At 36.3% G+C, this 102,279-nt stretch overlaps 8 protein-coding genes, 3 long non-coding RNA genes, 1 other non-coding gene and 2 pseudogenes across 22 annotated transcripts; 9 read left to right on the top strand and 5 right to left on the bottom strand.

The window, feature by feature from the left end:
- Positions 1 to 8,307: 8,307 nt before the first annotated feature.
- LOC106360702 lies at positions 8,308 to 31,398 on the top strand. 2 transcript variants are annotated; one of them, XM_048738682.1, is made up of 63 exons: positions 8,308 to 8,658; positions 9,023 to 9,126; positions 9,406 to 9,540; positions 9,622 to 9,672; positions 9,764 to 9,858; positions 9,939 to 10,056; positions 10,434 to 10,535; positions 10,623 to 10,811; positions 10,904 to 11,064; positions 11,212 to 11,382; positions 11,618 to 11,710; positions 11,793 to 12,114; positions 12,203 to 12,307; positions 12,390 to 12,485; positions 12,790 to 12,857; positions 12,939 to 13,059; positions 13,156 to 13,356; positions 13,454 to 13,657; positions 13,757 to 13,857; positions 14,417 to 14,513; positions 14,668 to 14,766; positions 14,889 to 15,047; positions 15,133 to 15,207; positions 15,286 to 15,711; positions 15,821 to 16,150; positions 16,258 to 16,389; positions 16,495 to 16,608; positions 16,682 to 16,866; positions 17,025 to 17,133; positions 17,264 to 17,407; positions 17,487 to 17,771; positions 18,287 to 18,931; positions 19,030 to 19,221; positions 19,316 to 19,419; positions 19,558 to 19,847; positions 19,923 to 20,007; positions 20,091 to 20,405; positions 20,794 to 21,156; positions 21,246 to 21,735; positions 21,810 to 21,973; positions 22,141 to 22,303; positions 22,385 to 22,654; positions 22,892 to 23,086; positions 23,451 to 23,493; positions 23,581 to 23,696; positions 23,846 to 24,739; positions 24,845 to 24,918; positions 25,002 to 25,347; positions 25,447 to 25,545; positions 25,611 to 25,763; positions 26,104 to 26,285; positions 26,373 to 26,891; positions 27,175 to 27,352; positions 27,443 to 27,579; positions 27,696 to 27,822; positions 28,253 to 28,474; positions 28,550 to 28,909; positions 29,190 to 29,348; positions 29,425 to 29,709; positions 29,942 to 30,163; positions 30,314 to 30,366; positions 30,457 to 30,565; positions 30,721 to 31,398. In XM_048738682.1, exons 1-63 carry the CDS (start codon positions 8,562 to 8,564, stop codon positions 31,078 to 31,080), a joined length of 12,603 nt encoding a protein of 4,200 aa, XP_048594639.1. In that variant the 5' UTR covers positions 8,308 to 8,561; the 3' UTR covers positions 31,081 to 31,398. The 2 variants fall into 2 exon arrangements, with proteins under 2 accessions (XP_048594639.1, XP_048594640.1); XM_048738683.1 differs by lacking the exons at positions 8,308 to 8,658; positions 9,023 to 9,126; positions 9,406 to 9,540; ... (5 more) ...; positions 10,904 to 11,064; positions 11,212 to 11,382 and having other exon boundaries at positions 11,637 to 11,725.
- Positions 31,399 to 41,128: 9,730 nt separating this feature from the next.
- Positions 41,129 to 42,885, top strand: LOC106358811 (beta-amylase 3, chloroplastic). Its single transcript, XM_048737458.1, is given in 8 exon segments — positions 41,129 to 41,247; positions 41,337 to 41,448; positions 41,837 to 41,953; positions 41,955 to 42,170; positions 42,173 to 42,206; positions 42,209 to 42,369; positions 42,371 to 42,528; positions 42,530 to 42,885. Coding segments are annotated over 8 exon segments (1,020 nt in total). The 3' UTR covers positions 42,633 to 42,885.
- On the bottom strand, positions 42,708 to 43,225 carry LOC106359613. The gene is made up of 2 exons (XM_048738681.1): positions 43,143 to 43,225; positions 42,708 to 43,055 (listed from the first exon to the last, which is right to left on the bottom strand). The coding sequence occupies exons 1-2, from the start codon at positions 43,208 to 43,210 to the stop codon at positions 42,950 to 42,952; spliced, it is 174 nt and encodes a 57-aa protein (XP_048594638.1). The 5' UTR covers positions 43,211 to 43,225; the 3' UTR covers positions 42,708 to 42,949.
- A 396-nt stretch (positions 43,226 to 43,621) lies between these two features.
- On the bottom strand, positions 43,622 to 46,312 carry LOC106360701. The gene is made up of 3 exons (XM_013800341.3): positions 45,284 to 46,312; positions 44,392 to 44,650; positions 43,622 to 44,203 (listed from the first exon to the last, which is right to left on the bottom strand). The coding sequence occupies exons 1-3, from the start codon at positions 46,204 to 46,206 to the stop codon at positions 44,036 to 44,038; spliced, it is 1,350 nt and encodes a 449-aa protein (XP_013655795.2). The 5' UTR covers positions 46,207 to 46,312; the 3' UTR covers positions 43,622 to 44,035.
- An 8,138-nt stretch (positions 46,313 to 54,450) lies between these two features.
- Positions 54,451 to 54,557, top strand: LOC125577528. Its single transcript, XR_007315936.1, has one exon. It is a non-coding gene; the product is annotated as a small nucleolar RNA R71 (small nucleolar RNA).
- A 2,385-nt stretch (positions 54,558 to 56,942) lies between these two features.
- LOC106444498 lies at positions 56,943 to 58,575 on the top strand. The gene is made up of 6 exons (XR_007315742.1): positions 56,943 to 57,243; positions 57,336 to 57,562; positions 57,713 to 57,764; positions 57,853 to 57,964; positions 58,043 to 58,219; positions 58,317 to 58,575. It is a non-coding gene; the product is annotated as an uncharacterized LOC106444498 (long non-coding RNA).
- A 2,892-nt stretch (positions 58,576 to 61,467) lies between these two features.
- BNAA08G08200D lies at positions 61,468 to 66,737 on the top strand. Of its 4 annotated transcripts, XM_048738680.1 has the most exons (7): positions 61,468 to 62,042; positions 62,187 to 62,288; positions 62,561 to 62,605; positions 62,686 to 62,823; positions 64,455 to 64,622; positions 64,722 to 64,838; positions 66,165 to 66,737. In XM_048738680.1, the coding sequence occupies exons 1-4, from the start codon at positions 61,659 to 61,661 to the stop codon at positions 62,716 to 62,718; spliced, it is 564 nt and encodes a 187-aa protein (XP_048594637.1). In that variant the 5' UTR covers positions 61,468 to 61,658; the 3' UTR covers positions 62,719 to 62,823; positions 64,455 to 64,622; positions 64,722 to 64,838; positions 66,165 to 66,737. The 4 variants fall into 4 exon arrangements, with proteins under 4 accessions (XP_048594637.1, XP_013655794.2, XP_013655787.2 ...); XM_013800340.3 differs by lacking the exon at positions 64,722 to 64,838; XM_013800333.3 differs by lacking the exon at positions 64,722 to 64,838 and having other exon boundaries at positions 62,686 to 64,366.
- A 2,846-nt stretch (positions 66,738 to 69,583) lies between these two features.
- Positions 69,584 to 71,302, bottom strand: LOC106360697. Its single transcript, XR_001272829.3, has 4 exons — positions 70,713 to 71,302; positions 70,341 to 70,453; positions 70,174 to 70,238; positions 69,584 to 70,085 (listed from the first exon to the last, which is right to left on the bottom strand). It is a non-coding gene; the product is annotated as an uncharacterized LOC106360697 (long non-coding RNA).
- A 4,558-nt stretch (positions 71,303 to 75,860) lies between these two features.
- On the top strand, positions 75,861 to 77,541 carry LOC106360696 (annotated as a pseudogene).
- A 1,923-nt stretch (positions 77,542 to 79,464) lies between these two features.
- LOC111205624 (shematrin-like protein 2) lies at positions 79,465 to 80,224 on the top strand. Its single transcript, XM_022701737.2, has one exon. The coding sequence runs from the start codon at positions 79,897 to 79,899 to the stop codon at positions 80,197 to 80,199; it is 303 nt and encodes a 100-aa protein (XP_022557458.1). The 5' UTR covers positions 79,465 to 79,896; the 3' UTR covers positions 80,200 to 80,224.
- Positions 80,225 to 86,576: 6,352 nt separating this feature from the next.
- LOC106359612 lies at positions 86,577 to 89,662 on the top strand (annotated as a pseudogene).
- Positions 89,663 to 90,833: 1,171 nt separating this feature from the next.
- On the bottom strand, positions 90,834 to 91,556 carry LOC125577320. The gene is made up of 2 exons (XR_007315741.1): positions 91,185 to 91,556; positions 90,834 to 91,099 (listed from the first exon to the last, which is right to left on the bottom strand). It is a non-coding gene; the product is annotated as an uncharacterized LOC125577320 (long non-coding RNA).
- Positions 91,557 to 93,971: 2,415 nt separating this feature from the next.
- Positions 93,972 to 96,058, bottom strand: LOC106360694 (RGG repeats nuclear RNA binding protein A). 2 transcript variants are annotated; one of them, XM_013800329.3, is made up of 7 exons: positions 95,663 to 96,058; positions 95,279 to 95,561; positions 95,127 to 95,195; positions 94,928 to 95,045; positions 94,651 to 94,809; positions 94,519 to 94,569; positions 93,972 to 94,439 (listed from the first exon to the last, which is right to left on the bottom strand). In XM_013800329.3, exons 1-7 carry the CDS (start codon positions 95,808 to 95,810, stop codon positions 94,239 to 94,241), a joined length of 1,029 nt encoding a protein of 342 aa, XP_013655783.2. In that variant the 5' UTR covers positions 95,811 to 96,058; the 3' UTR covers positions 93,972 to 94,238. The 2 variants fall into 2 exon arrangements, with proteins under 2 accessions (XP_013655783.2, XP_013655784.2); XM_013800330.3 differs by lacking the exon at positions 95,663 to 96,058 and having other exon boundaries at positions 95,279 to 95,338; positions 95,380 to 95,543.
- A 750-nt stretch (positions 96,059 to 96,808) lies between these two features.
- On the top strand, positions 96,809 to 99,896 carry LOC106360693 (polycomb group protein VERNALIZATION 2-like). Of its 6 annotated transcripts, none has more exons than XM_013800328.3 (15): positions 96,809 to 96,962; positions 97,072 to 97,258; positions 97,347 to 97,402; positions 97,473 to 97,540; positions 97,628 to 97,680; positions 97,767 to 97,820; positions 97,900 to 97,962; positions 98,038 to 98,081; positions 98,193 to 98,323; positions 98,440 to 98,611; positions 98,690 to 98,738; positions 98,845 to 98,928; positions 99,022 to 99,101; positions 99,233 to 99,322; positions 99,398 to 99,896. In XM_013800328.3, the coding sequence occupies exons 2-15, from the start codon at positions 97,127 to 97,129 to the stop codon at positions 99,597 to 99,599; spliced, it is 1,278 nt and encodes a 425-aa protein (XP_013655782.2). In that variant the 5' UTR covers positions 96,809 to 96,962; positions 97,072 to 97,126; the 3' UTR covers positions 99,600 to 99,896. The 6 variants fall into 6 exon arrangements, with proteins under 6 accessions (XP_013655782.2, XP_013655780.2, XP_048594635.1 ...); XM_013800326.3 differs by having other exon boundaries at positions 99,016 to 99,101; XM_048738679.1 differs by having other exon boundaries at positions 96,818 to 96,979.
- The last annotated feature ends 2,383 nt before the right edge of the window (positions 99,897 to 102,279 follow it).

Raw genomic sequence — 102,279 nt, 5'->3', positions numbered from 1 at the left:
GCGTGTCAAGATCTAGTAACACTGTTAAATCACCAACTTAGACAAAATGATGGCTTAGTGGTTCCCACTCGAAGATATACCGAAGTTATGACATGTGAAGCTGATATTGGTGCAAGAGAGGTTGCATACGTCATTAATATCCTTCATGTTATAGTGGAACGAATATCAGATTATATATGATTTGAAAAAAAGATCTTGGTATTATCATTCTAGCTGGAGAAAATTTTAGGAGAAGAGATGAAGAGAACGATGCATATGTAAGATTTGTAGTGTATAAAAAGAAGATTTTGAAGATAAATCAAACGGAAAAATCTACTGCAAACCAGACTAATAAAAAGAATGAAAATAGGAAATGAGCTTGCAAAGTAATTTGTAATCAGCCATAACAAACTCTAAACCTAAAAAAAAAACTAAGGAAAACAACCAAGAACGTTAATAGTCTTTGAGCTAAGTCTAAAATCAGCTAAGTGGGATCATACTTTTGAAAAACTCTCTTCCTAAAGAGCAAAACATTGCACACACATCTGTCATATGTGGAGTATTTGTAGTTTCATATCATGGAGTTGGAAAGACACTCTTGTACTTCAACAAGTATATTTATCCAACATGTAAGAACCACTTAGTTAGTGTATACTAAAACTAAGATAGTACAAAGAGTTTTTGTTTTTTTTTGTTTTTTGAAACACAAAAGAGTTTAAACTACAATGCTCGTTAGAAAATGTGACAAAAGTTAAGTGATTTATGTTGGGATAAATAAAGAATGCAAGTTTCACATCTCTTATTGAAACATAAACATTCCTTTGTACCTAACTTTTTTAAGGAAATTGTCAAATATGATTCATAACTTGATTTTAAACAAAAATGTATATTTCAATTTGAACAAATGCAAAACTAACCCAAATTACTAGTGAAATTAAAACTCCTTATGACAAAAAAAAACAGAATGTACTTTTACGAATATAACCCATGTAAGTTTTCTGAGGCTTTGTAAGTCTTTTGGGAGAAGACTTCCACGAAGTTGAAATGACTAAAAATTCAATCAATAATTTATACAAAATAATTTCAATCAGTATCAAATCAATGAAATTGATGGATTATTTTATTCATATTTTCATAAATAAATAATTACATTCATATAAATTTAAATAAACTTTTATATTAAATTAAATATATATAAATAAGATGCAATACATTGACATAAAATAAGTGTTAGAATCATTTTTCATATTTATCATACAATTAATCAAATAAATTACAGAGGTTTTATTAAATATTCTTAACAAAAGAGTTGAAGTGACTAAAAATTGAATTAAATGATATCTTATACAATGTAATATTTAACAATTACAAAATAATATAATATTATATATACATATATATATGTTTAAATACACTAAAATAAAATGTTTAAACATTTTGATTTCGTAAATCATATTTTGTTAAAAGATATTTTAGCGCTTTAAAAGTTTATCATAATTGTTTATGATTGTAACAACAAATATTCAAATGGTCGTGCGGATCCGACATAAAAAAAAGTAAAACAAAAGAATTATACGAACGTTTATTTGTTGTTCCCGGTTAAAAAATTGTTAGACATTGGGTTTCAGTTTAGAAATGAATAATTAACATAACCCATTGAGCCAAATATCTACTTATGTTCATATATGTTTTTTTGGGTCAGTTCTTTAAAATAAATCAGAATGATTTTTTAAAACAAAATTGTATACGAAAATAACGCTATAAAATATTATGTAGCTAACTGAATAAAATTTACATACATTTTAATCAATTAAAAATCTTAATTTTGAGATATAATTGAAAAATATATAGAGCATCATAGTACCTATATGAAGTGTAATTAATATGATATATATGAACACAAAAATGTATTCATATTTGTATATGTTAGCAATATCAGTTATTTTTGTACACACTAATCTACAATCTAATAAAACATTATATAATTTATTGAAGTAACATAATTATTCAATAATATCCATTACATAAAAATATAAATATATATAAACATTATACACTGAAAATAACTACCTTGTATAGTAAATATAAGAACAAAAATAATTATGAAAATGTTCAAATATTTGAATATAAATGCTTAACACTAATTATAAACAACAAATTTATAAAATTTATAAAATTTGTTTGATCAGTTTAAAATAAAGTCTGCGTTATTACGCGGATCATGATCTAGTTAGTTTTGAGATAAAAATTAATATATAAGATCCCAGCTTCATTTTATATGAAATATTTTGGAGAATAACCAACCCAAAAATAAATCCGTAAGTGATTAGATCTACAAAAAAATAATATTATATTGTGCAAAGAGATGGATATCTATTGATGTCCAGCTCCATTTAGAATAATTATTTTTGGGAAGCAACCAACCCAAAAACAAACTTAGGAAGACTTAGGTCCAAAACAGATAATAATATAATAAATAAAGGATTGGGCATCTGTTCTTGTAGAGCGTTTGACCCGAAAGGGCATTTGGTCTATCACAACAACAAGGCATCTAAGGTGCAAATGTGAATATCATGCCACATAAACACATATAAGATGAGTCTCCGAAGGCTACAACAAGAGCGATCATAGACAGGCGAACACGCACGATGTCAATTGGGTCGGACCATACATGCAATGCAAGACATTCCATGTGGCATGTACCCAAGAACAAGTTAATGAAACCACACTGTACACAGGCCCGCAACAATTGGATCTGAAGCGTTACAGCGTGCAGTTATACACGTGCAAATGTGTGCGTTTCCTCTTCAACGTTAATATAAGGCATTGACTTATGGACTATGATTTTCAGTCTTGGTCTGAACCATAAGCATATTTTATTTTGTTTGGGTTCAGATATAATAAAATAACATGATAAAGTTAAAAATAATTTGAAAATAATTTTAGCTTAGAAATTTGATAGTTATTAAAAGTTAGTCTATATAAAAATAACATTTTTTTTTTTTGGGTGTAAAACATTTATTTTGTTGATTAAAAGAATTTTTATATAAATGTATTATATAATCATAATGGAAGATACAATTTCGAAGAATGAAAACTTACAGTTTGATCATTTTACTTAGCTTAATTTACTGGAAAACTGTGAAGTAACTCTTTACTCTCCACACATGGATTAATGAAAAAGTTTTATAACTTTTAACATCATCCCCTATATATTATTAGAGGAACATTTAAAAAGTTATAACCTGAAGTTTGTATTAATTAAAAAATAGCTCCGCTTAGGTGTCAAGCAATTAGGATGTTAATTAGGATGACGTGTCAGCTGGAGAATCAATTGAGAAATTGGTGAGTCCATGATTAAATGCTAGAGAATTTTACTATACCTATCAATAAAAATATAATATTGCTCATGTATAATAAATACGAGCATACACTAAAAACGATCAATGTATAATAAACAAACGATCATCCCTAATAAAAAAAGATCATACACTCAAGTTCATACTGTCGAGTGCCCCCGTCTCCTTTCGAAAGTAAGCCGTATGCTTCTTAAGCTTTTTTAACTTAGAACAGTTTGAAAACAAGACGCCATAAACAAAAACTAGTTAACCATACAACTGTCGAGACATAACAATGTTGATTGTTAAGTATGAACTTATATGTTGACTTAAGAAGTTTTCGTCTCTGTAACCAACTGAAGCTATGTCAATAATGTTCTGTAAATTACGGAGTTTTGAAAAAGTTAAAGATGGTGGCCGGTTTATAATTTTAATTTGAACCGAACAGTATTGAAATAAAACATTCGGTACGTATAGAATTTAAATTGTCGCAAACCAGGATTTTGACTTAATTTATGGAAAATTATACTGAATATGCTTTAAACTTTTGTCCCAATGCAAGATTAAAAAATATATGGGAATCACTTAAGGAAAACTAAATATGTAATAATAATGGTATGATTTATCATACAAAGTAGTTATATTTTCCTTTAATTAGTATAGAAGATATTTTTACTTGATAGAGGGTTCAAAAAATTGTATCACGGCAAGTCCATAAGTCAAATGGAAAAACGCACTCATCAAGGTTAAAACATTCTAAAATTTTGAAGGAATTAAGATAATGTTTAATAAGTGCACACATTAGATTTTTTGTTAATCATCAACACATCCCCTATATATTATTGAGAAACATTTAAAATATGTAATCCCAATTTTGTAATAATTAAAAAAGGTTCTTTGGTTATGTGTCAATCAATTAAGTAGTTAATTAGTCATACATGTCAGCTTCAAATTGAAATTGAAAAACATGTTGGTCCAATTCGATTTTTATATTTCACTATAAATATTTAATACCAACTATATGATATTAACTAAAGCAAGGTGTCTATTTATTATATATTATTTCCTTAAATAAAACCTACGAAAATTACCTAATGTGATTATGACATATATAGTAATTAATGATTTTAAATAATGAAGATTTGCTAATAATCTGTATGCTTTCTATCATTTTGTTTAATTCTTTACTATTAAAATGAATTACACAATTACATTAATCATATGTTAAAAATTTAGATTTTTTGTATATGTTGTATTTTGAATTTTTCAAAATAAGTATAAATTACTAAAACTGTTAAAAGTATCATATAAACTTTTGTGATCAATGTTTAATTTTTTTTCTATAATAAGATAAAATGATAATAAAATCATATAAATAAATAATTTTATTTTAATAGGTGTTTATGTTAATATATATATATATATATACTTCATATCGTTTAAATTTAATTATATATCATATACGATAGATAAGATTGATTGTTTTGATTTATTTATTCTAAAATGATTGTGAATAAACGAGAGCGGTCATTTGATTTATATGTGCAAGCCAATTTATTACATAATAGCAACTGATTTCTTAGTTATTTAATATATAATTATTATTTTATTATTTCATAATATGTAGAAAAATATAAAATAAATATTTATTCTGCACAAGGCGCAGATCTTAACCTAAATATGTATCTCTTTAATAATTTTGAATCTTAAATATTTTCTAAATCTCAGGCCATTTTAAAAGAAAGTAATGTGAATAAAATCAAAAATGAATATATATATCGAACAATAACCAAAATGACACAAAAAGGAGAAAAATATCGAAGATAGATAGGATTGGCACGTAAACGTAAATTTCTCATAACCATTATTAACTTTTAAAATTGCTAAATCATGATATAAAACCGAACTGACATAGTTTCATTGTAACCAAATAGTAGGCATGAGATTTTTCGCTCTAAACGTTAGGTTTTTATGCGATAAATAATTTTTTGACCTAAAATATTTTTAAAAATGAGATCAGTTCATTAGTAAACAAATTATGTAATTAACAAAAAAAAGTTGTTAAAAATTGTTTAAGAGCCAAATATATTAATTCGATCAATATTATTAATTTTTTTCCATACGATATTTTTTAAATAATTTTCATATAAATTTACCCTGCGCAAGGCGCAGGTCTTATCCTAGTATGAATAAAATTATCGGATATGTATTTTTAATTTTTGTGACACACATAAAATTATTGATTGAAAATTCATCAAAATATTATTTTTATAATCTATACTATTATTTGAGAAGTGAATTTGCTTTTTGTTTATTTGTCATGTACTCCTTGATTTTAATCTGAGCCATTAGTTTTAATAATACATTTTAATTAGACTGATTAAAGTTTTAATACATAACTATATAATTCATTATTTAACTGATTACAAATTAATATTATAAAAATTATCTCAGAAAATAAATGGAGAACATGTTTGGAAAAAGAAAAGATAATTCCATGTATTTAGTTTGTGTTTATATACATCTTTCTTTCTTATTTATTAATTTTTATAATTAGGTAGTATATATACACATAATTTGATTTTTCATTATATTAAAATAATAAAAAATAGTTTTATGAAGAAAAATATATTTATATTTGTTTGTAGACGTAATATGTCATGTCATATTTTTTTTAAATATGAAATTTATTTTAGCACTAAAATAGGTATGTAACCAATAACAAAAATTTGATTTATATTTGTTTGTTAACGTGATTTTTTGGTATTTTTATTTTTATTCTTATTATTCAGTTGCAAGAATAACATTTATTTGTTATTTATGTTGAAAATTAATATTTATTTGTTTTTGTTGTTCTAAATATTTTTTTAATTGGGAATGTAATTATCCTTTTTAAATAGTTTCAAAATATCTGCTTCCAAAAGAGAATATTTTCAAAATATTAATTTTATATTACAACAAGTATCTTATATTTATAAAAATTTAAAATTAACTCTGTTTACTTTTATTTTTTTTCAAGAGTTTCAGAGAATTATAACTTTTTAGATTAAAATTTCTTTAAGAGACTATAAAGTAAAGAAAAATGTGATTTTTATATTATCAAAACTGTATTTTCTAAAATGATAGTCTTATTTATAATTATCAAAGTTTGAAAGTTAAAAGACCATTTGAAAATAACAAATTATAATTTTATAATAAGAGGAATAATATTTTATAGGGAAATAGCAATATATACTTTAAAGCAAAAAATATAGATTGACTATATCTTATTTTTCTCTACTATAATATTTAGAAATGAAAATAAAAATAGATTGGAAATGTTTTTGTCTTATACAATATTAATATTTTGTTTGACAACATGATTCATCTGTTTGAATGTTTATTTAGTTATGGGTGAATTGGTTTAAAACCCTAAAAAATTAAAAATACCTATGATGTGACTAGTTTGTGTCTATAGAGAAAGGTATAATATTGTGGGATTTAGGATATTTGGTTAATTATGGTAAAAGTCTAGTATATGGGGTGTAATTTCCCTTGAGTTATTATGGAAGATACTTTACAATATAACTATACATATATCCATAGTTTTATTTACTTTGATTAATATAATATGTAAAATTGGGTTCGATTTAACATTTTTGTGCTTTTGATTTATTTTGAAATTTTGTAGGTTTTGGTAATTTCAAAAATTTAGTTTAACAACATCACTTTGTATTAACAATTATATATTTGTTTATTTAATTAGATCATTGTATATAAATTAATATAATAAAAATTGGTTAAAAATAACATCATATTTTGAAATAAAATATTAATGTTGTTATCTAAAATAATGTTTTAAATCAATAAAAAATAAAATTAAGAAATTTAAAGATTCATAAAAAATATAAATATAATGTTTACCCCTTTATTTTATTTTTTGATCTATAAACTAATAATACACTTATTAATAATTATCTATAAAAGAATTATATCTGCATGTACAGACAAAACACCTAGTTTATATTAATTTAAGGCCAATTCTCTCAAATAGACTTTTTAAGTTTTTATCACAAATAGCCTTAAATAAATAAAATGACCATAATAACTCATTTTTGTTTTGAAAATTTTAATTTTAATTTTTTTTTTTAAAATTTGAAATGCATTCCCAAAATCCACCCCTTAACTCTTAATCCTAAGTTTAGTTAACTCAAGGGGTATAAATTCATATTTTACCGTTTAATAAAATTTATTTTGGTCATTTTCCTCATTGATAGACTATTTTGTGAAAATAAACTAAAAATGGCTATCCAATGGAATTTCTCTTATTTTAATTTTAATGTTCATAATATTTAAAAAATATTCAGAATATTTTTTTTGTAAATTTAAATGTATGATGGCAAAATATATTGGGCAATTCTCATAAATAGACTATTTTCAAGTTTTGGTCACAAAAATAGATCACAAGGAAGAAAATGACCAAAATGTTTCATTTAATAGGTAAAAGGATACTAATACCCTAGATATATAAAAATAAAATAAATAAAAAAATAATTTTTTTTATTGTTTTAGATTATATGTTTTCAAATTCGAACTTTTTATAATTTTTTTTTTTGGAATTTGTCTTTTGGAATTTTGTTTTTAATTTTTTTTGGCAAATTTTCTTTTTGTAATTCGAAAATAATTTTTGAAACTATTTTAAAAAATTTTATTTTCAAAATTTTAATATTTATTTTCTGTTTTATAAAATTTTTAAACCTCAAACCCAAATCCCACTCTTTGATTTTAAATCTTAAAATTTGGATTAGTTAATCCTTAGGGTATAAGGATATAATTTCTTGAATGAAACATTTTGATCATTAAAGTCTATATTTGTGATAAAAAAATTTTAGTGATATCCTAGATATTTCCCAAATAGATTTTGTACATATATGGAATTAAAAATGTTTTAATTTTCTTGTTTAGGCAACAATTGATAAGCAGCACCGCCAAGAATCGGAGAGGATATTTTTAATATTCCTTTTTAACGGAGCCGTAACTCCTCTCCAAGTCATGACGACTAATTCACAATTCCAACTCCTCCTACTTGCGTGTTCTTGAGGAAACGATCATCTTCCTCCCCATGTGCCTCCTTCTCTTTTCCATCCGCTCTCTACTCCGATCCAAATCGAACCCACTCCACGCGTTTTCTTCTCTATCCACGCATCGTCTCCGATAGATTTCTTGATTTTGTTTTTCCCAGTTTTTGATTTGTAGGATACGAAGATGTTGGAAGATCAAGTAGCCTACTTGTTACAGCGGTACTTGGGGAACTACGTTAGGGGATTGAGTAAGGAAGCCCTTAAGATCAGTGTCTGGCAAGGTCAGATTGGTTTCTTCTCTGATATTCAGTAGCGAATTTAGATTTTGTGTTGTGTTGTAGTTGGATAAAGAGCTGTAATATTCGTATAGCTAAACGGCAAAGTCTTCTTTGATTTTGGAAGAAGGGTGGGAGTAAAGTTCAGATTTTGTGATCTTTCTTTTTGGGGTTTAGTTGGTTGGAACTCTTCAAAGATGATGGAGAATATCGGCTTGCTTGCTTTCTTCATCGTTTACATTGATTGTTCACTTCGTAAATGCTTAGTTGGTTTTCCCATTTGTTACTAAGAACAGATCGACTGAATAAAAGGAAGGACTTTTAGTTTTCTCATTTGTTAATTAGCTCTTGGTTCTACTTAATTTCGCAGGGGATGTGGAGCTGAAGAATATGCAACTAAAACCAGAAGCACTTAACGCTTTGAAATTACCTGTCAAGGTTAAAGCTGGATTTCTTGGATCAGTCAAACTCAAGGTGTGTTGTGTTTTTTTCTTCTGTCTGTTGTATCTAAAGCTAAAGTATGTCTGCTTGAGTGCGTTCATTTTCTTCCCGTTTTTCTACACATTTGCTCACGAATTGTATTTCAACTGCTGTTGTAGTCTCTGTAAGTGACGCAATATCATACATTTTTTTTTCCGGGTGATATCGATTTTTTTTCTGGGCGTGGATCTTTTCAGTGAATTTACCTTCCTGTTTACAGATTTTTCTACACTCGGTTACACCCATTTACTGATACGTTTCAAATCATTTTAGGTACCATGGAGCAGGCTTGGCCAGGAACCTGTAGTGGTTTATCTTGATCGAATTTTTTTATTAGCCGAACCCGCAACTGATGTTGAAGGATGTAGTGAGGATTCTATCCAAGAGAAAAAAAGAAAGCTAATACTGGTGAGATAGGTCGCTCATGTTATGATTGTTTTCATTATCTGATTTGAGTCATTGAATCACTTTTATGTTTGCAATATACAGGAAATGGAAACAAAACTAGTAGAAAGAGCTCGTCGACTACATACGGAAATGGTGTGGCTAGTGCTACTCATCAAAGTAGATAGTGTGTGTTCAGAAATATTGTATTAAACTAACTACCATATTTTTCTTGTTCTCTTATAAGAACAAATCATGGGTAGGATCATTGGTCGACACAGTCATGGGAAACTTGAAGCTGTCAATATCAAATATTCACATAAGATACGAGGATCTAGAGAGGTAAATAGAATATGACAATTTTTTTCTTCTTGTTTTTGATTGTCTTCCCATTGTGATTAAAGCTTACATTATAAGTGCAGCAATCCCGGCCACCCATTTTCAGCTGGTTTTACACTAGAAAAACTCTTAGCTGTAACAGTTGATGAGAATGGGAAGGAGACCTTTATTACTGGCGGCACTCTGGCTTCCATCCAAAAGGTATAAATTTGCTCATTAATATCTGTCTGGCACAAGCTTTTCTGGTCTTATGGAAAACATTTTATAAAGGTCTCTGTCCCTCGGTTTTATACTTTTGGGAAGGTGTTGTGTTCAGATCTCTTGCGCTTATGCTTGCTTGTAGTAAGTAGCTAGGTAGTTTGTTTTTAATAATCTAGTTCAAATAGTTATGTGGGTATAGTAAGAAGCACCCGAGGAAAATTGACTTAGGGTGCTCTCCGGAAGGGTTAGTGATATAGAGAAAAACTTTATGTGGAATTCATATATGGATTAATTGCATGGTGAAAGGATCACCCCTGCCAAGAAAGAAAACAAAGGCACTTTACATTCCTGTTATAATTATGTTTGCCTTTGTGCAGTCTGTTGAACTTGATCGGCTTGCATTCTATCTTGATTCTGACATGTCTCCGTGGTATATTGACAAACCATGGGAGGATTTACTTCCTTCTGAGTGGGATCAGGTATTCATAAGCGAAGTTATGTATATAGTGGAACATAATTTGTCTCTTACCCCAAAATCTAATTTTTTGGTGCATGCATATTTCTAGATTTTTAGATACGGAACCAAAGATGGTAAGCCAGCTGAAGACCTCACGAGAAAACATTTCTATATTCTGCAACCTGTCTCAGGGAATGCAAAGTACATTAAGTCCCAAGCAAATGGTTCTTCCAATACTGATCAACCTTTGCAGAAGGCATATGTTAACTTGGACGATGTGACACTTTGTTTATCAAAGGTTAAGCCAAAATTTGAGGCTCCTGCTCTTTCTTTTTTTATTTGGATGTCTGCGGAGGTCTAGATTGTGTGTGTGTGTTTTTTTTGTCTCAGGGAGGATACAGGGATGTCATGAAACTTGCTGATAATTTTTCTGCGTTTAATCAGCGTTTGAAATATGCACATTACCGTCCATCTGTTTCAGTTAAAAGTGACGCACGGTCTTGGTGGAATTATGCTTTCAGAGTTGTTTCAGAACAAATTAAGATAGCAAGGTATCGAATTAGAGATATTCATTTCTGTCGTCTTGCTACTGCCGTATTTCTCTATAATTTGCATTCGTTTTGGAAACCGTTTCCTTGCGGTTCCTAACTTCACTTCTCTTCTGTTTACGTTTTCTGAGATTGTTACCTTTATGACAGCGGGAGAATGTCATGGGAGCACGTTTTAAAGTACACTAGTTTACGCAAGAGATACATTACGCGTTATGCTTCGTTGCTGAAATCTGATGTCAGTAAGACAGTGGTTGATGATGATGAAGAAATCAAGGCCCTTGATCGGGGACTTGATACCGAAGTCATTTTGCAATGGAGGTAAAATATTATTGTTTAGTTGCATCTTAGCAGATCAATTAGCTTTCTCAAACGTTTGGTCTTGTGTAGTTCTATAAATTTTCATTAGGACTAATTCGTTATTTCTTTCTCTATTTGTACCTATGATGCTTCTCTGTTTTCTTTTCATTGTCAATACATGAGTAGGATGTCGAAAGTAAGGGTAATTTACAAACCATTTCTAATTGTGAATATTATCATTGATTTTATTACGAAGGATGTTGGCCCACAAGTTTGTTGAGAGATCGGTGCAAGCAGAAAATTACTCGAAGGCACAACAGGCTAAAAGTTCATGGTGGCCGTTTGGAGGGTGAATGCTCCCCTGGTTGCTTCCAAATTCCCAACTCCTTCTCCCAATTTTTTTCTAAAGTATTTTGTATATATGCCTTCAGGAAGAGTCAAGTGTCTGAAGGTGAAGGAGAATCTGTTCAATTCACCGATGAAGATTGGGAACGGTTAAATAAAGTCATAGGGTACAAAGAAGGTGATGAGCAGTCAATTATCAACAATGCAAAACCTGATGCTCTCCATACATTCTTGGAGGTACACATGAGGCGTAATGCTTCAAAACTTTATGATGGGGATAAGGAATGCCTTGCTGAGTTATCATGTGAAGATCTTAATTGCTCCATTAAGCTTTTCCCCGAGACAAAGATTGCCGACATTAAATTGGGAAGATATCGCTTGTCATCGCCAAATGGCCCGCTTGCTGAGGTTTGTTAGGTGGAATTTGTTTTCTTCAGGCTACAGAACATTGTCAGTGATTTCTTAAAATCCCTTAAAAATGTCTCTTCTCTTGCAGAGTGCCCCTGCCTCTCACTCTGTACTTGCTTCCTTCTGTTATAAGCCTTTTGATGCTAAAGTTGACTGGAGTCTTGTTGCAAAAGCTTCTCCGTGTTATATGACTGTGCGTGCCCCTCTCTCTAAGAAAATTTTGTATAAGCAGTTCTTTCTAAAAATTATGTGGCTTATTGCGGTGCCGCCTGCAGTATCTGAAGGACTCTATTGATGGAATTGTCAACTTCTTCGAAAGCAGTACTGCTGTGAGCCAGACAATAGCTTTAGAGACTGCAGCTGCTGTACAGGTGTGTCTAATATTTGCCGTGGTGTGAAAAGTTGACAAAAATGAGTGCATATTGGTTTTATATAGCCTGGTAATTGTAATCTCATTATTAACTGTATATCTAATCTAAGGAATGGTAATATGGGATCTAGTAAGTATGCATTTCTGTTTTTTGTCAGTATTTCTGTTCGAACTTTCCAATTTGTAGAGCTTGATCCTTGCAGTGTATTCAAAAATTGTTCGAATTAGATTTCTGTTCCTTACTTATATTCAACTGCCCGTGGGAGCCACTTTAATCATTATAATTCACTTGCTTACCGTCTCAGTCAACTATTGATGAAGTTAGACGCACTGCTCAACAAGGAATGAATAGAGCATTGAAAGATCATGCAAGGTCTGTTCGTACTCTCATGAGCTCGTGGTCAAATTTATGCCCATGCTTGTTTTAGTAAATGACGTTTTACAAAACAACCAGGTTTCTGCTCGACTTAGACATTGCAGCACCCAAAATCACAATTCCAACCGAATTTCGTCCTGATAACCATCGTTCTACAAAGCTTCTTCTGGACTTGGGCAACCTGGTCATCCGTTCCCAGGTAAATAGAAAAGTGTCAGCTGTCAACTTTTTTAACAATATGATTTGAATTTTCTAAATGCACATTCCCTAAATTCTATGCATGCAAATTTTGCAGGACGACTATAAGCGTGAACTGTCAGAGGAAATGGATATGTATCTACAGTTTGATTTAGTTTTGAGTGATGTGTCCGCATTACTTGTTGATGGTGACTACTCCTGGAAACAGTTATCCTCGAAAAAATCTTCTGGTAAGGAAAGCAGTGTTACTTTCTTGCCAGTTATTGACAAGTGTGGGGTACTCTTAAAACTACAACAGGTAAAATTCTGGACATCTGGCATAGACATTTTTGGTAAAAGAGTTATGCTTCAAACTGTAGATATTTAGCACTATTGTTTCCTGTTTTGGTTTGTAGATTCGTAGGCCAAACCCATCGTACCCGTCAACCAGACTTGCCGTGCGGCTACCGTCACTTGGTTTTCACTTCTCACCAGCTCGATATCATAGGTTGATGCAAGTTGCACAGATCTTTCAAACTAAGGATGATGAGGGCTCTCACATTCTTCGTCCATGGGAAGAAGCTGATTTTGAGGGTTGGTTGTCTTTACTTAGCTGGAAGGTCAGTACCGTTCTACGTACCATAATCACTTTTGTGGTTGCAAGCTCTCTTATCTTCTTGGACACTATTTATTTATTCGATTGTCAAATCCATGAATAGGGCAGAGAAGCTACATGGCAGCGGCGGTACTTATGTTTAGTTGGTCCTTTTATATACGTGCTGGAAAGTCCTAACTCAAAATCTTATAAGCAGTATACCAGGTATGATTCGAACTCTTGCAATTTCGTTATAGTAGTGATAGGCTTTATAGATTAGACTTTAGATAAAATGGATGAGGCTTTATAGATTAGACTTTAGATAAAATGGATGGTCTGTACAAACTCGATGAAGTGCAGTACTCTTATATGTAATGTTTGCGTGTGTTTACAATGAATAAGATACGAGGATTGACATGTGGAAAGACTATGGCAAGACTGCCTTTTTTGCTCAATGTTTATGTTATCGTAGCCATTTGTAAATTAAACCAATGCTATGCATTGTATTATATAACTAGTGAAGTCAAGGTGAAAAAGACACGGAAGAAATGAATTTCTCTCGGTTGTGCTATTTAAGGGGCTTATTAAGTTTCCTTGTCTAACTAAAGACCCACTAAAAGTCCAGTTATCTAGGTTCATAAATCTAGTGTAAGAATTCATTACCTAAACTTTATGCTGTTTCACCCAGCAGTTAAAGTTACTAGCTGTTTTGATATTTTCCTAACTCTATCTGTTCGTTCTAGTTGGTATTTGTCATATTTCTAAGGATTTGTATCTTTTGTAGCTTACGTGGGAAGCATATATACAAAGTCCCTGTAGAACTCGCGGGAGGAGTAGAGCACGTCTTGTCCATTCGCAATGCTTCTCGAATCAATGAGAAGGTTTACATCTCATGTAGTTGAATTAATAAATGCAGGCGGAGTTTGGTCATGACTTTTATGTTTTTATTGTGTGTTCATCAATGAGGATTCGAGGATCTTGATTGTAAACTTCAATGAATTTTGGCGCTGAATATTTTAATTTTATGGTCTCTAGGTTATGGAGGATGTGAATGCACTCATATTAATGTTTGATTCTGAAGAGTCTAGAAAGACTTGGCACAGCCGTTTGCAGAGCGCTGTCTACCGGGCCTCGGTAAATTTAATTTTGAACCTTACTTCCAGTTATCAATAGGACGTCTTACCATGAGACAGTTCCATTGATGATCTACCTGTTTATATAGATGATTTAAGTTTAAATTTCACTTTAATGTACAGGGTTCTGCTCCCATAGCCGGTCTTTCGGATACGTCATCTGACAGTGAGGAATCAGAAACAGAACATAAAGAAGATATTTGGGATTTGTCTAAGTTGGAGAGTTTATATGTAACCGGTGTGCTTGATGAACTCAAAATATGTTTCAGCTATGGTCAACAGGTAAATATAAATTATTTCTGCGTGTGAAATTCCACGGCTTGTTGTTATTATGGGACATGCTTTGACTGAGTATATTTTAATATAGCACGATGCTTCCTTCATGGCGGTGCTTCTTGCAAGAGAGAGTAAACTGTTTGAGTTTAGGGCCATAGGTGGGAAGGTATATGATCTGCTTCTTAATTATCTTTGTCATTTCTTATTCCTTTTTATGAATGTCTGTTTGTCTTTGTCGAACCAGGTTGAAGTCTCGATGAGAGGGAGTGATATGTTTATTGGGACTGTTCTAAAATCTTTGGAAATAGAAGATTTGGTGAGCCGTTCTGGTTCAAATGAGTCTTGTTATTTAGCAAGATCTTTTATTCAGTCTTCTGTGGTGCTTCCATCCTTTAAAGATGCTGAGATTAAAAACCCTGAAGGAAATGATCTTTCTTCTAGCGAAGGGGAGGAAAAATTTTATGAAGCACCAGAGATCTTGGTTGACTCCGTTGACTATACATCTCTTAGGACCCCCAGTTTTAGTCGAATGGATGGATTGCTCCCTGTCGACAACAGGAATATCACTATGCCAAGCAGTGAGAGAATTGAGTCTCTGGATAGTTTTGTTAAGGCTCAAATAGTCATATACCATCAGACGTCACCTCAATATAATAATATTGATAATCAGGTCAAGAAATTTCTGTTTATACATCTTTCAGTCCGGAGATGTTAGTTTTTTCCGTTGTTTTAAAGTCAAGGCTTACTATCTTTTGTGGCTGATGTTTCACACATTGTAGGTGACCGTAAGCCTAGCCACATTATCATTTTACTGCCGGAGGCCAACAATTCTTGCTATTTTGGAGTTTGTAAATGCTATCAATGTTGAAGATCCAAGCTGTGAATCTTTTGAGGACAGCTCTCCTGTCGCTGGAGAGCAAAGTTCACCGAAAAGAAATGGATTTGAAGATTCCAGGGATGCAGCTGTTAAGGGTTTGTTAGGGAAGGGGAAATCTAGAATCATTTTCAACTTGGCATTGAACATGGCTCGGGCGCAGATATTCCTAATGAATGAGAATGGAACTAAGTTTGCGACATTGTCACAAGACAATTTGCTAACAGATATTAAGGTTAGATTATACTTTTTGAATTGCATTCCAAACTTTATTTATGATTCTCTTTGCTTCAGAACTATCAATATCCAAGGTATTCCGTACTGATTCCCATTTGTTTGAAGGTCTTCCCGAACTCGTTCAGTATTACAGCAAGTCTTGGAAATTTACGAATCAGTGATGACAGCCTCCCAGACAACCATATGTACTTTTGGATCTGTGATATGCGAGACCCTGGAGGAACTTCTTTTGTTGAGGTATTCGTTGTTTGTTTCTTTTTTTCGTTGAATATGAATTGATGTGCAGATGAGATGCATGAGTTTTTTTCCGTGTTAATTTCATTTCTTTGATTCCGTTCCTAGTTGGCATTTACATCATTCAGTGTCATTGATGAAGACCATGAAGGTTTTGACTACTGCCTCTCTGGACAACTTTCTGAAGTGCGCATTGTTTATCTGAATCGCTTTATTCAAGAGGTAGTTCATTATTCTCTCTACGTAGATGCGAGTAAATTTGTCTTGCTTCCTACAATCAGTCTCTGCAATGTAGGTTGCTGAATACTTTATGGGGCTTGTGCCAAGCGATTCAAAAGGGGTTGTCAAGATGAAGGATCAAATTACGGACTCCGAGAAGTGGTTTACGACTAGCGAAATTGAAGGATCTCCTGCTCTTAAGTTGGATCTATCTCTTAAGAAGCCTATAATTGTTATGCCTCGACATACTGAGAGCCCTGAGTAAGTTCATGCTTGGATTTTGATTTCTCCCTCCCCACCCATTTTTTTTCTCCATGACACATTTTTGTTATATTAGTTACTGGTCCCATGAATTCTCTGGACTTATCAGAGTAGTTGATTTACCTTTCTCTACTTTTCGGGTTTTCTTTTATTTGCAGTTACCTGAAGCTTGATGTTGTGCATATAACTGTGAACAATACCTTTCAGTGGTTTGCTGGAGATAAAAACGAGCTGAATGCAGTTCACATGGAAACTATGAAAGTGATGGTGAGAACTCTCGTTGTTTGGCTGTTGGGTTGAGCATATTTCATTCTGGTTGATATCACTTTAAATTCATACTACCTTATCGTACAATTAGTTTTTTCTACACCTTTTGACGAAAACAACCTTAACTTAGGTCATGGATATCAACCTTAATGTTGGTTCTGGAGCTGAAATAGGTGAAAGCATAATTCAAGATGTGAATGGGGTTTCTGTAACCATTAACAGGTCTCTGCGAGACTTGTTGCATCAGATACCAAGCATTGAAGTCTCTGTAGAGGTAAAGGATAATGTCTTATATCCAGTCTGTAGCATAATACTTTCTTACTCATACGTTCTTTAAATTTCTGCTTTATCAGATAGACGAACTAAGAGCAGCCCTCTCGAATAGGGAATACCAGATCTTGACAGAGTGTGCACAGTCTAATATTTCTGAGATTCCGCATACCGTGCCACCATTGAGTGGTGATATTGTGGCATCGTCAAGAAACTTACCTGAAACTCTTACTTCCGAGGATCCTAATGCTGCTCAAACTGAAAAAAGTGATGCTTGGATATCAATGAAGGTTTCTGTTGTCATCAATCTGGTGGAGTTGTGTTTGTATGCTGGGACAGCAAGAGATGCGCCGTTGGCTGCTGTACAGGTCCGCTTTCCATGTACCATTCATTTCAATTGTCATATTTATCTAGGAGTACATAGTATTCTTATGTCCCTTGGACCTGTCATAGCTGATAGATTTGGGGGATAAAAGTGATTGACCAAATATTGTTTGATGTCAAACTTCTGACTAAGAATTTGGGCCTATGCATTTGTGAAGTTTAATCTTGAATAGGCCTTGACTCAGTCCGGAATTGGTTCTCCAGAAAGACTTCAGTAATTTGATTTCTGCTTTATTGTAATTTCTCTTTGACATTATCAAATCAGGCTTCTGTTTAAATTCCTTTCTAGTTCTGTGGATCAGCAATTTTATCGTTCTTATAGGACTCTACTCTTCCCCCTCTTTGTTCCCACTTTTTCTTCTCATGTTTGTTGCTTCGTAGAGATTTTATGTTACAATCTCAAAGGGAATTTTACAGCAGAGTTAACATCTTAAATTTATGTTAACAATCTCATGGCACATTGAGTTAACATCTTAAATCTATCGTGTTTGGTTTACAGATCTCTGGTGGCTGGCTTCTCTACAAATCCAATACACACGATGAGGGTTTCCTTACAGCAACGTTGAAGGGATTTAGTGTTATTGACAACCGTGAAGGAACTGAAAAAGAGTTTAGACTTGCTGTAGGAAGACCTGCAGACTTAGATTTTGGTGACTCACATTCTCTGACTGATGGAGATCAGAGATTAACTCACTCCCGTGTAACCAACGGGAGTGATGTTAGGCCGCTTCCTTCGATGCTCACTCTTGATGCGCAATTCGGTCAGTCGTCAACTTTTGTTTCCGTCTGTATCCAAAGGCCACAGCTGCTTGTAGCTTTGGATTTTCTACTGGCCGTAGTAGAGTTTTTTGTCCCTACTATTGGAAGTGTCCTATCAAGTGAAGAGGATAAAAACCTTAATATGGTCGACGCAGTCATCATGGATCAGTCTATCTACAAGCAACAAACTGCTGAAGCGTTTCTTTCTCCTCTGGGTCCTTTAATTGTTGAAGATGAGAAATTTGATGATTTTGTTTATGATGGTAATGGTGGAACGTTGTACCTGAAAGATAGACATGGAGGCATCCTTTCTTCTCCCAGTACAGAGCCTGTTATATATGTGGGAAGTGGAAAAAAGTTGCATTTCAGAAATGTAATCTTCAAGGTACAACAGAAGTCCTTACATTATTTCTTTGTCAAATCTGAACTTTATTATTTCTGTCGTCCTTATAGTTTCTCACTTTTCTTTCTATTATGATCAAGAATGGCCAATTTTTGGATTCCTGTATCTCTTTGGGAGCCTACAGCAGCTATTCTGTTTCGAGAGAGGAAGGGGTTGTGTTGGAAGAATATCATAAAGTCCCCAAACAAGACTCTGAGAGCAAGGAAGATCCGGTTTCCCAATCTCCTAGCATCACAACGGAGAAGTCCACGGAAATGATCATTGAGTTTCAGGTTCTTATTGTTGCTAACACTCTTCTTTGTATGGGCATGATAAGCCAAGAAAACTTCCATTTTAAATGTTCGAAGCTCGTTTCCGCTGCTGCAGGCTATCGGCCCAGAACTTACATTCTACAACACATCAAAAGACGTTGTTAAAACGCCACTACTCTCCAACAAACTTTTGCATGCTCAGCTGGATGCTTATGGCAGGTCAATGGCTTCTCCGTGATATTACTGTTAGAGCTGAAATTTAAGCATATGATTCGTTGCTTAAAGCTTGATGAAGTTTTTGCACATCTGTTGTTCATAGTTTTATCGTCTTTCCTTCTGTTTTTTTTTCTGGTGCAGGGTAATCATAAAGAATGATGAAATTGAAATGAGTGCTCATACATTGGGTCTGTCCATGGAGAGTAATGGAGTGAAAATTCTGGAACCGTTCGACACCTCTGTAAAGTATTCAAGTGTTTCTGGGACGACTAACATAGAGCTTTCAGTTTCAAACATATTTATGAACTTCTCATTCAGCATCTTGAGATTGTTTATAGCTGTTGAAGAAGACATTTTATCATTTCTAAGGATGACATCCAGAAAAATGACTGTCGTCTGCACAGAGTTTGATAAAGTCGGGATCATCAGAAGTATGTCCAATTATTGCTGAAATTTTTCAGTTCATTTAAGGTTTGTTACGTGGTACTTACTTACATTTCATGCAGATCCCTGTACAGATCAAAAATATGCATTCTGGAGACCCCATCCGCCTCCTGGTTTTGCAAGTCTTGGCGACTATTTGACACCATTGTTAGTCATCCATCCTAAGTTATACTTTTAAATAGGTTGCGCAAGAGCCTTTGTGAATCAACTAATTTATTTTGACATGGCAGGGACAAACCACCTACTAAAGGGGTTCTTGTTGTCAACACCAATTTGATGAGAGTGAAGAGGCCTTTATCTTTCAGATTGATTTGGTCACCTTTAGCTTCCAACGGGTTAGGTGATACTTCAACGGATGACAAAGATGAAAGAGACAATTTGTGTTCCATTTGGTTCCCTGAAGCACCAAAGGGTTATGTGGCGTTAAGCTGTGTGGTATCCAGTGGATGTACACCGCCTCCACTGGCCTCTGTCTTCTGCATTCTAGCTTCTTCCGTATCCCCTTGTTCTCTCAGAGATTGTGTAGCAATCAGCTCAACAGATATGTATGCTGCAACGAACCTCTCACTTTTAGTTGTTGCTCACTTTCTGAATACATGGATACAATGCTGCATGTTCCGTTCTGTAGAGATGTGCCAACATGCTTACTGTCTGTTTTTCCTGACATTTCGTATGTGTTTTGCCATGTGTCTATGTGATTTATATTGGTTTCATGCGCTTGTTTCAAACGAACTGGAATTTAGTTGGTAGTATCCGGTTTTGCAGATGCAGAAATTTGTTTGTTCATTTGTTTTTTTTGTCAGATTTTGGTTAATATTAATAAATGATTCCATTTTAGTACTTCAGTGTACGTCTGTGCTGGTCACCTCAGTGTGGTTTATCTTCCTTCATTGATGATTTGACATTTTAGGCTTGCTTTTGTATTCAATGCAGTTCTCAATCAAGTTTAGCATTCTGGCGGGTGGATAATTCTGTTGGCAGTTTCTTACCTGCGGATCCGTCTTCTCTCAGCTTATCAGGAAGACCATACGAGCTACGTCATATATTATTTGGATCCACTGGAGTCTTGCCAAAAGAATCCAGCTACGTGGATGTTCGTACTACTGATAATATTCAGCCTATACAGCCACAGTCACAGCCACTGAATTCTGTTAGATCTGGTCAGCGATTTGAAGCTGTTGCGTCCTTTCAGTTGATATGGTGGAATAGGGGCTCAGGCTCGCAGAAGAAAGTTTCAATATGGAGACCAATCATTACTGAGGGGATGGCTTATTTCGGAGACATTGCTGTTAGTGGGTAAGTCATAATGATGTACTATATCATTTTAGTATATTCTTTTCTGGTGGCAAGGTGCATGTTAATTACTTTCGGGGGTTAATTTGTAGGTATGAACCTCCAAACTCTTGTGTGGTTCTTCGTGATGATGGTGAGCAAGATATCCTTAAAGCCGCTGTTGATTTCCAACTTGTTGGACGTGTCAAGAAACACAGAGGAGTAGAAAGTATATCTTTCTGGATGCCTCAAGCTCCACCGGGTTTTGTTTCCCTGGGTTGTGTTGCATCTAAAGGTTCAGCAAAACCATACGAATTAACCAAATTGAAATGCGCTCGTAGCGATATGGTAGCTGGTGATCGTTTTGCTGAAGATAGTTTGTGGGATACCTCTGATGTGTGGCAGAGGGTAGAACCGTTTAGTATATGGGGCATAGGCAATGAGTTGAAGACCTTTATCGTCCGTAGTGGTTTGAAAAAACCACCAAGGAGATTTGCTTTAAAGCTAGCAGACCAGGATTTGCCTGGGGGAATTGATAACATGGTCATTCGTGCAGAAATTGGGACATTTTCTGCTGCGCTTTTTGATGACTACGGGGGACTGGTAAGAAAAAACAAATAAACGTATGTGGCGTACTTATCTGCGTGAAAATAATGGCGTATCTATGTACTTTGCAGATGGTTCCATTGGTTAATGTATCTTTGAGTAATATATGTTTTGGATTACTTGGCAAAACCAACTACACAAAGTCAACCATCAACTTCTCCTTAGCGGCAAGGTCATACAATGATAAGTATGAAGCGTGGGAGCCTCTCATCGAGCCTGCAGATGGATTCTTAAGGTTTTTTTTGTTCTAATTTTGTGTTACTTTAAAGCTCATTATTACAGAAATGTGTAGGTCTAAACACCTGTGGCTGCGGGTGATTTGCTCTGTTTATTTTGTTTGTTATTTACTCCAACTAATGTCGAGCATATTCTATATAATGGCTACGCTCCATTGGGCTGTAGGTACCAGTTCAACCCTAGATCCTTTGGTGCGGTTTCTGAGTTACGCCTGACATCTACAACGGACTTGAATGTGAATTTCTCAGTTTCAAATGCTAATACAATTATCCAGGCGTACTCTAGTTGGAACAACCTTAGCAACGTCCATGAATACCATAAAGAGAGAGTGAGAACTTCTTGGTTCCTATGTGCCACATGGTGACGCAGTCTTCTTTCTCTCTTGATTTATGTTTGCTACGTCTTACAGGGCGCATTTCCTCTAGTTGACAATGGAAAATCTGTTATTGAGGTGCATCAGAAGAAAACCTATTTCATAATTCCACAAAACAAGCTTGGGCAGGATATATATATTAGACCCACCGAAATCAAAGGATTTAAAGATATTGTAAAGATGCCATCTGGGGACATGAGACCTGTAAAAGTTCCCGTCTTGACCAATATGTTGGATTCTCACCTCAGAGGAGAACTATGCAGTAACCCTAGAATAATGGTTACAGTTATTGTGGTGGATGCACAGGTACCTTTCTGCCTAAAACAAAGGTCACATTTGTCGTGATGCCTTTTCATTCATATACTTCTACCGCTCAGGCTCTCATGAATCTCCTTTTATTTCCTATTCTTTTACTTTTCTATGGTAATAAAGCAAGGAAGTGATTTCATTTGATGCTCCATGCGACTCTTTCTACTAAGTTTATGATATTTGTTTTTCATAGACTCTTTGGAGAATGTGTTATATGGAAACCTTTTTTTGTAGCTTCCAAGAATTTCTGGATTGTCTTCTCATCAATACACTGGAGTTATACGTCTCTCTCCCAAACAGACCTCCCCAACGGAGCCAGTGCTTCGCCAGCAATGTGCACGTACTTGTGGAAGTGTTTCAAATATGTTTTCCTCTGAGCTGGAAGTCGTTGACTGGAGTGAAATATTTTTCTTCAAAATTGACTCGCTGGTATTCTCTTTTCCACTATGTCTAACATTCTTTTGTTGGCCTAATGTTTATTTTATCCCCTGAATACTGCTGGCAGTTCTGTTTCTTTTCAAACGAGCGTGTTCCTAGTCTCTGTGGATTCTTATGTCCATCACCATTTCATTTGTATCTCTACTACTTGTGTTCTTCAGATTGATTCTGAAACAGTTTATGCATTGCTATAACTTTGGCAAATCTTAGTTACTAATCTTGGTGCATGTACCTCTCTTGTACAAGAACTTAAGAATAAATTATATTAAGAGTATTTCTTTCTCTTTGTTATTTTTTGGTCTTCAAGATCACGGTTATTGCGGCTTTGATATTTTATTGTTTTTTATTTTTCCAGGATGACTATCTCTTGGAATTAATAGTGTCGGACGTCGGAAATGGTTTGTTTCCTTCATTCTTTCGTCGTACATCTCAAGCACTACTAAATCTGAGTTAAGTGTTTCTTTCATTTTTGGTATATAAATTAGGTGCACCTGTTGGCGCATTTTCAGCTCCATTGAAGCAGGTAGCACGATATATGAAGGACAACCAATACGAGCACAATTATGCCAATGACCTTGTCTGGTTAGACTTGTCTACCATGGTAAAAAACCTCAACTTGAATGCCTTTCGCCTATGTAGACTTCATTGTCCAAATATGATATTAAAAATGCAAATGTCACGGCTTTTTGGGTTCAAAGATTGCAAAAGATAAATGCAATAGTTTTCTTACCTTTTTCATGTTTTCTGCAGAGCATGAACCAAGGGGATCAAAGAAAGAACTGTGGAAAAATAAGATGTGCTGTGCTGTTGCCAGCTAAATCGAAAATGGTGGAGCAAGGAAAATCCTCAAGTGAAAAGAAATCTGGATTTATTCAAGTAAGTCCTAGTATTGAGGGTCCTTGGACGACGGTGAGGCTGAATTACGCTTCACCTGCTGCTTGCTGGCGGTTGGGAAATGATGTTGTTGCAAGTGAAGTTAGTATGGAGGATGGAAACAGATACGTAAATGTCAGGTCTCTAGTTTCAGTGGAAAACAATACTGAGTACCTTCTTGACCTCTGCCTGGAGGCTAAAGTCCACTCATTTCCAAATATATCAATTGGGTTGCTGAAGCCTGGCGATATATTACCGGTTCCCTTGTCAGGATTGACACAGTCTGCATCGTATGTCCTGAAGCTGAAGTGTGTAATGACTGATGGTTCTGAATATTCTTGGAGTTCTGTGGTATCAAGGCCTGAGGAACCAGAGGTTGCTTGTGAATCAGAGTCTGAAATATGTATATCGTCTCTTACTGAATCTGAGCACTTGCTATGCTGTACTCAGATAAGCAGTACTTCTCCCGGACATAATAAAATTTATTGGTTCTGTTTGAAAACCCAAGCAACAGAGATCGCTAAAGATATACGTTCGGACCCTATTCAGGATTGGACTCTTGTGGTCAAATCACCGTTTTCTATAGCAAATTATCTTCCATTTGGAGCTGAGTACTCAGTGCTAGAGAAGCAAGACAATGGTGATTTGATTTGTCATTCTCAGAGCAGAGAATTCATTGGTTCTGGAGAAACTGTGAAGGTGCATACTGTCGATATAAGGAAGCCTTTATACTTTTCCTTGCTGCCGCAAAGAGTATGGCTACCAATGCGTGTAAGTTTGGAAATCGAACCTAGATTCACATCAGCTAGGAACACATTGTTGTTCCATTTCTTTTATTCTCCCTTGTTTAGTTATTTGGTTTATCGAATTTGGCAGGAAGCTGTCCTTGTATCTCATCCAAATGGTGTCCCTGCGAAGACAATTGATCTGAGAAGTTCTGCCACTGGAAGGTCTTCTTCTTTCTGCTAAGATGTTACAATTTTTTTGCTGTTCTGGTTTATTTGGTCTCATACTGTTGAATATATGCGAACAGGGTTGCGCAAATAACACTGGAGCAAACTTATGATGACCAGCAGAAAGTTTTGACGAAGATGATCAGAATCTATGCTCCGTTCTGGTTTTCGATTGCAAGATGTCCCTCGCTTACACTTAGACTTTTAGATCTGCCAGGGAATAAGAAAACAAAAAAGTTTGGTCTTCCATTTCGAAATAAGAAAAATGACGAAGTAGTCCGGGAGATAACTGAAGAAGATATATATGAAGGTCATACAATTGCTTCTACTTTGAATTTCAAACATATGGGCATGTCAGTGTCTATATCTCAGTTTGGCAATCAGCAACATGGTCCTGCAAAAGATCTTTCTGCCCTTGGTGACATGGTCAGTTGTATGCTATTTTATTTGTTCGATAGACTAGTTTCCTCTAAAATTGAGCTTTGCTTCCCCTATCATTCTTATGATTCGTACTTATTTTGATAGGATGGATCTTTGGATGTTGATGCGTATGATCCCGATGGAAAATGTATGCGGCTATTTCTGTCTACAAAACCTTGCGGTTATCAGTCAGTTCCTACAAAGGTAATAAGCAGTTTATTTTCTACACCTTCTCTATTATTACTTGCTGACTCGAATTTACTTCGCAGATCATATCTGTTCGACCATTCATGACTTTCACCAACAGGATCGGTGAAGATATATATATTAAACTTAACAGTGACGATGAACCAAAGGTACTCAATGCATATGATTCGCGGGTCTCCTTTGTTTTCCAACCAAGTGGGAGAGATGAACTCCAGGTGAGCTGTTTATGTTGCAGAATTTTTTTAATTTTTATTCCTCTTATCTTTGTTTTAGTCAATGAGTTGCAAAACTGCGAGAGAAAAAAATGAATAAGGCTGTTGTTTAGGATGTCCACTGGAGCATGTAGTATGATATGTTCTCAGTCAAACCAGTGACACTTCTTGAAGTGAGCAGTGAATTAAAGTTTGAATGCAAATCGATTATGTTTTATATTGTTAAATTGTTTGGCATGTGGATGCTTTCTCCTGGCCACCACGTATGTTTTCATTTGAGAGGTAAGAGCATCTCTGTTATTATCTAATGATGTATAATTTTTATTCTCTGGCCTATTTTCAGGTTCGGTTAAGAGAAACAGAGTGGTCATTTCCTGTTCAAGTTGCTCGAGAAGACACAATTGTTCTTGTATTAAGGTGTCAAAATGGTGCTCGTAGATTTTTGAAAGCAGAGATACGGGGATTTGAAGAAGGGTCACGTTTTATTGTTGTATTTCGACTTGGACCAAGCAATGGTCCTATGAGGTATCCTCTCTACAATTAGTAAATACATATTTGTGAAACCATCATTAATTTACTAATTTCTTTTCTGTTTTAAACTTCTTAAACAAGGGTTGAGAATAGAACAGCTGTCAAAAGAATCAGTGTCCGCCAATCAGGTTTTGGTGAAGATTCGTGGGTTTTGTTGGAACCTCTTACGACAGTAAATTTTGCTTGGGAAGATCCTTATGGTCAGAAATTCTTGGATGCTAAGGTTGAAAATGATCACCGCTCTGGGGTTTTCAGACTAGACATGGAAAATGGTGTTGTGGATTCTGAATTGTGTAGGGACTTAGAGGTGAACTTTCATGTTAAAGAAATTGGTGACATCAAGATTGCTAGATTCACTGATGATGACAGTACTTCACAGAGTCCTCATGAAATCATATCTTTATCATCGGTTGGGAATAATAGATATTCTACTCGTCAGATACCTTCAGAACAAAAGACCACCACTCTGGAGTTCATAATTGAAATGGGACTAGTGGGGATCTCTCTTGTAGATCACGTGCCAAAAGAGTTATCATATTTTTACCTTGAGAAAGTTTTCGTATCTTACTCCACTGGGTATGATGAGGGAAGAACTAGCAGGTAAACTCAAATATTGCAGTATTGTTTTGTTTTTTTTGTCTGTTTTTACGTATAAATGGGTTACAATATGAATATACTTCATGTTCTTTCCTATGCTTGGAAAATACGAATCAAAATGTGCTAATTTTAGGCAACATGGTGTTATCAACAAAACTTGTGGTCTTTAGGTTGCACATTCGTGTAAATTTTTCAGTGTCATATGTTCTCTCGTATTAGGAAGCGATGCAACCGCATGAAATACCTTCGGAAATCTGAACTAGCAACTCTTTTCTATGGTTTACAGGTTCAAAGTCATTCTGGGCAATTTACAGATTGATAACCAGCTACCTCTAACTCTAATGCCAGTTCTACTGGCACCAGATAACACTGGAGACAGTCATCAACCAGTGCTTAAGATGACAATTACTATGTGTAATGAAGAAACTGATGGCATTCAAGTGTATCCATATGTATATGTACGGGTATGTATTCTAGTCAGGTTTATCTTCAATGTACTCAAACATATGAGATCCTATTTGAAGTGCATGATGGATTTGCTATTTGATTGATAGGTGACAGATAATACTTGGCGAGTAAACATTCACGAGCCTATCATTTGGGCTTCGGCTGACTTCTGCAATAAGCTCCAGATGGATCGTCTCCCGAAAAGTACTAGTGTCGCGCAAGTTGATCCTGAGATACATATAAAGTATTCTTGCCTTCTATAAAACTTTACCATTTTTCGGGGATTAAATTTATAGTATATGGCCATTTTGGCATGCAAATCGAGCAAATTTTAAACCTAATTTTGTTTTTGATTTTCAGCCTCATAGATGTTTCAGAGGTAAGGCTAAAGGTCTCACTGGAAACAGCGCCAGCTCAGAGGCCTCATGGAATTCTTGGTGTTTGGAGCCCGATTTTGTCTGCTGTTGGAAATGCATTCAAAATTCAGGTAATTGATTTTCTTTGAAGTTATTACCATAAATGAAATAGTGAACTACAATCATTCTCTTAGCGTTACATCCTGCACGGTCTAGTAATAGAACTAACTATGGAAACGTGGTTCCATTTCATGGTAGATTAGCTGGCTATATATTGTGCGAACTGAAAACTAGTTGTAAATTAAGAACTGCTGAAGCATGAGCTGGTTTCAGTCATGTTCCTTTTTGACTCCCAACATGGGATAAGTAGCTCAGAAGATCTTACGACATCATAGGAGAGTTTTTTTTACTTGGATTGTCATGGAACAACTTGTGGCTAGAAAGCCTTTCTACTTCCTGGCACCACAAGCTAATTCATCATTTTGCTATACTCGGAATATTTACTGCTGAAAAAAGAGAGCGAGAATGTTGCTAATGTTTCAAAAAAATATCTACGTTTAGGTCCATCTAAGGAGAGTAATGCACAGAGATCGGTTCATACGGAAAAGTTCAATACTTCCAGCCATCGGAAATCGCATATGGAGAGATCTGATCCACAATCCCTTACATTTAATTTTCTCAGTGGATGTTTTGGGTATGACTAGCTCAACATTGGCTTCTCTTAGTAGAGGATTTGCGGCGCTTTCAACTGATGGTCAATTCCTACATCTGAGGGAAAGACAGGTACATATTTCTTGCAACAAAATTAAGTTGATTACTTTGGCAGTTTGCCTAATAGAGGGCTGAAAAATGGATCAGGTTTGGTCGAGGCGGATCACTGGTGTAGGTGATGCTTTTGTTCAAGGAACTGAAGCCCTAGCACAGGGTGTTGCCTTCGGGGTATCAGGAGTTGTTACGAAGCCTGTAGAGAGTGCCCGACAAAATGGTATCTTAGGGTTTGCCCATGGGGTAGGGCGGGCTTTCCTAGGATTTTTCGTACAACCGATGAGTGGTGCATTGGATTTTTTCTCATTGACTGTTGATGGAATTGGAGCAAGCTGCACCCGATGTTTGGAGGTTTTGAGCAACAGGACCGCTTTGGAGAGAATTAGAAATCCCCGTGCAGTTCATGCTGATGGTATACTCAGGGAATATGATGAGAAGGAAGCTATAGGCCAGGTACTGCCTCACTTTCTTTTTATTGTCTATTAGTGAGACTGCATATTGAGAAATTTTGGAAGCTTTAGTCTACGACCAAATCCAAAATTTCTAACTACAAGTCGGCTATTCTAGCATGAATTATTTAAATATAATTGTTGACATCTAAGTCTCCTTTGAGGATAATTATGTTGTTAATGTTACCAGAAAGCTATTAATTTGCATTCTTTTGGTCAAGCTTACCATTCATGCTCAAACTTCCAAGCTGGTTCTGATTTCTGTTTGTTATCTGTTTTTGCAGATGCTCCTGCACCTAGCGGAAGCAAGTCGGCATTTTGGCTGTACAGAGATATTCAGGGAACCTTCAAAATTCGCTTTATCTGATTGCTATGAAGAACATTTCCTTGTTCCATACAAACGCATTGTCATTGTGACCAACAAGAGAGTTGTGTTATTACAGGTCAGACCCACTACCATACCATTTCACATTAGCGTCTTAAAATTGCTTTATTTGCTGACTTGTTACTTCCATTTAGTGCTCTGATCTGGATAAGATGGATAAGAAACCCAGCAAGATTATGTGGGATGTGCCTTGGGAGGAACTTATGGCGTTGGAATTGGCAAAGGCAGGTGGCCAAAGGCCCTCGCATCTCATACTGCATCTGAAGACCTTTCAGAAGTCAGAGAGCTTTGCTCAGGTTATTAAGTGCAGCGTGTCGGAAGAATCAGATGTACTAGAACCCCAAGCTGTTCGAATTTGTTCAGCAGTGCGCAAAATGTGGAAAGCATATCAGTCTAACATGAAAAATCATGTTCTCAAGGTCATTGCTATTCCTTATCTCATCATAGTTATTAGATCAATATTTGAAACAGATGAACTGAGTTTGAATAAAGGGAGATCTTCATTCGAAATGACCATTCTCAAGATGTTTTGGTCTTCTGTGTTATAATAATATCGACTTGACCATAAACATGTTTAACACTGGCAAGCATTGAGAAGCTCGTGCGAATGCAACGCACCTACCTAATACACTTTATATCTTCTCGTCACAGGTTCCTTCAAGCCAGCGACATGTGTATTTTGCTTGGAACGAGGCTGATGGAAGAGACTCGAAATCGTACAGCAACAAGGCTATTATAAAATCAAGAGACCTTTCTTCTTCCTCAAGTTCTGTCTCAGATGATAGAAAGTTTGTCAAACATAGTATCAATTTCTCAAAAATCTGGAGTAGTGAGCGAGAATCCAAAGGTCGATGTACTTTGTGCAAAAAGCAGGTAATTTTCGTTTGATTGCTCTCGGTGTCATTGAGGTTCAATAGATGTCAAATAAGAATTCTTATGAGACGAAACCTTAAGAATTCACCCACACGATCAACTGTTTCAAGGTTTACTTACAATTGTTTTACTTTTATTTTTTGCTTTCAGGTTTCTGAAGATGGAGGAGTGTGCACTATCTGGAGACCCAGTTGTCCAGAGGGGTAAGTATTATCTGTTACGCTAATGATGATACTGTAGTTGCGCTCAATTGTTCTTGAAACTGAAGCAGTTTCGTGTTGTTGTTTTGCCAGATTTGTGTCAGTGGGTGATGTAGCTCATGTTGGTAGCCATCCGCCAAATGTTGCTGCTGTTTACAATAACACCGAGGGAGTGTTTGCACTTCCAGTGGGTTATGACCTTGTAAGTATCTCTCATCAATTAATATGACCCCTTAATCCATTGAATTTTTCTCAACCGTGAACTTGTAGCGAGTGTAGAGCATAAAAAAGTGCTAACCGAATCAAACCTGAGTTGTGTCTTTTGACTAGTGATACATAATTTTATTCACTTCTCAGGTGTGGAGGAACTGCTTAGATGATTACGTAAGTCCTGTATCAATCTGGCATCCGCGGGCTCCTGAAGGATTCGTATCTCCTGGATGCGTTGCAGTTGCTAGTTTCAAGGAGCCAGAGCCCAACACAGTGTATTGCATGCCGACGTCTCTAGCTGAGCAGACAGAGTTTGAGGAACAGAAGGTTTGGTCGTCACCTGACTCGTATCCGTGGGCATGCCACATATACCAGGTTAGAAGTGACGCACTACACTTCATGGCTCTGAGGCAGACCAAAGAAGAGTCTGATTGGAGAGCCATTAGAGTTCGAGATGATTACAGATCCATGGAATCTGAATCTGCAAGGAATTTGCGTATAGAATGATCTTTTCTTCTTCTTTTTTGCTGTTGGGAAGTTATTGCTTTATTGTAAAGAACTAGACTTTGCAAAGAGTGAGTTTTTTATGTGTTTTTTGGTTTTCCCAAAGAGAGCTTTTAAGTTGATCTGTGTAACATTTGTCTATAACAGAGTTAGGCATTCTGGGAGGTTACTTTGCTTGGTTACAAAACCCAAATGTTTAGTTTCTTCTCAAACATAAATGCTTCTTATCTTTTACATTTGAGTTTCTTTCAATAAAATTGTAAAAGAATCCTTTATTGTTGTCCTTGTTTTTACCAAATAACACGAAAGACTTTTTCAATATTTTTCAATCTTTTTTATCATCGATATTATTTTGTTTATATGGTTAACGATCTTCTTAACTTTGGTATAGTACCATGTCCACACGAAGTTAAGGTTTGATTCTATGTACCCGAATGTTAAATACATGTTTTCCGTGAATTCAAAGTTTAAATTTTATTCACTTTTAAACCATGATTAAATTTGGTTTAATGTGTACCAATTATATTCTTAACCATATACGTGGCAAAACTCAAATTAAACCAAGAAAATACTCTAGAAAAGGTATTCATTTTACACTCATCAAAATTCCCAAATCATCAAAATCGAGAAGAATCGGATTATTTTATCCCTACTGGTTTTAATGATTTGGGGATTTTTATCTTTTAAGTCTTGGGTTTTATTTCCAGTGAGTGTGAGATTAATCGCTTTAATAAGGAATTTTCTTAGTTTAATTTGGATTTTGATTGGTGTTTAATGGTTAAACATATGTTGGTACACATTAAGCCAAGCTTAATAATGGTTTAGGGTGAATAGATTTTGAATTTTTAATTCGGGGGTAAATAAGATTTGAACTTTGAATTTATGGGAAACTGGTATTTAATATTCATTTGATGGGTATATAGAATGAGGCATTAACTTTGTGTGGATATAGTGCTACGTGATAGTTACGAGAGAGAAAAATAGATCGTACCAAAAACATTATTTTGGTTTTCATGATTTAGGCGTCCAAACTACATAGGATTATGATTGATTATTATGAGCATTGTTTATCTGCATACGGCGACACTCGCTGACTTGTAGTAGAATATTTTTTAGATATCTAATATCTTACAATACACTTTTTTTTTTTTTTTTTGTAACACAAACTTCCTTAAATCATCAGAGTATGTGGTTAAACCACTTGATACAAAGCCAAAGCCTGTTTAGCCAAACCATCTGCAACAGAGTTTTTTGCTCTAGGAATCCAACTAAAATAAACAGTTTCAAAAGCAAGACAGTTAATTCTAATGTCTGAGATGATCCCGTAGATCTCCGGAGGTTCCAACTTCGACCGTAGGGCTTTAATAAGTTGAGCAGAATCTGATTCCAGTCTGATGTGCCGGAGTCCCAGCTCTTTGCATTTCTTAACTGCCTCTCGCATGGCCAAACCCTCTGCGATGAGAGGGGAGCTTACAAAGCAGTTCACTGATTGGAAGTTCAGGGTTTCACTTGTTTTCCTGATTGACCATCCCAGTCCCGCAGTCCTTGTGTCGACTTTCCAGGCTGCATCAGTTTGAATCACAGCTTCTCGGGGGGAGGTTGTTCGGCATGCTTGGGGGTGTGGGCTCTGTCGCTGTTCCTTGCTCTGTGCGTTGAGCCATTCACGAGCTGCCGCCACTGCGTGGGTGATCACTTCTTCTACAGTGAACACTTTGTTGTTGAAAATCAATTTGTTACGTGCAGTCCAAAGCGCCCACACTATCCATGGTGCAAGTTGACCGTCTACAATCCCAACCGGTGGCAGGCAGGGGTTCTCAATAAGATGCGACCAATCGGTCCTCAAATCTAGTAATCTTCTCCTATCAACTTGTTGTAAAAAAGGAGCTTTTCTCCACACTTTCTCAGCAAATTCACATTGAAAGATGAGATGATCAATAGATTCGATATTACCGCATCTTTTGCATCGAGGGTCAATATTTATCTGTCTTGCCAGTAGTTTTTCGCCTACCGGGAGAGCTCCGCGAAGTGCTTTCCACACAAGAATTTGAATCTTCGGTGCTGTCTTCAAGTTCCAAACGCATTTGTTCCAGTTGATGGTGTGCTCGTTCTCTAATCTGTCTTCTTCTTCTTTGCGTTTCTCCACCGCCGCCATATATCCCGATTTGATCGTATAAACTCCATCTCGGGTGTGAATCCAGAACCGTTTGTCAGGAGCCCCTAACGAGCTTGGCTTGATGCTGAGGATGGTGTCTGCCATAGCAGGGAATATTTGCTGAATCTTCGGGTGATCCCAAATAGTTGTGCCTTATATCATCAGGTCAGAAACTTTGAGATTTGAGTGAGTCTCTAAGGCTGGTCCTATGGGTCTGGCCAGTCTCGTTGAGCTAAGCCAGGGGTCATCCCAGGCATGAATTGCTTTCCCGTCTCCCACCGACCATCCCATGTTTCGTACCAGTAGGTCTCTACCTATCAATATTCCACGCCAGCCATGTGACTCAGCATTGCGATCCTGGCAGGTAAGGAAATCCACCTCTTGGCAGTATTTGTGAAATAAGATCCTAGCAAGGAGGCATGAAGGGTTGTGAAGTAGTCTCCAGCTCAGTTTGGCCAAGTAGGCGTCGTTGAAGCACTGAAAGTCCCTAAACCCGAGACCCCCTTTAGTTTTGGTTTCCGCCATATCGTCCCAAGAGACCCACGCCATCTTTCTATCACCAGAGTTTGAATCCCACCAAAATCTTGTTACTGCTGATTGTATCCGCTTACAGAGAGAGATCGGAAGCTTAAAACATGACATAGCATGTGATGGCATGGCGTTAAGCACACTCTTTAGCATCGTTAGTTTTCCAGCCGTAGATAAGAAGCGATTCTTAAAGCTCTTGGCCTTTTGCTTGATCTTATCAACGATTGAGGCAAATAAATCCTTCTTACGCCTGCCGAAGTGCTCGGGGAGTCCGAGGTATTTCCCAACACCACCTTCGTTTTGGATTTGTAGACAGTTTTTTACCCGGTTTTTGATTTGTGCTGGGGTTCTTTTCGAGAAAGAAACAGAGGACTTTGCTGCGTTGATTGTTTGTCCAGACGCTTCTTCATAGCAGAGGAGGAGTCGTCTAAGTGAGTTACTGGCTTCATCGGTAGCTTCTACGAAAAACATCGTGTCGTCCGCAAACAATAAATGGTTAACCCGCGGCCCTCCTCGAGCTACACTGATTCCTTTCAAGGTACCATCCCCTTGTGCTTTGTTACATAGTCCCGAGAGAACTTCACTACACAATATGAAAATGTATGGTGACAGTGGGTCTCCTTGACGGATTCCTCTACTCGGTTTAACCCTTCCCCTAGGCGAGCCGTTGATAAGGAAGGAGTATGTAACAGTGGTAATACACTCCATGATTAATGTAATCCACTTCGGATGGAACCCCATCCTATGTAGCACTAGTGAGATAAATTCCCATTCGAGTCTATCGTAAGCTTTGCTCATGTCTGTTTTAACAGCCATAGCACAACGGACTTCAGCCTCCGACGATTTCAAATAATGAAGAACCTCATGTGTGATCAAAACATTGTCGGAAATAGCTCTACCGGGCACAAAAGCGGACTGGTTTTCTGAGATGATTGAGGGGAGGAGTGGCTGGAGTCGCTTTGTCATGATCTTAGAAATGATCTTATAGTACACGTTGCACAGCGCAATTGGCCTGTACTCCATCACCGTCTGCGGGCGCTGCACCTTAGGAATGAGGCGGATGTGCGTCCCATTTATCTTCTCCGGGAGTGTGCCTGAGATGAAGAACTGTTGGATCTCAGTGGTTATGGAATTTCCAACACTCTCCCAGTTAGTGTGGTAGAAACCCGCCGAGAAACCGTCCGGGCCAGGGGCTTTGTCCGCATGAATCGAAAACACTGCTGCTTTAACTTCTATGGCCGTTGGCGGTTGAATCAGAATGAAGTTCTGTTCTTCTGTGATGACCGGGTCTAAAGCATAGCTCACTGTTTCCGTGCTATTTGTAGCTGAGGATGAGAAGAGCTTCCCAAAATACTCCACTATGACTTGGGCAATTTGTTCTTCTTTGTAGACCGGTGCTCCTTGCTCATCCTCTATCACCGAAAACATATTAGCTCTTCTTCTTCCTTTAGTGACTGAATGGAAGAACCCGGAGTTACGGTCCCCCAATCTGAGCCAGAGAAGTCGGCTCCTCTGCTTCCAATAAGCTTCTTCTGCGAGATAAGCTGCTCGTAAATCTGCTGTCTGTATCAGCTCTGTGTCGTTCCTCTCATCAGTCAGAGCGGCTTCTAGCTCTGTTCTTTTTGCGTCGATGACCAGCCTGCTGTTTCTTTGCTGGTTCCTATTCCAGTGGGAGATGGCTTTTCGACTATCTTCTATTTTTCCCTGGACTGTCAGCCTCGAGCCATTCTCCCAAATAGCGCGGACTAGCTCCCTAACTTCAGCATTGTCCTTCAGACGCCTGTCATAATGGAACAGGCCGTTTCGCTTTCTCTTGTGGGGCTCTAATAGGGTTATGATCGGCTTATGATCAGATCCTTCATAGTCCATATACTGGCTGCGTGCTGTAGGGTACAGCTCCGCCCAAGCAGTGTTAGCAACTGCTCTATCGAGTCTACACCTAACCAGGTGATCACCTCGCTTCCCTCTCCATGAGAGAGGATCGCCTGAGCTCTGAATATCATAGAGATCGCCTTCGGAGAAGAACGTTCTCAGGTCCGTGAACGAACCCTCTGGTCTTGCCGGACCTCCCGTCTTTTCTTCATTACTAATTATGTCGTTGAAATCCCCGGTGACAAACCAAGGGCCACTGCGGGCCTCATTAGTGGTGATCAGTTGATCCCAAAACTGTCTTCTGTTTAAAATATTTGTATCACCATAGATGAAAGAGGCAAAGAAAGGTTTTCCTTCGAATGTAACAATCGTGTCAATCAAGTTATTAGATGAGCTTAACACTTCAATGTTTACATTTTCCTTCCATAAGAGAGTAAGGCCTCCCGCACAGACACCCGTAGGCGGGATGATATGATGAAAGGCGTAATCTAACTCCTGCGTTTTCGAGAGAACCGTTTCCGTGGGATTTTTTGTTTCAGAGAGAAAAATTATATCTGGTCCAATAGACCGTTTAATCTCTCTGAGTCTTTGAACTGTCTCGGGACTCCCCAACCCTTGACAGTTCCATCCCATTATTTTTAAGGAACGAGAGTTGATGGATTGTGAAAATCCATCCTTCTCTTCGACTTTGGTGGTAGCAGTGAACTAATGGGTTGGTTTTCATAGCTCTGGCTGGAGTTTGCTTGTCTAGCTTGGCCTTTAGATCCTCCTGCCACATCTTTTCCACCGTTTGCCCCTCTTGGAGTTTGAGTTATGCCCTTTGTCGTTCTTCTTTTCCCTGGCTGAGCCTTCTGAGAGACTCTCCTCTTAGCCGCCAATGGTCCTGTTATCTTCAGAGGGCTTTCTTGTGTCCTCCTCTTCCCCGGGGGCCTGCCTGGTTTTCGCTTTGTCGGGGGTTCAGGGTTTCCATCAGTTCTTGTTTCCTCTTGCGAAGAAGGTCCAAGTCTGAGAACTGCTGGGATTCTAGCTGGAATCCCCACTGGTGGTGACCTTGCAGGTGTTGTGCCTTTGGAGGCTTGGACCATTCGGATTGCAGTTTCTTTTATTTCACCTTGGGCCTCAGCCAATCGCATCCGTTCTTTTCTTGCGGCACTCTCTGTTGGGTCTGCACAGGCCGTATATTGTGCCATTGCCTCCCGAACTTCAACTATTGCCAACTCCACTGCGTCTTTGGGAACAGAGTTTGGATTCCCCGTAGGAGGAGCCCCTCCTACTAAAGGACTAAGCTCTGCGCTGTTTCTAGCTGGTTCCGTGCTAGGTTCATTCCCCTCCCTATGACTGCCAAACCCTTGGCTTCTAGTGCTTCTAGCTCTGCGATCTGACCCCTGCTCTTGGGAGTTAGTGTCTTTAGAGATTGGTTTATGAACTCGTTCCTGCGAGTTTTGATCACGGGGTTGATAGCTCGTTTGCACATGTCTCTGAAAGAAAGACGAATGTTGTTGGCTTCCTCTGTCTCTAGAGTTTTCTCGCGTAGATCGAGCGTAGGGGTGGTGTCGAGGTGGATATTTATTCCTCTCCTGTGCGTCTCGACCCCTGCGGGAGTAGGTCTCACTCTCCGCTGGTCTCCTTCTATCATACTCCCGTGCTCCCGAGGCTCTGAAGTTCACCTCTCTGTTTTGGCGGTGCCTCTCTCCAGCTGGTTGACCTTCCAGCCGCTCTTTCGCTTCCTCCTTTTCCTTAAGGGCATCCCTCTTGCGTGCTTTTGCCTCCAGACAGTCCCGTAGTTCATGGTCGAGGCGTTGACACATCGAACAGTGCTTCTCGAGCTTCTCATACACAAAGTGAGCAATGACTTCACTACCTCCCTTATATTCGATAACAGATTCTTTTATCAACGGGAGTCTACCGTTAATGTGTACTCTCATTCTAACTGCCAAAGATGTGATATCAGCTTCCTCAAAGACTCCTATATCTTCGCCAAGTCTTCGAATAGTGTCTTCTGTCCAAAGATGGACTGGAATCCCTTGCACCTTGATCCAAAATGGTATTAGTGAAGGGAAGTGGGGGGAAGTAGTCGGCTCCCATCGTTGTAAGATGATCATCCATCGTCCGTAATGGTATGGTCGTTTATCTAGGACCGCAAGCAAGTCAGTCTCCAGTTCAAACTGGAATTGGAAGAGCCCCTGTCCGAGGTCTGCTCCAACTATCTTTCTTTCTGTCTTCCAGTGCTCTGAGAAAAACGCAATGACTGCCCACACTTTCTGCGCCGAGGGGTTTGTAACTCTCCCGATGAGTGTGAGAGCATGCTTGTGCGTAAGATAGGCATTCTCAGTTTCCTCTACTTGGATTCTTCCCGTTCTTGGAGCTTGGTACAAATCTGTGGCGATCTTTTTCCCTTTTGCCGCTGCTGACAATCTTCTAGCTTCCATGCTTGTCGGCGACCTTCTTTAAATCTTCAGTCCCACGTTACCTCTTTTGATATTTCTTAAAGAAGCTTACTCTGGTAGATCTGGTAATAAATGCAGCAGTTTCACCGGTCTCTCTCCCAAAATCTTTATAAAAGCCACCTTTTTGAATCTAACCTGTAGAGAGTGACAAATAGAGAGCAACGGAGCCCCGTTATCAAATCGTATACTTTGCAAATTGAGCTGTAGTAGGTAACGGAATCCCGTTTATCTCCTTCGACCGTAAGCGAACATCTTTAAGCAGAGGTCCTTTTTTGCAGGTGATGATCCTTTGAGCCTCCTTTGGGTGAGTTTAGGGTTTTCAGGTCCATTGCTGAGTCGGAAAGAGCTTTTCCGATGGTCTTCACGGTGGCGACGGTCCCTCCGACACGGTCGGGGGAAGAACCCGGTGTGTAATCTGTCAGAGCCTGCTTTTAACCAAAGGTTATTGCTAAAAGGGGCGACAATTTGAATTAGACACCGAACGTACTGATGGTCTAAAGCAAGTCTTCAGACAGAGGTACTTTCCACGCGCGGGTAAAGACCTTTCTCGACAACGTCGTCAGGGAGAGAATGAGATGTTTTGAAAAATCATGTGACAATATCCATAATATCTTACAATACACACTACACAAATTATACCTTATATTATACACCACACATAATTAATGTTGACTCTTTTAACTAATATATGTCGTACTTAGTTGATGTTAACATAGATAATATTAATATTATGATATCTATGTCATCATATTAGCCAAAAGAGTCAACATCAATTATGTGTGGTGAATAATGTAAGATATAATTTATGTACTATATATTGTAAGACATTAAAGTTCTAAAGGATATTCCAAAAAATATTTTTTAGACATTGGACTATAAATAAAAAGGTTTGGAGTGTGTTGTAATACGAGCCAATTGATTTGAGTTAAGTACCGAAGAATCTCTCAAGTTTACAAAGAGTGTTCTTAGTAAAGTAAAGATCCTCTTTGTAATATTTTAAAACATTTTATCAATATAATTTTAATTCTAAACACCTCTTTTGTGATTGTACTACTATGTATTCGTAAATTTGCATGCTATGAGTCAACTATCTCATTTCGGTAGAAAATAGGAAACATATTTTTGATATATCTACCAATTACTATACCTCCACAATAGTTAACATTTGTTACTCTAATTACGAAATTTACTGAAATGGAACACGTTTTATGGCACTATCGTATATGAGCCATTATCTTTTTTCTTTTCATTTGTACTTGTAGAATTAAAATCAACTAACTGTCGGCAAGTACAAACGACCGTTATTTATTATAGACTCACGCGGTTGCTGTGGCGCGTACATGGAAACTCCACACTCTTCCCATACAACTGGAGAAGCATTTAAAGAGAAGCGAGCGGTGAAAACATAAAAGAATAGTGTCGTGACCCAACTACCAAATCTAGATTAAGATAGTGCTTTTAAGTTTCCTTTCACTCAGAACCTAAAGGAGTTTCGATAGATTTAGCTGAAAAGAACACAATACGTAGAAGCTTCTTCTTTTTTGCTTAAACTTTGTTTATCAACGCTATATAGATTTCCCTGGTGAAATTGTTTAAAGTAACATATCTTTCAATTCATCACATAATGTTTCCTCCAATATACATGCTAACGAAACATGCCGCTGTTTAACTGAGATATCACACTTATGATTCCGTTACGGCCTGATTCATGAGACTCAGCTGCTAACGATCGAATTCTAGTGGAACTGTGTTCTAAAATCAGTGTCAAGTACTCTAGTTGGAGTAAGTCCAGAGTTCGAGTTGGCTCTCTACACAATGTGTTTTATTCGTGTGAAGAGACTATGTCTTGCCATGCTTCAACATAAGAGGAGAGTGGGAGAATATATCTTGTACTAATGCGAAAAGATATTTATTTGATTGGTAAAATACAAAACTCGTTAACTTTCTCACATACCTATTGGATGAACACTTATCACATTTCACAAAGCAGAAAAATATCTAAGCAAGACAATGACACTATAAAGCTTAATTGTTAAGGGTTCTATTTTTTGATATCCCAAGGTAAACCCGAAGGCTGGATTAATTCCCAGGGGCCGGGCAAACCCAGTTGCTCTACATGGGAGTTAAATACACATGCTATCTGGTGACGCAAATAGGTAAGTAATAATTTAAGTGGTAGGTTTCGAAGATGTTAAGGTTCTGACTTGTTTAGTTTAACAACTTAAGCCTATGATGAATTGGTGACAAAACCATATGACCACTGAGCTAGCCACAAACCATATAGTCTGCTTTAGCCACTATATGCTTCTGTCTACGAAGATTAGCGACATTCACTCAAGCTCAGCCCCAGCAAATACACACATGAATGAATTTTACCATTATTTCAACTGTATCAAACTCCCTAAAGTCAATAAAACAAGTCACCATCCCACGATTTTTAACTCACACACTAGATTTTTCTAACCATCGTCAAGACACAAAGCACTAATCAGATGTAGACTAAATTAGATCAAGCACCGAAGATCAAAGTCAGAAACTATGTATGTAAAAAGAAAATATCAACTCATTTTACTCATTATTTTTTTATTGATTCTTGCAGATGCATGTATGAACAGATCCATAACCTTTGTACTTTTTCTACCATCGGTCCATAATAAAGCTCAAAACTTTGCATGTACATAATATTACTACATGTTTGTCCTACAATGCTGCGTACCGTAGACTCTTGAAACAAAGAGTCGCACTAAAGCGTCCGGAGAGGTCATAAGGCTCACAACATGCATATTATCATTGTTAACCGAACAAAACCAGAAACTGAGCTCATGTATCTATCTATATGCTTGGCAAGAATACATTACTAGTGTCTTTGAATTAACATAAGGAATCATGATAGAGAATGGGGGGATGTATGTTCAATAATTTATACGATCAGTTATTGTCACAAATTTGTTTCTTAACTACGAAATGAGGGTTCGAAGAGCGTACCTGTTTGAGGCAGTACTGTAAATGGTTGGTGCTTGCTTGGTGGAAATTGATTGAGAAAGATGGACCTATGAAGTATAACTGGGAAGGCTATGCCGCGCTTATACAGATGGTTCAGATGCACGGTCTCAAACTCCACGTCGTTATGTCTTCCCATCAATGTGGAAGAAACGTTGGAGCCTTTTGCAGGTAATGAAAGCAATTTTAGTTTCTCCCTTTTGAACAAAATCTGTCTCAAACTTCTAGCGTAGCTAATGTTTGTCTCTTTTAAAATCTAGTATGCAACCATGGGTGCTTGAAGAAATCAGTAAGAACCCTGATCTTGTCTACACAGACAAATCTGGGAGAAGGAATCCAGAGTATATCTCCTTGGGATGTGATTATGTGCATGTACACCTATCCAGGTCTATTCAGATTTTATAAGGAGTTTCCGTGAAAGATTCAGAAATTACATAGAAGTTGTCATTTGCGGTAAGCAAGCATCTAGACTCTTTTAAAGAAAAAAATAATCAACTTCATATAAGACATGGGCAGTATATATATATGCAGTGACCTAATCACATCATTTCTTCATGTATTGCAGGAAATTCAAGTAGGAATGGGACCTTGTGGAGAGTTGAGATACCCATCATACCCTGAGAGCAATGGGACCCGGAGGTTCTCGAGAATTGGAGAGTTCAGTGCTATGAAAAGGTATAGCTTAAGCTAGTGAGATATTGTATAGTGTACAGTTAACTGCACCAATATTATACATAACTATATACTTCTTGATTTGCAGTATTTGAGATCGTCGCTTCAAGCATATGCTGAATCAGTCGAGAAGACTAACTGGGGAACAAGTGGGCCTCATGATGCTGGCGAGTACAAGAACCTACCAGAAGATACTGAGTTTTTTAAGGAGAGATGGAACATGGAACAGTATAAATAAATATGGAAAGTTTTTCATGGATTGGTATTCAGGGAAGCTACTGGAACAGGGACACAAACTTCTAGCTTCAGCGAAAGCAATCTTTCAAGGAACCGGGGCAAAGCTATCAGGAAAAGTAGCCGGAATATACTGGCACTACAACACCAGGTCAAACGCTGCTGAGCTAACCGATGGGTATTACAAATTTACAACACAATAAACCATGACGGGTACTTACCAATAGTAAGCTGTTCAACACACATGGTGCTGTGTTCAGCTTCACCTGCATGGAGAACAACCTGAATTACGCAAACACGGCAAATTGCTCGCCGGAAGGTCTGGTTAAACAAGTGTAGAAGGTGACAAGGCAGGCTGGAACTGAGCTAGCAGGGGAGAAAGCGTTAAGAGAGATATGACTGGAGCGCGTTCTGACAAGTGGTTGCAACGAATAGATCAGATTCTGGAAAGGGGTCGACACAATTTACTTACCTAAAAATGAACAAGAGGTTGTTTGCGGGTCAAAACTGGCAGCAGTTAGTGGAGTTTGTTAAGAACATGAAGGAATAGACGACTCTCTGAAGAAGACACAACAAGAAGTGAGGTTTATGTGGGATTTGTCAAAGGCAGGAGGATCATTGAGAAGGTTGAAGAGACTTCTCTAGTTTAATTTCTCACATATACTGTATCCATAGGCGATCTTGAACATAATGAGATGAAACATTCTCGTCCCCAAATTTAAATATCAAATAACAATATGTATTGATCATTTAGTCTCAAATAATCAACGGCCCTGATTGTAAAGTTCATGTTCTTGATGTCTAATACATAATAAACATGGGAGATGAGAGAGTACAGTGTTACAATCTTTATGATCTTAATCAATGTGGTTTACACTGATAGTAAATGTTTCATATAACTCAAACAAAAGATACAATGATAATTGCTCAAACAAGAGTGCAAAAAGAGCCATCGTCGTCACCTAACTCAAGAATGGGGAGGAGAACCAGAGTCCGAACCTCCGCGACGGAGATCTTCGATCAAACCGCCCAGCTCTTTTCTCGCGGATTCTCTACCGAACATGAATCCATACCTTAAAAAATTTACACACGACATATTATTATCAACCCTAAATTGAAGAAATCAGAGTTAAGGGGGCGGGGGGAGAATAATCACTCACCAGCAAGAGACGGCGGAGAATACGCCGGAGATTGCCACCGTTTGGATCAACGAGAACGATTTCTGCATCTCTCCCTCTTATTCTAGTTTTTTTTTTGGGAGTTCTCCGGTCATGTTAGACTAAAACGGACCTGAGAGGGGGAGAGAATCGTCTCATGGGCCTGGGCCCATTTAACTATGTGACACAAGCTCTGTTTTTTTTCTTGTAAAGCTCGGGTTATGCTATGCCTACAAGAAACCAGTTGTTTAATTCTTCTAGCTTGTGGTTAGTTTTTTTTTCATATTTCTGGTTCATTAATTGTGTCTGAATGGTTAGGACTTATGACAGCACTGATCGTACCATCAAGAGGCTGGGAGCTAGATGAAGACCATAACCATTTACAAGATCAGATATGTAATCTTCTGTCAATTCATTATACATTATCTTGGTTGATTCTGTCAAGTTGATTAAAACTTGTCGTTTTCTGTTGAAAAGAAATCTAGTAAGAAGAGATGTTGTTATTCACACGGTGAAAACGTAAAAGACAATGTTTTGTTGCTTCTCTACATGGGTTACGCTTGTTACAAAGATCTTTTGTTAACACACATTGCTTACTCTTCAACAACCTATGTACAGCTTATAAACCTGCCTGCTCATAACAAAGAAGAGAGCTGGGAGAAAAGAAGAAAAAAGTAAACCTGCATTGCTTGCTCCATAGCCAGATCTCTTATTTAATACTTATATGAGATCTCGACATTGGTTCCAAGTGGTTTCCACCTTCAAGATAATCTCATCGGAGATGCGAATTTTGACTGCCATTCTCTAGATGTCTCTCTTTTTCTCTCTCATGTCACCGAAGAAGTTCGAGGTGAGATTCATGACTGTTAATATGTCAAAAGCTTTGACACACGAACTCACAAGGGATCATCGCCGCCACTACTGTAATATGTTTTGGTTTGAACAGCCTTTGTTGCAGCAACTCTAGCAGAATTTGCTGCTCGGTTTGCTACCATCACTGCTCTGTTCACTCTCTCTTCCACTTTCACAACTTCATGTGCTTTCTCGGCTGCTTTCCTAGCTTGCTGTTGAATGAAGAAAGAAAAAAAAAGAATCAAACCTAATGTAGGTATTCAATTTAGACCAATCACACACATATGAACATTAAATACTATTTTTACAAATTGGTCTCTTAACTTCTCCAGAGATGAACAAAATTCAAAGTACATAACTTTGTATGTATTAGTAGGAGTAAGATAAGCTTATAAGTTACCTGCACAGTGTCGAGAACCTTGGAATGACTGATGGAAAAGGATGAACCAGGACGGGTGCTCTGCTCGGTAGGACAGCTGAGAACACCGTCATCCCAATGGCCTGCCTGTGTCTCACCATTCCTGAATGTGTACATACCAAGCCCTTGCCTTCTCCCTTCATGCCAGGCTCCTTCATACCGATGCCCATTTCCAAATTGATACACTCCAAAACCATGCATCCTGTCTGCAAAATACTCTCCAGCGTATGTATCACCATTTCTGCAACAGAGGTGTCGTTTCAAGTTAGTTAGGCAGGTATCACTAGACAAGAAAACACGGTAACTGATCGAATTATTTAAAGATCAATGGTCATGTCCGCAACAAAAAAAACTTGAACCTTGATGCCATCCTAGACTTATAATGTTTCAAAGGTAAGAACTACCGTCCAACATAAAACTCGGTACTGGAACTGAAAGACAGAATCTTAAAGTTTAATATCTCATGCATTTATCAATGGCAGTAATAGTTAATCTTTAAACATTGATATGCTCCTCAAAAGGTAAGTAACGCCACACAGAAAAAGCGTATATGCAGCCTAACAAATAACAATCCATCAGCACTTCAAAATCGAAAGCCATAAACTTAGACCTAACACAGACATAGGCTTAGCATCCTAAGTCAAAACACAACTAGAGGCTTAACTAGAAAGTTCAGATTCCAAGCCAGAAACTATCAGAAACCACATTAATTTCAATTCCACACCGGTTAATAGTTGGCCCTTATACAGAAAGCTTCACGATTTCTACAAAAGTTAAACGACTCTGCAGTGTTCAAACCCCACACCACCTCACCTTGGCATGTTAATTAATGAAAACGCACAAAGTTAACAAACGAAAACTGATGACTTCTCACCTGAAATGGTAATGACCAAGGCCATGTTTGACACCCCATTTAAACTCTCCAACAAATCTACTACCATCCTCAGAGGTATACACACCACACCCATGGCTCTGACCATTAGACCACTCACCAGCATACACATCCCCTGTATAAAACCTGTAGATCCCAGCTCCATGCCTCATCCCTTGCCTGTACTGACCTCGGTACCTGCTTCCTTTAGCCCACGTCTCAACTCCATACCCATCATACTTCCCATCAACCCAATCCCCTTCGTACTTACCCTTCATCGAATAGTAATAAACCCCACTCCCTGAACACTTGCCTTTATGAAACTCTCCCTCGTACACATCCCCGGAGCTGTACTTGTGAACCCAAGACCCTGAATTGGTCTTCTTCTCTGTAACGGGCTTTGACCCGATTGACCAAACAACCTGAGAGGAGGAGGAGGAGGAGGATGATCTCAGCTTGAGGGATAGCAAGCGAGCGATGATCAGGCGAATTGACGGAAGGTGAGGAAGAGCGAGTTTGAGAGAGATGGAAAGGATGAAGGAGAAGGCGAGAATGGAGAAGACGAAGACAAGGAAGAAGCGGAAACTGATCAAGAGGAAGAAGACGTAGAGAGGAGGGACGGAGAGGAGAAGCAGGAAACGGAGGTGGAAGCATATCAAACGGACTCGAATCACTTGGCGGAGGAGCTTCTGGTTCGTCGCGGAGGGGATCGACGGAAGCGATGATGACACAAACGACAAAATCGAGCCCAGGCGGAGATCAAACGGGTGAGAAGACTGAGGCGGAGACGATGAATCAGCGATTTCAACGGTCAGATGGCTCTGAGGAAGATGATGTTTGATCTTAGGTTTGGGATCGGAAGGTAAACAAGCGGCGGCTTCTTTTCCGATGAACCGCCGTTCTGCTACAGATGCATTTACATTCATAAATTTTGAGATTAGGGTTCTTCGCGAATTAGGGTTTCTGTTGCTTTTTTTTGTTCTTCCTTTTAAACTGTCTTCGTTCCGAGAGAAGAGTAGCAAGGAGCTGAGTTTTGAAGCTAAGGTAAAGAGGATTAGTTAAGTTAAGACCCCTGTATTTCGCTTTATTTTACCGTTATGCCATTGATCATTGGCTTTTGTTTAATGTGATTAGTTAAATGCCTCACGTCATTAATCATACAGATCACGAGTAATTAAATGATTTAGCGATTTATTCTTCAAACATTAATGCCGTACATACCATTATAGAATTCGGGTTGGTGAATTAAGTCTCTCCTATTAAAGACTATTTTAGGTAATAATTGTGTCAATAACTTGTAAAAGTGGCAAGAAAAATGAAATTTTCCTTTTCTTGTGGATGGTTTTGTTGAATTGTGTGACTTAATACAATGATTTTGACTTGTACGGTCTTTACGTGTCTGCCATTAGCGTAACAAACATTGATCATTTTCATTTTTTTATCATTTTCATTTTTTAGTTATTCTAAATTATGTTGTTAACCAAATAAGTATAACACATAATCTATTAATAACGGGACTTATAAAAATGATGTTGATAAAATTGGTTAAATCCGATTGTAGGGTAATGCAACTTCCAATATAGTTTAATGAATAGTATTCGTATAATAATAAAAGGGTTATTAAACATATAACTAGATTTCCACCTGCACAACTGTGCGGGTATATATTTTCACATTTATATATATAGATATTTGTTTTACATAATTATTATATATTTTAATGTTACTCACATATTTAAATGTTTGTATAATTATGACAAATATAATAATTTTATAGTTTTCATGTTATAAATTAAAATCATCACATATATATGTTGCTTATCATATATTTGTCTTATTGAATTTGCGTTTGATTACTAAACTAAATTTTTTAATGCATGAAACAACATATATGAAAATAATTTTGTATTTAATTTATTATAATCATGATCCATAATTCAAATCGCTAGATTTTTTTAGTAATTTTTTAATTTTTATTAATTTTATATAATAAATTACTGTATATTAAAAAGTTTAAGATAAGTTAAATTTTTATACATGTATTATATAGTTTACTAATATAACCCGTTCTACCAACATATTATATTTTTAGCATAGATATTTTATATTTATGAAAATAAAATATGTTAACTTATCAATTTAAAATAATTTTATCATACTTTGTTCAATATAACATTTTTATTTTAAAATGATAGATATTATTATAAAATTGATAAAATAGGATATAATTTTATTCGTTTAGTAACATTTCATTACTAATTACAAAATTAGTTGAAAATATTTATATTCAATTTATGACAATTAAGATCTTATTATAATCTTTTTCAAGAGATTTGTTAGATTTTTTTTAAATTAAAAGATATAAAATATATTATGATTAAAGTAGTTAAAAATATTATGTATATTAGCATTAGTGATATACATTTAATATAAAATTTAAATGATGGTCCAAATAAAAATATCATTCATAAAAAAATCATGATTTTTATTTTATTAGAAAACAAATTTGAAAAAAAAATAAAATAAATATAAATATTTATTTCTAACAAAATCTTTAAAAATTATTAGTAAATGTATTTGTGAAATTAATTAATTTCATTTTATTTAAATTTTCGTTTATAAACCAAAAATATATTCAATTTTAATTTCTAATTATATTTTATGATAATTTAAATTAAAACTGACTAATTTTTGAAAGTAAATTTAAAAAGATTCTAAGAAGATTTTAAATAATTTTTGTTAGAACATTTTAAATATATTCATTTGTATTTCAAATAAAAAGATAAAGATATTAAAAGATATAATAACGAACTTATGTAAAATATGATATTTTCTAGGAATGGTTCAAACTAAAAAAATCACACATGAAAAGAAGTCATCATTACTTCTGTTTTAATATATAAGATTTAACAGCTAAAATGAATATCATTACACATAGACTCATCCCTAAACTAAAAAGTCCAATAATGATTAAAATGAAATTTCAACTCCTAATATTTATAATCATTATATTGTGTTAAAATTAATATTTCTTCTATTAAAAAAAGGTTTGAACTTTTATTTGTTGTAAGGTTATGTTTTACATTTATATGTAAATTTTTTCAGTTAAGAATGATAAATTTAAAAAAATTAAGTTACGCTTATTCAAGTACTATTTGTTAAATTTCAGAAAATAGTTAGTTATATAAAATGATATATTTATAATCAATTTTTAATATGTATTAAATACAAAAATATGTAATTTAAAAAACACAGAGAATCTAAACACTTACAAATAACAAGAATGCTTTTGAAAGAATAGAATAATTATCAATCTAGTCATAAATATTGAACTTTGTGTCTTGTGTTATTTAGATTCATCATAAATTAGCGGTTAGGATTGATAATTACTTTTTTCTTCCAGTGCAAGTAAAGGAAGATTAGCAACATGGGCAGTATTGTAAGTAACAAGATGATAGAGTAAAAAAAAAAAAGAAAAAAAAAAAAAAAAAAAAAAAAAAAAAAGATGATAGAGGACATATGCTAATCTACTACCACGTGTCAGATATAAAGCGGCTATCGACAATGCCTCGAGATGATAGGAACGACACCATTCGATACCGATCGAGTGAGTGGAGGGATGGATAAGTTTATCGACTTGGCTTTCTAGTTTCTATATTCAGCTATCATCCAAAAGTGCATGTCTCTCTATCCTTTATTATGGGCTCCCAAACGCATCTGTCCACTGCAGATAAATATCTATATTCGGACAAAGTCTTGTAAATAAATATAAAATGTGATTGGAAAGGTAATAAGAGCACAGCAAATACAAGGTGACATATGCTTTCAAAGCAAATGGGGTAGTATAGTAAGTCCGTAAAAAATACCCCACTCAAAACTTATTTAGAAAGCATTTTAAAATATGTTGCTCAACGGTTTGTTCCATAATTCATTTTCAATACAAAAAATATTACACCTAATTAGTTGATCAAAGGTTTTCCTTGAAGGCTTGAACCTAGCTTATATAGTGGTGAGTTCTTTTAGGCAGATGGCTCTTCAACTATGCGTATTTATGGTTCCGCTAGTGCTTCCTTCGTTGATGGTGCTACTAGAGATTAATGTTCCTCTTCAAGATTTTTTCTGGTGGAGTTTTGTTTTGATTTCTTTTTTCTGATGCTCTTGTTGGCTGGTTCAACTTCGGTTTTAATTTTCCATTTCTATGGTACCCACGTGGAAACACTACAATGTGTAGTTTTGTTATATTGTTTTCAGAGTATTTGCATCCCATACCTTAATATTATCTCATAATTAGCTATATACCTAAAGACATTATTATTCACTCTTTTCAGAGTATTTGCATCACATACTTTAATATTATCTCATAATTATTGATGTTAGGAGTTTTCAAGGCTCCTAAGACAAATGTTGTAGTATAGAAGATTGTCGATCCAGTTCTGAGGGATATCAAAGCACTGGGAATGCAAGTACTCACTTAATCTAAGTGCAACCAATGATTTAGATGGGTTTTAAACTATGACTAAAACTAGAAAGCAATAACAGAATGATACTTTCTTGACTAAAGGAAAAGAGAACTCATGGGCATAAGGATTAGACCTTGGGTGATCAAGTATCGAACTAAGGATGGCAAATGATCAATCAAACTATCAACCTTAAGCCTAGACACAATTCTAAGCAAGCTCTATGTCTAGATGAATGCTCATTTGCTAACATATCTCAAACATCAAATGTCTTTGGTTGAATAATATGAAAGCAATCATTACTAACAAGTCTATTAGCTATCTTAGCATCTTTAACAACAAATGTCTTTGGCAAAGTATACTAAAAGCCTAGGAGAGTTGTCTCGGGCATTTCATCGAACACCTTTCGGGTGAGAAATGCCTAAGGATCAACAACTGAGTGGCCAACTCAGAAGATGCATTATGATTACTCTACTAGCAAGGAAATATGAATGATCTACACTAAAACATCCTAGCTCTAACCTAATCACCCTTAATCTCCCTAACCCATGAATTCCAAAGGTGATTACTCACTAATCTCCATGATTCCTCTTAAACCCATATTGGATTTCAGATTAATCATGTAGAGAAATAGATAAGAAATCAACAAGAACACAAGAACATAACAAATCAAAATCCAAGAGATGAACTTCTCAAGAGAGTTCTTGTGTATTTCTCAATAGATCAAAAGATAAAAGATAATCTGCCTCTGGTGGCTACAAAAGATGTTTAAAACATAGGTTTTAGAAATGTAAAACGTGCATAATGAAATGACCAAAAGGCCCTTAAGTAAAATAGAAATCGAGCAGATAATAGGCGCGGAGCGACCTCGGCATGTCGCTCCGACAAGTCGCTCCGGCCTTCGGGAGCGACCTCAGTGGGTCGCTCTGAGAGGTCACTCCAGGCTTCGCTTCGTGTCGTCTCGCCATAGAGACGCGAGCGACCTCGGGGTGTCGCTTTGGGAGGTCGCTCCGAGAGGGGTGTGAGATGCGAGCGACTTCGTGGTGTCGCTCCGGGAGGTCGCTCCGGGCTCGTTCTCGCGTCTCCGAGTGATGAAACCGCGAGCGACTTCTCCCTGTCGCTCTGGTAAGGTCGCTCCAATAGGGAGGTCAGAGCGACTTGGTGGTGTCGCTCCGAACTGGTCGCTCCATGCCTTGCTCGCCCAATGACCACTCTAAACACTCCTTTTTGAGCTCCAAATGCCTCCAAGTGTTTCCAAGAACTCTATGTGGTACTCCAATACCTGATAAGGACTCATGTATGCAAAATGCAACCTAAACATGGCTAAATCCTAATCTATATGATGAAAATGCACATGGATGAATGGATAAAACAATGAAATATGCAAGATATCAACTCCCCCAAACTTGTTCTTTTACTTGTCCACAAGTGAACTTTCTAGAACTCATAGGGAGAGAGGTTGAAGGAGGGAGCACATAGCCAAAAGAAACACAACTAGCACACTCTCTTATTACACTCTAGCTTCTCTAGGCCTATCTTAACTCTTTTTGTTCTTACACTCATCATCAAGCATCCACACATTCAAATCAACCAACTCTCACATTCATTAAGCACAAAACATCAGGTGAATTCTTGCAAATGGTCAGTTGGTCCAAGTCATTTGGTTGGGTAAGGGAAGGCTTTTATTCAAGTGATTCAAGAGGTTCAAAACATATGATCTTTAAGGTGGTTTACTCTCAAAACAAGTAGCCTTGACATTGCACATAATATATCTAAGAAAGGGACCAACTCATGCATACAATGCTCAATCTCCATTGTTCTACCCTTTTCCCAAACATACAATTACACAATCATTCCCAAATGTCAAACCCAACTCACATCTCTCACCAAAAGATCCTAAGAACTTTAACTCCTTCTCTTTGAAATCTACAAGGGATTTTTCACAACCTCAAAACATTTCTTAGCTCCTAACAACTTTGCTAGCCCCCTTTTTCTTTTTTTTTTTTTTTTTTTTTTTTTTTTTTTTTTTTTTTTTTTCGTTTTCTTTTTTTTTTTTTTTTAGGCTGGGGGCCAAGACTTTTCAAAACTTGAGCTAGAGGCTTCTATACTGGTCCCAATAAAACAATTCACTTAAGCACAAAGAGTCTATTCTTTTCCTTTTTCATTTCTCCCAAATCATAATCACAACACTCACCCCCACCTATAGCTAGACAATAGAGTGTCCAATCTAGCAAGAATGAAGATCAAGCATTGTCGTTCCCGATACTCTCAACATTATGCACATGTAAGACTTTCCGAAAAAGGCCTCACTCATCAAACAATGAAAGCTTAAAAGGAGGAAAAGGTTTTGGGAGTGGTCTACCACTAGAGTTTGTCAAAAAAGATTGGTATAAAAGATGTGACAACTCAAGTGTGTATAGCCATGACTCAGTACACAAGGGACCATGAGCAAGAAGCATTAAGTTCGTTCAGTTCAAATAAGGTTGTAGTTGGCTTCAAAGACTGAGTTTCAGCAATCAACAAGTTTCAGGAAGAGTTTTCAAGGCTCGAAACATACAAGTCTTTTTGAGAGGTGCAAAAGCTAGTCAAGTGCAACGTAGTGTTCTTTACAAGGCATTCAAAATCATTGCTCCCAATGCAAGTGAATGCAACCTATATGCTCTAGACTCTCCTAAAAATGCAAATGATGCAAACTAAATGATTGATTTTTTTTTTTTATATCTATGCAAATAGGTATGCCATGCATGACTCAATGAAACAACATCAAAGCAAACATGATCAAATACTTGGTACCTCCACCAAACTTGAGTTACACAGTCTCTGTGTCGTCAAGTAGAGAGAGATACCGAAAAGAAGACTAATATGCAAAAATGAAATGGTATATACAAGGGAGTGTGGTGGGTTACCTTCTATAGGGAATGAGTAGAGGGAGATGCTCCCTCCTCGTCGTCCTCAGGTGGTAACTCTTCAAGGTGCTCATCAGCAGGAGTGCCCATCTCTTCAATGTAGAAGGCTTGCCCGAACACAGTTGGTTTCCTCATTTTCCCCTTGATGTCAAAGTGGAGGATGTTCTCTTTACCCAAATGGAGATCAATCGTGCCCTCCTTCACATTAACAATAGCTCCTGCTGTAGCTAAGAATGGCCTTCCTAGAATCAATGGATCTTGAGCCTCCTCACCCATCTCAAGCACCACAAAATCTGTAGGTATCTCATACCTTCCAATCTTCACAGGGAGGTCCTCTAAGATGCCCACAGGGTACTTCACTGAACGATCAGCTAACACCAGAGAGAGTCTACACTTCTTGTACTGAGTGAATCCAAGCTTCTTTGCAACAGACAAAGGCATCAAGCTGACACTAGCTCCCAAATCGCAGAGACTTTTCTCAAATACCATAGGTCCAAGAGCACAAGGTAGTGTGAAGCTTCCTGGATCCTCTAATTTCTCTGGAACATCAAGCCTCTGGATGATGGCATTGCACTCATGGGTAAGAATCATCATGCCTTCCATCTCCTTCTTCTTTGCAGCTACAACATCTTTCAGGAAATTGTTGTATTGAGGAATCAACATGAAAGCATCGATGATGGGCATTGCAACCTGAGCTTCACTCATTTGCTTCTCAAACAGAGCCTTGTACTTCTCTAGCAGCTGCTTCTTGAATCTACCAGGGAATGGAAGTTTGGGTTCATAGGGAGGAGGAACAAAAGAACTTTCACTTGCTGGAGTAACAACTTCACCATCCTTTACTGTCTTCTTCTCTTCCCCAACCTTTCCTTTACCTTTGGCTTCCACTATCTTCTCCAAGATCTCGTCATTGATCTTCTCATCAACAATCACCACTTCATCATCTATGTTGATGGCAACCCCCTCACCTAGTTTCTCAGCATCCTTGGTGAGGGTTCTAGGAGGTAACTGCTTACCACTCCTAAGGGTGATAGCTTTGGCCTCCTTGGGATTTGGGTCAGACTTTCCAGGTAGAGATCCTTGCTGGCGATTCTGGTGAGTGTTCATGGAAGCAAACTGATTCTCTAAATTCCTGACTGTAGAAGCAAGGTGTGAGAATTTGTTGTTGAGCTCATTGTAGCTCCCATCAATCTTGGAATGAAGGTTCTTCAACTCATAACCAACGTGCTTCTCACTTCTGGTCTGAGACTCCAAGATTTGTTTCAGTAAGGTATCAGTGCTGCTCTCTTGAGGAGCAGAGGAACCAGACGAGGGGTTTTGCTGAGGCTGATAGCTGCCTTGCTGGTTGTTTCTTGGCGGATAGCCACTCTGTTGGTTGTTTGGATAGGATTTCTGTTGGTAGTTGTTGTACTGAAAGTTGGGCTCCTTTTTGTACCAGCTACCATTGTTGTTGATGAAACACAACTCCTCTTGACCTTCCAAACCCTCAACCTCATTGACAGCAAGTGGATCTTCCTGCTTGGAGTTACCAACAAACTTCAGCTGCTCTTGGGTTGCTTTTTCAGCAATGAGTAGGTCGATCTTGTCTTCCAAAGCTTTGATCTCTTTCCTCGTCTGCTTATCATCTGTTCTACTGCCTCTGTCGTGGTCTCCACTGTAGACTGCATCACTCTTTACCATGTTGTCAACCAGCTCTTCTGCATCCTCCTCAGTTCTCCCCAAGAAGAACCCATTGCTAGCTGTATCCAGTCTGGCTCTGTACTTAGGAAGAGCACCACGGTAGAATGTGCTCAGTAAGCTCTCCTTAGAAAAGCCATGGTGTGGGCATTGAGCTTGGTAGCCCTTGAATCTCTCCCAGGCTTCACTGAAGCCTTCCAAGTTCTTCTGTTGAAAGCTGGAAATCTCGTTTCTCAGCTTAGCAGTTCTTGAAGTAGAGAAGAACTTCTCCAAGAATGCTTTCTTGCAGTCATCCCAAGTAGTGATGGAGTCACTGGGTAGAGACTTCTCCCACTGACGTGCCTTATCCCCCAAAGAGAAAGGGAATAGCTTGAGCTTTAAGGCATCTTCGGACACACCATTGGTTTTTGACAACCCACAGTAGCTGTCGAACCTGTCCAAGTGATCAAATGGATCCTCTAGAGCCAAGCCATGATACTTGTTGTTCTCGATCACGTTGAGGAGTCCTGATTTGATCTCAAAGTTGTTGGCTGCCACAGCGGGTGCTCGGATTCCCAATCTATGACCATGAATGTTGGGGCGGTCGTAAGTGCCAATGGGTCGAGCTGCTCGCTGTTGGTTTTGAGGTATGTCTCCCATATCAGTACTCAATCTCTGCAAGTGAGCCTGTTGCTCTTCTTCTCTTCTATTTCTAGCACACTCTCTCTCTAAAGCTCTGATGTCTGCAGCTATTGGAACTAGGTTTGATGGACCCCTGCTCCTCAAGTTCATACACCTGTAGATTAAAGGGAGGTGAAGAAAGAGAATCAGTAACAAAAGAAAATAAAAATGACTTAGTCTCAAGCAAGTGACTAAATCTCAATGTTCAAATCTACTCAGAATTTGGCAACGGCGCCAATTTGATGTTAGGAGTTTTCAAGGCTCCTAAGACAAATGTTGTAGTATAGAAGATTGTCGAACCAGTTCTGAGGGATATCAAAGCACTGAGAATGCAAGTACTCACTTAATCTAAGTGCAACCAATGATTTAGATGGGTTTTAAACTATGACTAAAACTAGAAAGCAATAACAGAATGATACTTTCTTGACTAAAGGAAAAGAGAACTCATGGGCATAGGGATTAGACCTTGGGTGATCAAGTATCGAACTAAGGATGGCAAATGATCAATCAAACTATCAACCTTAAGCCTAGACACAATTCTAAGCAAGCTCTATGTCTAGATGAATGCTCATTTGCTAACATATCTCAAACATCAAATGTCTTTGGTTGAATAATATGAAAGCAATCATTACTAACAAGTCTATTAGCTATCTTAGCATCTTTAACAACAAATGTCTTTGGCAAAGTATACTAAAAGCCTAGGAGAGTTGTCTCGGGCATTTCATCGAACACCTTTCGGGTGAGAAATGCCTAAGGATCAACAACTGAGTGGCCAACTCAGAAGATGCATTATGATTACTCTACTAGCAAGGAAATATGAATGATCTACACTAAAACATCCTAGCTCTAACCTAATCACCCTTAATCTCCCTAACCCATGAATTCAAAGGTGATTACTCACTAATCTCCATGATTCCTCTTAAACCCATATTGGATTTCAGATTAATCATGTAGAGAAATAGATAAGAAATCAACAAGAACACAAGAACATAACAAATCAAAATCCAAGAGATGAACTTCTCAAGAGAGTTCTTGTGTATTTCTCAATAGATCAAAAGATAAAAGATAATCTGCCTCTGGTGGCTACAAAAGATGTTTAAAACATAGGTTTTAGAAATGTAAAACGTGCATAATGAAATGACCAAAAGGCCCTTAAGTAAAATAGAAATCGAGCAGATAATAGGCGCGGAGCGACCTCGGCATGTCGCTCCGACAAGTCGCTCCGGCCTTCGGGAGCGACCTCAGTGGGTCGCTCTGAGAGGTCGCTCCAGGCTTCGCTTCGTGTCGTCTCGCCATAGAGACGCGAGCGACCTCGGGGTGTCGCTTTGGGAGGTCGCTCCGAGAGGGGTGTGAGATGCGAGCGACTTCGTGGTGTCGCTCCGGGCTCGTTCTCGCGTCTCCGAGTGATGAAACCGCGAGCGACTTCTCCCTGTCGCTCTGGTAAGGTCGCTCCAATAGGGAGGTCAGAGCGACTTGGTGGTGTCGCTCCGGACTGGTCGCTCCATGCCTTGCTCGCCCAATGACCACTCTAAACACTCCTTTTTGAGCTCCAAATGCCTCCAAGTGTTTCCAAGAACTCTATGTGGTACTCCAATACCTGATAAGGACTCATGTATGCAAAATGCAACCTAAACATGGCTAAATCCTAATCTATACGATCAAAATGCACATGGATGAATGGATAAAACAATAGAAATATGCAAGCTATCAATTATATACCTAAAGACACTATTATTCACAGTTCGACAAAGATAATTTGTATTATGACATGTATATGTGCGTGTACTAGTTTCACTGTATTGGATATTTTCCTAATTTCACACTTTGTTTTCGTTTTCTAACAAACTCACTAGTTTATTACGATACTGCAAATTATCTTTATATATAAAGTATGGTTTGCTCTCTCCTGGTGATGCCACCTCAGCATGACACGTGTTCCAGACAAGCAAAACGCATCACTTCATTTAATCCGATGGGCTTTGACTGTGAAACGTGATTGGGCTGATATTTTCTTCTGCGGCCCGGCAGCCTGTAATCGAAAACCCTAAGTTTGATTACGCAAAAATTGAGTTCGTCTCTCCTCTTGCACCTTCATCGAGAATGTCGACAGAAGAAGCTAGGGGTTCGTCATCTCCCCTAGATCCGACCATGTCAAACAAGCATGGATGTTCTGGAAGGAACCTCAAGTCAGATCTTCATAAACTTTTGTGTCGTTCATAGTTCCCGTCGTTACGCTTGATTTCGACCTCCTCTGATCTGTTACGCAGTTAAGTGATTGATCACCCTAACATGTTCTTTAACCTTTGGACCCATGCCAACCACGACTGATTCATTGAATGCTTCTTATCTTCCTTGCAGGCAGTGATCTTCACTTATAAAAAGGGGAGACTTCACCTTACGAAAATCATCCTCCCGGCTCCTAATATCAGCAAAACCTCATCTTCTTCGATTTCATCGCTTAAACTTTCATGCTCGCTGATTTGGAGGCCGTCAGTGTTTTTCCACTGTGGTGGTGTTACTTCTCGAGAAACGTGAAAGGAGGTGACGAGCTGATGGGCGTGGACAAGCTTCTCCTCGACTCTAAGGTCTGATTTCTAACCTTATTATCATCCTCGGTTTTGGACAGCATTTATAATCTTATCAAGCTTATGTTTTCAACAATATATTAATCCTTTCTGATTGATGGTGTTGAATCCCCTTATTGATTATTTTTTTCATTTTTTTAATGTTTCAAGCAACCCTCATACCGCCACCGTCTCACGGCTTACCGGCATCATTTTAAGGCAGGTTTGATGTACTCCTTTGACTGATTTGATATAACTCGCTGCAATCAGAATTACAGGCTCTCTGACTCACCTCTACTTTTACGGTTCAGTGTTTCAACTGAATTTGAAGAGATACGGTTCTACCAATTCCTAAAGAACGCTTCAAGTTCCATAATCACAGTGAGGTACTTTGGCTGGCCAACAGGAACACACACCTTCCCGGTAATCGTCTTCATATCTCTTTAGCCCAGGATCAACATTGGAAAGTGATTAGATATTGACATCTTGATTTCTTTGTAGACCTTATCTGTGAGCTCACAGCTGTGAAGAGTATTGTGAGTGACCCTACACAAGGAAAACATCGTGTCATGACCGGAGGCTCCAGCTGCTCCCAGTTATGATGATGTTGCAACAAGCATAAACCTCAAGATTGTTCGAGGTGCTCAGTCATGTTATGGCAACAATTAAAATCGACAGGTATTTGATTCATATTGTGGTCCTTATCACTTTCATACGTTTTAAAGAAAAGAAACAAAACGTCTGAACAGATATTTCTCTGATTTTCCATTGTTAGTGATGTTTCTCTGACTTTGAGTTTGTTCCACTCACAACTCTCAAGCTGTATCGTTTCACAACCACCTGGAAGGCTTCTGTGTTGATCTAATAGTTGTTGCTACAAGCATAAACCTCCAAGATTGTTGGAGGTGCTCTATCATGTATCATCTGTTTTTTTTGTTAACTGTGAATTACTTTACTGCTGCTTGGAACAAGCAAAAAACCCAAAAACGAAAAAAACCTGAGTTTCACAGGTCAATACATACTTTAATAGCTTAGCTTGGCAGTCTATATTTTTTGTTTAAAGAGGAGAAACGTGAGTTCCACATATTTGTGCATTATCATGTGACATCACTGCTATAATATAAATAAAACAACAACACAAAATTTGTTATACTTTGGTAACGACAATTTGTTATACGATTATGGTCATTGTTCAAAATTGATTATATATATCCACTTTATATATATATATATATAGAAGATTTTTTTTTGAAACAATGTATATATAAACATAGATGGTGCAATTACATCAAAATATATTGCATGATGAAGCGGAACATACAAAATTGGAAAGACAAATTTTCAAACACCTATTAAAGTTATGAATTCAATGGTTCTAAAACTTAAATAAAATTTTATCGGGTTGTCCATTTAACAATATGTAATCGAAAAACTTATATAAGTGAGATAAAAAAATATTCAGATTATAGGTCCGATTAGTTAGTTATAAATGCAGAAAATTTGTTTAAATAATTTAGTATGTAATTTTTACTGATGTAATTGTAAATTTTTGATGTAGAAAATATTATAACATTTTAACCGCTGATTTTTGAAAAAAAAACATTAAGTAAGATTGTAGATTTCAAGGGGGATGGTCAATTAAATTGCTTAGAACTAATTGGAAACAAAAGATATAAAAAGGTGTAAGTGAAATGAAACATATCTATAGTCCAACCAATCAAACACTATAACTAAAATTTAATTAATTTTTGTTAATTTTTCTCTTCACCTTATATAAAGTTTCCAATTACAAAATATAAAAAATTGGATATTAAAATTTGGATTTAAAATTTTTCAATTCATAAGACAAAAAAATGCATAGTTATAAATAATTTAATAGCTTATATTTTTATAATAGGTTATACTATATATATATTAAATAAATATACAAAATATATAATCAAAATTAAAATTTAAACAAAAAACCCGGGCGTAGCCCGGGCCGACCCTAGTTATAAATATTATATAACATGTTTTATGATAATTTACATTTAACTATACTGTTTTATACATGTTCTGAAAATATACGATTTGACGGTTATACTTACACGATGCTGAAGATATTTGTACATTTTGTCTTCATTAATATTCATAAATTTCTTTCTCTTGTACTCGAAACTAATATATAAACATTGACGAACCCTCAAATTAAACCACTCAATTAAGAGAATTTCCACAAATATAGCATTCATCTATTATAAATAACAAATTGAAGCAAAACTATCTTATGTTTATGGTAACTCTTACACTAGTTTGGAACCGGCTGCTTCTTGCACTAATTCAAACTACCAACCTGTTAGATTCAGGTTTATTACGGGCTTCCAACTTAAAACTAATTGGTAATTAATGAATTGACCCTAATCCTTTATATATTATTTAGTGTCCCTTAAAATTTTCGATGTGGATATATATCCCTAATACCCCTCCTCGAGATGATGGCTGTTATCGGCCAGAAATCTCAGAATTTTAAGACATTTATACTCAGTCGAGCGAGTTTAACACAACCTTTATACCCGGTTGGAAGGGTTAATCACGACCTTTATACCCCGTCGGAAGGGTTAATTTTTAATTTTAATTTTTAATTAAGAGTTTTAGGATATTTAGGATATGGGCTCTGATACCATGTTAGATTCGGGTTTATTATGGGGCAAATCTCTAAAATAGCACATTTCTAAGTTTATATCACAAAAATAGCACTCAAAAATTAAAATGGCCAAAATAGCATTTTATCTTTTGAAAAATTTAAATTTTTTTATTTTTCAAAATTTGAAATCTTATCCTCAAAACCTCATTTCTCAACTCTAAACCCTAAAACCTAAACTCTAAAACCTAAACCCTAAATTCTAAACCCTAAACCCCACCCCTTGAGTGTTATTTTTGTGACTTTTGGCTTTGAGTGCTAGTTTGGGAATAAAAACTTGATTTAGTGCTATTTTGGTCTTTTTCTCTTTATTATGAGCTTTCAACTTAAAACCAATTAGTAATTAATGAATTGATCATAACCCTTTATATATTATTTAATATCCCTTAGAATTCCCGATATGGGATATATCTATACTATTAAAGCAGAATACTTCTTATGAATCTGCCCCTGAATTTTCCTATTAATTACAAAACATTTCATTCCTTTTTTAATTGTTTTTTAAATTGTTTTAAATGTTTTTCGAAAATGAAAAGCCCAACCAATTTGCTACTTACATTTTTGTTTTTAAGCTGATTAAATCGTTTTAAATCCCATTTTGTACTCAAAGATTTACGGAATCAAATCAAATAAAAAGAAGATGCCCTAATTTTAGGAACACGCAGAAAAATATTTTAACTATTTGACATAGTAACTAAATTTTTCAAAAACTAATCTTAAAATATAGAGAGATTCGATTTTAAAGAGAAGATCTCCCAACTTCCTCTCCAAGTTTCTCCTAAAATCTAACACCTCGCTTTGAATCCGATCAATATTATAAATAGGCAACACCGATTTCCTATTCAAACCCACACATTCGAACAAACCAACAGGATCTACGTAGGATAATATAGGACAAACATTTTTATTTTAATAATAATAAAAAAAAATAAAGAAGACAATATTATAAAAATTGACTATAAACAAATAAAAAAATCTATTAAAATATAGATTCGACAAATGTTTATTAATTTAAATGAAATTTTAAAAAGAAACGATCTCGCGCTTTGAAAGCGCGGGTTAAAATCTAGTATCCCTAATACAACCAATGATGATGGTACATATTTTCTTTGGTCAAACCAAATGGTACGTATATATCAGTGGATTTTTCAACCCAAAAAGGAATTCTAAAACGACAGTGTTTTGATTACTTCAAACTGACGTAAGCGTAGAGGAAACTTCCGAAAGGAAGACAGGAAAACAAAATAATGAGATCACAATCTTCCATGATAGTTCAAAGGTTACAGAGAGGCAGCCGCACGAGTTGACTCACCAACCATCTCTTCATCATTATTGATTCTCGTATTTTCAATATCTCATGAAACCTCACTTCTCTATCCTCTTCGCTTTCGCATCTTCCTCACAAAAGTCAACCAACCCTCGGAGACTACTCCGGCCATGCCCCGTCGATTAAACGACGGAGATCCTGGCCGTTTTACCGCCGCCGCGCTCCTTTTCATCGGTCTGATATCGTGTCTTGTCGTCTACGCTGTCTTCACTGCTCTTCTCCGTCCCCAAGGTCACAAACTCGATTCCGCCGTCCGGTTCACTGACTCGCGAGATCACTCCCGTGTAGATGGCGGCGGAGGGTGTTGCCGTGGAGTAGATAATCTGGAGCTGTGGGGTTCGGCGGTGAAGTGGGGGACGGATTTCAAGTTTAATTCGTCGGATGAATGTTGCAAGGCGTGTAAAGTTATGTGCAGTGGCGACGACGGACCTTGCTTGTGCGATTCATGGGTCTTCTGCGGGGACAAAGAGGCTTGCGGGTCCAAGTTCGGAGAGGTGAGTCTGCGAGAATCGCCTTGTTTTAAGTTGTACTGTCCTTGGATCATGCCGCCTAAGTGTTGGACAAAAGACACTTGACATAGGTTCAAGTTACAGAGATTGACTTAATAAGTTTATGGGTTCTGTTTCTTCTCTGCGCAGTGTTGGTTGAAGAAGCAAAAAGATGTATTGGTGCCTGCTCGACAGGAAGGTGGTGGGCAGAAAGTTATGTGGACATCTGGGCTGATCTTCGGACAAGGCCAGGTAGTCTATCTGTCATGTCTTAAAAAAATTTACCTCGGTTGATTGCCATAGTTTACTACTCCACGAAGTTACTCTTGCCTTTTTTTTTTTTTTGTATTGATCTGTCTACCTGATTGGGATGTTCATAACTGCTCTCCTCATCCGATTTCATAAGATATATTCTTACTGTGTTCTCAGTTTCCTTCTAATCTGTGAAATTAATGTGTCGGGTGATGATTTCCATGAAAACAAATGTTCTCGGATTTACTGATTAGCTACTTTGCTTCTGTTAGGGCATTGTTGGTTTTGAGACAGAACACGGTGTACTTCATGTCAAAGTAAGTATCTTAGTTTTAATGTTGTTTTTACTTCTAGGGAATGTTCCGGACTTGACGCTGATGCTTAATTTTTGTTGCAGCTTCACCCTGAGTGCGCTCCTCACTCAGTATAATACATTCTTAGTTTGTTAACTATGCGCCACTGCGCAGGCTGCCAGTTTCATCGGGCTGAGAATCGAGGATCATATTGGGACTCACAAGGCAATCATATAAACAACGTAAGATACCTTTCACAAATTGGCCTGCTAAATATCAGTAATCATAGCAGCTAGGATCTGTTCTCATACTACGAATACTGATTCTTGTGTTGTGATGTCATCTATTTGGTTCATTTTCCGGTTTAAACTTGTTCATACTTGCGCACACGTCATCACTACGCGGTGCAATTTAGCACAATCTCAAACCGGCCACCTCCTCCCCCAAGTTTTCTAACCTACGCATCTCTTCCGCCTCTCTTATCATCCTTAACCCACCGCTCTTTCTCCTAACCCTAATTTCTTCTTTGCCACCGGCATGTCAACCCCCGATAATGAATCCCCCGTCGCCACCGCCATCGATCCTTCCACCGCCGTCACCGTCTCGACCACCACTACCAGGAGAGTCCCGCCTCCGTGCTGGACCGACGAGGAGACCGCCGCGCTCGTCAATGCCTACAAAGACAAGTGGTTCGTTCGCCCTCCGCCGTGGGAACCTCCGTGCGGCTGACTGGGACGACGTGGCCGCGTCGTTGCCTACCTTTGGAGGTCCGGCGAAAACAGCCATCCAATGCCGGCACAAGATCGAGAAGCTCCGGAAACGTTACCGCGGCGAGAAGCAGCGGTGTCTCACCAAACCAGGCAAGTTCTCTTCCTCGGGGGATCTGTTCCCTGTTTTGGATGCTATGGAGTTAGCGTCGGTGACTTCCACGGCCGTTGAACCGAACGATCAGGATGTGGATCGTGAGAACGAGAGTAACGGTGTGGATGGATTTAGGGTTAGATCGAAGAGATCCTTGGTGAGTACGCCTCGTGACGGGTTTGGGGTTAAGAGTCAGATGAGAATGTACGGTGGTTTTAAGCCCGAGTTTGATTCAGATCACGATTCAGGAGGTGGGTTTGGATCGAAAAGGAGATACAATGGACATCCAAAGTTCAATGCTGATTCTGATGATGAGATTTTGTTAGCCCCCAAGGCAACTAGGCTTAGGGGTTCTCATGGGAAGCTTTCTTCGGGCGAGTTTAGTTTCTTATTAACGGGAACGTACCAAATAAGGATGGTATAATTAATGGGGGATCAAATAGCTTTTGAGTGTCCAGTGTGGCTCAAGCACATCTTCGACAGTGAGATAATCCCTCCCTCTACAAAGGGTTACTATAAGAACTTTTACGAGATGTTGAGTACTGATAGTGTGTAGTGCTCTGTTTTTGGCTAGTATTAGTTGTCGTGGGTTCTGGATGCAGGTGGTCCAGTCCCTTTAGGCTAATTCATTTTGTGTAGTGCTGTTATGGCTTGTGTCCGAAGTTTGTAATTCTTGAACCTTCGGTTTCCTTAATGTTAATCAACAGATGACAAAAAAAAAGCTTGAGTGTAGTACAGTAGGACCAAGTGTTCTCTTCAAGTGACCACCTCCAATAAAGGGGTTCTTAAGAAAAATACAAAAAAAAAATTAAAAAAGCATTAAAGGGGTTCTTCTTTCTATCTTCTTCTTTCTCTTTTGAAGCTGTTCGTCGTGCGGCTGATGGAAGCACTTTTGAGAAATGATACTGCTCTCACATCTCTAAAGTCTTAATTTTTTTTTTGATTTGTCGATTTGAGTTTTCTTATGATTCAATCTAGATTTGTGATACTCTGTTTTGGGATTTGATTCTAGTGAGGAATATGGAGTTATGATCGCGATTGCTCTATTTGATATGCACGAGTGCGGAGAGAAACGAAGTGAAGTGAAAAGATTTAAGTGTGTTTCGAGTGACAAGATCGATGATGATATCTCGAAACCAAGCTTTAAAGATGAACCTAGATCACCATTTGTCTTCTTCTTGTACGGTAACCAAAACCTTCCTCTGTTACTTCTCATTTTTTTCCCTTTATTTAGAGAGGATTTTAGGAATAGTTACGATGGGAACATGGTTGATTTTAGCAAAAACTAGGAGGAGGTCCTTCAGTCTCTGACTACGAGAAGTTTCACGCTGAGAAGTCTGAACTTCAAATAAAATACAATGATCTTTTGGCTAAATAGCTGGGCACATTCACCGAGGTATCGTATCATTGAACAATATATAGTAAGACATGAATCCATTCTGATGTAGTTCCTTAGTACTGGTTTTACCATAGTTTTTCACCATCCATAAGCAGTCCATCCTTTAAAACTGCCCTAAGCGATTATAAATAAAATGCCTACATTTATTTACAAAATGTTACCGTAGTTTGTACATATAATAGAAATAAATAAAACTAATCAACTATACAAAAATATTAGTATTTATATTTACAAAGCAAAATATTAAGTAAACTTAAAATTTAAATCATTTAACCAATTCTGTTAAAATAAATAATATGACTAATATTTTATATGATGTTCTTAAACAAGTATAAAATAGTCAAATCATACAATCTTTTATATGATATGACCAACTTTTATTTATTGTATTACATTTAAAATAATTATATACAATTTTAATTTCGTAAATATGAAAATTATAATTTTATAATATACTCTTGTTTTCTTTATTCTAACTATCAGAAAAATTTCTGTAAGCATTTCATTTCATTTGTATTCTTTTTAATTGAATTGATAACACTAAAAAATTCCCTTATTGTTTTGAGAAAATTGGATGCCCTAAGCCAATGCTTCAAATTTTTACATTGAGGCACAGCTCTGCAGTCCATATATCTCGAGTATCTAACTTTATCCAAAACTCAGTTTGGTCATTTACGAGCTCATAGGGTTTAATTAATTTGGCATATTCTACTCCTGGTCATTGTTACAATTACATTCAAGATTCAAGGAAACTACTACCATAATTTTCAAGGGTCTCACCCTTTTTTTTTGAGCAAAAGGGTCTCACCTATCTTGAGCATAGACTCAAAAATATATCCATTTCAAAAAATAAAGACCTTATAATACACACAAGCACCAAACTAAAGAAATAACTAACACCGTTTATAATTATCACTGAGGGTTAAGAGCATGACACAAAACAGAACATTCAAGATTCAAAGAAACTACTGTCACTATCTGCAGGAGACTATCACCTACGTTGATCTACAAGAGACTTCATGATACACCAATTTCATAAAATAAGAGATCTTATAATACATACAATAACCAAAATGAAGAAAATAGAGATGACAAACACTGTAAACACAAATGTAATGTTCCAATATTTTTTTAAAAAAGTATCCACCTGTTCATCAATGAATATTTTAGCAATCAGTTTCAAGAATCTCACAAAGATGCTAAAACACTGAGAGTCCATACACCTTAATAGAACATTTTCAACTATAAATGGAGCTGAGATCTTCGTTTCCAATTTATTTACTTTTACGTGTAACTTAGTTTGTCAATTTTCTTTTGTAATAGTATCGATTTATCAAAGAAAAAAAAGTCAAGAAAGGATATACCTGAACAATTCCTCGGCCAACAATAGTATCAGGTATATGCTTTTAACCAATGAAACTATTTGTTACTTTTATGTCTTTATCTCTTTTTTGTAATTCCATAAATGTATAACTCAATAACAAACAAATTTGAAATACATACCTATGATACAAAGGCTTACTACTTCCATCTAGCTCTCTGTTTCTCCTGTTTCGATTTTACAGATCAACCCAGATTGATTGCTTGTGTTAAGAGAAGAAGAAGATGGGGAGAGGAAGGATTGAGTTAAAGAAGATCGAGAATGTGAACAGACTTCAAGTCAGTTTCACCAACAGACGTAAAGTGTTGATGAAGAAGGCTAACGATCTTTCGATTCTCTGCTCGCTCTTATCGTCTTCTCCAACACCGGCCAGGTTTACCATTTCTCTAGCCGCATGTAATCTAAACACAACGATTCTTTTCATTTTGAGATTTTGGAAAAAGATCAACTTTCTCGGTTTCTTATGTCCAAAGAAAACAAAGCCGATTATAAATCTTAGGGTTTTGTGTGTTTAAGGACTCGCGAAGATCTAAGATCAGTAGTAGAGTCGATTATGAGCATAGCACAAAACATAACACACTAGAGATTCAAGGAAACTACGACCACAATTTTGAAGAGTCTCTCACCAACGTTGGTTTACAATTGCAAGAGACTCCAATATACATCTATTTCATGAAAAATAAGAGACATTTTTTTTAAGAAAAACTAAGAGACATTATAATAGACACACAAGCACCGATCTAACTAAAATTAATAAATATTTTTCTAAGCAACATAAATACTACTAACAGTGAACACTGAAGGTTAGGATGAGCAGAAAGCATAAACATTCAAGGAAACTACTATCACAACTTTCACGAGTCTCACCTATGTTGATCAACAATACTCTAAAATATTTCCATTTCATAAACGAGAGACCTTATAATACACGCTAGCACCAAATAACACCGTTTAAGATTAAGAGCATGACACAAAACAGAAACATTCATAAATTTTCTTAAGAAAAACTACTACAACAACATGCTAGAGTCTCTCGCCTACGTTGATCTATCAGAGACTCCAAGACAAACTGATTTTCACAAAATAAGAGACTTTATAATACATACAAGCACCAAACTACAGAGATTCTAACACTGTTAATAATGAGCAAGGAGGTTTGGGAGCATGACACAAAACAGAAACATTGAAAGTACCACCACAATCTGCAGGAGTCTAACACCTACATTGATATACAAGAAACTCCAAGATACATCCATTTCAAAAACTAAAAAAAACCTTATAATACATTCAAGCAAAATAGAGATTACAAAACAGTAAAACACTGTAAACGCACAATATACTGTTCTAATAGTAAAAAGAATCTACTTGTTCATCAATGGAAATGTTAGCAATAAGTTTCTAGAACCTCAAGGATGCTAGATCAATGAGAGAAATGTTGTCAAGACAGCTTAATAAAACGTTTTTAGTTAAAAACGGAGCTAAGATCTTCATTACCTTTACATATCACTTAACTTAGGTTGTAGATTATAATAATGTAATAATACTAATGAATAAGAAAGAAAGTAAGGAAAACTAAATAAATAAAGAAAGTAAGGAAAAGACTCTACCTGAAAATCCTTGGAATTAGTGAGGAGGATATGAACAGTTTGTGAAGCACATACCCACATAAACGAAAATATAGCTTTACTTCATGTTTATGTCACAATCTTGTGATTTTCATAATCGTATTAACTAAATAACAAACAAGTTTGAAGAGCACATACCTGTCAAAGAATCTGCTACACTTGAAATTTGCTCCGATCCTACTGAAGCACATATATACAAAACCTGAGGAAATCACAATTAATTAGTCTTTACTTCACGCAAAATGATTCATACTCACCTTGTGAGTTTTTAACGTTGTAAGTGGTAAAGTAAGGAATATGTTAATGTTCAGAGTCTTTTTCATAACTTTCTTTATGAGATTGATCGTCTTTTTGTATCCCATAGTAAGGACTTTTTCAAGCCGCTTCTCACAGCAACTTTGAAAACGAATTTTCTAACACGTTAGTAGTGCAGTGAAGAATCAATTATCGGCCCAGTCTCTGACTTAAACCTGGCTTGTTGGTCGTTTTTATCATCAATTTTTTGTTTCGTAGTTTATGTCTAAGAATGGGTTTGCCATTGTTCGTTTTTACCATCCAACAAGCTCAGTGTTTGGTTCAAAGTGCCTATCCTCAAAACTTGGTATTGTTGGTCGTTTTTACCATCCAACAAAAACCAAGAATCGACTTGGTTCATAGTCTAAAAGACTTGTCTAAACCGTTGATCGTTTTCCTTGTCCAACAAGCCAGGCGTAGTCTTTGTCTAAATTCTTTTGCCAAGGCTTGTTGTGAAGTAAGGAGCATATTTTGATAGTCTTTGTCTTAATCGACTTGGTTCATAGTCGTTGTCTTAAAGACTTGTCTAAACCGTTGATCGTTTTCCTTGTCCAACAAGCCAGGCGTAGTCTTTGTCTAAATTCTTTGCCAAGGCTTGTTGTGAAGTAAGGAGCATGTTTTGATAGTCTTTGTCTTAAACTCTTTCCACTCGTTGGTCTTTTCCTTGTAACGATTTTCAAGCCTTGTGGTAATGTAAATAAGTAGTCTCTGGCTCTGATGTCTAAAGACTTGTTTAACCGCTGGTTGTCTTTACAGCAGAAAAACTCAGAAAACCAAACTACAAAATCTTTGTCTAAGACCTTTCAAAGCCGTGGGTAGTTTGTTCCCTTCCAACACGCAACTTTTATTAAGCCGTGGGTAGCAATATTGTCCAAGAACTCTTCATAAGGTGTGGGTATTTCAGTCTTTGTCTGAAGACGTTTTGTAAACTGTTGATCGCTTTAGCCATTCAACAGGTTCACATGAATTTATCTAAGCCGTGGGTATCACACAATCATTGCCTCAAAGACCACTTTTTTCTTCTTGTCTAAAGACATTTTGTTTATTGTTGATCGTTTTATCCATCCAACATATATCTGTAACCTTTGTCTAAAGACATTTTTGTTCATTAGCCGTGTTCGTTTCTTAGCCGCAAGACGCAGCGGCAGCAACCAAAAATTAAACGGGAATCACGTCAACACACAACACCCATGACCGCAGCGGCGATTAACAACACGCAACACCGATGACGCAGGAGCAGTAGAAGGGACGCTGAAAATTTTAGCGGCACCGGCGTCTCGTTTTTTGTGTCTCCGAAAATAGTTGGCGGTTACTTTAACTTAAGTTTCTATTATTTTGATCATCATCACCGTGCTTTTTCTTGCCGCAGCGGGAGCGTCTTGCGGTTAACAAACGAACACGGCTATTGTTGATCGTACTATCCATCCAACACAGTCATAATCTTTGTTTACAGAGACTTTATTGTAAACCGTAGGTCGTTTAGTCCATCCAACAAATTTACAGTCTTTATTTTCAAGTTGTTGGTCGCTTTCGTAATAAGCCGTGGGTACTATCCATCCCCAAACGCATGCACTACCAACCGACGGGACAAATAAGACCAATTCAGACATTGTCTTATGAATTTTTCTAAGCCGTGGGTATCACAATCATTGTCTCATCAAAGACCTCTTTTTAAGCCCTTTTTTTATCGCTTTTTTCCATTCCAACAATCTCATGGCCTTTTGTCTAAAGACATGTTGTTGTTCATTGTTGTTCGTTTTATCCATCCAACATGAACATATCTGTAACCTTTTGCTTAAAGACTTGGTCACAAGAGTCTTTGCCTTATTTTTTTTAAGCCGCTGGTCATTTTCTTAATAAGCCGTGGGTTTCATCCCCAAACATCGCATCGCATGCACTACCAACCGACGGGACAATGTCCCCAAATAAGAATCTAGCACAACACTATTAGATTAGTGTCAGCCTTTTTGGGGTTTTTTTTTGATTAAACTAAAACCAAATGTAAGAATCGGTAGAGCACAAGAGTCTCTACCTGATTTCAGGCGATAGTAGAGCTTCAGTGACTCTGTTCGGAGCTGTGGATCATGTAATGGAACCCTGTCAAGAAAATAAGAGGAAAGCAAGAGACTTTATTACTTTAAAAAGTTGAAAATAGCTAACTCAAAAATAAAAACAAAGTAGATTCGAGTATATATATACCATTGTTGATCTACTTTGTTCGCTTTACATCAAGTAGCCCGCAAAGATTTGTTGTAGACAAAGACGTGCCTCGACGACGGTGGTTGGTTTCATGTGGAGTCGGGAAAGAAACCCTAAAAACAAAATTAAACACAGATACATGATCTAGAGAGAGATTGAGACAAGGATTTTCGAATCACAAAGAAGACGAGGAAACTTAATCCATCGCATCACAAAAAAAAAAACGAATTTAGGATCTAGAGATGTGACGAGGATTAGAGAAACCTTTGAATAAAATCGCAAATAAGAGGAAGAAAACTCAATCGATTGCGTCAATTTCATGATTAAGAACGGAAAATAAACAAATTAACGATCGGCAAAAAGAATACTCACTGTTGTATGAGTCGTCGTCGTCCAAGACATTTGGGGAGAAAACCTTAAAAATCCCTTTGGTATGTGTATTGTTGGATCTTTAAACCGTAACGGATATATGTTCAATCGGACGGTCACGATTTGTCTTCGTCCTCTTAAGTATTTTCAATCGGACGGTCCTCCCTCCTCCTCCTGTTAAAAATGTAAAGCCCCTTTAGACCCAATAAAGCCCATTAATTCATTTTATAATTTCCAAACTCAAAGCATAGGTATATACCTAGTAGACAAATATGACTTAATTCATTACTTTATGTGTTTAAATTAGGGTTTTTGAGTGAACAGTTTTCTTCATTTAGGAGATTAACTCCATATGCCCCATACCCCCTTAAATGAATTCTTACTGCCCCTTCTCTATTCTTCCTACCCTTTTATCCTTGCACTCCCCAAACTAGCCTTTCATTTATTCTCCAATTAAATAAACCAACCATAATTCAACAACCTATATGGCCCACAAAACAACCTTAACCAATCAGATTTCTCCTGACCCACATGTCTCCTTCTTCATCGTACAAGCTTCTTCCTCTCATCCTCCATTAGCGTTTTTTGAAGCTCAAAAAATAGGCAATTCAGGTTCGTTTTCGATGATTTTTTTTGTGATATTACATTTAAAAATCGTGTATATGATAGGTAACGTTAAAAAAGTAAGATTTGATGAAAATTTGAGAGATTAAAAACGATTTCAAAAACTGTGTTTAGGGCTATCGGGTATTTTTAACGTCCGTTTTGGATGAATTTTTTTGCTGAAATGTTATTAAAAAAAGTGTATATCTCGGCTAGTGTAAAAAAAAAGAAGATCCAGTGAAAATTATGAGAGATTTAAAAAGATTTTGAAAACTGTGTTTATAGATTTTGGGTATTTTTATGTGTGTTTCGATGATTTTCTGTGTGTAATTTCATTTAAGATGAATTATACATCATGGTTGATGTAAAATACTAACAATAGGGTCCTAAAAGCGAATTAGTTAGTTCAAGGATAAGTTCTGGGTATTACTGGTATAACTAGTTTTACTAAAGAAAAAAGGTTTACTGGAAATACTAGGATTACTATATTGATATTTCTTACTGTAATTTCTAGTATTACTATGTATAGTACTGAATTAAATTAGTATTAGTAAGAGAAGATTGTACGGTGTGATAATTAATTCTAAACATCTTAATAATGAGAATTCTAATGATATTCTATTTTATTTCAGGAAAATGCAAAATCCGAATTGCACAATCATTTGTTTTGATTATGGGGGATATTATATGAAAGATGGGGCTGAAATAAAATGGATCTCAGGAGGTGGTGAAGGAGAAGATGAAATCCACACGATTGTGTTGAGGAAATCAATGGAAGATATCACTTACTATGCTTTGGTTGAGCGTATTTGCAGAAAGATAAGGGTAGATGAATCTAAGGTGCAAGTGAAGATTAGTTACTTTCCAATGGTATTGTATTCGTACAAGCCATCATACATCTGGAATGATGAAGACGTTTTTGGTTATCTACTGCAAGTAAATCATGAGAAGTGTAGAAGTGTTCTACATGTGGAGTTCATCAATGAAGAAGTGCAACTTTCAGAAGAGGATGATGAAACTGATAGATATGCCGGTTCTGTTTGTCTCAACCCGAGGCTCAGTGTCATCAACTTTGGGAGTTCCCTCTGACTGACTCCCATGTGGTGGTGTTGGAGTTTCACCGGTTCTGTTCGTCTCAACCCGAGGCTCAACCCGAGGCTCATTGTCATCATCTTTGGGAGTTCTCTCTGTCTGATTCCCACGTGGTGGTGTCGGAGTTCCTTTTTCTATCTCTGTCTCCCGTGCTTCAGATTCCACCTCCTCAGTCTCATTTTTCTCCTTTTCTTTCTCCCTGGTTTCAGACTCCTTTCCTTCAACTTCTTCTTCTTGATCCTCTTTCCCTCCAACCTCTACTTGATCATCTTCTCCTTCAGCCTCAGATTCCACCACTTTTTCTTCATCTTTCTCATCATTGTTCTCATCCTTTTCCTCACTGGTTTCAGCTTCTTTCTCTTCACTTTCTTCTTCATCATGTTTCCCTCCAATCTTTTCCTCATTCGCAATTTCCTTCCACAATTTAGCAGCTTGTCTTCTACTTCTCTCCTTCATTTGCTTCAACTCTTCACTTTCACTCTCACTGTCTTCTTCCTCATCAGCCTCACTATTTTCCTTCTCTTTCTCACCCTCTTGCTGAGCATTGTCATCAGCCTCTTTCTCACCCTCTTCCTCAGTATTCTCGATGTTATCCTTTTCTTTTCCAGCCTCGTGCTCAGCATTAGCTTTCTCCTTCTCAGAACAAGCTTTGTCCTTCTCTTCATATGTATCATTGTCCCACTGTCGAAAATCCATGTCTTCACCATGACTCGGCTCCACTTTACTCTCAATAGAAGTTAGCCTGTCTTCTATTTTCTTAGCCCTTCTTCTCAAAAGCCGCTGGTTCTTTTCAAGAACACTCATCCTTGAGCTTTGAGCCTCTAACATTGTCTCCACCGTGACGTGAAGTCCAGCAAATCTTTCTCCCATGAACTCCAAAATCCTCTCTTCCAGACCTTGCAACCTCGAATCTAATCCAGAATTAGAGGATGATCCTTCTGCAAACGTCACCTTCTCTTTGTCTTTCTTTTTTGGCAACACTCCTCGTGCAGCTTGATCCAACTCATATAGCTCTTCCCACCAAATATTCTTCTGCTTCACATTTAACCAGTAGTTCCAAGTATCACTTGGGCTGCCCTGACGGTCATACTCTCGCTCCTCATCAATGATACGAGCCAGCATAATTTGCTCACCAATAGTTGGAACTAAGACACTGTTGATAACCTGAAAATAAAACAAATGTTAGCTCAAATGAGTTTTTTGTTCTACTAGCTTCTACTATACATATATACATGTACCTTTGTTTCTCCAACAGCAGCATATATGTCTTCCAAAGGATAACCCCTAAGACTGGACTTTGTAAACCGGCTCTTACACATCCTTGGACATTCTTCACTGGCGTCCTCTGAATAGATTCTAAACGTCTTCCCCAGATCCGGAATACACTCAAAAGCCAGAACCTAGAAAATCCATTGTCACAGTGTCAAATTTGAATTATAAAACAATTAAAATTTTTCTAAACTATATGCTTTACCTCTAAAGGGATGATGAAACCAGGAAAGGCGCATGCCTCTTTCACTTCACCCTTCAGATGGTTCATCACGTGCTTAATCTCCTTTATTGCATCCTCAAACGTTAGACGACCCCAGGGAAATGATCTGCAAGCATCTAAATCGTCCATCATCCTTAATATGAAGTCGTCTAAATTTCCAGCATCCTTCGGCTTTCCTCTGATAACCCGACCAAGAAAAAACAAGACTGTCATCTTCAATCTATCTGGACACGGCGGCATAGACAACATCTTCTGCTTCACATCAGTGATGGTGATCTTCTTTCTGTCATGGAAGTAATAATCCACAAACTTATAACCTCCCAACTTCTCATAGTTTGGTGGATAATCACCGCAGTCTAACCCAGAGATGAGGGCATGCTCCCTCATAGAATAGCGGATGGGTACACCATTAACCGCAAACCATGCAACATCATCTTCTGGAGTACAAATGGTGCGCAGTAGTAACATCCACATCCCCTGAAGCTTCAGGTTATCTTCGTCTGGCATGTGGAAGAAATGTCGAAACTGAGGATGGCTTGTGAACCACGCAGCCTCAGGCTTATCCCTGATGAGCTTTACTGTCCTGGTCACGAAGCACTTAGTTTGTATCTTCGAACTATGGGGGAACTCGCTGCTTTTGAAGTAGAACTCAAGGGGTTGATTCGGTTGCATTTCCTGCAATCAAAATAAATTTATACATGTTAGTAATGCTAGTAATACAAAAAGTACTTGTATTACTGCTAATTACTACTCAGCATTTCTCACAAACAATAACAATGAATACAAAATATATACCTCTCTTTCAGACCCCTCACTATCGGACCCCTCTCTTTCGGACTCATCTGAGACTGAGAGCGATTCTACACTCGGTGCTCTCGCTGGCTCTCTCACTGGCCTACTCTTCTTACTCTTCTTACTGCTTTTCTTGCTCTTCTGAACTCTCGGTTCTGGTTTTTTTGCAGCCGAGTCCGGTTTCCTGACTCTAAGAGACTGACGACGACTTTCATTGGGGACTACCTTTTGATTTTTCTTCATAATTTTCCTGTACAAGACATTACAACACTCAATCACTCTAAATTCAAACCGCAAAACAACAACACAACATCAACTAAGTTTCCCCAATACAATTTTATTAACAAAAGTTAAATACAATTTATAACTCAAATCGGAAACAATAGATTCTATGTAATATATACCTAAACAATAGATTTACCAAGTTCTTATCCAATTTCAAAACCAATATCTAAACATAAGACACATTCAAAGTTTTCCCCAAATTTGTTTTCAAATCTACATACAAATTCGACCAAATAACAACCAAATAAAGGGAAACTAATCACTTACCACAAGGAACAAAGATGGAGCCTCGATTTCGACAAAGGAGGATGAAGAAACGAAGCGGTCTCGACTTTAGGGTTTCAGACAAGAGAGACAAAGAGATAGTTGAGACACGAACCAACAAGGAAGAAGGAAGATGGATTTTCGATTTAGATAGAAAACAAACAAGGAAGAACGAAAATAGATACTCTAGGGTTTCAATCTCCGATTTTGCAATAGAGAGTGTCGCATGAGGAGAGACAGACCCGATGATTGAAAATTTTGGAGAAGAGAATGTTGAGTGATACAAAACGACATCGTTTTGGTTTAGATGGGTCGGGTTTTAGGGTTTGTATTGTATGGGTCGGATCTTTCTGGTTGGATCTTGTAAATAACTAAATTAGTTTAGGGCAATCTGTCTTTAGCCACGTTTTCTATTTAAAAAAAAATGAAAAAGAAATTATATTATAATAAAGGGATAAATGGGGATTTTTTTGGAGGGTAGAGGGCATATGGATTAATCTCCCTTGATTTAATCCCGACTGGTGATAATGTGTAATTAGGATGTGATCAGAAGCACAGTGATTCGGTCTTCGGGTCATCTCTCAAGATTAAGACTTTTGAGTTTGATGAACATTACCTAGGTCATGGCAGCTAGGAGTCCTAGTGTTCGTCTTCTTCGTAAAGCTTTTTACAGAAAGGACTTGAGGTTACATGAAAGTCAAACTATGAGACTTGTGTTTTATCTTTTTGTCACTGTAGTGTGTGTTTAACGTTACATGTTCTACATGCTTTTGTTATTACAGTGAGGATCCTCCCAAATTCCCCAACACGGTAACCTTCAAGATCACGAGTTTCTAGATTGGCTATGATCTCATCACTTCCTCACAAAGCTTATGGTGGTAAGTTGAGGCCAAGAGAAGTGAAAGCAGTTCCCACAAACAAGAATGCAACTCCAAAGTCATCACAAGGAATTAACTGAGGCATAAGAAGAGTCCAGCAGGGTTTAGGAGTTGTTGCAAAGGCTTTTGGTGTTTCATTCCCCAAAGAAGCTGGTTAAACTGAAGAGAAATATAGACGATCAACTCCAGGCCGGAGAAGATCCTGCTGTAATAAAGGATACATCAAAGCAGACGAAGGAAGCAATGACAAAGAAAATTCTTCAGCCTTTAAGAATAACAGGTGTGGAAAATATTGTTTATTTGCTTCAGTTATTCTTTTTTTTTCCTACCACCTCACCAGATATACTTTGTTTTGTCTGAATTTCACAGGAATGTCGACCAAGCAGCAACCTACCCCCTGTTGAAGAACAATGTCTTTGGCAATAAAGAAACTTGCAAAACCACTCAAAGGGTATCTCAGTTTCTTTGTGTATACTTTGTGTTTCTCCTATGTATCTATCTATCATGTGTTGCTCATGTACTTGTTACTAAACCAGGCAATGACAATACGGATAATTGTTTTAATGGCAAGACAGTTTCGGCTACTTCCCGCGTCAAGTATACTAAGCCTAAGCTCACGAATCCAAAGCCCTTTCAGACTAAGAACTGATGTATGATGTGCACTAGTAGTATGCAACTCTTGTTTGTTCTTTTCTTCTGAGGGAAGAATAATTTCATGTTTTTTAAGGAAAGAAGAAGAAACTACCAACATTCTTGGCTTCCATGGTGAAATCTTGGGTCCAAAACAAGAGCCAGCTCCAGTAAGTTCTCTCATATCCATGTATGGTCATCGTGGGGCTTTTTTCTTTTCTTTATGTGACATACTAATTTCAACTGCAGCTTGAGAAGAACACAACTTCCAGGTCAAAATCTTTAAGAGGAACATCCACAACAACACTTGTTAGACACGATGCCTCTGAAGATATGGTGAACTGCAAGAGGTAGAAAACTGTTTTTTTTTTAATCAGAAAACAAAGTAGTTGCAGTGTCTCACTTGAGAGAACCACACTTGTTTTCCACATATAAACAACTGTTACCTTAATATCAGCATGTGATCTGATAATTTTATGCATTTCCTCAGGGTTGCCTCAGGTACAAAGAAGCAAGTGGGAAGCTAAAGAGTTGTAACCTCGATGATCAATGGAGAATCTAAGGAAGCTGCAGTCGTCGTCAACAAACCTTCTGTTTGTGCTGCTGCTTCAGGGGAGAAAAGACCTTTAACTGTCCCAAAGGGACCAAACTTCCATTGCATTCATGTACCTAAGAGCTGTTGTTGTACAAATAGAATGGCATCACATGTCTATAAGTCTCCGGTTTAGTTCTCACACGAGAGTGTCTTGTAATTTGGGTTGATCTTTGAGAAGTAACAGAAGCGAGTTTGTTTGTTTTTACTGTTGTATAAAAAAACACTTGCTAATTTTTACAGACTGGTCAATCATTGTTAGTATTAATGAGTTGAGAGAGAATTTGGGGCTGGAAAAGACATGTACTGATGTGTGTTACCATCACAGAAACTTCATCGACAAAGAGAACATGTACTGCAACATAATGTAGCTGATAGAATGTACAGGCTATTTGCTTGCAAACCACGGTATGCATCTCTTCTTCATGGCTGGACTTCCCCAAGAACATCCCAGCCACATCCGTGTTCTCACTTGCAGGGCTTGTAAACAACACCAATCTCAAATCCCACAAATATGTTGTACACATTTGACAGTCCATAGCTAATAAACAACATGCGGTAGGTTGATGATGTATCTACATTTACATTTTTACTAACCCAAAAAGTCTGAGGCTTGTGGTCCTACGCCTACGCGTCATCAAACTTTGGCAAAAATTATTGACAAGAATGTTTGAAATCATCTCAGATTGACGAAATCCGATAATAATAGATTTGGAAACATTCTTTTATGTTGGTTTGGTAGCAGACTGTATCCTTTTGTATAGCTTATAACAGTAAAAACCATAGCACCTATGTACCACATGGCTTTTGATGAATAAAGTTAACATTCATTCAAAAAATGATTTAAACATAGCACCTATGCACCACATGGCTTTAGATAAATAACTAACATGACTTAAAGACAATTAAACTGCGTTATGATTTCTAATAATACACATTGGAAAATGGTGGGGGCAAATGAAAAAGACAGTCATGTGAACGTCTCTTTCTTTTTAGCTGTCCTCTTGAGTCCTGCTTTATCCCTATTCCCTACAATTGTTATTCACTACCTCTTTCATATTCTTCCCATTCTTTTTTTGAATTTTCTTACTTTTCTTACAAATTCAAATCTTGTACATGTATTACTAGGAGTTCTCCTGCGCCATGCGCAGATATAAAATATTTAAAAATATTATATATAAATAAAATTTTCTATTTTTCTATTTTACTTTTATTAGTTTAAAAAATAAAACTATAATGTAATTGTTTTTAGTTTGATTTATTCAAGTTTACTTTGACCTTTTAATTTTGCATTATTTAACTTTTGATAAAAAATAATTAAAATTTATAAAGTTACTTTATTATATTATTCTTTATTTAATTACCATTTTAAAATATTTCTATTTGTAAATATATGAATTATTTCTAATAATATATAAATTAAATAAAAGTAACTTATATACATTGATAAAATATAGTTTAAACTACACTTATTTTAATAATAAAAATATGATTCATATATTGATGTAAAATTTTAATATTTGTAATCATTATTTATATATAAAACATATTATTTTAATAGATATAGAAAAGTTATTAGGTATCATAAAATCTTACCAAAATGAATATTTTCTGAGAAAAAATATTTTTGATATAAAATTTATTAGTTATTACTATATTATGAAGCTTTTCCAAAAATATAAATTCGTATATAGAAAATCATCATTATTATATTTAAGAAATCTTACCAAAAACATAAATCTAAATATAGTAAATTTTACATGTCACAATTAAATTTATGACATGTCATATTTCTTTTAAGCCATGTCATCATTTTTTTTGTGAAAGTTAATGTTGTGATGACACATATACAAATCACTTCTCAAATATAGTCTAGAGGACTAGAGGATTCCATGAAATAAAATAAATGTAACCTTGCTCAAAAAAATAAAAAAAATAAATGTAACCTACACAGAATTAAATTTATTCTATAGAAAAATCCAAGATGGCGACCTCTTTTTCTTTACATATATGCGATTCTTATGACACACAGCTTGCAATTTTAGCTTTTTGCTTTATTCGTATTCGTTCTAGAAAGATACCATTTCTCACTAACGTATTTTATTTTATTTGCTACAAATAGTTACCTCAAGCTTGTTAAATATATACACATTTATCTCTTTTTTTCCTTTTCTTGTGAACCACCATATGCATTGATAATTTGATATCATCCAACTAACAACGAGATATATATTGATAATACTGGTTATTGATAGTTCGTCTGTGAAAATTTGGATAAAAATGAATTTACATCACATGCATCAAATAGAGTCAACGATAAACTTATTAAGCAAACAAATGTCTGAATCGTACCATATCAAACACAAACCCAAATATATGATAAAACATGAAAACTAATGGCTCGAGAAAAAATGAAAGTAAATTACACAAACACGACGCTGGCCAATTTAATAATAATCTCAAACTAGGAGCAAATGAGCTGCAACAAGGAACGAAATTGCTACGACGTCGTTTCTTACATTGAATGCTCCGGAATCTGGAGAGGCCATTGCCGGTGGCATGGGTCCCGGAGAAGGAGAAGACTCCATTCCCGGCATCATCGGTGGCGAAGCCATATCAGGGACTGTTTCTGGACTTGGGGCCATAGTAGTTGGTGGGCTCATTGGACTTGAAGATGGAGTCATTGGCATCGGAGCCATGGGCATTGGTGGTGGAGTCATAGGCATAGGTGGTGGAGCCATAGCCATAGGTGGTGGAGTCATCATTGGCATAGGTGGTGGAGTCATCATTGGCATTGGAGAGCCGCCGCTAGGCATTGGCGGCATGGACATGGAGCCAGAAGGAGCCATCATGGGAGATTGAGCTAAAGAGAAATGAACTAAAACCATAGACAATGTGAGCAAAAGGAAAGCTTGTGAAGAGGCCATGGTTATGTGTGTGTTTGTGTTGTGAATAGTGGTTTATGTCAAGTAATATATAGAGAAAAAGGATGTGCAACGTGAGTTGTAAAAGAATGGGAGAGAAAAGTGAAGGTTCTTTGTGCTATTGGTGATATATATATATATATATATATATATTAGAGTTTATTTGTTTTAAATTTTTTGACCGTTGGATATATAGTGTGAAACGTATCAGTCGATGGATAGGCATAAGATGCTGATTTATTTTCCTCCACATATCTCTTTGTAGGTACAGGTAGAATAATCAATAGACATGAAAACGGGGTTATTATTTGCCCAAAAAAAAAAGAAAACGGGGTTATTATTGTTACGAGCTTGCTCATCAATGAATGATGATCTTAAATGATTGACAACAATGATTGACAACCCACCTGATCCCGGCGGCACAGGCGGCAGAAGCACCGTACCAGTGATGGAATTATGTCAAACTTTCCATGTAAAGTCACAACCCCTCCAACTCCGGTTCCAGTTCCGCAATTATTCCCATGAATCGTCACCGGCTGACGGAGAACGACGTTAGCCACCGTGCCGTTACCACTGAGCACGGAGACACCTCTCCCTCTCCAGCGAGCGTAAGTGTTGACACTCTCAACTATGTCGGCTCCAGATGAGACTTCAAGAACATGAGATCTAAGGACGTTAGGGCATGAACTCAGGATTTGGAGAAGACGAACTGGAAGAGTCCGAGAGAAGAGAATTGCAAAACTTGGCACGAAAAAGGTTTTGGGGGTGGAGATGGGCCGAATAAAAAAATTTACATAACCCACACAAAATATCCAGCGATTGTGACGTGACAAAATACATGTTCCTGATTGGCCTGAATTAACTATCCTACGTGTCGTGCTCTCTGCTCTGTATATCGGGCTTTTAGTATAGTAAGATGGTGTCTTTTATTTTGATTCTTTATATCTTTGATTCAATCCGATTCACGGGTTGGTTTTAAGGGACCATCAAAATTATTAGCAAGGACATTAATGATGTTTGTTAGCCATTAATATGGTAGAACGATGTTCATATATATATATTTTGGGTTAGACTATATTATAACCAAGTCAAGTCAATATATATATCCTATAATATCATAATACGAAAATGGTGGAGTGGAGCATGTAGAGAACTTTACAAAACGATTTGTCTATATATAATATCATTAAAATGCATTTATCGTTTTAATCAGTTAACATTTTTCTAAAGTGAAAAATGTTTGTTTAGTATAATTTAAGGATGAATGATATATCAGAAAATAATTTTTAACGTCATACCGCATACAAATGAAAGAAAAACACAAGAACAGCACTAACTAATTAGAAAGTCACTAAACGAGTCATTTGAATTAAAAAAAAAAAACAAGTCATTTGAGTCTTCCAAAATTAATGAATCAGCCATCTGGATCTGGCCATTACAAAAATCTAGTAGAAAAGGATAAAATACCATAATGCTATGTTACAAAACAAACAACAAAAAGGGACCATACGTGTTGTATTAGGTAACACATCTTAATAAACTCCACGGCCAAATGTTATGTTCGCACTCACAAACCGCCATTTATGGTTGTCCCCATACTATTTTCTTTGTCTCACACCAGTACTCTGTGGCCCTCATTTACTATTTAACCATCTTCTTACATTAGACCATCACAACAACGCACATGTTCCATATATACTCTCGATCATCTCATATTTACATAAAAGTGATTTGAATTTTAATCGACGAAGCTTGTACATTTAGTCGATTCATGAATTGCGACCGTTATTACACTTGAATGCTTGATCAAATGTATTCTCTTAAATCCTAACTCATTATAAGTCTATAAAATTAGGTGAAGTAAGGATAGGACAACACTTGAATTAAGAATTGATATCTTATTGTAATCACTAATCAGAATATCTAGGTTTGGGCATACGGTTTTTCGATTATGGATTAATTTATTTTCCGGTTTTTCGTACTTGTCCATATCATTTTAATTTTTATGATGGTTAATTATAATGATACTCATAATTACTTCAAAATATTATATCTAACCGTCATTATTAAACCTTATTTCTTTATATTCTTTTCAAATAACATATATATAAACATTTATTATAGGAAACAATTATTAAATTTAAAAACAAATTATATATTATACATAATATGATTTATAAAAAAGGGAAAGTTCATAGAATGCTGATTAATAATTATCTTAATTACAATAATATAAATTTTAAATTAATAAATCTATTTTTATATCAAGCAATTTTCTCATATGACAAAATTAATTTAAATAACATAAACTGAAATATTTTTAGTGAACTAAGAATATATTAAAATGTAATATTACTGAGACGTTTTATTATGTTTTACATAATAACAATTTCTTAAATTTTAAATTTTGATTTATATTTTATTTATATTTTTATCAAAAACATAGATAAAAATATCTATAAAATTTCTAAAAGCAACTTATTATTTACGTATATAACATGCTTTCTCCAAAATAAATTCACATGATTTTTTTTTGCTTTTTAAATAGAATAATTCAATATACTTTTAATGAATAATAAATATTATATCTGCTATTATTAAAAAATTTGTTTGCCTAATATTTTAGTTCAATTATATATATATATATATATATATATATTTGTATCACCCAATATCCCAATATATCCATAATAAAAATACCTAAACTAACTCGAATTCTTATGTTTAAGATTATTTAAAACGATCTAATTTTATACAACAAAATTATCATTAAATCATAGCTTAAAAATATTTTTCACATTTTTTAAAAATATTGATATTCGTTCATAAACATTCAAAACTATATTGGTTATGTTCGTTCGTGCAATTTGTACTTATCATCACTTTAGTTTTTTTAATTATTTTGCCGCTCAATATCAAATATACAAAAATATTAATATATATTTATACATTTAAAATGAAAAAAAAACAAAATCATGCAATGAATAAAACTAATCTGATTTGGTTTACTTTGAATAAAAAGTAGTTGTACTTCAATTTGAGAGAACATATCTAATTCAATATATCTATAAAATGAATAAATAAACTGATCCAAATTCTTACACAAACAAATAAAATATAATTAAAAATATTATTATTGTTATTATTATTATTATTATTTATAGGAATATTTTATTATATATATATGAAATGACAAAAAAAATATTAATAAATAATAATAATATATCAATTAATTGTTACATTCTAGCTCTTATGTAAAATTTATATATGCATGAATTTCAAAAGATTATGGTTATATCCATTTATGAATCTTTGAATATGATCAATACACTAGTTTATTTTTTTATTTCATTCTCAAAACAACATATATTAAATTATACAAAAATTTATAAAATATATTTACAAATCAAAGACAACAACCATACTGAAAAATAGCAAAACTATTAAACTTCTTAATATATTAAGAACATATAATATTATGGTTGAATTGAGAGAGCTAGAGTACAATCTAGTATACCAAATAATAGTCAAACCAACTAAACGTTATATATCTAAAATCACATGTATAATTAAAATAACATTATATTATTTGCAAACAAATATTTTAAAATTGAAATATTAATCAGTTATTATAATATATTTAATTTGATAATATTTATACCCGTGTGTAAGTACTTGAGAATCACACAGTAATCGTATAATTTTGAAAAATATAACTATTGAAATTGAAAAAAATTGGGTTTTCTGAAAAATTTAATTTAAAATAACTAATTTTTTAATTGAAAAATAAAGTAGGTTTTTAGTTGTTTTAAATATAACTATAACTAATAACTATTAAAATCTACTCTATTAAAATAGAGTCCTATTTGAATCCTACCATGGCATATTTTTAATTTGGACCTATTGAATAAGTCATTACTTTTTTTACATGTGATTTTTTATTGGGATAATTTGCAAAATACCCTATTTAGGATTTGAAATTTGAAAAGTACAGTGTCTTTATTTTTTTTTTGAAAACTACACTTTCTTTAATATGAATTTACTTTCTTATCTCCAATTTAATATTTTAATAATTATGTTCTAAATTTTTTTCTGGAATTTGACGTTTTTATGTTCTAAACTTTTTCTGTTCGAAACGCTTTTTTTCTGTGAACATGTATACTTTCTTCGTTTTCATTAGATTCAACTCTGGTTACAGCTTTTTTGAAGTACAACATGCACTTGATCAAAAAGTTGATGAACTATACAAGAAGTGTGTCCATCTATATAAATATATATAAACCTCTGCTATGTATGTTCGCTATTTCAATTTTTTTTTTGTAAACCAAATAGTTTTAGTCATCATCATCCCTTTGTTCATCCTATAGAACTCTTGGTTTAGCTTCAGGGAACTCTGTCTTCATTCCCAAGAAAATGATTGTTGTGGATGGAAACTATGAGATTCTCTCCCTATCTCGAACCCATCTCCAATCTTATCATCATCAATCATCTCTAATATCAATCATTGTTTTCTCTGTCCACAAGAGTTTTCCCCCAAACAGATAACTTGACAAGCAAGTAACTAGGGTAGTGTCTTTCTCCCAAGCGCTTCTCGCAACAAGAGCAGAACCCTAAACCAATAACGCTTCTCTCCTCTCGATCCGAACACTCCGCACACAAGTTCGTCGACTCGGATAATAACTTCTCGTGCATTTTGCAAAAACTGAGACTCGCTAGCTCCGCCACATGGTCTGGACATAGCAGCTCTCTGTAAGTGAGTCTGTTTTCTGGGTTTCGGTAGTGGAAGGAAGATACAATCTAGCTTCGGACAGAGGAGGAAGATTTGCTTGAGGCCGAAGAAAGATGCGAACTTGGCGATGAAGCAAGTGAAAATGGAGTTGAGGAAGATGAAGAACATGAACTCACTGTGATTCTGTTCGTGTTTTACTTAGCTTCGTCGCGAAATTGTTGGCAGCCATTGATGTTTGGCTCCTCTCTGCTAGGTTCGTCGCGAAATTGTTGGCCGACATTGATGTTTGGCTCCTCTCTGCTAGCTTCGCTGCTGTAACTGAGAGAGAGAGAGAGAGAGAGAGAGAGAGAGAGAGAGAGAGAGAGAGAGAGAGAGAGAGATTGGGGGTTGCCTATCAACACCTGCGATGGATTCCCATCAAAGTCAAGCTTTAAATTGTTTGATCCCTGTTTTTTTTGTTTCTCTATACGACTGCCTTGTCACCAAAACATCCTTCTTCAGACACCACATTGCTTCCTCTACGAGATACTGATTTTTTTCCTCCCAATTCAAACAAATAACAAAAACAGAAATGGCTACAACATGTTATATTTTAAGTTATAGTCGAAATTGCTCTCTCTGTTGTTGAACAAACAAGTATGATACTTTGTCTATGATTATAGTTTTGATATAGCCGTACGGTCAGTTATAATAACTAAGAAATAAGGACATACTGATTCATGAGAAAAAAATGCTATTGAAAAGAAAGACAAACTGAAAACGTATGTGTGTAAACCGACAAATATTAAGATTGGGCAATTTGGTAAATTAATATATACATAAGTGTATTTTTCCAAAAATTAAAATAGATGGTGTAGATTTCAAATTATAATCTTATTTAAGTGTATTTTTCCAAATTTTTTCCTTTTTTATTTGGACCATCATTTTATAAATGTTAAATATACTTTTGTATTTACCTAATAACTTTAAACCCTTCTAACATTAGATAATGGCCAAAACTTCTCCGCAAAAGTATAATTGATCTGGATCTATGATACTAATATGCGTTCTTTAAACAAAGTTTGCAAGGTTCTTCATTGTTTTTTTTAGGAATTGGATCTCTTATTTGATGCTCTGAGATTTCAATGTTTTAGTTAAAAAATTTAATGATTATGAGGATCTATGAGAATCATTTCGATTTCACATCTTCTCATCGTAATTGCTATATATACATTCTGAGTTCTAAACGATATAAATGATGTGACGAGCATTAGGTTTTATATTCAGCAGATGGTGTGAAATTTGATGGGGAAAGAACTTGATGAGATCGGTGATTTGAGTCTAGGTTAGTCTTAATTATACCTGCTTTTGCGTTAGCTTTTTTGGTCCCTTGAGATGAAGAGTGAATAGTTAATCAAAGTGAAGTTTTAAGTATGTTCTGCTTGAGAATGAGTTGATTAGTATTTGTCTGATTCCTGAATTTACTTGCAGTGAAGAAGATAATATGAAATATGGCTTTTTATTAGTTACATTAACCTAAACTTTTCTTATTTGATAGATTTTTAAAATATCTTAGGTTACAAGGGGAGAGAAGCTGAGAGATTACGATGGGACCGACGAAATTGGCAAAGGTGTTGTGGGAAGGAATTCAGGTAACGGTCTCTTAATCTTCATTACTAATGTTTTTGTGCATAGGAGGAGGAACTATTGGTCTTTTTTCATGTTGCTATTGCATCTCCTGATTGGCTAGTGTCACAAATTCCCAACAAAGTTTGATGGGGTGGTTAGGCTTAGGCTAAGCGAATATAAATGGGAAGATTTACGAAAGACTCTACCTAGGATTGGCTTGGGTTGAGATATTTCCCTTTTTTTTCTTCGCATTCAACATCAACTAATGCATCTTTCATTTCTCTTTCCAGCTGCTTAAAGATCTAGTGTATATGGATTTGTCAGGATGCGAAAACCTGAAAGAAATTCCAGATCTTTCAGAGGCCACCAAACTCCAGAGATTGGAACTCAACGATTGCAAAAGCTTGGTTTTTCTTCCATCCTCAATTGTAATCTCAATGAACTCAAGGTGTTGCGCATGAGTGGATGTTAAGACTCGAGTTTCTTCCGTCAGATGTCAACTTGGCATCTCTCAACTATCTTAATCTCACTGGATGCGCAAGGTTGAGAAGTTTCCCTCGGATTTCAAGTAACATTTCAAGGCTCTTACTAGGTGGAACTTCCATAGTAGAAGACGAAGACTGTTTCTTCATTGGCAACATCTCTAGGCTCACTGAACTTGTTTGGAGTGACTGTCCTATGAGATATATGCCTTCTGATTTCTGCGCAGAATATCTCGTTGAACTCATAATGCCAGGTAGTAAGCGTGTGAAGCTATGGGAAGGAGTCCAGGTAACGTTCACGTCAAACCATTGTTACTATTTTCTTGCTCAATAAAAGGCTCATGCTATATTATTTTACATAAAGCCGTTCGTAAAGAGGCACACAGAAAGTAATTTAATAAAATAATACTATGAATCATTAAGACTGCATGCCCAAAAGTAGAGAAAATAAGACTTAACAACATTGCAGCTACGTCGCCTAACAAAAATACACAATTAGCACCTAAATTTGTTAGTGAGTAACTATGTTTTTTTTTTTCCCTATTTCAGTCGCTTCAGTATCTCAGTAGGATGGATTTGTCAAGAAGTGAAAACCTGAAAGAGATTCCAAATCTTTTAAAGGCCACCTGTCTGGAGTATTTGGATTTAAACGAATGCAAAAGTTTGGTGATGCTTCCTTCTTCAATTAGGAATCTCAACAAACTGAAGAAGTTGAACATGAAAGGATGCACAAGGCTAGAGGTTCTTCAACATGATGTTAACTTGGCATCTCTCTGTCACCTCGATCTCAGTGGATGCTCAATGTTAAGAAGTTTTCCTCAGATTTCAACGAGAATCTCACTCCTCTCTCTAGACCACACTTCGATTGAAGAAGTTCCTTTTTGGATTGAGAATTTCACTGAGCTCACTACACTAACAATGAGTGGCTGCAATCGGTTAATAAACGTAGCACCAAACGTTTTTAAACTGGAATGTCTTGCGTTGGTAGAATTTTCAGAATGTGGAAGCGTCAAGGCGTTCAGTGATGCAGGTATGGTCACCACTGTTGATCAGTTATCACAGCCCAATGATGCTTCCTTACCTCTTAAAATATTGCATCTGTGTGGTAAAACCGTGTGGCAGAAGTTACTAACAGTATGTGCAAAGAATTGTGAATCTCTCCAGATTTTATCTCACCCCTTCCTCAATCCAATGAGTCGTCTTGAATTCGATAACTGCTTCAATATGGATGAAGGTGCGCGGGAACTCATTCTGCAATCAGATTTCGACTATGCCATCTTACCCGGTAGCTGGTGGAAGTTCCCTAGTTATCTCTTTACCTCAGAGCTCTCTTTCTCAAAAGATTTGGGGATTCAAGGGTTGCATCATTCTTGAACCCCCAACTGACCCCAAGGATCGTTCTGTAAACATCGGGGTACGCACCGTACGCTGGTACGTCGGAGGCAAAAGTGGCGTGCATCATTTCTACATTGACGTGGACTCATGTAAGATGGATCATCTGGTTATGTTCCACTTCGGGTTCCCGCTAGGAGAAGTCTATAGTTCAGGTCCTCCATCTAAACTAGGCTACAACCATGTGGAGTTTGAGTTTTTCCTCCATAACTATGCCTGTTCTTGCGTGAGATTTGGGCCTGAACGGTACACGCAAGCTTGTCCCTTGTCTCTGGAGAGGATAAAAGGATGTGGTGTAAGAGTCTTGAATCTCTCTCCATCACCAGGTGGAGCTGAAAGTGAATACAATGGAGAAAGATGTGATGAAGCGACTGAGAGAAGCAAGAAGCGAATGCGGGTAAGCTTAAGTTTAAACTGATCAGTAAATTACAAAGCTATCCCTTTATTCCTTTTTCGATCTTTTCATTTTTAATGCAGATGACAGTAAGAACATCTGAAGAATCTTCCCACTTACTCTGTAGCCAAAGAACAGAAGAAAACACATAATTGACGGCTCCAGGTCTGGATCTTTCATAATTGGCAGATTCTAAAGGCTGTGGATTTGTGAGTTTAAAATACTTGATGCAGGATAGTCTTGATATAACTCTGTTGCCAACGAATGAATGGGAACAAAATGATATCTTTTGTTTTTGGTTCGGAAACTTGTCTCATAAGTTTTCTATACAGGTCCACATGAAACACTATTAATAGTGAAATCAGAGTGCTAGAGTGTTTTGTGTTAGGTAACTGAGAATGATTTAGTGGTGAACCTTCTACATTATTTTGTCTCATGTGCTTTTCAAGCAGGTCCACATAGTGGGGGAACGGAGTTCCTATTGCGTGTCATCCTTGAGCACCTTGAACATGAAGCTCACATAGTGGCAATGAATTCAATGCCGTGCTTGAAATCTGAGGATGTGATAATAGTAGGGATTGTGGGGACTTCAGAAATTGGTAAGACTACCAGCAAGAGCTCTAAACTGAGGGCAACCAACAGTGAAAATGATATAGAGAATGCAGAATCGGTCTGAGATTTTTCGGGCCAGAGAGAATTTAGTAAGAGTTTTGATTAAAAAATATTAGAGACCTATGTCTATGTATATTAACTCTTAAAAATTTAGAACTCAAGAACACTGCTTTACTTCGCCCTAGTGAAAGTGGGAGATGCACCAAGCGAATGAGAGTAAAACTCTGCCATAAAAGAACATACATGTCAACGTCTATGTTCCCAAAGCTCTTTTTAAAACAATGAATAAATCAAAACAAAATGTATATCACAAATGTACAAGAGAATTAACAACGTAAAGTCTTTCTTTTACCCCAAACGTATTATATTAATCATAATAGTTTTCGGTTGACAAAAAAAAATCATAATATTTTTCTTTATTAAAGAACAACCCCAATTAATGGCACAACCTATATAACTGGGTCCCAATCAGATTTCAGTTTTGTCCAATAGAATCTCAATTTTTTGGGTATATCAAAATTAGTTTCATTCGGGTTATACAAAATTTCGGTTCGAACGGGTTCAGATTCGGGTCGGGTTAGCATAAAACAAAAACCAAGTTATGATAAAAACAAAATCTAAAAAATCTTCAAACTTTAACCATCACCTTCAGCCATCAAATTTCATGTAATAGATAATTATTTTAGATGTTCAATAATATTTGGGTGTATTTTAGATACATATTAAGAATTGAAATCATGTTTGGTACAAGTTCTTTTTTGGGATTTTGAATGTTTCGGGTTTTATCGGGTATTTATTTAGGTTCAGGTTCGGTTTGGATAACACCCATAATCCGAAATACCATAAAACAAGATATATTTGGTATTTATATCGGGTTCGAATCAATTCAGATTCATTTTTTATAGGATCGGATTCTGTTCGGATTTTCAAGTTCGGCTTCTTTACCCATCTCTAATAAAGTACTATTATTTGAGTATACTCAATATGAGTATCTAACAAAGTACTATTATTTTAAATTTTATTTTATTAACTAGTTAAATTTAAAGTATTTAAAAGAAAGTAACATTTGTTTTGTGGGTTTCTAAAAAGATTTTAGAAATTCTTTATGCAGAACCTGTATCTCAGTCATTTTTTCTATAGATATTTTTCTGAGATACTTTGGTTAAAAACCTTTTAGTGGAGGTGTTCTACAGAAAGTGTGTCTTATAGCATTGGGAATCATCAGATGATAAAAAACTTTATTCTCTTTGATTTAATTTAATTTAATTAAAACAATATAACACGAATCCATATAACAATTTTATGAAATGCTCAATTAATAAAAAATTGTAAGACATACAAACTTTAGATTAGTGATTTGCTGAAAATGAGTTTGTCTGTCTTACAATATTTGAGTATTGACGTAGAAATAGTATTACATAGTGAAATTTCACATTTATAACAAAGCAATGGTATATAAATGAAGGCTGGTTTGTCGAAAAGAAAAAACAAAATTCAAAAAAAAGAAAGGAAAAAAACATTTGCGTGGCGCCAGTCCTGGCAGTAAAAAGTTGGTTCTTTCCCAAAGGAAACAAGTAACAGCCTTTAGCTTCTTCAACCTCGACTCCTTAAAAGACAGCCGCTGACAAAAACCGAGATACATGACTGGTTTAGACAGAAAAGAATCAATCACATCGAACCAATTAAACCAAGCACGAATGGTTTACCTGAACGAGAGAAGAGCCAGAGGATTATAACACAGAGGAGAAGAAGAAGAGGGATGAAATGGACGACGTTTTCAGCAGATCTCGACCGTGACTTCTCCTCTCTCTTACCCGATTGAGAGCTCGGGTCGTACCTTGGCAAATGCAGCTCGGCATCTTCAACAAGTCTAACACTCTGAGATCGACTCATGGACCGTGAGTGTGACGGCTTCGCCTGGGAAAATTGATCTGAAACTCTTGAGCCACTCGCGGATCTACGCATCTTCCTCTCCTTAAACGCAACTTGTCAAGTCAAAGTGTCGAAACTTTTTAACGCACATGAACGCATTTAAATACTCTCGTCTCGTCAGATTTGTCCAGTAGAGAGTCAACGCTCTTCTCTTTTTTTTTTTTTTTTAATAATAACAAGTAACCGACACAAGAGCAACACCCATCTATGAAATGGTGAAACCATGTGGTGTCTTTCACTATGATCTCTCGTCTCTCTATCTCTGATCGTGATACAATTAATTACTATATGCAGTGTTCTAAAATATGGCTATACGCTAGTCGGGCGGTAGCGGTTGACTACCATATAATGTATAAACGTATTTACAGACGTTTATGCGGGATATGTACCAAGGATACTTTTTTCTTGAAAGTTTTAATATATGCTGATTATATATAATAACATAAAGGTAAAAATTATTGTATACACACCAAACTAAGTAAATTTATAATTCTAATTTGGTTGTATATTAAAGAAATTTTGCTCATGTATAGATATTTATGACTGATTTTGTCTTAGAATCCACAAGGATGTGCGACATGTGTCCAGCATGGTTAGTGGTTACATATCATAGGCCACAATAGATTAATTTATCAGGTTCTTGAACACTAGTCCAGCATGGTTAGTGGTTACAGTCCAGTAAAACCGTAACAAAGATCCATATCATAGGCCACACTATCTATCTTCTTCATTTTTTTTTTTTTTTTTTTTTTTTTGCTAAGAATGTAAATGTCATTACTAGAATGAATGTTTGGTTACAATGATATTGAACCAGAATCTACTGTTAAGCCATTCTGTTCTTAAAGGCTGCAAAAAAGTTTAAAAAGAACCTCTAAAAAACTAAAAATTAAATCCAAGCAAACCACCAAAGGTGAGCATTGAAGATAATAATGGTACTAGAACAAGAGACAACATTTTATTTCCCAAACAAACCACTTCTCAATCGCCAGGAGGAATCGAGAGAATAGCCAATAGAGGGTAGATTGGTCGGACACTCACCTGAAGGTGGCTCAAAGTGGCTTCAACGGAGGCGGCTGGCAATGGCTCCGGGGCACCACAAGAGGAGGACGCCGAGCAAACAAACCCATAGCTAACGCGGTCATGGACAAAAGTTCAAACCCGACAAAACACCGCTGAAGATGAAGAGCAAAAACACTGGTCAAGCGTAGGCGGTACAAAACGCCCTCACCGGCCACGCGACCTAAAGGATGCGGCTGAGACATCAAGAGTAGGAACAGAAGCTACAACCGGAGGTATGCAAGGAGGGAAAAGAGACACAGAGAGAGTTGGAGACTCTCCATCAGCAGGCTGAACAAAAGGAGAGCAAGAGCTCGACCTCCAAGCGAGAACACCACCACGGCAGGTCGTCCTCAAAACCCTAGGCGACGGTATCATCAAGCGAGGAAGGTAACCACTAACTTTCGCTGTAACAAGCCATGGTAGTTGTCTGATGGACTAAGGGAAAGAGGTCCTCAGTGGTGAGCCTCAACACCACCTTTCACTCAAAGAGAGAGGAGAAGCTCTAGGATACCTTGAGACAGGCCATAGAAGAGAGCGACTGGAGCGAGACCAATGAGCAGGACCGGCGACAGCAGCGACGCATCACACAGATCCGGCGGTCTCGGATCTCAGATCTACCAGATCCGAGCGCAATCGATCCAACCAGAGCTGTTTCGAGGTCTCTGAGAGATCCTAAGGTCGTCACACCTCGCCAGTGCTCCAGAGAAACCTAGGACTCCTTTGGTTTCGGCTAGATCTGGAGGAGAAATCCAGAGACACCAAGCAAAGAGGTTGAGACGAACTGAGAACCAAAACAGGGAGAGGCGATAACCGGAAACGAGATGCCGACGGTGGCGGAGAAGACCCACACGGCAAACTTGCCGACGATCTCCTTCATTTTTTTCTTTTAAAGAAAGAAGGGTGTTTTCACCTCTTTATCAGGAACTTTTGCATTTGTTAAATAGTCCTTTCCAGCGCGGATAGAACCCGAGCAGCGGAAGGCTACTAGCACTTCCGTCACCACAAGGCCAACTCTCAATATCTTTCTTTTTCATCTCAAGTGTTTGAAAGCGTCACCAAGTTCTCCACATTTGCACTTGCAGTATATATTGATCTGACAAAGTTTTATATTGTTACACGATGTAGATTTGCACTATTTGTACTGCTGATAACTCGCAGCATCCGAGCAGTACACTGCCCAGTCCAGACGAGTAATAAACAAATGCCTTCCTCTAGCATTGCTCTGTATAGTTTCAGTCCATCTTCTGGCCGAGAAAATTTCAGACATAACTGATGCATTCCAAGTTACCAGATTTGTCTTTGAAGACTTCAGCTAATTTAACCTTATTTCCTTTCATGTACCTTGTGATAATCACCGACCCACGGAAGCCTCTAACCAGAGCCGTTTGGAAGAAACCTGATGCCATTTCCAAATTCCCGTAACCAGAGATCATGGCATTCCAAGAGATCAAAGTATTATAGATCTTGTAACATATGTAAGAGCAAATAGAGTGAACGCAAAGAAGACTCAAAGCATATAACATTAGAACTGTCTGTCTTTTCACAAACAACTATAAAGACTAAGTGGTAAAACCAAAATAGAAAAGGGTATTATTGTTCCACACGTTAAAAAAAAGACCGGTCAGGCATAAGTTTTCAGAAACTCTAAAAACTGACAACAACTAACAATTTACACCTGACAACAACAGACCAGCAAACACTCAGCATGAAACACTTCAGTCATGATGAGGAAAACTGAAGGAGACAGCAGGAGTGTCCAAGGTTGGATCTTACTTGCCCCCAAGAGATGGGAACTGAGCAGTATCTCCGATGGCAGGCGCAGCTTCACTACGGTAACCATCAAATCCACCACCAGAAACAACTCCACGGTCACGACCACCACGTCCCCTTCCACGACCACCACCACGGCCTCCTCCTCGGTAGTAGTTCTCACCCTCAGCTGGTTTCAGAAACTCATTAATGCTCACAGCCTGCAAAACATAGAACACATCCATAGGTAAACTTATTAGGCTTCTACAAACGGTTTGATCCGCCACAAATGATGTAAACCTTCTGAGCCTTCTCTTCTTTGTCATCTTTGCGTTTGTCCTTATCAGAACCCTGGGAGATATATCAAAAGCAAGGCTCAGAACCGGTAAAGAGTGTTTCTAGTCGACAAGACAGGGAGGTAATATGTCTTACCAGCTTGATGAAGATTTCATCGTTAGACTTCTTCTTGTTTGAGAGTTGTTGCATTGATTCAAACACTTTCGTATCAACTTTCCTCTCAGAGGTGGTCTGAGACTGAAGAGACTTTTTCTTCTCCTCAAGTATTTTCTCATACTCATCCAGAGTCATCTCCTACAGAAGCACAAGCCATAATAATGAGAATTTAAAAAAAAAAAAGAAGCGACAAGTGTAAGTTCAGTTCCATGTCCTAATCTAGCAACCTAACACCTCTCTTAATTCCTCTGCTTACCTTATCTTCAGGCTCTTTCTGCTCCTCGACTTCAGCAGCGTTCTCCTTCTTAGCATCAGCAACAACCTCATCACCAGCAGGCTTCTCAATCTCAGCACCAGCAACTTCTTCAGTCTCCCTATAAGAGACAAATAGCTTCTTTTTTTTATTCCAAATTCACAATCACTACTATCATAATAAAACATCAGAAAATGCTTACACAACAAGAACTTCTTCTCCTGGTGTTCCCCAATTTCCACGACCAGCTCCTTCCCTTTTGAAGTCACCCCTTCACCAAAACATAAAGCTTAACCTTAAAAGAGATTAATGTATCAACAACAACAACAAAAACTGACTGAGGTTAGGACATACCCTCGGCCAGTTCCACTACGACGCTCGTATGTCCTTCGAGGACGTTCACCTTCACCAGCTTCACCACGTCGACCACCACCACGAGGAGCACCGCCATATACACTACGTTTCTCATAGAAAGGCTTTGAAATGCCTCCTTCCTCAGAGGGCTTATTGTATCCTCCACTGTTACCATCACCGCCTCTAAAATCACGGTTGTAACCACCACGACCACGGCTAGATCCTCGGTCTCCACCACCACCACGTCCACCGCCGCGTGGAGCATCACTCCTAGCCTCTCTCACTAATCAACATCATTTTAAAAAAAAACAATCAGATACCACGGATGGAATCAAATAGAGACGAAAGTTTAATAACTTGCTAATCGTGTGAAGCGAATCTCACCAGGTTGAGGAAGCTGCCTCGACGGAGCAGATGACTTAGCGGAAACAGGTGCAGGTTTCTTGGGCTTATCAGCAGAGATGGAGACGGCGATCTGGCTCGGATCCTCTGCGTCGTCACCCAACAGATCAAAAGGGTTCAAAGTTGCCATATCTTCAAATCAATCGAATTGATTACAGCCCTCGTTTTTTCTTTCCTTACCAAAATTATCACACAGACAGAACAGAACTAGTAATTATGTGAAGCCATGATGAATCAACGGACAGTACAGATCTAGAGGAGTAAAAGAAAAAAAAGACCAAATGGTATTTAGGACAGGAACTTAAGTTGGTGAGAGAAATGTAATGAATGAGAAGATAATAATAGGTGGCATTTTTTTTTGCAGTGGCGGCTGAGCAGAGATAGTTCAGTCTTTTACTAACTTTTCTTTTATTTACAGGTGATAAAAAGCTAAAGCCCAGCAAATCTTATTAAAGCCCAACAGCTTCTCAGTGTTAGCTAATTTAGTCCTATCATTTTTGTGGACCCCTCCTATTGTACTTTAATCAGTTTGGATTCACTAAATTTTTGCTATTGGTTTATCGTTTAAATATGTTTGTACTTCCTTATTCTAATTTAGGGTTTAGATTAGAGTTTAGTTTTTCTTCATATACATTCTTTTGAATGTTTTATCGTTTTCAATATTATCATCTTATTAATACAGTATGTTTCGAATTCACTCATTTAAATTTCAGATTTAATTTTTCTATATATATATATATATATATATCTTCTATATGGATTGTCTAACTGAGAGTATTAATCAATTTAAGTTAACTAATTATGTACCATAATTTATGATATTTGTTATTCTGATGGTCAGTTTAAAGTTAACTAATTACGTACGAGAATTTAAGAACATCTTTTATGATTGTCTAAAAGTGTTGTTTATCAGAGAAATAGGCTAGTTGTGAACATATATTTATGTGAACTGGGAGTTGTTTTGGTGAATAATAACAATCAGTTAATAATGTAACACCTCTCAAAACGAAACTGCCCTTTGGATTTCAACTTTCAAATGTTGTTGTTTATCATGTTTTCAACTTTTATTATTGTAAAGCGTTAGATTTCAGTTTTTTTTTTTAAATGTAAATTATATAATTGCTTACAAAAGAACCAAAAATTAGCAAAATAAATAAATAAAAAAAGGAAAAGAAAGTAGAAAAGGAGAAAGAGAAGATGGCGTGGCGATGACTCAGTGGCTTGCATCTACGCCTCATCCTCTCTCTCCTTCTTCTCCGGCACATCGAGCCTCTCCGATCAGGTTCCAGAGCTTCCCATGTTAGCTAATTCAGCTCTTGATTTCACTTTGTTCTTGTTTAGGTTCAACGGATCTGTTTAATTTTGATTTCAATTAATAATCCTAATTGCAGAAGAAGAAGAAGAAGAAGAGGAGATCTAGCAGCTAATTGAGTAGAGGAGGAGAGAATGTGTAGGCATAATTGTTGCGCGAAATCGTCACAAGAGGAGGAGGTGGTTTCACCACCTGATGAGAATCTCTTGATCTACTGTAAACCTGTTCGTCTCTACAACATTCTTCGCATTCGCTCCCTTTTCAACGTAAATCATTTTCTTTTAGCTCTGCTGATGATACTGCTTCATGGCTTGACTGTGATCCTCTTTAACTTTTGTTTCTTTCTTTGTGCAGCCATCGTTTCTTCCTAGATGCTTGAGTTACAATATTCGTGCAAAGGGCAAAACAAAGTAATGATTCTTTAATCCTCCTTTTCTCGGGTCTAATTATGGAAACTCATGAATGGCTTCTTCTCTTTAGGTCCGGATCTGCTGGGATTGTAGTTTTTAATTATAAGGATTGTAATAACACATTGCAGAAAACTGAAGGTGTGTGTGTGTGTGTGTGTTTTATTATGTTCTCTCATGTCTATTTCTCTCTACTTTTGTTTTTATTTCCTGAATTTTTTCACGCAGTGACGGAGAATTGTTCTTGTCCATTTTGCTATATGACATGTGTTAGCTTCAAGGTATGTGTTTCCTTTATCTTCTCGCTCTCTATAAATGGTTATCTGATTGATTGAGCTTACAGTCCATTGTTATTTTGTCTGCGCAGGGGCTGCAACTTCATTTGAATTCGTTCCATGACTTGTTTGAATTTGAGTTCATGGTATGTTGTTTTTTTTTATTCCAACTCTCTTGTTTTGCTATGAAATTCTAGTTACAACAAACATCTTTTCCTATTGTAGCTTTCAGAAGATGATTACCAGACAGTTAATGTCTCTGTAAGACTTGATGCATTCGAATCAGAGGTCAGTTACTTTAAACTTGGTTAACTTGGGAGCTGGTAGAAATTGTAGTTGATATTCATTCCTTCTTTGTACCAGGAAGAAGTCAACCATCAAGAGAAATATGAGCTTATCTCTTTTTGGTAACTTTCACAAGCCTACCTTAATAAGTTAAATATATATACATTAATAATAGCAGCAACTCCTTGTCAGAACATCTCTATTAACTAACCCCAACCAATAATGTTCTGCAGCTCGAAACCTCGTAAGCGTAGACAAAGAGGTGGTAAAAATAACGCCAGGCGACTAAACGTAACCTTTTTACCCATGGATTCACCTAGTTTAGCCAATGGCACTGATAATGGAACCTCCCTACTGAGTAATGGTAAACTCTCTTCTTCTCATGTGGGTGTCTTGATTATTCTGTTAATGTACTTGTCCTCTGATTCTTTTCAAAATATTTACCATGACTTATGTACATAAATGAATGGCATTCTACAGGAAACCATAGTTTAGGATATCCCGTGGCAACACAATTTGGGATGAACAATTCTTCACCAGCCATAGCTCAATGTTCGCTGGACTCGAATGCCAAAGCTGTGTTAGCAAGCGAAGCTGTGGTCTCGGCTGCTAAGTCAAGAAAGTTATCTGCTGAGCGATCAGAGGCTAGAAGGTTTGTTATCTTGTTCCAAATTGTTCTTCCTTATTATGAACTCTACTTCCGTATTGACTCGAGAATTTTTTCTTCCAGCAACCTACTTCTTCAGAAACGCCAGTTCTATCACTCTCACAGAGTTCAGGTGATTCAATAAGCTCTTTAACAGACTTAATAATGCTATCTCCATGTTGTTGTCACGGTTTTACTGTCACTAACCAAAAAAAACTACATGGGTTTGTGTGATAAAGCCAATGTCACTTGAGCAAGTAATGTCTGATCGAGATAGCGAAGATGAAGTGGATGATGACGTTGCAGATCTGGAAGATCGCCAGGTATTACCATGATTTCTTTCTGCGTTCATTAATACATGGTATATTGATGTAACGTGGTAAATGGATTATGAAATACTTAAAACAAAGCTGCAGATGCTTGATGATTTCGTGGATGTGAATAAGAACGAAAAGAGATTCATGCATCTTTGGAACTCTTTTGTAAGAAAACAAAGGTAAACTACTTTTCTTACAAGTTTAATGCGACATTTATGCCAACTATAAGAATAATTGATCTGGTAATATCCACCAGTAGCATGTCTGAATGATGGAACATTTTGTAAAATTAATGAGTTTTTGGTTACAGGGTTGTGGCGGATGGTCATATACCATGGGCATGTGAAGCTTTTTCCAAGTTTCACAAGGAAGAGTTGCTTCATTCCTCACCACTCTTCTGGTAAATTCATCTCGTAATTATACACAATAACAAGCATTTGTGTTTGGTTGTGTGATAAACCATAAACATGAGCAGGTGCTGGAGATTATTTATGATAAAACTATGGAACATTGGACTTGTAGACTCGGCCACCATCAACAACTGCAATATCATCCTCGAGAATTGTGATAGTAACTCAGACAACAAGAACAAGAACATGAGTGCGGACGTTGGCATCGACATTAACAGTAACGCCATGGATGTTGACGACGATGTCAATAACAGCAAAGCCAAGTGATAGGAAGATTTTCCTGACTTAAAAGAACCCGGCTGCAACCTTCATCTGTTTTATTAGTCTGCAAACTGATTTCATTTTTTTTTGTCATCAACTGACTCCAATCTATTAAATTTAAGTTTAGTAGGAAGAATGATAATTCGGATAGGTAAATTTTTTTTTTTTTTGCCAGTTGAGCATGCTCATCGCAAACTACAGTTAAAAAATAGATTCTGCTAAATTTTATCAGTAATAATTTAAGACTAAAATATGGGAGATTTTCCCAGATAAATAAGAGATATAACTAATTGTTTCTTTTTATTTTATTTATATTAAATGACCATTATATTGTTCAAATTTGAATTGGTTCGGGAAACCAAACTGTAGCCGGTTCCGGTCTATTCGGATTTTTGGGACTAAAAATTTTACAATGAAACTATGTCATTTCGGTTTTATATCATGATTTAGCAACTTAAAAGTTAATTATAGTTATGAAAAGTTTACATTCACGTGACAATCCTATCTATCTTCAATATTTTTCATATTCTGTGTCGTTTTTTTTTTTTTTTTTGGTTATTGCTCGATATAAATATTGATTTTTGAGTTTATTCTCATTTAATTATTTTGGTTTTGGCCTGAGATTTAGAAAATGTTTAAGATTTAAAATTATTAAAGAGATACATAGTTAGATCAAGATCCGCGCCTTGTGCAGTATAAATATTTATTACTTATTTTATGGTTTTCTGCATATTTTGAAATAATAAAATAATAATTATATTAAATAACTAAGAAATCAGTTACTATTATGTAATAAATTGGCGTGCACATATAAATCAAACGACCGCTTTTGTTTATTCGCAATCATTTTAAGGTAAATAAATAAAAATAATCAATATCTATCGTATATGATATATAATTAAATTTAAATGATATTTTAACATAGATATAATATACTTTAATATGGATATTTATTAAATGAGGTTTCTACTCATATGATTTTATGATTATTTGCATATTTTTGTAACAAAATTTTACACTAATGAGATTTTTTTACTGTGGAATGTTTAGTGGTTTCAATAATTTAAAATCATTTAAAAGAAACAATGAAGATGTCAAAATTAAAATATTAACTTTTTATATATGTTCAACACATATCAAAATATAAGTATGTATATTCATATGATGTATAGTTTAACTTAAACGATATGAAATATATATATATATATATATATATATATATATATATATATATATATTAACATAAACACCTATTAAAATAAAATTATTAAAATTAGTTATTCATATGATTTTATAATCATTGTATGTTATTATATAATAAAAATTTAAACCTTGATCACAAAAGTTTATATGAGACTTATAACAGTTTTAGTAATGTATACTCGTTTTGAAAAATTCAAAATACAACATATAGAAAAAAAAAATCTAACTTTTATTATATGATTAATGTAATAGTGTAATTTATTTTAATAATAAATAATTAAACATAAATGATATAAAGTATACTGATTTTTAGCAAATCTTTATTATTTAAAATCATTAATTATCATATATATCTTAATCACATTAGGTAATTCCGTCGGTTTTAGTTAATGAAATTAAATAAAATATAACAATTTCAATTTCATAAATGAATGGTCCATAATTGACATACTATATAATATAAGATTCTCTAGCAATTTAATTTTGGACTAACAAAATTCTCAATTGATTCTCAAGCCGCCACGTAAGCAAAATTAGCATTACAATTACTTGACAACTCAGCATGATACTTTTTTGATTAGTACAAACTACAAGTTATAAATTTTTAAATGTTTCTCTATTAATATATAGGGGATATTTGTATATATTTTCAGGTATTTTTAACAATTTCAAAATATCCTTCAAATTTTAGATTTTTTAATTTATAAAATCTAAAAATAATTAATACATCTAGGTATATAAATCTTTTTTGGATACATACAGATATCCAAAATATTTATGTTCAGATTCAGTATTATTTTTTTTGGATCGGTTCGGTTTTTTCGGATTCAGATTTTTTTGTTGGACCCTAGATGGGTCAGTTTGCTTCGGTCATATATACTATGTCGTTTTTTGGTTAACAACCTATTTTATTATTGTTTGCTTAAATATCTATTGTTCTATCTTACAACATATATTTACTATTTGATTCATATTTTTTTATTCATAAATTTGTTTTAAAAATACAAAAAGTTAAATCCAACCGAACCGAACTCGACACAAAATACCTGAAAATCTGAAATACTCAAACCGAACGTGAATGTATATCCCCTATATATTATTTGAGAAGCATTGCAACACTTTTTTGTAGTCACGTGTCATCACTAGAATGATTCTTAGAATCCTTAGAGAAATATGTTAGTTCATCTAAATATATAATAAGCTTTTTATTAAACCACAATAAATACATTATTAATGTGCTTCATTATTTCTTTAAATAAGATTACGGAATTACCTATTGTGGCTAAAGTATATATGACAATTAATGATTTTGAAGAATAAATATTTGATAAAAATATGAGCGTATTATTATTATATTTTTTTTTTAATTTTAAGCTATTAAAATCAATTAAACAATCATAGTAGGGCAATTGTCAATAATAGCACATTTTGAAGTTTATGTCTCAAAAATAGCACTAGAAGGAGAAAGTCACAAAAATGACAT

Source organism: Brassica napus, chromosome A8 (assembly GCF_020379485.1).
Source record: "Brassica napus cultivar Da-Ae chromosome A8, Da-Ae, whole genome shotgun sequence".
In the NCBI taxonomy this organism is placed as follows: Eukaryota; Viridiplantae; Streptophyta; class Magnoliopsida; order Brassicales; family Brassicaceae; genus Brassica; species Brassica napus.
The sequence above is the reverse complement of the archived record's forward strand: the minus strand, read 5'-3'. Positions and strand labels throughout refer to the sequence as shown.

What these genes read in the sequence shown, in the direction of transcription:
- LOC106360702 (XM_048738682.1), top strand. Translation starts at nt 8,562, where the DNA reads ATGTTGGAAGATCAAGTAGCCTACTTGTTACAGCGGTACTTGGGGAAC. An exon ending in AAAAAAGAAAGCTAATACTG is followed by an intron (nt 9,541 to 9,621) that starts GTGAGATAGGTC and finishes TGCAATATACAG; the next exon opens with GAAATGGAAACAAAACTAGT. An exon ending in AGACTGCAGCTGCTGTACAG is followed by an intron (nt 12,486 to 12,789) that starts GTGTGTCTAATA and finishes TTACCGTCTCAG; the next exon opens with TCAACTATTGATGAAGTTAG.
- LOC106359613 (XM_048738681.1), bottom strand. Translation starts at nt 43,210, where the DNA reads ATGCAGAAATCGTTCTCGTTGATCCAAACGGTGGCAATCTCCGGCGTA. An exon ending in TTCTCCGCCGTCTCTTGCTG is followed by an intron (nt 43,056 to 43,142) that starts GTGAGTGATTAT and finishes AAATTTTTTAAG; the next exon opens with GTATGGATTCATGTTCGGTA.
- LOC106360701 (XM_013800341.3), bottom strand. Translation starts at nt 46,206, where the DNA reads ATGAATGTAAATGCATCTGTAGCAGAACGGCGGTTCATCGGAAAAGAA. An exon ending in CTTGGTCATTACCATTTCAG is followed by an intron (nt 44,651 to 45,283) that starts GTGAGAAGTCAT and finishes CCTCTGTTGCAG; the next exon opens with AAATGGTGATACATACGCTG. An exon ending in AGGTTCTCGACACTGTGCAG is followed by an intron (nt 44,204 to 44,391) that starts GTAACTTATAAG and finishes TTCATTCAACAG; the next exon opens with CAAGCTAGGAAAGCAGCCGA.
- BNAA08G08200D (XM_013800336.3), top strand. Translation starts at nt 61,659, where the DNA reads ATGCCCCGTCGATTAAACGACGGAGATCCTGGCCGTTTTACCGCCGCC. An exon ending in TGATCTTCGGACAAGGCCAG is followed by an intron (nt 62,289 to 62,560) that starts GTAGTCTATCTG and finishes TGCTTCTGTTAG; the next exon opens with GGCATTGTTGGTTTTGAGAC. An exon ending in ACGGTGTACTTCATGTCAAA is followed by an intron (nt 62,606 to 62,685) that starts GTAAGTATCTTA and finishes TTTTTGTTGCAG; the next exon opens with CTTCACCCTGAGTGCGCTCC.
- LOC111205624 (XM_022701737.2), top strand. Translation starts at nt 79,897, where the DNA reads ATGGGTCCCGGAGAAGGAGAAGACTCCATTCCCGGCATCATCGGTGGC.
- LOC106360694 (XM_013800329.3), bottom strand. Translation starts at nt 95,810, where the DNA reads ATGGCAACTTTGAACCCTTTTGATCTGTTGGGTGACGACGCAGAGGAT. An exon ending in GGAGAAGAAGTTCTTGTTGT is followed by an intron (nt 95,046 to 95,126) that starts GTAAGCATTTTC and finishes TGTCTCTTATAG; the next exon opens with GGAGACTGAAGAAGTTGCTG. An exon ending in ATGAAATCTTCATCAAGCTG is followed by an intron (nt 94,570 to 94,650) that starts GTAAGACATATT and finishes TATATCTCCCAG; the next exon opens with GGTTCTGATAAGGACAAACG.
- LOC106360693 (XM_048738676.1), top strand. Translation starts at nt 97,127, where the DNA reads ATGTGTAGGCATAATTGTTGCGCGAAATCGTCACAAGAGGAGGAGGTG. An exon ending in GCATTCGCTCCCTTTTCAAC is followed by an intron (nt 97,259 to 97,346) that starts GTAAATCATTTT and finishes TTCTTTGTGCAG; the next exon opens with CCATCGTTTCTTCCTAGATG. An exon ending in GAGCGATCAGAGGCTAGAAG is followed by an intron (nt 98,612 to 98,689) that starts GTTTGTTATCTT and finishes TTTTTCTTCCAG; the next exon opens with CAACCTACTTCTTCAGAAAC.